Source organism: Pecten maximus, chromosome 1 (assembly GCF_902652985.1).
Source record: "Pecten maximus chromosome 1, xPecMax1.1, whole genome shotgun sequence".
Taxonomy (NCBI): domain Eukaryota; kingdom Metazoa; phylum Mollusca; class Bivalvia; order Pectinida; family Pectinidae; genus Pecten; species Pecten maximus.
The window spans coordinates 51,413,683-51,526,182 of record NC_047015.1 but is presented as its reverse complement, the minus strand read 5'-3'; the positions used below and the strand labels follow the sequence as shown (position 1 = coordinate 51,526,182).

Here is a 112,500-nt window from a genome sequence, read left to right as displayed (position 1 = left end):
GTCTGGAAGTATCACTATGGGCTGGGGATTCAAAATTGTACAAATGGTGGTGCTGACCCCCAGGGGCCTGAGGGGCGGGGCCAAAAGGGGTCAATTTGGCTATATTGATATAAACGACTTCTTCTCTGAAACCGAGCAAAGGATATTGCTCCTATTTGTCTGGAAGCATCACTATGGAGTGGGGACTCAAAATTGTACAAATGGTGGTGCTGACCCCCTAGGTGCCTGAGGGGCGAGGCAAAAATGGGTCAATATAGCTATATTGATATTAACGACTTCTTCTCTGGAACCGAGCAATGGATATCACTCATATTTGCCTGGTAGCATCACTTTGGGGTGGGGATTCAAAATTGTACAAATGATGGGACTGACCCCCTAGGGGCCTGAGGGGCGGGGCCAAAATGGGTCAATATAGCTATATTGATGATACCGACTTCTTCTCTGAAACCGAGCAATGGATATCACTCATATTTGCCTGGTAGCATAACTTTGGGGTGGGGATTCAAAATTGTACAAATGATGGGGCTGACCCCCAGGGGCCGGAAGGGCGGGGCCAAATGTGGTCATTTGGGCTATATTTATAAAAACAACTTCTTCTCTGAAACCGAACAAACGATATTGCTCATATTTGCCTGGTAGCAACACTATGGGGTGGGGATTCAAAATTGTACAAATGATCGGGCTGACCCCCAGGGGCCGGAAGGGCGGGGCCAAATGTGGTCATTTGGGCTATATTTATAAAAACAACTTCTTCTCTGAAACCGAACAAACGATATTGCTCATATTTGCCTTGTAGCAACATTATGGGGTGGGGATTCAAAATTGTACAAATGGTGTGGCTGACCCCCGGGGGGTCCTGAGGGGTGGGGCCAAGAGGGGTCAATTTGGCTAAATTGATATGAACAACTTCTCATCTGAAACTAAGCAATATATATTGCTCAATTTTGACTGTGAGAATCCCTTTGGGGTAGGGTTTCAAAATTGTACAAATGGTGGGGTCTACCTCCTTGGGGGCTGACGGGCGGGACCAAAAGGGGTCAATTCGGCTAAATTTATATAAACAACTTCTTCTCTGAAACTAAGCAATAGATATCACTCATATTTGCCTGGTAGCAACCCCCTAGAGTAGGGATTCAAAATTGTACAAATGACAGGACTGACCCCCAAGGGGCCTGAGGGGCGGCGTCAAAAGGGGTCAATTTGGCTGTATTGATATAAGCGACTTCTTCTCTGAAACCGAGCAAAGGATATTGCGCCTATTTGCCTGGAAGCAATCACTATGGGGTGGGGATTCAAAGTTGTACAAATGGTGGTTCTGACCCCCTAGGGGCCTGAGAGGCGAGGCAAAAATGGGTCAATATAGCTATATTGATATTAACGACTTCTTCTCTGAAACTAAGCAATGGATATCACTCATATTTGCCTGGTAGCAACCCCCTAGGGTAGGGATTCAAAATTGTACAAATGACAGGGCTGACCCCAGGGGACCTAAGAGGCGGGGCCAAAAGGGGTTATTTTGGCAAAATTGATATAAACAACTTTTTCTCTGAAAATAAGCAATGGATATCTTTAATATGTGACTGGTAGCATTCACTTTGGTTAAGGATTCAAAATTGTACAAATGATGGGGCCAACCCCCTGGAGGCTGAGGGGCTGGGCCAAAAGGGGTCAATTTGGCTAAATTGATATGAACAACTTCTCTGAAACAGCTCATATTTGACTATTAGCATCCTATTGGGGTAGGGATTCAAAATTGTATAAAGGAAGGAGCTGACCCCCAGAGCGCAGGGTCAAAAGGGGCCAATTGGTCTAAACAAGATCTTCTCTGAAACTAAGCTAATAGTAAGGGTAATTCTGCATGATGCAAATATTAAAAACACATTCACCCTATTATTTGATTATTCATTATTTAACGGTTTTTTTTTTTTATTATTATTTTTTTTTTTACAATTTTCCAAAATAAATACAATTGTAAGTTAAATGACAATTGATCAAGCTCAAAATGTTATATTGATGAATGATATCTGCTATTTTATACAAAATGGACACTCATTCCAAAGGTTTTCCTAATACGGTTGTATAAATTTAAGTTTTTCATTGATTTTCAGCATTGTATGTAAAAAGTTTTGCTGAAAAACATCTCGTAGCCTTTTAGAAATTTATTCAATGTTACATATATATCAACCTATGAGTTTTCTGTTGAAAATTTAACATTCAATAACTTGTAATATTCAATTCATTTTAAGGAAGGTTGAATCATTCCAGTTACCATTGATTGATGAAAGTATTTAAGATTTAAGATGATAAATAAAAAAGATCATGATTGAAAAAGGAAAGAATCTTGGATGGTTGAAACAAATTTTGTCAAGTTGATTTTAATTTGAAAGCAAACAATTGTTGAATAATGAGAATAAAATGATATTTTATTTGAAAGCTGATGTATATATTTGGTTAGTTTTTGTATACAGTGGACTACTTTTGTGTATGATATAATTACATAGAAGGACCAATTAATTTGTATATCTAGTCAGTGACATGATATAAGTAACTGTGTATTGAACATGTACATGTATATACCTGTATATTAAATAGTGTTCAGTTCAGAATGTATCTAGTCCCATTTGTTCAGATTGTCACAGATTATACATAAACAAAAAGTTCACTGCCAACTAGCTAGTCAAATTATAATCTTCAAATCAATACTTAATCTAAACAAAAATAATTTATTACTAATTAATATTATATGAAATTGAAGTTTTCATTTCAAAAAAATAGATTGTCAATTGACATGTTTTTGAACTATTAACACTGTAAAGTTTTACATAAGAGTGTCTTTTTTTTTCATTTTGTGTAAAAGTTATAACTTTCTATGAATCATATGGATGTGTACAATTGAAATTTTTTTATTCAAACCCCTTAAAAATTCACCTTTTGTACTCTGATAAATTTGAAACCAAATGTTTATGTGTATACAGTCATTAAGGTTGTTTCGTTTTAAATATTTCTTATTTCAACAATTAGTTGCTGGTGAGAAATATGCAATTAAAATGTGTGGCAATTATGTTTTAACCTTCCATTATGAGAACCATACAGCATTCACATTCATTTTGATGACTGAAATTATCATCATCATATGAATTCCAATTTTTTTCCACAAATACTAGCAATGAATTGTACTTTCAATCATAAACTGAGAATTAATATCCTTTTCATTTAATGATTTAAATCTCTGTAAAATTTGTACAATGTTTACAAGTTTATAGATGTATTTGTGTATATATATATATATATGTATCTAGTAAAAGAATTACATTGTGTTTCCTAGATTACTGTATATATAGCTGTGTTATAAATCTGTATCCATTATTCAAATGTTGTATATAAATGAAATACACTGACAATGCAGCTAAAATTGTACATACATTGTATGTATACTAGCTATAGGCTACAGTGAAACCGGAGAAATCATACTAAAACCTTGTATAATGACGTCTGTCTAATGGTGATAATCAGACCAAAGCTACGTATACCTGATTACGTGCTCCACAGATCTAGAGTATACATAGCCAGCTTCAATAGATAGCCCTTGATGTACATTTTCAGTGGTAAAATAAATGTATGTCATTCTATAAATTTTGTACAGGCTTAAGCTTGTAGAAGGCTTTCGCGAAATTACTGACCTGCATACGCATGAAGTCTACAGCAAATTGTTTATAAATGTACTGTAACGCACTGTTTCTGATGGGGAGACCCCAGGTTTCGGTCATTTTGACCTAAATCATCAATCACTTATATGAAGTAATATAGTTTTTCTTGTTCGTAATCATTTACTGTTCGTCTTCGAGACTTGTAAAACTGACCATGCCAAATATATAATCTCTTCCATGGAAATTCCAAAAAAGTTGCAAAGTGTTCATTGTACGAGAGTTGATCTTCTCTTTGTTGTTAGATTGTAACTGTGAATCACTTTCTCTTGAAATGAGAAAAAGGAAAGATTATTAAATTTTATATTTGATATATGTATCATTTGATATGAAATTATCCAGGTTTTCAATGATACCACAACTAATATTAGTTCTACCCGTTTTCTGATTAATTCCATGCATGTATGGTGACTTTTGTCAACTACACATTTAAATCAGGCCAAGGAACTCTGTGTACATCAGGTATCAAAATGATTAATAAATCATGTCTTTGTAAAATAGATGTTGATTGGATAAATCATGTCTTTGTAAAATAAATTTTGATTGGATAAATCATGTCTTTGTAAAATAAATTTTGATTGGATATTAAAATCAGTGTTTGTGAAATCCATTTTGATTGGATAACTGTGAACTGTACAGAATCAAGGTCAGTCAGTTGTAAATACCCCCATAGCCTTACTATGCCAATGTTTTGTTAATCATGAATTCTTTATTTCTGTTATTAATTTGTTTTAAAATTAATCTTATATTAGATAATAAAAAATGTTAATTCATGTTTTATATTGTAACATTATTAAGAAAATGTTTACATTAATATTTCAATCCTAAAATAACATCACATTTCAAAAAAAAAGGGGGGGGGGGGGGGGGACAAGAAACAGTATGCTGCCATCTACAAATGTAGAAACTTTTCCATTAAATTTTAAAGATTTTATTTTTTTTACTTATTTCAAATGCTCATTTGAATAACAGTTACTGTTAAATTTCGTTATTAAACTGTAATTCATAGTACCATGAACCCTGTTATTGTACATGAGATGTAAGTTGTCCTGTTGATCAGTGTTGTATTGCACAGTGATGTATATTAATAAACACAATATACTGTTTTTACCAGTATTTATCATTATAACCCATTTTCCTGTTAATGTCTGTCTTACCATGTATGAGGGATGAAGATTCTATTACTTTACAATAAAACTAGTCTAATATGGAAGATAAATATATACTGGTTTGTATTTTGTTTAAATCTTAATTTTGATGTCCATTGTGTTGTTATGACCATTACATGTGTTATACGTTTGGTAAACATTACAGAACACCTCATATGCCAGGATGATAATCTCATACTTGATCAATATGTGAAGTTCGATCAAAATATGTTTAAAATGTCACTTGATCATGAGTGCCGATAAAGAATTTCTATGAACACATGCAGTTACTGTGACCTTGACCTTGAAACACCAACTCCTTCAAAAATTCTGGTATTTGACAAATGTACAAAGTTTGATCAAAATCCGTTTAAATTGCTGTCACTAGAACAATAACAAAAAGTGAACATTCAAAAATGTTGTCGCTGGAACGATAACAAAAAGTGAACGTTCGATGTCATCCATACATACAAAACAATACTATATCCCATCATTGACCTTGTGTGGAGCAACAGTAAGGAGCTGTGATAGTTCAGTTGGTACTAGTATAGCATTAAACTGATTCAATGTAGATTTCTATGGAATCCATGATTTCCACAGATTTCTGCTTTTTTTCCCCTTTGGAGTATTGGAACACATATTCCACATAAATGGCATTCTGGATGAAAAAGGAGAAAATATTTTGAAACATTCTGTAGAATTTTCAGCATTTTGGAAGTTTTCCCTGTTACCGGTTTTGTCATTGGGCAAAACACTTTATCTTGGTTGCTTTGAACTGAACATGCAACAACCTTCCATACATGTTGTTAAGTGAGGTAGCCACCAGCTACTACAAAGGGCTCCTGCCTTAAAATGTCCTTTGCAAAAAGACATGTAAACAGGCAAAATAAAAACTTCCAAATCTGCCATCATAACAGCCATCTTGAAAATAATATTTCAAATTTATGATAAATATAATTGAATTGATGGTTTGAATAATAAATGTTTTGTATGAAGATTCAAATCAATATTTGCTGTGAAAGGTCAAGGTCATGTCATCATAATGTTCTGGACAGTTTTTAACTTATAACTGACACCATGTCACCGACTAGGTTATGTTGTATGCCGCTGAAAAATTGCATCTTTGTGTCTTCTTCATGTTAAAACTTTTACATGGAATCAGCATAATGCTTTGTCTTGTTTTAAACATTTTCTATATTTATTTTGTGAAATTTTATTCGTTCCCTACCAGTGAAACTGAGACAACAAAATGTTTCCTTCCCATCCGTCCGTTAGTCTTTCCACTCATTTTTTCCGTACTTTTCTCAGCCGTGCTTCAAGGTACATGTATGTTAGTAAAAGTTGGTATGTAACTTCAGTATGAGTAGCTTAGTGATCAAGTGCGAGTGTCAGGGGTTTTTGGCTCAAAGTCAAGGTTACTGATACTATTTTTAGCGGGGACAGGTAGGGGACATGTATTGCTTTAGCAATACCCAACATGCTTGTTTCTGAACTTTTATTTACATAGTTTCTATTTATCTATACATGTACATACACGGATTAACACCTGTCCAGTACTTTGAAGATTTGGTTGTTTAGTTTATGGGTTCAAGCTCAGATCTCTTTATCTTCGATGTACCTGAAGTGTTCACTTTTAGTCATATACACATACAAATGTATGTAAATGGGACAGTTTTAGGTGGAGGTTTTGTTAGGCTACATAGTGTTAATGAATGAACTTGACTTCGCAGATTGCTCACTGTGCATCATGTAAATCCAATATAACTGAATTTATGCTTTAAATAATGTTGAAGCTTGTTTTGAAAGGTCAAGGTCATGTGTTGATTTCAATTATATTTATATTTGAGCATCCATCTGTAGTTTGGAGGTCCTGAGTTCGAGTTCCAGGATGGTCACTGCATTTTAAGCTCACTAATTCTGAGTAGCAGTGAGCTAATGCTGTACCCCCGGCGTCGGCATCTGCATCACACCCCATTTTAAAGTTTTTGGGACCCCATTTTAAAGTTTTTTGGGTGTGTTTTCGGAAAGCTTGTAAGTACAAAAGTATACACCTCACAACCTTCTAATTTGGTTTATACTTATGTCAAAATCAGGCAGAAAAAATTCGTGATTTTTACCATTTTGTAGACTTAACTTTTTTGGCACCAAAACCCACTTTTAAAGTTTTTGGGGTAAGTTTTTGGAAAGCTTGTAAGTTCAAAAGAATACACCTCACCCTTCATGATTCTAATTCTATCACTCTCAATACTATGTAAGGGGACATCTTTAATGGGGAAATTTGAAAACAAAACCCTAAACAACAGCCTTAGTTTCTCAACTCTTCATTAGCAATCCAACACTACGATCCCCCATCAGTAGAAAAGTTTTGGTTAATGCCTTTAAATCAATATACATGTAGCTGTCGAAACCCCAATAAACCCAGCACTCTAACAAACCATATATAACATAAGCTAGCCCGACTGATAAGAGTATCTGCTATAGATATTTAATAAATTTCTGTAATTATGAACTATGGAGACTTGAATGAATACATAGCTATGTAATCACCTTTATTTGCCCTACTATGACTCAGGTGTTGTACATGTATCATGTGTGATAAAACTTGAGGCATGACAGCTACAGTCTGCAGTCTCTTGCATTAAGTAGATGTTATTCCTTGAGAACAAGATGTGTCCTAATGAACTCAATAAATTACAATGTAATGATTAATTTTTAATAGGTAAAAAAATTACTTTTTTTTTATCCACAAAAATAATATATAATTTACCATTGCTGTATTTTACTGGATATAAGCGCATGCTCAGGGATAAGCCCTTCGTGGTATTTTTCATATCTTCTCTGTATAGGCCAATATTTGAGAATGAGCCCATCCCTGCTTTTCACCATAAAAACAAAACGAAACAAAAATCACACTTGAAGCAATAATTTTCTGATTACAAACGACTTTGAAAAAAAACGCACTAAAATTTATGGTTGAGTTTAATTTGTTGCTTCAGTTGAATATCAAAAATTAGAAAAATTGAACTCTTCTTAATTTAGATTTACCTGTTTAAATGCTCTGTGACTGTATATGGTATTTCATCAAAGTCTTATAGGATTTCTCATCCATAATACCCAAGTCATTAGTAGAACAGTCATGGTAAATTCAGCTTTAATGCATAGTAATTACGATATATCTATAAACCATTTACACCTGCATGGTAACAACTAAGAAACCAAGGCCATCTTTGTATAAGCTAATTATAATTATAAATTAATTTGTATAATGTAGATTGATTGGTATTCCATGTGATATTCTTTCTCGATTATAATCTCGACCATTCTTTATTATTATTTTATTTATATTTTGGTGGATGAAGTGGGCCGTGATAAAAGTTTCCGTAATATCCTGTTAATGACCTTTGTGATTTAAGTACAGACTGGTGAATGGTCACAACTAAAAATATAAAGTACACTTCAGAATTACTGAGGTGAATAATTTCCGCCCCGTGTCAGGAGCCTGTCTGACTATACACAGAATTACAAGTCATTTAATATAGTCAAATCTGTCCAAACGACCATCTCTATAAAGCGACTCTCTGTCCTGAACGACCATTTCAATTCCTCCCAAGCGTTTTCGCTATACATGTATATTAATTTGAACTCTATTAAGCGACCCTCTGTTTACGTGACCAGTGACCGCTATCTTTTATTCCTGTGATAACAATAATTTACTCTCTAATAAGGTTTAGTTTTCATATACATTATTAATCATTATTGCAAATTTATAAAGTTAATAAAAGCGTAGGAACATAAAGAAGATGCAATCTCTTTTAAGAGACCACTTTCCATTAAAAGACCATTTTTCAACTTCCCTTGAGTGGTCGCTTAATACAGCTGATTCGATTATTTTTGTATACGGATATACTCTGAATAAGCACACATCTTATATATTACCATTTTTATCTGGCAATATTAGCTCATGTCTGGTTATAAGCTTGCCCCCCTTTTTACCTCCTGTAATTTAACCTCGGTTGAAGATCTGAGGTGTGTGGTTCGACACTCCCTACCCATGTTGGTTTGTGTTTCTCGGGGAGCTAAGAAACAGGTCCAGTCTGTGCTGTCATGGTTGTGTCCATGGACATTAAGACACTTCACCCTAACTGCTCTGGATGACATGTGACAGGGCCTCCCATATGTTGTTCAGTGAGGTAGTCACCAACTACTACAAGGAGTCTCAACCTCAAATGACCCTAGTTGTTCACAGGGCGATAAACCCAGCAAACAAATGAATCTAACACACAAGGGACATAACTTCTGTTTTTAAGATAAAACTTGCCAGTACCAGTAATTATTCTGCAACATTATGTACCGAAATATGTAAAAAATTCACAAAAATATGTGAATGAGTACAAATTCTCTATTAGATATTTGAAATATATTTTCATTGAAGGTGATGGAAAATTCTGTTTTAGATATTTGAAATTGTTTTCATTGAAGGTGATTGGATTGGATTTTATAAAGTTTTAAGATTTTCCTATCAACTCTCTCTCAGCGCTGTCAAGATTTCAAATATGACCTATATTATTCAAATTCTGTTTGCTTCCCATAATTAGATTTTTGAGGCCCTGTATATGATGCAATTATAGATACATGTACTTGGTTTCTGCTGGATCTCAATTTTCTTTCTGAGAAACTGATTTTTAAACACTCCTTAAGAAATATTTTAATTATTCTTGCTTTCATCAGTGAGTATAAAATATATTAAATATGGCTAAACTATATAAAACTAACTTTTGAAAAACTACATAAAAAAAAAAAAATACATTTACCCGAAAGTGCATCCCCTGAAAACAAATGATTTAGTAGTTAAAACTGAGTGGCATTAAAGCATTTTATCAACACTTGAAATAAAGAAATGTAAGAAAATACAATACTTGTATATATACTTGTACACCAGGCAAATGTGGTAAGTGCATCATCAGAGTGGGTTGAGTAAACGAAAAACCACAAAGCTTTTGTTTCCTTTGAAGTAAGTTCTATGCACCCCAAATCACACGATGTAGATGTATATGAATGCGTAAAAATATATGCTACACATTATCTATGAGAGTTATTTCTAAGAAAGATGCATTGTAAATAAATGAATCATTTAACTTCGTAAAATCAGGATTCATTGGTAAATCCACTAGTGCATCATAAAATAATTCAATTAAGATTTTGTTTATAAAACATATATCCATGTATTTATGAATTTGTATAAGAATTCGGCAGGGATATAAAACCTTAGATTGTCAAAAATGTTTTTTTTTTTTTTTAGTAAAACCATAGTTCATTTAATTACTGACAATAAATTATTCCAATAGGATAAAGATGAAGTCTAAACATGATTTACTCTAAAGAGTGATTTCTGTTGGTTTTGTTAATTTATTTACGTCCTATTAACAGCCAGGGTCATTTAAGGACGTGCTAGGTTTTGGAGGTGGAGGAAAGCCGGAGTACCCGGAGAAAAACCACCGGCCTACGTATACGGTCAGTACAAGGCAACTGCCCCACGTGGGTTTCGAACTCATGACCCGGAGGTGGAGGGCTAGTGATAAAGTGTCAAGACACCTTAACCACTCGGCCACCGTGCCCCCTGATTTCTGTTGTTCATCAAATGTATAAGATAAGGTACAGAAATGAAGTGTGAGATTCGATTTTTGATTAGATTACAAAAATACATACATGTACCAATGGTACAACTGTGTATATTAAACAACTGCAGAAAAAACAACATCTAGAAAAGAAATTTTATTTCAACAAATACTAAATTCTACAAAAAGAGGTGTAAGTATATCACAGCCTAAAGATTTGACAAAAATATACGTTTCTAAAAGTTATATCAGGTAGTCGAGGTAATAACATTATGCATTCCAAGATTTAAAAAGTATTTTACAGTGAATAATACTTATAACCAATTTTTATTCATATTGCAATTAATTTTAAATATAAAAGCAGAGACATTACTTTCTGACCCAGAACATTTTTTAAATTTTTTGCTGATATACATTTATGTACACTGGTGCGATATCATAATGTCCATATGTTTTCTGTAACAGCACAGGGACTTGTCCATATTTATATACTTGGGTCATTATAATAAATATTTTAATAAATGGGTAGAAAATTTGTGCTACCAAGTCCCTGTGTGTTGATATCAGTACGCTGAAGAATTTAAATGTTTTGTTATTCACGTTTAATATCTTAATTAGTTAGGAAAACAAGTTACGTTCCCTATATTTTCTTGGACGGAATATAATTTACTGACAGGACTGTAAAACAGTGAAGCTGGTGTAAATTATGTAAAGTTACATAGAAATTAAACTTTATCCATGAAAACATTGTTATGCTGAAAATAAAATACATTGTATGTATTAAAAGCACAAAATTGCAAATCTGTTTTGATAAAATAACAAGTGACCACAAAATATTCTCACACTATTGCAGTCATAATCGCGTATATCTAATTAAGCTAGTAACTTTAAACTCAAATCTATCACATGTAATAACTCAGAGAGACTTTGTCAACTTCTCAGAAAATAGAAAAATGGAGACGGTGTTTGGTCTTGTGTGAAAAATGATCATTCTGTAATTTTTTTCTATTGATTAATTTAATTGTAGATTTTATGTAAAAATCCACAATTTTATGTTTTTTTCCCTCTTAACCATCATTTCAGTAAACAGATTCCTTATAACTTTTATTTCCTCCATTAGACTATATACAGAACATAGGCACTTGTACTTATATGTACAGTAGAATACTATAATTATTAGTCTTTATATTAAATGAGAAGTGTGCATGTTTGATATTTGAATTGTTACAAAAATTCAAGAGGATCTTGAATGCAATGAAGCTAGGATCAAGTCATTATAATGATGTTGTAAAAGTTTATCTGTAAATACAGATAATTTAAGTCAGTATACAGAACCTGTATAAGATATACAACACTGGTTTTAACATTACATATCACAAATATCACAAATATTTTAAAGACTGATAGAACATTAATATTATCCACAACACAACATCAGCAATTAAGATCTTATGGTACCTTATGACTTATATTGAATGATCTTTGACAAATTTAACAAGGTACAAGTTTTTCTACAGAAGTAGACGCACGAAAATATCCGTTAGCACTAAGGATCTGCCATTCAGATTATCACTGGTAGAGTTATCTCCCTTAGTTTTTCCCAACAATAGCCTGTAGAAGCTTTTTGTAGTCGCCACTACAATCCTCCTTAATCCATCGCCATAATGTTTTATTGGTCTTCTTAAGGAAACACTCCTTTATCTGTACCATGTCAATCTGAAAATTTAACAGGCACATCATAAATAAATTTTTACAGTTTATAATGCAAAATGTTATATACAATGTACAATTTTATTTTGTGTATTGGATAATTTTTAAAGGAATTCATTTAATTAAAAGATTTTTTACTGCTAGAACCATATGTAGAATGAATTTAGTAGAAAATCCACAGAAAGAAGAATTTCTAATTTTTCCTGAAATTTCTTAATAAAAAATATCTTAAAGTTCCCTTAATGACCCAAGGATTAATTCAGTCAAAATTAAGTTAAAATCCTTTTAACTGTGAATTACGTAGAAGATTTAAAAAGATTCTCCACTATTGAAACCTGTTCCTTTTCTACAAAACAAAACTGCATATTTGCTCTTTAAACCGTAATAATCCACCAGACCAAATTTGCCCATGCTTGGGATCCTAAAGTGTCATTTGCAGACTAACTTCAGTTTAAGTGGACAAAATGGTTGTTTGATCTATGATGATTATAAGTTGGATACATACCTCAGATCTGGAGACAATGATACGAATGAGATCATCATCATTGGTTCCAAGGCCTTTCATGCAATCGACCAAACGGTCGGCAAAGAACATCGGTCGGCAACGGATACTGGCCACTGTATAACACATAGTACGTATTAAAAGAAAGTCTTAATGATAAAAATATTCACATTTCTTGCTGAGCAAAATGTTACTGAAATACAAATTCACAGCCAAGATGAAATAATCTGACACAATTTTATCCTTATTCTCCAAAGAAATTAATAAACATTTGTCAGTAATTGACGTAATTACAGCTTATCCAGACTGACTAAACTAATTAAATAAGCAAATAAAAATTAAGAACAGAGTTACTTCCCCTTAGACCATAAATGATATAATCAAATCTCTCGCAGACAGTATATTACATAACAGTGTTTAAATCTACCGAAAACTGGCTATTAATGCATGTATGTACTTTATATTTCAACAAACCACAGCTATATTTAACAGTCTGGCTGAAATTTGGTTTGTTTTTGTTTAATGTCCTATTAACAGCCAGGGTCATTTAAGGACGTGCCAGGTTTTGGAGGTGGAGGAAAGCCGGAGTACCCGGAGAAAAACCACCGGCCTACGGTCAGTACCTGGCAACTGCCCCACGTAGGTTTCGAACTCGCAACCCAGAGGTGGAGGGCTAGTGTTAAAGTGTCGGGACACCTTAACCACTCGGCCACCGCGGCCCCTGTCTGGCTGAAATAATATTATAAATGAACAATGCTGTACATAAATTGTATGGTCGACTGTCAAATCAATGTCTATTATCAAATCGTCTTACCAATGGTGTAGAGTCCCTTTTTAAAGCTCCCAGATGTTTCTCGATCAATGGAGTTCAAAACATCTCGCTGGGTGAGCTGTGAATAAAATAAATAACTTGCTGAAAATTTTTATTTTAAACAGAATTTGATCAAGAATACAAGTAATTGGACTATCATAAGAGATGTAGATGTACGTTTTTAGATTCTTCCTGACAGTGTAAAGCTTGTACGTGTGCTTTAATTAACTATTGTACCAAATAAGCAACCACTCGAGCTTCAAACATCCGTTTTTTATACAGATATGAGCTTGCTTTATCCATTAGATACCTCTGGCCTTTAGCTCAGGAAAAAATGAAATCCAATCAGATGATACAAACCAATGTTGCCAGCATTAAAATGGTTAATCTAGCTAGCAAGAGGAACAAAAACTACTTGTAATGCTTATACATTATAGGATGCACTTATCCAAGAATTACTATATATATATATAGACTGTATACCGTTTTGTATATATACCGGTACATATATATGTGTATCTTACCTGCGCTGACATATCTAAACGTTAACTGTCATGTGAGATTAATTGAATCTTTCACCCACTTCATGAGGGCGAGACAGGGGGATCTCAACTCACAGAGAGATTAAAGAGGGGAATCTGAACCCCCCCCCCCCCCCAGGGGATTAAGAGAGGGGCATCTCAACCCCCCCACCAGGGCATTAAGAGAGGGGATCTCAACCCCTAGAGAGATTAAGAGAGGAGGATCTCAACCCAACCCCCCAACCCCCCAGGGGATTATGAGAGGGGATCTCAACCCCCCGGGGCATTAAGAGAGGAGGACCTTGACCCGCCGGGGGATTAAGAGAGGGGCATCTCGACCCATCCCACTTGAGGCATGAGAAGACATGATAAGAGAAAAATAAATAGAGATTGCTTTTTGTTAACAACCTTTAGGTCAAGGTCACAATGATTCATAATGACAGAGCACTGAATTCCATTGTCAGTTGGACGATGAAGGTATACTGCAACTTTCATTAAGGTCCAAAAGTTATACCGGATGAGAAATTATCAGAAAATTTGTACTTTGATCATTGATCTTAAGAAAAAGTGGCAGTACTATTAGAACTATTTACTTTCTTATGGCGAAACAGAAGATATATTCTGAAGCTGGCAAGCTTTGTGTTCAACTTAAGAATCTCCCTCTTTAAAGTTGAGAATTCCCTTGTCACCCCAAAGGTGGTAAAATTTTGATTTTATTGCTTTTCCCAATCATCATTTTCAAGCTCCACCCAATATTTGATTAGATATCAATCGTACCTGGTATGTTCTATTTAAAGCACTTACCTTGACATACTCGTCCCAGGTAGCACGGAGCTGATACGGGTCCCGAGTAGCGAAAATTCGGATGAAAGTTTCCTCATCTGTGCCCCATTTGTCCTCTCCTGCCTTGAACAGTTTTTTGGCATCTCGCTTGGCTTGGTCCATATTAGCCAGCTTTTGAAAGTCTACTGTGAAAAGTCCAATGCCTTCCCCATCTCGTTCTATCTCTACAATAGCATTCTCAAGCCGTTCATCTGTTATCTCACTTCGTCCTCCCTTTATTTGGAACAAAAAAAAACCCACATTAAACAACATCCAGAACTCTATTTTGCCCTCTACTTCAAATTTCTATCCAGGTCAACCAGCTAAGTGATTAATATAAGTTGATATAACTTGTTTAGTTCAATTGTTGTGAAACAAGCATGCTGGGTATTGCTCAAGCATACAATATGTCCTCTACCATCCCCTGCTAAAAATAGCAACAGTGAGCTGGACCTTGACCTTAATTCAAGCTAGATCTGTAGCTAACTCATACTGAAGATACATATACCAACTTTCACTATTTATACATACCTTGAAGCATGACTGAGAAAAGTGCGAACATGCAGTCTTGAGAGAGAGACAGGGAGAGAGAGGGAGGAAACCTATAGTCCTCCTGGTTTCACCATTCGAGGACTACTGTACATAATAGATAAAGTTTACACACATGTAAGCTTGGTTACATACCTGAGCTGCCGAGATGAGAAGTCGTTTGAAGTCCCCAGATGTATCATCTCTGATGTCCTGCTCAATCTTGTTGTCTGTTTCCTTACGGTGTGGACTTACAACTGTTCGGAAGAAATTGATATTAAAAATTTTGTAAAAAATGCAGAAGTTGTAAAAATTTCAACCAATCAGCAACATCGCTGTTGTTGCTTTGACAATGAAACCCATATGCGGTTGTATTTACAGTCCCTTAACAAGACAGTTAGAATATTTACTCACCATCTGCGTAGCATTCGCGCATCTCCTGAATCTGAGCATTTGTCCTAGTCATCAGGATCTCAATCAAGCTGCGTTCATCAGTCCCAGGACCCTGTAGACATAAAAACAGTAATTAGCTTTACTCATTATAAGACCCCTGTAGATTTTAGTCGTTTTTTCTAAATTACAAAAAAAAAAAAAATGAAAAAAACAGTTTCCGTTATTTGAAATTTATTGAACTCTGTTTATTTTTATCTATATTTTTTTTGTTGCTTGCATGCTTTGTGATACATGTACAATGTACTTGAATTCAGTAAGGTATTACACATCAGTAATCCTGTGGTCTTCATAACATACCCCTATATCTTTACAATATACCCCGAGATATCCTTAAACATACCCTAAGATGATGATTTGTATTTTTATCAGACTGAGGTGTTTGATATTGAAGTTTGTTGTGTTAATTAACGAATTAGTAAGTGATGAACATTTTTTTATTGATACAAATTAAGGTACTTACGTAGATAGCCTCCTTAACTGACCAGGCATCATATTTAGCTGGGGGCACAAACAAACCACGAACGGTTCCACGGAAGTTACCGCTCAACTCACTATTAAGATCTTCGATCAAATCCTGAAAGAAAATTGTGAAAACTTGGTTTAATGTAAAGCTATTTAGTTAATTCATGTACTCACATTTTTAATTAGCACAATGTTGAATTTTGAGTAGTACTTGCCTGAGAAACCAATTGCTAAACTGAAATTTACTTTGCTGTTATGGCTTTCAAAGAGAGTCGGTGTTAAAGAAGGTAGATATTGCTAAAATGTTAAGTATGAGTAATTAATACAGTAGAAAGCCAAATATGTCCTCTGCCAGACCCTTGCTAAAAATAGAAACAGTGACCTTGACCTTCCCCAAAAACCATGAAACTCAAACTTGAAGCTACTCGACATACTGAAGTTACGTACCAACTGTCACCAACATACCTTGAAACATGGCTGAGAAAAGTGCGGAAAACTGAGTGAACAGACTGACAAACAGACGGATGGACAGACAGACAGTCAAACAGGGAGGAAACCTTATATAAAAGTCCCCCAGGTTTCACCAGTAGGGGACTAAAAAGCATACTGGGTATTGCTAAACATGTCTGTTCCCTTCCAATAGAAAGTGACCTTGACCTTGACCTTGACTCAAAATCCCTGAAACTTACGTTGTCTGAGATATTATGGTCCTTAACATTGTGTGAAGTTTGATCAAAATCCCTCCAGGAATGAAGCCGCTAGAGTGCTGACAAGTGTTGGCGTCACTATACACATATGTCATATATGTACATTTAGACAGACATAGAGGAAAATTACTGTACCCCCCTCTCCATGGAGTTTCACCAATAGGGGACTAATAAAATATGGGATGGGGCACCATTCATGTCGGAGGTTATCACAATAAATTTGTTAGATAGGTCTACCTGGAAGTTACTTTCTGTCCTCTTCCTTCAGCTTCCTGCCTTGTCTATAGCCGAGTATGGGATATCTAGTTAGGGGCAATGCAAGGCTTTCTCTGAGGGCTATTTGGGGCCATTAATGGGCCCTATTCCCAATTGAAATTATTTCATATTTAACGCAAATTCCCAAAATTTGCCTTTTACTCCTGAAAATCTTTCCCAATTCATCAATTTTCTTCCCAAAATAAGACAAAAAGGCCCCTTCCCAAACCAGTGAGAAAAAGCCCTGCCATGGGACCTTAATTGGGGACCCCTCCAGACTTGAGGAAGAGGATTTGTTTGGTCAGCCAATCACCTCCTAGCCTGCCCTCATCTGGCTGCCTGCCTTGTCTAATAGACTAGTATGGTATATGATAATATGTCAGGTAATTAGGGGCCATGGAATCTCGGGGATCCCTCCACTGAAGGAAGAGATAAGGTCATTAGGGGCCATGGAATCTTGGGGATCCCTCAACTGAAGGAAGAGATAAGGTAATTAGGGGCCATGGAATCTCGGGGATCCCTCCACTGAAGGAAGAGATAAGGTAATTAGGGGCCATGGAATCTCGGGGATCCCTCCACTGAAGGAAGAGATAAGGTAATTAGGGGCCATGGAATCTTGGGGATCCCTCCACTGAAGGAAGAGGTTAATGTTTGGTAATTAAGCTAATCACCTCCTAGCCTCGGCAGGTTTCAGCCAATGGCAGCCAAGATGTGTAGGGTACATGTGCTCTGGCTTGCCTCAGCAGGTGCAGTCTCAAGAGCACTTTAGAGGTAAAATACACTGAGGTTCTTCGTCACTGACATGTTATCAATTATCAAGGTGATTTCAGAAAACCCTATCCCATCCATGCCCGATATATTCATGCATAATCTTCTATTAATGATAAGTATCTTCTATGTTGTAGTTATTAATTTGTAATTATCTCTTAGCAGAAGTCCAGTATTTCATCATTTGTGGACTGTGTGCAGTTATCCATAGTTAAATATTGTTCCTTTTATCTAATCTGTGTTACCCAGCCAAGAGATTCCACAAGGAATACTAGAGTCCGGCTGTAAAGTTGAGTAGTCTAAGGGTAAAGATGACTATGACCATAGATGATGTCGTGTTGGGTTAATCGGCTTTGATAAAACAGTTGACCAGGTTCTGATGAAGACGCGTCTAAGTGTTAAAACAGTTTATTTGATTAAAGCTGATCAACCAAGCACGACATTGTAAACAGTCATCTTGACCCACATTTGTAAAAAGTTGATGTTTATGTCATTAGAAAGGAATGATATAAAGCTTGTTTTCTAAATACCAATAATAAATTCTACAAAGGTCATTTAATCATAAGATACATACTGATGAAAGTTAATATCCAAATTAACATACAATATTATAACTTTCCTGGTTTTTCACAATGTACAAACCAAAACTCACCCTGCCATATGCTGTTTTGAATTGCTTCTTGAGTGTTTGTCTTTGTGCGTTGGATCTAGTGGAAACGACATGGATGATTGCATCCTCGTTAGTACCTGTAATATTGATACATCAGATATATACAGGTGAGTGAAGGTACTGTATAACCTGTCTAAAGAAGATGGCACTGAGACCAGCATTAATACAGCTGATTAACAAAGGTGTCCAGTTTATAAAAACTGGCAATAGCCAATGTACTTTGACTAAAATAAAAACTAAAAAAAAGTAAATTTCTGTGATTTAAATGTTTACAAAAACAAAGGAAAAGCTGCCTGTTTCATGAAGTGCAGTAAAATACAAGAAAGCAACAATAAAGAGGGAAAATGAGAGACAAAACAATTATTAAACAGGAATAGACAGGGATGTGAATTAGACAGAGGCCAGTTTTAATAGGTTATACTGTGTTTATATCTAGTAAAGTCAGGTGTCAGGAAAAGTCAGATTTCAGTTATTTAGTAATGTCCAGTGTCAGTAATGTCAGGTTTCAGTTAAGTCAGATGTCAGTAATGCCAGGTGTCAGTTAAGTTAGGTGTCAGTAAAGTCAGGTTCATAGTAAAGTCAGGTAAAGTTAGGTGTCATTAAAGTCAGGTATCAGTAAAGTCAGGTGTCAGTAAATTTAAGTGTCAGTAAATTTAAGTGTCAGTAAAGTGAGGTATCAGTAAAGTGAGGTATCAGTAAAGTCAGGTGTCAGTATAGACAGGTGTCAGTAAAGTCAGGTGTCAGTAAAGTCAGATGTCAGTAAAGTCAGGTGTCAAGTAAAGTCAGGTGTCAGTGAAGTCAGGTGTCAGTAAATTTAAGTGTCAGTAAAGTGAGGTATCAGTAAAGTGAGGTATCAGTAAAGTGAGGTATCAGTAAAGTGAGGTATCAGTAAAGTCAGGTGTCAGTAAAGTCAGGTGTCAGTAAAGTCAGGTGTCAGTAAAGACAGGTGTCAGTAAAGTCAGGTGTCAGTAAAGTCAGATGTCAGTAAAGTCAGGTGTCAGTAAAGTCAGATGTCAATAAAGTCAGGTGTCAGTAAAGTCAGGTGTCAGTAAAGTCAGATGTCAGTAAAGTCGGATGTCAATAAAGTCGGGTATCAGTAAAGTCGGGTGTCAGTAAAGTCAGGTGTCAGTAAAGTCAGGTGTCAGTAAAGGCAGGTGTCAGTAAAGTCAGATGTCAATAAAGTTAGGTGTCAGTAAAGTCAGGTGTCAGTAAAGGCAGGTGTCAATAAAGACAGATGTCAGTAAAGTTAGATTTCAGGTAAATCAGGTGTCAGTAATATTCGGTGTCAGTAAAGTAAGGTTTCACTAAGTTCAGGTGTCAGTAAAGTATGGTGTAAGAATATAATCAAGTGTTTGTTAAGCCAGATTTCATCAAAGGTGAAATTTAGTATAAATTCAAGAACAGGTATAGACATTATTTATCAAGTCATCATAAAACTTTATAACATAAAGAATAAAAAAACTTCTGACAAATTACTAACCTAACCCCTTCATAGCCCATCTGAGGTATCTGGCATCATAGTCTGCTTTCCAGTCTTCCCCACTAATTTTGATGCCCTCTGCCTGATCTTCGTCTGTCATGTGGTATAGCACAACTGGGTCTCCTTCTTCGGGTTTTTCGGGCAGGTCCGGGTATTTAAGTAAGGGTTGAACAGTACCAGAGGTTATGTCAAATGTTCCGGACAGTTTCAGGCGTTTTGAACATTCTACTTTGTACACATTCTTCAAGTGAGCTTTTATCTCATCCGTCAATCCCTGTTTAACAAAACATATCAAATCATTGGGATCTACAATTTAATACTGGGTACGACCAATACAAAAACATATATGGTTTTGGGTGGTCATCAGGCCAAACAAAATTTGTGAATGTACATTTTGTAAACATATTAAGGTAGGTAAAACCAAATTTTTTTAGAAATATTTCCTTTATAATTTTTTTATAAGAAACAACTGAAACAAAAATTTCAATATATATGCAGAAAAGATTTTTTCAAAATATATACATGTAGTTTAAGACCAGTCTAATATTAAGATGACCCTTCCTTTGCATGCACTGCGCTGTCACCCTCTATCATTAAGAGGAAGGAATTATATTCTAATTATGAAAGGTATTATGGCTAATAAATGATAAATAGAATACGTTATGAACTTAAATTTGAATAAAACAAGAAATGACAAATGTAAAAAAAAAAGGAATATTGAAAAAAATTAATTAAATATATAACTTAATTAATTACAGGGACTAAATTGTTAGATTTCATTAATTTTCTTCATGCATTTGATTTGCAAAAAGCATTGTGGTACTTGAAATTAGACTGTTTACAAAATTATGGCACTTCTTGCGAAACATTGGCAATGTTTATCAACTCCAAAATACTGGTGAAAAAATACTTGAAGTACTATCTGTCACCTTCCGCTGCTTTTTATCAGAGAGAGCTGAGTGTGTCATGTGATTTCAGTACCCTCACTTTCATCCAACAAAAAATGGAATCTGAGGTAGTGAAAACACCTGTCAAATGCAAAGGCATTGTTTACACTTGCCAAAAGATAATGAAATGAAATAGTGACTACCAGTAGGTCGTTCCTATTCTATTGAAATATTTCATGTTTTAGGAAAAAAGGTTTGGACACTTTCAAACTTTATAATTAACACAAAGTGCATACTTTCTTAAATACTTGTAATATTTATTCCTTTGTTCTATACAGTGTATGTTATTGAATGAAAATCAAACCATCTAGTTCCTTTGATAAAAGATAATATAAAAGAAAGTAATCAACATGATTACCATATCATATTATATATAAACATTATACACGGTATTTAATGACTACCTGGTATGTTCAGACTATACAATGTAGTTCAACATCATGAAATTTGCATAAGTTATAAACCATTACCTATGATATATAATCATTATAAAATAATAATCGCTACTGTGAAAGGAAAGTTTTGTACTGAATATTTCTTCGATAGATGAGTTAAGCATTAATGTAAATTCATTTTTTTTAAATAAAAAATATTGCAACATAATCATTCGTTTAAGTATAGGATATTTGATATTTAATTAGCTGAATTTGTTAATTGATAAAATTGTTAAAAAATGACATCAACACCTTTCAAAATGGTCATTGTTACCTTTTTTGCTAGGAGCAGAATATTTACATTTCATTAAGGAGGTTGGTTTTACCAGAGACCTATATACTAAATTTGTATATAGGTCTCTGGTTTTACTCACAACACACTGAACAACAATTGAATTATTATTGTATCAAATTATCAATCCGTTCCCAATTTATGTAAATGTTAAGAAAAATCAAAGAACTTAACCCTAGCTGTAGACCACAAAACAAGATACAAAATATACTTATTAAGTATTCATAAAAAATTTAAAAAATGATCCTCTTACCAAATTTGTCCGCTAAAATTCAATATGTTCATTTTAAACTTTTTTGAAATTTGTAAAGACCTAAGAAGAAATAATAAAACTTTCGTTTTGGTCTGTTAATTCATTTCCTAAGATATTTTCACATACATTTGCTATAGACCATTGCTTTTTTATTTCAAAACATTTGTTAGAATTGCTAAAAATTGAACATAAAAAAACCCTAGCTACTACTGCAGTAATTTTTCTGTTTCTTAAAACTAATCAGATACCTGAAATATTGATGTAATTTACACTGACAAATAAGCAAAATGGTAATTCTAACTCAAAATTGATTACATTTAAATGAGCAAAATTATGAAACAAGAATTACATGTAATAATATCTTGCCTGTCCTACTTTGTAGGTAATTGGAAGGTTTTAGCAAACTCAAAAAGTTCACAAATATTTCTGTAATTTGTCGAAAAAAGGCTTAATTAATTGTTTTCAAGGATATTCTTAAAACAACAAAAGAAAATTCACTACTCTATGAATGACAAAGGAAAATGAAATTTTTGTAAGAATAATATCAACTTACCCCAGATGACCCAGACTGAAATTCAAAATTTAGGAGTGAAAATCAAATGTGATGTGAGACGTCAGTTTACGAAAATTTAAACATTAAGTTGGCACTGCTTTTCTGGTTAATTGAAAGTAAGAAAACATCGGTGACGTGTGCTTGGTGGGTACACAAACAAACAACACATTTTAATTTCTTGGTACTAGGGATTCTTTTCATTGGTTTGTGATGGGAACATTTTTCCTCATTTTGGAAAAAAATAGTGAATTGGGAAGGAAATGTTCAGAATTAAACTGCAAATTTAAGGAAATGCGCTATAATATGAAAACAAATTTGATGGCAATTCCTGGGGACATTATCGACCCCCAAAATTGAGCCCTCAGTAAAAAACTTGGGTAATCAAGTAAACTTTTAGAAATTGAGAAAATGATAACCGCTCTAAAAAAAAACATCAGTAACTATCATAAATTCATAGAATGAGTTATAGATACATTGTATCTATCAGAATCACTTGTAATAAATATGATACATTTTTGTGTTTTCTACTAAAAACCATCACATCATACATAAACTAATTTTTAAAATATTTTTGCCCTGGATGTAGTAAAACAAAAACATGTTAATCCATGTGCTGAAAAACACAACCAGTGTGATTTTAAGAGAAATTAAAAAGGGTCACATAAGACAGTTGGTCATTTTATTCAGGTAGTTACAAGAACAGGTTTGACTATTACGAATTCACAATGCCACTTTTATAAATTAATTTACCTCTTCTTCTTCCTCCTCTTCTTCCTCCTCCTCCTCCTCTTCTTCTTCATCGTCCTCCTCCTGTTGGCGTTTTTTCCTCCTCTGTCAAATAAGCAGTGCACAACAGTAAGTCCCTGAGTCTTGGAAATAGATCAGAGTCTTTTTTTTTTTTTTTGTAAGCACAATTTTACTGTATACAAGCCATTGACTCATGCTTGTTATCAGTATAAATAGAGGCTATTGTCATTGCTAAGAACGATGATTTCTGACTTAACCCTAAATATGGATAATATAGAAAAAGTAAACATAAGTTCCAAAAAAATAAGTAAATAGATCAAAAAAGTGTCCAAATAGACATGTAATATACAGAGAGTGGAAGGTCATTTGCTTGTTATCTATATACTACGTCATATACACTACAAGTTGTTTTTATGGTTGCCAGCGGCTAGGCACCGCATTTTGCACCTTATACCCGAATGCTTGTATTCCAAAGTTGTTGTGATGACGACAAGCCTTAGTGTCAAAACTGGTAAACATTTTGATTTCTGTCAAGAAACCCAGCTAGATGTTGTCATGGTAACTTTTTACCTCAGACATGTAATATGTGTCTTCTCATCAAAAAGTCTCACGATACATGTACTTTTCATATACATGTACTAGGTATAAAGTATATCCCCACCTCCACCCTCACCCCTTTTGTATAAAAAGTACCCCTATCAATTCAAATCTCTTCTCTTTCAATATTTTCTGTCTGTTCTACTAAACAAACTGAATATATAATTATAACCATAATAAAAGTGGGGAATAGTGTCCAAGTTCTACCCCTAGGGCCGGAAAATATCATGGATAATGATTTTTCAACAATTTTGCTTCCTTCCCTTCCCATTTGGGAGGAAAGTAGTTCTGATTCCAATACATGTATGTAGAATCAATATAGACCATTCCCTTCAACTTCTCTGCTCATCAATCTCCCTCCCTCCTTATCACACCCCTACCAAAATGTACTCTCTGATATACTTTTAAACTCCTATGTATCAAACATATGCCTCCTCACCCCTACATTATTAACAGTGTAAATAGTATCTGAATAATTGATGCCCGATACTGGTTCCAGATTTTGAGGCAGGATCTCCTTGTAGTAGTTAGTGACTACCTCACTGAACAAAATACAGGAGGCCTGTCACATGACATCCAGAGAGCAATTAAGTTAAAGTTTTCTGCCCTCAGCCACAACCACAACAGAACAGATCGGTTCATATCTCAGCTGTGGAACAAAAACCAACACGGGTAAGGAGCATTGAACCACACACTGTCGGATATTCACTGCAGGTTATGTGGCCCGCACTTTAACGGACTGAGCTATCACGGCCCCTGAGTAAGATGTAAGTATATGCATGGGTGGTTGGGTGGCACAGTGGTAACACACTTGCCTTTCACCTATGCGGTCGGGGTTCGATTACCCGATCGAAAGTAAAAGGTTATGGGGTCACCAGCCCGACCACGTGGGTTTTCTCAGGAAACTCTGGTTTCCTCCCATAGTAAGACCCTCAAGTGTTTTCATCCAGGGCCAGCAAGCGTGATTAATATGAGTTGATGTAACTTGTCTCGCAATTGTCGTAAAATAAATAAAGTTTACATTTTTTACATTTTACATGCATGCAGCACACATGTATTAAAGTCCATGTGATAACTCAATAGAGATTATCCTTTATCTGTTTTTATCAAGATATAAACAAGTTGTCTTACCTGCTTCCTCTTCTTCTTCTTATGTGCCTTTGCCTGCTCCTGGAACTACAGATTAAACTAAGATTCAACAATATTGTTTATGAATAACCATGAATTAAAAATATTAACACAGCAGAGAATAGCAAAACTGTATAACATCACTATGCTATTTAGACCAGATCTACTAACAGACATGACCACAAAGATGTGCCTACCATTGCTGATGTGATTAGTGAATGCTGAAGAAATGAGTTTGTACTCGGAGAAAAATTGTATCTGTCAAATATAGTCTTGGTTATAAATCATTCATGCAAAATGTTGACCTTGAAACCAACAATCAGTGGTACTACTAAACATGACCTTGAACCCGAAGTAAATGTTGGCTGCCAAACATGACCTTGAACCAAACAATATGTAGGAATGTAAAACATGACCTTGAACTCCAACAAAATGTTGGCTGCAAAGCATAACCTTGAAAACATGTCCTCGAATTCCAACAATATATATGGCTAAAAAATATTACCTTGAACCCAAACAATATGACATGTAGAGACTCCAAAAGCATGACCTTGACTCCCAACAATATGTAGGGCTGTATAGATGATGACTTTGAACACTAAAATGTGTTGGGTTACCACAACCTTGACCTTGAACACTTACCATTTGCTGCATTTGCATCTGCTGTTGTAACATTAAGTTGTTGTAGCTATCATAGTTGACAGTTTGTGGCATTTGTTGTTGCTGTAATACAAAAATTAATATCTCAATTGATTATAACCAAAACAAATGTTCTTACTGTACCGGTACATGAGTATATGTTACAGAATATAATTATAACAATTTAATTAACAAACATAACTTAAATTCAAGACAGCCAATGTTCAATTTCATCAAAACCGAATACATGTACATGTATACAAAGTTATCATCAAATCAACATATAGGGCTAAAACACAGGGTCATCATTTGAAACAAATTCTTTACCATGGTTCATATGTGTACATAAATTAATACATACATTTCTATGTACATGTATATGAAATATGGACTGCAGGTAGAGAATTTGTATCACTGTCCTTGCGGATATAAACACATTTTTTTTTTCATTCAAACAGGTACCTTATATGATTAAGAAGCAGAGAATAATTAATCACAAATTTTCCCGTTCAATAAAGATAGATAACATCACATAACTGTACACATACATAACTGATGTCAAATTAAACTACATAGGTAATTTGCACAATTGGTTTCTAATGAAAACAGGAGTTAAGATATTTAGACGGACCTGGGGCATGGCTCCCTGGTAGGAACACTGCTGGACTGCAGGAACAGTAAAACCAGCCACAGCACCACTATGGTATCCTATAAAAATAAAATGAAGAATTTAAAGATTGTGAAAATAACATAAAACATACTTGCACTATTTATACTAATCAACCACTAATAACACATTACCATAGATATATTTATCAACAAATAAACCCCTGTCTTCAAATATGCCCTGACTACAAACACAGCTTTTTGTCACTGGTTTAGGAAAGGCCATTTTTGTCTCATTTTGGGAAGAAAATTGATGAATTGGGAAAGATTTGTTCTGTAGTAAACTGGGAATTTTGCTTAAATATGAAATAATTTCTTTTGGGAATGGGGCCCATGAACGGCCCTAAAAAGGCCCAAGAAAGTCTACAAACAAACCTCCAAATAAGCACCTGTCATCAAATAAGCCATAATTGGTTGGTGCGATAATTTTGACCTGTCTATAAAGGCAACCTGTCTACAGTGACCGTTTTTATGCCTCCCCTTGGGCGGTCATTATAGACAGGTTTGACTGTAATACCTTGAATGTGTACTGTTCAACTATATGTTGTACCATTAAGCTAATTAAAGGGATAGCGTTACAATATTTACCCAGGGCTCGAACTTAAAGGTAGCCCGATAGTCTGAGACTAGTAGATTTTCTACCCGAACTCCGAGGATTCCGATGTTGAGCACATGGTAAGTCTTGGTCATGTTCGTGTTTGTATCGAATGAATTATAAACGGCACAATCAGGTTCGTTTTTGACAGCTCGTTTTTGACACATGGTAAAAGCGTTCTTAGTAACTGATTATGGACCGCTACATTCAACGTCTTAGGAAACGGAAAGTGGGTGATTGTGATTCTGATGATAATGAGGAAAGAGAAGATCACAAATGCGAACGGAAGTTCAAAGAACAGCGGCCGGCAACAAGAATTTCCGTGGGTCGAAATAGACACCACAGGACAGTTCATGACATGCAAGGTATGCAAGGCCTATCCAGGGATAAGTGATCGTAAGGGTGCCTTTGTTAAGGGTTGTTTTAATATGAGAAAAGACACACTAACTGCTCATGCATTGACAGATCAATGTCTGACAAACGTGGTCAAAAGTTAAATCCTACTGTACAAAAGAGAGTCAATGCATTATTTAACAGTGCATGGTCGATCATATATTCTGCCGTTTCTCCAAATTCCAATACTCATTTATTTATTTTATTAATTTAAGTTATGATGTTATTGATATTACAGTTTATATCCTGATTATTATCACAACAGATTAGTTAAGTATTTACTGCTGATCTATTACACATGAGGACACATACATGTACAATATCATGAAAAACATGATAATAAATATGTCACAATTTCCCATCGATATTCATTGTTATTTCCAGTATTTTCGGGCTAGTAATTTTCAATTTTACTAGCCCGACTTGGCTAGTGAAAGTTACATTTGGACTAGTAAAGTTTGGAATGGCTAGGCCGACTGACTATAGTGGTTTTGAAAATAAGTTCTAGCCCTAATACCATGTGCGGCCTTGACCTGAATGAAACTATTTGTTTGTACAAATCTGCATATACGTGTACGAAGTCAATATTATACATGTATTGGTGTTGCACTCTTTTTATAAGCCATCATGTGATCCAAATTTGGCACAAGAAGACCAACACCATATTGAAATACCTACAGATAAACCCTTATCATATGAAGACTATTATTATATGATTATATCCTGAGTTTCCCCTGTCCCAGATACTAGACTAATAGACATTCTGACAGATAAATGCCTGGTGTTGGGCCACAATGCACTAGTGTAGGAAAAAAATTAATTCTCCGACTCTGTTTGGCGTTGCTAAGATTTTGGTACAGACAAAATAAATCGGCTATGACAGAATATCTACCTTAGAATTACAGGTAAATGAGATATTTATGTATCTAAAACACTTGTTTAGTTGTCCACCAGACATCTATCTGTCAAAATGTCTAAGTCTGGTGTCTGAGGACCAGAGGAAACTTAGGCTATATATTATAATACAAATGTACCTTAATATAAAGGAACAGTTACCTAGCCAACCATACTATAAGATCGATAGTGTACTCACCTCCATATCCGCCATGTTGTCCCCCTGGGGGTGGGGCAGACCCTACAGAATATCCACCACCATAAGCTCCACCATATGAATTCACATTGTAGGCACCACCCCCATAACCTCCGAAGCCACCACCAGGTGGGGGTGGGGGGCCACTACTAGGGGGGAAACCTCCATATCCTCCTCCCCCATATCCTCCTCCACCAGTATAGTTACTCTGTAATCAAATAACATTTTCTTTATCTCAACATATAAATCTCAATTATTAATTATTTTGAAGTTTTATTAAACTTGGGTTATCTCCCTTGTCTTTTTTTTTTCTTTAATTTTTTTTTTTATTTTGTTGTTTTTTTTTCTTTATTTTTTTAAAACTTTTTTTTAAAATGTTATATTCTTGAACGCCCATTTACATGAAAAACATCATTAAGGTCAACAAATACAACAGAAATCAAATAGATAAGATTGATATGTATATTTACATAAATGCACTAAAATAAGAATCACTATAGTAATGTAACCTGTGTATGTGTAAATGTATCGCTAAATAAAATCACATACATAGTATGTATTATTGTAACATTCAATATAGTATTCCATGAATATTAAGTTTGAAAGCAGAAATATAAAATCGTATAAAGGAGTTTTTACATTATGTCTATACAGCACAAATTCGGGTACATTTTATGTCAGTTTTCTTAATTTACTGATACTTGTGTCAGCCTCTGTTAAATACATGAGTAAAATAGTTCTAGAGCAGGTAAAATTAGCATACAGTCACAATTTGTCAAAATTTCAGTTCAAAAATTAAAATAAATAAACTCACCCCGTAATAGGCCATGCTTCAGTTCCCTGTGAAATGAAACATAAGCAATATGTAGTACAGTCTAATATAGTTCCCTCTTCCATACTTTTAAGATTTTTTTTTTTTTAATTTTTTTAAAAAACATTTTTCTAACATATATGCTATCCCAGATGTAGGTGTTTTCTGCGGATTGATATTCTCAAAAAACGGGGGCTTTTTCTGGAGAACGACAATGTGATCCATTTGCAATGGAAATTATCTATTACATAAGTCCAATTCCCAAAATTTGCAGTTTCCTCCTGAAAATTCATTCTTAATTAATTCAACAATTTTCTTCCGATAATAAACAACATGACCGTATCTCATATCAGTTTAAAAATTTCCAAGATCCTAAAACCTGTTAATTTTGTTGTGCATCATGTGTGTGCACATTCATATTTTTTTTCAAATGCCTGTCTAACAGATGTTTTGTGTTTTAACAATCAATTAACACTCCAGTTTAAAAAATCTCATACATTCTGTAAGTTAAGTTGGATGATATATAATTACAAATGTACAAAAAACATCCCCCTGCAAATATCACCTTCAAAATAGATACAACCTTGATCTATACATCAAATTTTATATGTAGATGGTTTAATATATATATACATATAAGCATGTACTATAGTCTTATGTGAAAGACCAGGGAAAACAAGAGATATCTTTAAACAAGGGGAACCTATACATGAAATTTGAGAAAGATCCCTTCAGTACTTTCTGAGATTTAGCGATAACAAGAATTGTTTACGGACGGATGACGGACCACGGACGCAGGGCGATTTGAATAGCCACCCATCTGATGATGGTGGGCTAAAAAGATGAACGGCATAGTTTTAATGCTGGTGGTTATAATGTTGAACTGCTGGTGAAATAAATTAATGATCTAACACGTTTCAGCACTGATAACAAAATTATATCAGTTTGAATCATTTTTGGTGATAATAAGACTGCATTGGAATCAGGAATATAATTTTACAAATGTGTCATTTGAAAAGTTACATCCCCTTATTCAGCTTGCATTCATCTTAACGTTGTTTTGTTTTTAACTGTATATCTGCATTTTGCATTTACCACTACATTGACCAATCACATACTTCATCTTGACCAGTAACGCCACCTGTCGCGTCATATCCGGGGCCAAAAGAATATTATACGGCTATGCAAAATTACGATTTATCGGATATTTAAAATTTTGTTATTTGTGGAACCTCAAAGACTTATATTATGGGACTAATGGTCCTTCAGCTGAGTGACAGAGACTGTGTTTAATACTGACGGTATGTACAAGCCACACCGACCTATTCCTTTTACACTAACATAAAGTTCAGTTTAAGGGAATTTTGCTGATTTTAAAGGTTGAAAATGAACGTGAATGTAACAGTTTGAATGATGAAGACTTTCCCAAATATGGAAAAGAAATATTAAAGTTATTAAATATACATTTTTGTGCAGTTATCCTCATTTTAATATTAAAATAGCCTAGTGCAATAAGGACATCGGGTGGATTTACTCAAACACCAGCTAAATCTTTTAATACTATCTATCAGATTTTCAATCGTGACAAGAAGATGACATGCATGCTGAAAATATTGTCGATTATGGATTGTTTAGACATGTACATATAACGACTTCTCTACTGAAGTGCATATATTTCTCTCGTACAGTAACATGGCTTTATGAAATATTGCAACGTTTGAATTGCAGTGTTGTTGCATTAATATTACAATACAGGTAATTACATAAAGTGTCTTACGTGTAATAACGAACAAATTTACCTGATACGACAATACAATGCCGTCCTTAGTGACTGGTAAACACTCTTCTCGGATGTCGATCTAAGTGAAAGCGACGCTTTACACACCTGGCGGAAGTTACCTGTGTCGTCTGCTAGATATGTATTGATTGATTTAGATATCGACATGTTCATATTTAATAATAAATTCTGGAAATTAAAAAAAGAAGAAACAATCCTAGTTGACACATTATGTACAGTAGATAATTTATACACAAATAGGGATTAAATTCCATTCATTTATGAAATAACGTCGTGCAGATCTATGAATGAAAGCTGCTTATTTTCCCCGCCAAAACCCAAACACAAAATTGGCGTAACGTTACTATGAATATACAACAATAAAATTGATTAGCAGGCCTTGACTTTTACGAACATGTTTTGTTTTCTGTTAATGTTTGTGGAATAGTTGTAATTGATTCTAGTTCAACGAAGTGAATGGATGTTTACAATAGTTTGAAAACAATATACATATTGTACGTTATCAGGCATGCAGGAGCTTCTGTAGGTCTATATCAGTGTTTTTCAACACAACAGCTAAAATGGTAAAAAGAGCCGGATTTTATCATATTTGACGGTATAAAACATTGAGTATACACAGGCAATTTTCTTCACGTGAAATTCACATGAAATTCATGTGAATTTTACGTGAACATTTTGAAAAATGTTCGTGTGAAATTCAATTTCACATGAAAAAATTCACATGAATTTCGCGTGAATTTCACACGAATTTCATGTGAATTTCACGTGAAAAAAATTCACGTGAAATTCACGTTGCCTGTGTATGCTTCATATAAAGAGATACGTAACGCACAGTATATTAGCTGACTGGCTGGGACACTATGCATTGCAGACTGATGAAGTATGTAATTAAGAGGACAAATGCGTACAGGGGCATGTTTAGTCTTATATAAAAAAAAAATAGCCAGATTACCTATAATACAGGTATTCTGGCTATTTTTTAATATAAGACTAGACTACATGCCCCTGTGATTCTAGAAGCCAGGGACTTAGAATATTATCATAATTTTATACGTCACTTACGAAATTTATTCTGACTTGTTCAACTGACGCTTTAAATAGCAAGCTCCACAATGCCGTATATTTTAAATGTCCAGTGTAGGCACAGTACTGAAATATGTTGTTTTAAAACATTTAAAACGAACTTATTGAAAGACAATCATTGCCATCTTTTTTCGTAACTTTACTCCAACACATACAATATTGTCTATGGGTATAAACTATGAACCCGAAGGATAATTAACAAAATGGTTGGGATTATCAAATATCCTGTTTTGAATATCAATAGCATTATTGAACCATAACAAATCACAGGTATGTATTATGAGAAAAGAATTGCGAAATACGTCTGCACGTACATATTACGTAATGATAGCCATCGTCGCCAAGAGTGACAGTTATGATACATTTTCGTTTATTTATTCGTTAAATATTTAATTTGTTTTATTGATTTATTGATTGGTTTATTCATTTGTTTATATTTATTTATTTATTTATTTATTTGTTTTTGTTTATTAAACGGACTAAATAATTAACTGGAATTAGTACAAACTAACATTATAATAGAAAGACACAGCATTTCCATACTAACTTTGCAATTATCATTATTTTGGGGAAAGAACAAAGATTTACGTTTTACAAGGTGAACTCATGTACATAGCCCGAGTTTCCTCTGGCCCTGATACCAGACATATGTTTGGTATGGTGCTAGAGGAAAATGTAGGCTATCGTGTACACTATATAGCAGAAATACACAATAGGAAACGAGAAATAACTTGTGACCGGTACATTTGGTTAAACTATATGGACTCATAGACCTCCTATATATAAACTGACCTCTACTTTTATTATTATGTTTCCCAATACACATATTGACATTATGACTTACCTGTAAAATTCCGTGTAAGCCTCCGGGTAAAAGAGTCTTGGAGACCTGTAAACAATCGGCGAACATATGCTGGTCACGTGGATGTTTGCATCGCAAGACAAAAATTAAGCTAAGCGCCTCGCGGATACAAGCAGGTACGATAAGCAAGGTAAGAGTAATTGCCATCAACGTTATCTATTGGATATCGAGTTCAAATAGACGATTCAAAACGGATAGATTTGTTTTAGTTCACGAAGAAAACATTATGTTGTTAACATATGTTTGTTATCTTTATTTAAAGTATTCAAATATTTAGTCTGATGTCGCTGTTGCTAAGCACGATCGAGTAAGCTCTTCAACAAACGACGGCGATGCTGTTGATAAATACATCCATGTATATAATTAATGTTATATATATCTATATAATATTTATTTTATCTCCAAATTGATTTTTTGTTTGAGTATATTTACTTGTAAAATTTAGAAAAAAGAAAAAGAAAAAAAAAAGAAAAAAAAAAGAAAAAAAATCAATACACAAATTTTTTAAACTGTAAAAAAAAAAAATCAATACCACCCACCTTATTCTCAATATTAGCAAGAAATTAATGTGTAAAAAAAATCACACAAAAATATATGCCATTTTACTATACACTGATACGCATAGTCATACCAAGGAAGTTTTAGCAAAAATAATCCACAAACTTAATCTTCTTTAAACCCTTTGTCGTTCCACATGATTTAATTCATTAAAAGTTTAGGCTAAGCTTAAGTTCAAAGGTGATATTTTGGGGTTGTTTGCATGTGTAAATATTGTTTATCAAATGAGGTTAAAGACGAAGTTCACGTAGCTTGTAATTAATATAACATAACGTGGCTACTTACTGTACTATTTTTAACACCTTGGGATAGCCTTACCTAATTCACTTTTAGTATGCAATATCTTATACTTCATTTTGTTTATGCATTACAGTGTCTAAATAAGTCATAAATAGCTGGACATAACTTGATTACTATTTTATGAAGTATTTTATATATTGTAAGATGTTTGACACTTTAAAGGGACAATCCCTTCGTTTAATTAAGTTAAGGTCGTCAAAATTAAACTTGCTGGAAAATATGTATTTTTTCCAAGTAGTATTTATCATTTATTAATAACTTATTAAGAAGAGCCTGTACATGTTGACAATATTTTGGATAGAGCTTTTCATTATGTTTAATCTCTTATGATATTTTTTCCATTTCATCAGCATTAACCTAATTAAAGCTCCGGTGGCATATGACGATGCTGTATTTGACCTTTATCTTTATATAACATATATCCTATATTGACAATAACATTTTCATAAGTTGTGTTGTGATCATTCATCGTTAGAGCGAACGTCAATGCTTAATTAGTCTCCAGTACAGTGTGTGTAAATATATGCAAACAATTAAGACGCAGGTCAGTATGAAATATTGACGATTATATAGTCTATGGCGTCCGTGGATACCGGTCTCGTTTTCAATCTTTTATAGATGATCTATATATATGTATAACGACTATATGTATCCTCGTCAGCTGAAGGGCCGTAAACCCCGTTGAATAAATAAAAGCCTATTCATATTAAAGTAGAGTATTCGTACTCGAAGGTTTGGGGTATAAAGTGGTACATTTTACGCTTTGAACGTGCATATTCATTAATTTGTGACTGTAACACATCAATATTATCTGTAAATTCTGACAATTAGACATGTCAATCACACCTGTGGCAACAAATCTGAGGGTATATGTGGGCGGAGCTATATAGTACGTAGCTAGGCTGTGCTTGATTAGGGTGTGTCATCAGGCACAAACGGCAACGTCAATCAACCCGATCCGATGCATACGCTTTTTCAATATTTGTATCAATTTATTGATCAGTATTACTTCAAAGTCATGGCATATTTTAAAAGCAACATGTAATACAGACATAACATCAGAGACGTCTCTGATTAACAAGTAGTCTTCTATTTAATGATTTGAATTCAATCTAGACACAATTGAAAAATGTGCACATGGTGACTAATTGCTGATTTAAGAATAAAACCAACACAAGCTGATGCTTAGCTAGTACACAACGTGAAAGCTTACAGACCATGCTCGGGATAAGTGAATTATATAGTAAAAAGTGTCGCTTCACCTTTTCCTTGGTAAAAAAAAAAAGTAAATTAATTTGTTTCTCTAGAAAAAAGAATCACAATATTGTTGCGAAACTATCTTTACGGGCGTCTTCTCCCAGTGGTTAAAGAAAAACTCATGTTGGTGTGATATTAAACAATAATTTTAATGGTATCAAACGCACAGTTCGTGCTTGTAATAAGCTTAAAGTGGTGTCACGAGTTTAATTAGAAGTGGGACTCACCTTTTCCTTGGTAAAAAAAAAAAGTAAATTAATTTGTTTCTCTAGAAAAAAGAATCACAATATTGTTGCGAAACTATCTTTACGGGCGTCTTCTCCCAGTGGTTAAAGAAAAACTCATGTTGGTGTGATATTAAACAATAATTTTAATGGTATCAAACGCACAGTTCGTGCTTGTAATAAGCTTAAAGTGGTGTCACGAGTTTAATTAGAAGTGGGACTCATTCATGTGCGTTAAATCCATTAACTATATTTGTAAAAGAATTAAATCAAAAGTATCGGCTTCGGCTCTGTATGTGAATTGTGGTGTCTTTCGAAAAGTGAAACTTTAATGACATATATGGATACCATTATGTACAATAACGAGTTTACAAGTGGTATTATAATAATTCTAAAGAAGTACGATTTTTACAAATTCTTACAAGAATACTTATCAGATGGCGTATTTCCAGTGGTAAGTAAATAGAAAGTGAAAGTAAGATATACATTTATACAAAGAAAAAGTAGGGGGAGGGGGGAGCATGAATGAGTAGTGATCCTGATTTTCACAGATTTATGTTACTTCATGATAATTTAATTCCTCACATGTTTTGGAAATTATTGATAAAATTCCCTCATAACATTCTGAGAAGCTATACAGTTAGGTCTTGATCATAATATTAATGGTGACATCTGCATGATCAGTACGTTGTTTTAATTCCCAAATAAAAGGGACGGAAACGATTTCCATATCATTCTTATAAAATGTGTTTAAAAAAATTTTTTATTGATGTTTTTTTATCACATACACATGACATATGACACAAATTGTTTTTTTTTTTCTCTTTCACAATAAAGATGGGGTATTGGACCATACACAATCATTCTATGATTTATATACTCCAATCCTCTGTCTTGTAATCGAAATCTTTGCTTCACCTGTAATCGATTATCCCGTTGCAAAGTTCGATATCTCACATAATAATTTAATTTGTACTAGGCTGCTAAAATGGGAAATGTTGTGATGACTTTTCTTCTTCTGATAATGAAGTAATTAAATTGATCAGCTACTATAGTTTGGGAAATATTAGCACGGATTTCGATATATCTACCGGTAATATACATCGAAGTGAATGTCCATGATATTAGCCATGCCAGAATGTAGTCTCTGATGAGGGACATATAATTAATGATTGTAATAAAAACACGACGTTTTTAGGCCGTGGATTTAAAACTACGAAATGTTCAAATTATTGTACACATGTCAGGTACAGTCTATGAAACTTACTACAGAAATTCAAAGACAAAATAATATAAGATGTAGTAATGAAGATAAAATTTGCTTTTATTCAAACAATGATGTGCTGACCGTACGGACTGCTAGCAACAAAAACATAACATCGGTACACGTGTCGTTAATCCCATGAATCCCCATCACATCATTCGGCTGCGGGAGCGACATCGCGGGGTGATTTTAATCCTCATCGCTCAACCGTCGCTCCCGCAGGGTTTAGGTACGAAATTACCCTCCAAGTTTAGATATGACCTTGGGTATAGATCTGACCTTGTATATATATATGATCTTGTGTATAGATATGACCTTGTGTATAGCCGTGACCTTATGTATAGTTATGACCTTGTATATATATATGACCTATATGACCATGTATATAGATATGATCTATGACCGTGTGTATAGATCGATATGACCTATGACCTTGTGTATAGATATGGCCTTGGGTATAGATATGACCTTGTGCATAGATATGACCTTGTGTATAGATATGACCTTGTGTATAGATATGACCTTGTGTATAGATATGACCTATGGCCTTGTGTATAGATATGACCTTGTGTATAGTTATGACCTTGTATATATATATATGACCTACATGTATATGACCATGTATATAGATATGATCTATGACCGTGTGTATAGATCGATATGACCTATGACCTTGTGTATAGATATGGCCTTGGGTATAGATATGACCTTGTGTATAGATATGACCTTGTGTATAGATATGACCTTGTGTATAGTTATGACCTTGTGTATAGCCGTGACCTTGTGTATAGTTATGACCTTGTATATATATATATGACCTACATGTATATGACCATGTATATAGATATGACCTTGTGTATAGATATGACCATGTGCATCGATGTGACCTTGTGTATAGATATGACCTTGTGTACAGATATGACCTTGTGTATAGATATGACCTTGTGTATAGCCGTGACCTTGTGTATAGATATGACCTTGTGTATAGATATGACCTTGTGTATAGATATGACCTTGTGTATAGCCGTGACCTTGTGTATAGATATGACCTTGTGTATAGATATGACCTTGTGTATAGATATGACCTTGTGTATAGATATGACCTTGTGTATAGCCGTGACCTTGTGTATAGATATGACCATGTGTATAGATATGACCTTGTGCATCGATGTGACCTTGTGTATAGATATGACCTTGTGTATAGATATGACCTTGTGTATAGCCGTGACCTTGTGTATAGATATGACCTTGTGTATAGATATGACCATGTGTATAGATATGACCTTGTGTATAGGAATGACCTTCACCTTGTGTATTGATGTAACCATGTATTTATATATATATATGACCTTGTGTATATATATATATATGACTTTATACATACCACCAGAATAAAAATCTGTATTCACAGCTTTTTACAGCGTGTTTTGATTAAGAAATTATGCAAGGATCAACCGATTTTATATAATCTAAATTGTGATTCCAATAAATTTAATAATTGCAGAGACACAAAATGTGACATAAAAGATTTTTTTTTTATTTTGCTTCTATTTATCAATGTACTTTACTTATTTCAACAGGTTTCTGTGAGGATAGACTTCCATCATGGCATATGTAAGTAAAAGAAAGAGTCAGTTTGAAAATTAATAACAATTGAATGAAGCAAATGAAATTAAAAACCTCGATCAATGATGGTTTTATTAATGAAGATAATTAATAATATTGTTTTTTATTTATAGTTTGGCAATCCATACCAGCAGAGCAACTACTATGGAGGAGGGTTTACTTATAATAATCCAGCCTACCAAGTCAATTCAGGTAGATATGGAGTAAATATAGTACACTGTATACCGTACTTACCCTCAAATAAGCCCCAACCCCTACTGTAAAAGTTTAGAGGTAGGTATTAAATTTTTGGGAGTAAATATTTGTACAGCAATTATCTTAGCTTACTTGTTTTGAAAGTGAAAATTCTGCAAAAAAGAAGAAGGGAGTTGGGACTAAACTCCCTTCTTCCTTTTTGCAGAATTTTCACTTTCAAAACAAGTAAGCTAAGATAATTACTGTGGATAAATATGGTTGATTGTATTTAAGAAAGCCCCAATTCCCAAACCCAACTACCACCTTTCATCTTGAACATTTTTTTTTAGTTTGGTGGAGTTATCTCCCTTGGATTTAATTATAACTGCTTTACCAGGCTTCATATATAATGAAAATGGAATGTTTGAAAATGACATCATCATGAACAGTTAATTAATATTATGTACTGTACATGTATGACATTTTTGTTTTGACAATTATTTTATGCCCTTAAACTACACATACAATGCATATGGAAGCTAATTCAGACTGATTTTTCCAGAATTTTTGTTTACAATGACTAAAGCATTTCATCCCTTTTCACTTTTGCATTGTTTAAAACTATACTTATATAATGTCCTACTTATAATTTCATATTCTATTAAATCTATATTGCTTCACTCAATCTTATCCTGAAATTTTGTTGTTCGACTTGGATATGTAATTGATATGAAAATACCTACAGCTTCCTTACTTTTATAATAAATGTATTTACAGGTCCACCTGCCTTTCCTCCAGTAATGCAGATGATGATGAACCCATTTGCTGGTGTGAGTATATTACTATTGTGGCTCGTTAGGGCCAGGTATTAAATCTCACGTTCTCACACTCTAGCGTAAGGAAGTTCGCTTATTTTGGAGGAACATATATAGGGATATACATTACGTTGGATATATATATATGTGAACGAATAAGCAAGAGTGCGAGGATGACTGTTAAGGCCTAATCTCGCATTCTCGCATTCTCCACCTTAGGTCTAAAACGCGAGAATGCGAAAACTGGACAGCGAGAATGCAAAGTCGTGATGGCGAGAGTGCGAGGTTAATCTTGCATTTTCGCATTCTCGCATTTTTCTCATTCTCGCATTATCGCTCTTTCGCATTCTCTCATTCTCTCATTTTCGCACCCTCGCCAACACATTTTTGCACTCTCGCGTTTTCGACCTAGAGTCGCACTAGCGGATCCAAGGGGGGGGGGGGATCCTGGGAGTCAGGACCCCCCCCTTTTTCGGATGATTTATCCCCGAAAGATTGTAAAATTTCATGTTTCGGAAATTTTGGCCCCAAGACCCCTCGCCAAAAAAAAATTCGGCTCGCGCCTATGGCGCTCGCATTACCACTAAATCACTGCCCCCCCCCCCCCCCCCCCCCCCCCCGCCCCCTTTTTCAAATTCCTGGATCCGCGCCTGACACCATTTCCAAGCCTGCATATGAATATATGAACCATTGCTTTTTATAAGAATTTGTGCCAAGTCCCTGTGCCACTAACAAGTGACATCCACCTTGACCTAAACATATATGTATCTCAAGGATACCATAAGTTACATGTGTGTAGTCACTTGCCTGATTTTATCTTGTTTGCCCATTGCTCATAACTATTCAATGATCTACTGTCCTCTGTATGACCTTGTCTTTAGACCTTTTGTCTATTTCCTTATTGTCTATTACTCAAATTTGTATATTTTTTGCCTTATTTTTACTTTGAATATTGTATGCATATTTCCTATAAATTATAGTGTTGTACATGCTTAATTTTCCTTTCTTATGTTGACCTTGACCTTTGTTTACATGTAGATGTATAAGTTACTCCTAAGTGCCACAGCTATAGATCAAAGACTTCTTATTATATACTGACCTTGACCTTTGTACATTTAGCACCAATAAAGGTCATAATTATATTAATTGCTGTCGTAAACATATTGACCTTGGCTTGAACTGACTTTGCTACATATATTGACCCTGACCTTTATGCTTGACCAAAACTAAACACATGAATGCATTGCCTCATGTAAAAGGTGACCTTTGTTATCATTATGAGTAATGTTGTCCTCCTATTTTACATACAGATGCCATGCCCTATGCAGCAGATGCCCCCTACAATACAAACCAACATCAACATTAACACAACATGGAGTACAGACAACTGTTTCCTTGATCTTGCAGAAGAGGTAGGTAACCAGTCTTTTGATCCCTTCTTTACTTCCTGTAAATTATTATTATTGCTTTGTATTCATTGGGGCCGCGGTGGCTGAGTGGTTAAGGTGTCCTAACACTTAATCACTAGCCCTCCACCTCTGGGTTGAGAGTTGCCAGGTACTGACCGTAGGCTGGTGGTTTTTCTCCGGGTACTCCGGCTTTCCTCCACCTCTAGAGCCCAGCAAGTCCTTAAATGACCCTGGCTGTTAATAGGACATTAAACAAAACAAAACCAAAATTCAATTAAAAAAAATTTAATGGAAATAGTGATCTCTTTAGATATTAATATGACAAATTTGTTCACCAAAATTTCATCTGGTTCTTAGCTCAGACAGTGCCAAAGATTATGCTACGATGTTCTTTTAACTCTTTTGTTTTCATGTTTGAAAATATTGATATCTATTCTATCTGAGCCTCTATTACACTGACCTTTGACCTGTATTGATTGTCACATTTGATATATGACCTCGCTAGATCACTGCTAATTAGTATGACCTCTGAGGGAGCAAATATAAATACTGTGTGGTAATTGACCTTCAATATCGCTTAATTTTTTTTTTTTTAAAGAGTTTAAGAGGTTCATGTAGTCAAAGTCATGAACATTTAGAATAGGATTACTACACATGACATGGACTTCATCCTTCAACTTTCACTTTAAAATTGTGATGCCGACACATCCAACAGATTAATATAAGAATAAGAAGTGATGTGATGACAGAGATCTGTCTTATCTACACTTTCAAATTTTCTTTGCGCATGCAGGTTTTATCATGTTGCTGAATTTAACTAAATAATGTGATGATGAATTGACACATCCACAAAATTTAAAAAAAAAAAAAAAAAAAGGAAAATGTTTATACAGCAACTACAAATAGTGGAATGATAATTTAGTGGACTGGCCATGATTTTGGAAGGAACACCGCTAAAATAATATTACTGCTGAAATATTTAAAAATAATCTTCAAGAAAATATTGTATCATTGAAAATTGCAGTGAAAAATTCCTTAGTGAGTCACTAAAATGTTTGCAAGCTAAATATACAATGTCTGTCTATTTTCGTAGGCTGGACTGGTGGATGAGGAGGAGGAAGAGGATGAGGAGGATTACGAAGAAGACGAGGAAGAAGAGGAAGAGGTGAAGAAGTCACGGAAGAAGATCCGTAAGAAGGCTAAAAAGAAGGCTGTAAGTTAAAAGCGAAATTGACTACAGTATATTCCCCTGCCCATATGATATGTCGCATTCATTTTCAAGCTTCATATTTCACATTGTGACAAAAGATGTATGTCTAGTAAAGCATTTACTTTTTTTTAAATTTTTAGCTAGGGGAGGGGTCCTGTTTGAGGATAAGTATAGTACTTTTACACTAGGGGAGGGGTCCTATTTCCGGATAAGTATGGTACAACTCTAGGTTAGGGGACTTATTTGAGGTAAGAAAGATTTTGATGTATAAAAAAAACAAATAAAAATATACAGTTTGAAGAAAATCTAAGTTATAATTATTGGTTATAGAAAATAGCAGAGAAGATTGCTGGCTTGAGTGATGAGCAGCGGGCGACCCTGAAGTCTAAGTATGTAGCCAGACTGAAGGATCACTTGGATAAATACAACAGTCTCGAGCCTACCACTGGCACCGTCAAGGCTTTCACCAAATATACAGCCGACGATCCTGTTGTTCCCTTCATAGCCGAGTTTGACGGTACGGAGGCTGCCGGAGAAAAATGGAACGCGGAATACGACTGTATATACCTTGATGCGGCTATGGATGGATTAGGTAAAATATACTGGATAAACATTTATATCAAGATAAAAAAATGAAGCAATATACTGTATAGCGGAAAATTTTAGTGGGGCTTTAATTTGGCGATTTGGCGGGTCCGTATCTAGATCGCCAAAATTTTACCCACCAAAATTTTTACACTGCAAATTTAAATGATGTGAAAATTTTATCTTAACATTTGATAACTCCTCTGTTGGTTCGATACCAGAGTAACGAGTGGTGCGTATTTGTTGGTTGTTGCCTGGTAACTGTAGGCAAAAATTTCACCAGCACCGAATATAATTAATCTAGGACGATTTTACTTTATTTTAGTTATGTCTACCAATCCAATCGGTCATGTCTAAAGAACTAAATACACGTACCGTACCTACGGTAATAAGTCCATGATTTACCTGTATTGTCTATATGTAAATAGACTCACCTGAGTTTTCCGGGTTCCGGTCCATGATGAAAATGAATGATAAAAGTTGATGAAAAAGAATGATAATGACTAAAAAGCATGAATTCTGTGCTTAAAATCAATTTCTTGTGCCTTACTGATAATTTTCCATAGATTATACCTAGGTAGTAAGAATCAAATAACAGTTGAAAAATACATTAGGTTTATCTAAAGTTCCTCAAATCATTGAGTTTGAGCTTTCAAAACTGCTTCATTGGAAAACCTTGCTTTCATCAATTCAACGCATATTTAATTATCATGCATACTAATAACTAAGTTCAATCAATCAACTCTTATAATTATTATATTAATTGATTATATGACATGTTTTTATTTTCTTCTCAGGCACAAATGAGGACGCCATCATACATGTCATCACAACACGAAATAACTCACAGAGACAGGACCTGAAGAAAATGTTTAAGACTGCTTATGGTGTAGTAAGTTAATAGCTATAAGTCTTCCAATGTATGGGCAATCAAGCAATTAGAAATATTATATAATAACTAGTTCAACCTCACCTACATCTGTAAGGAATTATGAAGGGCAACAAAATGAAAGACAAATACCTTCAACAGGGGTAATAACTCTATTTCTGCAGGAACTTAAGAAAAGGTTTAAGACTCAATAGTGCAGTAAGTGTTAGTGATACTAGTAGCTATAGCTATAAATCTTCCAATGCATGGATAATTAAATAATTCAAATATTTTATAATAACTAGTTCAACCTCGCCACATCTTTAAGGAATTATGAAGGGCATCAAAATGAGAGACAAATTAAAATAAAACCTTCAACAGAGGAAATAACTCTATTCCTGCAAAATTTTGCTAAAACTGTTCCATATTTGTTGAAGCATATCTTCAAATTATTTAACGATAACAAACAGAAGTATAGTCTAGAAGTCTATATGCTGACAATTATAACAGGCCCTTTATACCTTTTACCTTATAAAGTAAAGAACAGACATGAAAAAGTGTTTAGCTTCTCATTAAAAGTTGGTTTGTTTTTAATTGTGTAGGATCTGATTGAACGTCTGAAATCTGAACTCAGTGGCGACCTGAAGGAGTGTGTCATGGCCCTGTTTGTCAGTCCGGACGTGTATGATGCTTGGTGTGTGAGAAACGCTATATATGTAAGTAAAATGGCATTACATTTAACCAGCAATAAGCCCTTCCTCAGGGTAATAAGCCTGTCAACTTCACTAGCCAAGGGTGTTCAATACGACACCCTAGCTCCTGTTCACTAGAACTTAAGGAGAGTATCGTATTGAACACACCACTGGTTAGCGAAGTTGTAAACCTGTTAATGTCTATGGAAGTTCAGTAATAACTACATGTATTACAAATGGTTTAATCATCATTATTCTGCAATGAGCCAAACACCCTATACTGCTTTGTGTCAGTTATATATACTGTATTTGATGCAATTTGCATCAGGGGCTAATTACAGAATTAATACAGTATGTGCCCTTAAGGAAGACATTTCATAGAGGTGAACCATAAGGTATACCATGCTTGCATATACAGTATGTACATATTTATAGACATCATATTACATTTCCATGTAAGTATTATCATAACTTCAGTTAAGAAAAAATCGATTGAATCAGGGTGAAGTGAACGTTTGCATCTTATAGGTTATATAATGATTACATAAGTGACATTTATTGTTGTAGGGTTTAGGAACAGACGACTCCGTACTTTGTGAGATCATGTTTTCTCGCACCAATCCTCAGATTCAAGCCATGGTGGAAGCATACAAAGATGGTAAGCTGGTATTCTTCCTGATTATATGGTTGTTTGAGTAACAGGTTAATAGGGGCTGCAATAGCTCAGTCGGTTAGAGCGCTGGCCAGGTAGCCTCAGGTGAAGGTACATGAATGGACACTGCCCACCAGTGCTGGTTTGAGTTTCTCAGAAAGCTGAGAAATGGGCTGGTCTGTACTGTCACAGTTGTGTCTAGCTAGCTTGGCAAGACACTTTACCTGAATTGATCTGGATAGCATGTGATGGGCCTCCAATATGTTGTTCAGTGAAGTAGTCACCAACTACTACAAGAAGACCCAACCTCAAAATGACCCTAAGCTGTTCATGGGCCGATAAACCCAGCAACAAAACCAGCAAGCAAGAATGGTTGATAGTGTCATTTTCATTATTTCTAGCATGTCAGATTTGATTTTGAGTTGAATTATCATGTAGATCTTCGGTACGTTCCAATACATGCAACTCTGGTACATGCTAAAATCAGGTGAATCTCCACTCATTTTAGGAAGAGTTAATCATTGCGCTCTTTTTCTTCTTGTAGTTGCTTTTCCTGATCTGAAAGCTCCAGAATGTGCCCTTGAGGAAGACATTGCAAATGACACTTCGGGAGACTACAAACGCCTGCTGATATCAGCATCTCAGGTAAAAGACCTCTTGCTCTCAAGGAAAACATCCTACCACTAGGCTTGAGGGAAATTCCCACTAGTCTGAGGTAGTAAGGTGACCTTATACTCTCTACATTTACAATACTCCCTCCTTCACAAAGTCTTCACCCCCAAAGACAACCACAACCCAGGTTCTTTAGCTCCAAGGAAGCCTCACAATCCTATAGCTTTCACTTGGAGAGGTCAACAGCACCAAATCTGTTATAGGAAGGAGTAATGAAAAATACTTTGCCAATGCTAGGGCTTCGAACTAGTGACACTTTGCTCTCAAGGCAAACATCCTACCACCAGGCTAAAGGAAAATTCCTCTTAGTCTGAGTGAGTAAGGTGACCTTAAACTCTCTACTTTTACAACTGTATTGCATTCCATCGGTGTACTCTGAGGTAAAATTTACTTCGGTTTTTGAGAAATTGCTGAGAAAAACTTTGGGAAAGATGTGGTTTGTTAATTTTATTCCAAATTTAGTTTTAAGTCATATATTGAAACATGTATATTTGATCGATTTTCTTCTCAGGAAGAGCAAGATTTTCAATGGTAATTACATTTTGTCATATATTAATCTACCAGGTGAATATTTTCTCTTTGTTCAAAAATGTCTTTGAATTTTTTTTTTGAGAATTAGTGATTTTGAACTTTATGTTCTGCAGTGGAGAAACATTTAAACTTGAATACAACTGCTTAAGTCGTGGCTTGTTTGCTATCAATATAACCTGAGAGTATGGTAATTTGTGTGTGTAGGGGGGGGGGGGGGGACTTCATTTTAAAGATTTTTGGGTTCGTTTATTGAAAATTACAATACGTTCCACAGTTGGACTGGTGAGACCTATAATTACCCATAATTCCTGTATTCACTGTAGGGTAACCGTGAAATCATCGACTTTGAGAGGTTAGATGAGGCCGTTGAGGAAGTGAAGAATGAGATGGACATGCCTACAGGAATGTTTGCGGTCAACCATGACAAGTTGGTGAACGTTAAAAAGGCTCAGCGCGAGGCCCAGAAGTTGTTTGAAGCAGGTCAGGATAGATGGGGTACAGATGAGGAGACCTTCAATCGGATCTTCTCTGTCCGCGATCCTTACCAGCTCAGGAGAACATACGCGGAATATGTCAAGGTCAGCACACAAAGAGTATTCATCCTGTAATAAGCCTAGGGGTCAACTCATACTTAAATGATTGGGTTTTTCCTGGACAAGTCGATAGTGGTTGTTTGAATTTTTATTGAACTGCAATAAACGTGTTGGCTTGTAACCAGACAGAGGCCAATTAGCAGATTAAAATGCTGTACCTTTTACACGAAGGCAAAAGTTTTTAAAAAACAAGAGATGGAAGCTTGCCAAGCAGGCTGAAATTTGGAATCAGATTTTTAAAAGTAGGTCAAAGTTCACGAGCTAAAAATTTATACATTACACTTTGTTCTATTTTTTTTTTGTTACATACTCAAAACATAAATGGTTTTCAGAAAGCTTGGGATAAATGTTCCACTACAGTTTCTTTGAGGTCACTACATGCTCTTCTTTTGCTGTCAACAATCTCTGAATGTCAACTGATCATTTATCCTGGTATATCAATGCTATTTTAGTCACAAGGAACCAACCAGTCAGAAATTTTTATACAATTTCTCAGTTGTAAAGGTCATTAATGTAATCAAGATAATGGAAAAAGAATTACAGTGTAATCTTCTAATTCATGTTAAATATTTTTTACAACTTAAGCTATCCCAGTGTGATATTGAGAATGCTGTGGAAGAAGAAACCTCTGGAGATTTTGAGATGGCCTTATACACTTTGGGTAAGTAGTTAGTCCCTCAACTGGTACTACCAATGGAGATTTTGAGATGGCCTTATACACTTTGGGTAAGTAGTTGGTCCCTCAACTGGTACTACCAATGGAGATTATTATACAATAAAACCTGTCAATAAAGGTCACACAATGGAGCACAGAAAACTAACCTTAATAGGCAGGTTGTCTTTATATAGAGGTGTTATGATACTGAAACCAAAACAGGTGACTTTTATTGACAGCTTTTTGTGATATATAGGACGTCTTTAAAGACAGATTGTTATATACAGGATGGTTTTGTAGACAGATTTTTATTATATATATACAAGTAGCCTTAATGGTTTTATGGACAGGCCTAAATAAATGTCACTATTATAAAGAGGTTTGTAATATGCAGGTGACCTTTATAGACAGGTTTGTTACATACAAAAAACGTAACAGGTGACCTTTGTAGACAGGTTTGTGATACACAGGTGACATTTATAGAAAGGTTGGCTATATACAGGCTTTTGTCATATACAAGTGACCTTTGTAGACAGTTGTTACATACAGGTTAACATTGTAGACAGGTTTTGTTATATTACAGGTGGCCTTTATATACAGACTTTTATTTTACAGTGTGCGTGCTGTATACCTGTAGCTTTTCTTAAATGGGCATGTTTCAACTGTATTTAGCTTTATATTTTGTCTGTCAGTCAGTCTGTCTGAGTTGTCAAGAAATACTTTTGCCAGGATATATCTCTTACTTGTTACTTACTTGTTACTTACTTGTTACTTGTTACTTACTTGTCACTTACTTGTCACTTACTTGTTACTTACTTGTCACTTACTTGTTACTTGTTACTTACTTGTCACTAACTTGTCACTTACTTGTCACTTACTTGTCACTTACTTGTTACTTACTTGTTACTTACTTGTTACTTACTTGTTACTTACTTGTCACGTACTTGTTACTTACTTGTCACTTATGTCACTTACTTGTCACTTACTTGTTACTTACTTGTTACTTACTTGTTTCTTACTTGTTACTTACTTGTTACTTGTCCTCCAGCTCTTCTGTTGAGCTTGGGGGCCTCTCTGATCTATTACTTTGCACTTAAAAATGCCAGATACTTTAACAGCAGCTTAAATTTCTCAGATTTCACATGTACATGTATTTATTATTTTTAAGTGATGTGTATCAAGTTCCCCCCACGATACTTTGCCAAGAGGTTGACAATGATGATGAAAGGATTGGGCACAGCAGATTCTGACCTCATTAGAATCATCGTCTCCCGCTCTGAGGTAATTAACAACTAAACGGCAAACAAGCATTACTTTTTTGACAACATGTCTTCATAATATATCATATATCAGATAATAGTGACAAGATTTTGAGCATAAAAGGTATATGAAAATTTAGACTTTCTTTTTATAATAATAATAATTAATGCATCACAATAATGAAAAAGTTCTATCAACTCATGATAATCATGTAATTACTCTTTGAGTCTTGTATGCAAGATAGCACAATTTTCTTAGAGTTACTTCCCTTGACAATAATTGTATCCTTCCTTCTGATGCCGTCCATCTACATGTCTTAGGTAGTAAAGAGCACAGGGGCTTGGCACGATTTTCCAAATGATCGTCCATATATATATGTATTATAGTGTCTTGACACTATAATACATATATATATGGACCATCATTTGGAAAATCGTGCCAAGCCCCTGTGGTAAAGAGTAGGATCAACAGTAGACATACAGGTTCAATGTCTTCTTATTCTTTAACTTATATACAAATTCTCAAATTATGAAGAAAGGCTTGATCATTCTTAAAGGAATTGAATTTTTGATGTTTATATATTATTATAATACAACATGTACGTATACTTTGTTTAAAAACAATGATTAAATAAGATCTGAATTATTCATGAGAAATCTTCTACACAAACTATTTTGTTTAGAATGATCAGAATGACAAAATAACAAAGGGATCGCTATATATCTGAATGAAATTCTTTAAGAGAGTCTTTTCTATAGAATAAGCATGCGCTTGTTTACAGATCGATATGGAACAAATCAAGGCTTCCTTCCTAGAAGAGAACAAACAGACACTTTGGAAGTGGATTGAGGGAGACTGTAGCGGGGACTACAAAAAACTGCTCCAAGGAATTGTAGGACGAGACTAGACGATGAAATTAACATCCACAATAGGACATTAATCCTCAAAGAGCATTATACATAAAAGAACAGATTGGTCAAGTACATTGACCTTTCAGATATAAGTTGACCTTTCGGTGCAAAATATGATTGGTTGACTTTGAGAAATCTATGAAGTAACAATTTATTTTACATATGCATGTATATGAACACCAAAGATATCTATATCAGATTCTATTTATTGAATTCATAACTGCTTTTTACAGATATATCAAGACAAATATTTCAGATGTTTATTTCTTTTAAAAAAAGTGAATTTTGATAATATTTCTTGCAAATACTGTATCAGCAATTAAGTTTGAAGTTATTTTGACATTTTTTCTATCTGATCATGAATATCTTAAACACTGCTATTGTTTGTCTTTTATATAATCTGATCTAGTCAAATCAATTTTAATGAAATTTACTAATGAAAAGAATTCAATGCCAAAATGTATGTAGTCAAATATTTTGATGTATCTATACATTTTTGTAAGTATATGTCAGTATTATAAGAGGATAAGTTGATATCAAAATCGTCAAAAAGTTTTAACATGATTTGTGATATTTCTATGAAGCTTTTGTTTCTACATACTTGTTCAGTTAAAAAAATCTTATACTGTTATTACATATTCAACAATTATTTTTTACATTTGAAAATATATAAGTAAAATGTGATATTAATTTTGTTCAATTGTCTTGTATATTTGTATACAATATGTAAATTTTGAATATGTTTCAATATTTTTGAAATGCATTACTTTTGAAAAATTATGCAATATTTCATTTTAGAATTTGTTAGTGAAAGCGATATAGATTACATTTATTATCCTAAATCTGCACAATATAAAACATGTACCTGGTAACTGTGATAGTTTTTGTTGTCTTTGTCCCCATCGAGGAGTATATATAAACCATATATTACTTTTTTCAATTGTAATTTGGAAATGCAGAACAAAAACAGTTATTTAGGTTTATATAAAAACTTTATAGATATGTACAAGTCTATACTTACTATCTGCCAAAATATTTGTGTATTTTCAATAAATTTTCATATACACTGACTGTCATTGTCCGTTTTTACATTTTCCTTTTAGATATTTTAGACAATTTTTTATGTTTATTTGTATAAACTCTTCATGCTGCCATCACATGTTGTGGAAGGGTAAGTGTGACACAAGACAAACGGATGGACAAAGAGGATAACACATGTCATTCCAGTTTTCATCAGGGGAGATAATAAGCTCCTTTAATTTCCTTGTTGGTGAAATAAGTTCCAGCAATTTTATAAATAAATATACATACATGTATGTATAATATTCATTAAAAAATGTAAAAATGAATTCCTTTCAAAGGTATATATAAAAACAAAATTCTAAGAATTTTTTGGAAGCTCTTTCTGCCTTTATGGGCTTCATTTGTGCCTGAAGAAGAGTATGGAGGTTTAAAAGGCTTGCTGAATTTTGTTTCATACATATTCATTCGCTGTTTATCTACTAAACCTGTGTACCTGTGACTGTTCCATGTTCTATGTCTATATGTGATCATTTGTAATTTACTTTTGTCTTGATAAAGGCGCAGATTGCCTAGAAAATTTGACAATTTACTTGTCTGTATGAAAATTTGATAATTTACTTGTCTGTAAGAAAATTTGACAATTTACTTGTCTGTACGAAAATTTGACAATTCACTTGTCTGTACTGTCGTTATTACTACTTGACCAATTATCTATTTCTAGTAATACGCATCCGAAGAACATCTGTTTGTTAGGATCCAGTACCTATATTGGACCATACCGTCATTATTACTAACTAGACCATATATATATTAAAGCAAAAAGACTGATAATGTTGATAAAGTATTTAATTCACAACAATGAATTGTTATAAACTTGTATAATTATCACATACAGCAGCATTCTCCTCATGCCTTGTTCAACAGGACACTAAGCACTATTCATCTTACTGTCAATCACTGGCTAGGACCAGCTTTTCATCATCACTTATCACATACAGCATGGATTCAAATAGAACTCTCATATTTGAAATCCAAAGGCTTAAAACCTTAATTAATTATCATCATAGAAACCATATGAACGTTTCCCCTGGAATTTTGGATGACCCTCTATTTGCAGAAAAACTTTCCCCCTGGAATTTTGGATGACTCTCCATTTGCTGAAAATCGAAATGTTTCCCGTTGAATTTTGGATGATAGGACCCATTGTTAGCTGACAAACTGGTTGAATGTTTTAGTTTGGACAAGGTTTTGATTTATTATGAACACAGGCAAAAACATCAGTGTCAGTTCAGGCCAATTCATATAATTTCTAGGTCAAATTGCCCAGTTTCAGGTAAAATTACCCAGTGAGTTTCAGAAAAAAAGTTCTTTAGTCAAGAAAGAATGGGCTTTTTATTTTACAGGTTTTAATTTACACAAATATTGATTTTTCTTTAAAATTCTAACAAATGGGCCAATCATTTACAGCGTATTTTGCAAAAAGTTATGGTTTCAACACAAAACTACACTCAAGCAGGTAATTCCTTATGTATGAAGATTCTGCTACATAATATTATGTTTATCTAAAATCATAACAATATTAACATCTGCTAAAAGAGTTCAACTTCATCCGAGTTAAAAACAACACAGAAACATCTATATCTTTCAAAAAATGATATTATATATTAGCCCTTACTTTACTGTCAATTTGGCAGTAGATGGGGCAGGTGTTTGATATACAAATGTAGCATTTGTAATTATTTGTAACAAAAAGATTCATAAAAAAATAATATTTAAACAACAAAAAAAAACTTCTCTTCTACCCAGAAAACAATGATTGCGTAAGAAGTAACGAATACAGAGTTTTAAGATTAAACAAAATGTAGTGTCAATTTTCAAGAAAAGGTGAACAGGTATGTAAGAACAGATTCAGGATCCAGTTAGCTTTAATGTCTAAAAAACTACATAAAATTAAGTAAATATTTCTTTATTTCTTAATTATCTTACAATCAAACCATCACATCTTATAAAGAATGTGTCCTTTCATTACACACAGCGATTAAAATGTAAAATAAATAAATTAAAGAGTTACATGATACATATAAAGAATTGAACTGTGAACATATTAATATTTTGATTTTAATTGTTAAATCAGATATTTACAATAAAATTATGACAATGATAAAAATCTTAATAATCAAACAAGCATAATGGGTATAACTAAGCAATACATGCTCCCTTCCAGCCCCCAATAAAAATAGCAACAGGGACTTTGACCTTGACCCAAAAAACCTGAAACTTAAACTTGCCAGCGATATTATGGTTCTTTATCATTGTGAATGTCAATCAAAATCTCTCAAGGAATGGAGCCGCTAGAGCACGGACAAACATTGGCGTAACATACATATATACATACAAGACAGAGAGAGGAAATAGTTTCCCCATTTTCAGCTGTAAGGGACTAATTTAATAAACCAAGATGGCCCAACACAAAAATGTACATGCACATTCAATTGTTGAAAAAAAAATCCTTTTTTTTTTTTTGATGGAATAAACCATTCTTATATAATCATTTTTCAACTGACTTATATGAACTTTCAACACACAATTTGAGGTCATAAATTTATTACACATTCAACAGTGAATTACCAGAGGTAATACTGCTAATAATTTAATTTTATACACAGCAACATAGCCATCTAAAAGCAGTTCACAAATCATTATCCGTGGTCATCCGGCCTTTGCATCCAGCCGATGTCTTTCTCAACTCCCTGGGGAGCATAGGTTACTTATAGGCAGAACCACTATTTCAGCGCTAAAAGCTTACATACAGCATATTTTGTCAAATCTTTTGCAATTAAAGAAAGGCTATCATGATATTTTTTCTACTGAGATGCATAACATTTTGTTATTTTCTCACTAAACTAACAAATTAAAGAGCAGTAGTGAGAAAAATACTGCAGGACGGATAAACAATGTGAATAAATACTTCCCCATTTTATTTTTGTTGTTTGAACTACGTACTTGAAAAAGAAACTAAATTCAAGATGTATAGGAATGTAGGAATAATATTGATCTTTCAACAAACCTGAAAGGGGAGGGAGGATTCAACAGCAGAAAAAAGGCACACATTAATAAATATCTTGTTCCTCATACAACTCAAAATTTTGAGAGACCTAAATTGATATTCTATGCTTACAACAACAACAACAACAACAACAACAACAAAATGCATCAAGGCAAAAAGGATTTTAAAATGAAATGTTATCATATGTTGTTTCAAATGTTGGAGGTGATACCATTCATACTTATAATAAAGAGGAACTTTTGATCTGGAAAATTGGATTAATAACTATATACATGATGTATATATGAATTTCCAGATTGACAAGATTCCAGGTATAATCATGATCCTGTAATTAAACTACAATGAAATCAACATGGCCCACATGTCTCCAATAGGAATCAATCAGAGAATAAAACATATAACTAGTCAAATCCTTTACCAATTGTAATAAATAGAAATTTCCTTTAACTGTTTCAGTAACAGCAACTAGATACAATGATCAGGTTCATGATAAAGTTCCACTTGGGTAAACGCATGCAATATTTCAACAGAGACAATTTTTTTTCCAAGTTCCACATATTCATCATGATATACTGAGTTTTGCCATTATGTATACTTAGAATTTACCATAACTTGGTTCGTTTTAGATAGCAGAAAAAGCTCAACAATATAACTACAATAAAAATAAGTATAGTACTATTTTCCTTGATATGTTACACTATGGCCATTTTGTGGAAAAAACAGGGGAGATAACTCTAATGTGCCTGATTTTTTTATGGTAGAAATAACAGTCATTATCAATAATAAATACACACATACTATACTCCTATCACGACTTGGACACAGGTTTCCACTTTTTGTTCTCCAATTTATAACAGTGAGGTTTGCCATCTTTAAACACTGTCTTGAGAGGCTCAGGATGTTCCTTAATCTGTATCAGAGCTGCCCTCACCTGGTCCTCAAAGTACAAAGGTTCCTGTTCTGGGGAGGTGGAGAGATGCTAAAAAAGGATATAATTATCAATTTAAATCTAAAATTGTGTAGTTATATGTTGAAAACTTATTTTTGCAGTATGTAGTGTTGTGGGAAAATGCCAAACAAAAATAGACTCCAGATTCTACAACATTCATTAACTAAATGAAATTCTCTTACTTCAAATATTCTGCAAGAAAGCATTATTAGAAAAAAAGAAAATATCTTTACGTAATGAACTTTCCTTAAATTCTGTAATGGTCTCCTGTGAAAAAGTTTAAGTTTAGTGACATATGAATAATAATGTTCATTTAAAAAAGGAATTAACTTAAGAAATATTAATGAAAGTCAGGACAGTATCTTATCGTTTTAAGAGATAATTATTGCCCAGGAGACCAATAAAAAAATTTCTGTAATATGAATGAGGCAGATTGGCTTATAACAGGACAGTAAAATTGTATTTGTTGGTAAATTTATGAACTGTAATAGATAAAAATTGGCTTATTGCTGGATAAGAAAATTACTTTAATTTCTGCAGTAATTTTGAATTATTTTTTCCCTCTATTTAAATAAATTACATTGTATGGAAATTTCTGCAGTAATTTTCAATTATTTTTTCCCTCTATTTAAATAAATTACATTGTATGGAAATTTCTGCAGTAATTTTCAATTATTTTTTCCTCTTTTGTAATAAATAATGGTAACTTCTGCAGTAAATTTGAAATGTTTTTTTTTTCTTCTTTCATAGATTTTATATAAGTAATTGACATGAAGAAGTATACACGTTTATTCAAAGAGGAAAGCACTAATAAATTCATTTTTCTAAAAAGGGTTGTTAATTATAATTTTTTAAGAAACAAAATGAGCAGAGTTTTAACATGGATACAATATAAATATCAAAAAAATAAAATCCAAAACAAATGTAGAAAATTCTGTTTGTTATTTAAAACAATGCAATTACCTCTCGGATGAAAGGTTTCGGCAGACCGCAAAGAAGATCGATTTCGTCCATAGTTGAATAATTAAAGGGACCAATGGTGAGAATGTTGTCTTTTGGATCATAAATGTTGAGGACCTATAACAAAATGCATAAATGAATAATATATTCTAAAGAGAATTATTATAATTTAAAATTTTATTAAATATTTGATGTATAATGTTATTCCAGGTGTTTCACTGGTACAAGGAACAGAGAGGGCTCATAAAGATATTACTTAGTACCAATTGATTTTTTTTTTCAATAAAATATTTGTAAAATGAAATGAAATTGGTACCAAAATGAAAATGATATTGTAGGTAATCAGTTCGCATAAAAAAACAATCCAACTGAAATTTGCAGAAAAGCAATGACAAAGGACAATTTATAGGTAGTATCACACCTCCTCAGCTCCTGTGAAGTGTCGAGCACTCCTCAGTGGTTGGTCTGGACCATGATCAGAGAAGCTCGCTTTACATATCTCCCCTGTCTTAATGTTTACAGCTGTAAACAATCAACAGTAAACAATCAACACTAAACAATCAACACTAAACAATCAACAGTCACTCCTCAGACAAATATAAACATACAAAGTCACAAGGCTAAAAACTGAAACAATTAACTTTAAATAAGCCAGGCAAAGCTAGGCCAATCATCAGGCACGGAGATAGCCAATCATCAGGCACGGAGATAGCCAATCATCAGGCACGGAGATAGCAAATCATCAGGCACTGAGATAGCAAATCATCAGGTATAGAGATAGCCAATCATCAGGCACTGAGATAGCTAGATAGCCAATCATCTGGCACAGAGATAGCCAATCATCAGGCATAGAGATAGCCAATCATCAGGTATACAAAATGTAGAGATAGCCAATCATCAGGCACAGAGATAACCAATCATCAGGCACTGAGATAGCCAATCAAAGTACAGCTAATACTTCGTTTACAAGGGGTATCATAGAATATAGAAATATTGACAAATCATTCAAATATCAATCACATTTAATACACACTAAAATTTGATTACATTATAATCAATATAAGTCGGATCTCATTTTTCAACCAATGAACATACATATTTGATAAAAGTATTGGGACTTTGTATGTACAATGAACTTGATGAATCTACTTACCAACTCCATATATATTTGGAAAGGGAACATTCTTCTTTTTGATATTATTCAAAACTGCAATTAAAACAAGCATTAAATATCAGTATAATTTCTATACACTACAAATGTCCAATAGACTGAAACGTTTACAGCATATCTAGGGACCAAATTCCCAGACAGGACTAAATCTGCCAGCATGATTGCCTATTACACTTCATGCCCAGCGATTTTATATACAGTGTATTATTAAAGGTTTGAATCTCAACAAATCAGTTTAATTCAATGCACATTAACATAGATTAACAAAACACAGACAGGCTTGTGGTCCATTTTACACAGGTTCTTGAATTATTCAGGATACAGTTTAGACAGGTTGTTTAACTATTTAAAAATAGATATGCAAAACCAGATATTTTGGAATTATAAAAAATGTACCTGTGATGCAGCAAGTTTCTAAATAGATATCATCCTCCACGGCATGGAATGCATCTGAAACAGACAAATCAAAATTGCTTATTCTCCCATACTTCACAATGTTATCCTGTGGTTGCCATGGAAACAAATGGGATACCTTAATAGGATATCTTTAACCCGCTTGTGAGTGAGAAAGGGGGGATCTCAACTTGAGGGGGATTTTTCAGTTGCAAAACATGAGGCTTGCTCAATGTTTGGCAGCTTAAAAATCTTACCCCGAGGGTTCAGATTTCCTGTCTCATTCCCATAGGGGTAATTCATTATTTGTCTCCTAATTTTCCGGTTTACTCTCATAATATATGTATCTAGTACAGATGTTACATTGATGCAAGACAATATTGATGTTTCAAGATCATATAATTATTGAAAAGAACATAATTATACAGTTTGTCTTAACCCTAAAGTGAGAGAAGAAAATCTCTCACTAATTAAATCGTGGATATCCCTGTCCAGGGTAAGAGAAAAATCTGTCCTTACAATCAGGTAGGTTAAGAAAGCTGATCCATTAAGCTATAACATCATAATAATGGACTTAGTAATAATGACATCATTATATTGTTGTGAATTGGAAATCTCAGAATTCACTCTAGGGAGTTTTCTTTTACACATTTTGGTCTCATATGTGACCTAAAAACTGATTCAATGAACAATATCCATATTTAGTTTTCATACCACAAATCAAATTACCTCAACAAAACCAACTCACTCCATTTTCAACCAAATCAACTCGGACATCATTGCAAGACATTTACATTGTATATAATGACATCATAATGTACTGGACAATATAATGACTTACTCAGTGTTTTGATGGACAACTCAGCAGAGAGACCCCTGTCATCACAGAACCCGCCTACCAGGTGCAGCTCCAGTCTGGAATGATATACAAAATGAATTGCCATGACTTTGATCAATAATGGAGCTTCCTTGGTGATGAGCAGAAACATTCTCGATTTGAAAGAGTGAGCAGTGCTCTTGAAATATCGAGTATTTGGTTAATTTTTAATTTTCAGTTAACTGTACCAACACATGCATACCAACAAACTGGGTACCATATACATATATGTAGTTTATAATTTTGGTTGACCTTTGGCCATGGAAGAATTCTGCAAAATTTCATTGAAATTGGTCGAGGGGTTTCTGAGAAAAAGTTGAAAATGTAATTTTTTTACGGATGCAAAACACATAATGCACAACACACAACGCACACAGCATGTTTGACAGTTTGACAACTGTCATCCGCCACCCGACTATTGTTTAGTGCAGACATTGACATGCATGCATAGATATCCAAATTTTTTTTATCACATCCCAATTCCTTGACAATCCAGTAAGGACCTACCTTCCACCACTACTGGGGAACTCCTTCACCTTTGATACAAGGTCCTTGGCTGCCGCTGGTAGACCAGCGCCATCAAAATGTGCCATGCCTACAGCTCCCGACCCTGCAACAACCAGCCAGGTAAAAGTCTTATTAGATCTTTAAAATTTTAAAATATAGAAGTATGTTTGTATAACATGTATGTCTCCAGTCCCAATATTTCAGGCAAAATATTAGCATCATATCACTGTTACCCTACTGTAAGCATCATATCACTGTTACCCTACTGTTAGCATCATATCACTGTTACCCTACTGTAAGCATTCCAAATTCTAAAAAGTTTAAAGTAAATCTGTGACGGATGCAGAGACAAACAAATGGTAATATCAAATACTTAATCCATACACTTTCTGTCAAGGGCTTAAAAACAAGGTACAATACAAGGTCTGGTGGCCTTTGTCAGCTGATTTGACAAGTGCTTTCTGTAAGGTCCTATAAAACCAAAGGGAGATAATTTATGTCTATGATCCCTCAGAAGATGTTATTGTGTACCTGTGTGGCGAAGGACAACAATGTGACATGTAGTGGCATCCTCCGTTCCAAGAATGTTGAAAACTCCTGCAAATGATAAAAAAAAATTCCAATATTAGTGAAAAATTTGCTTTCACATATTTTGTTTGTTATAAGCATAGTAATCCCAAGAATGATTCAGAGAATGATTCTAAGAATAATTTTAAGAAAAATTCCAATAATTAATCAAATCCCTACAAGGCCTATATATACCCTATTTTACTTCAGTATACTTAATCCTTTCAACCCTATGAAATTTTAGTGAACTCTGCCATTCATTTATCATTTGAAGTCCAATATGGTCAGTAGGGGTGAAAGGGTTAAGAGGTGCAAAGATGTTCCAGACCAAATTCGTTTGCAGTTATATGAAGTGTACTGATGGTAAGTAAGTATGATAACTCCCAAAATTAAAGTCAATTATTCAAACAAGAAGAATCAAGATCTAACAATCGTCCTCATGTAGTGCTTCAGAAATTGTGACATTAAATACTGGTATAAGTTTTTGAAGAAATGGTTTGATTGATCGATTGATTGATAAATATTGATTGAATGATTGATTGATTGATTGATTGATTGATTGAATGATTGATTGATTGATTATCAGAGGATGTTCTAATCCAATTTGTAAATGCATGTACTGAAAACAATTAAGGAAATATTTCACTGACCGTCCTCTGGGGTTGTGACCGCCATCTCTCGCTGACCGATATATAAAACACCTTCATCTTGTGTACACATCTTACAGCTTTGACAACACAGTCGATTAGAGGACTCCTGGTAATGTAAGACAAAACCAAGATAAAACACAGCATTTCAGGATTCTTTACTCTAAATGATCAGATAGATATTATTTCATTCTGAATAATTATGTCTAATTTTCATAATACATGTATATAGACATAAATTTTCACAATGTTTTCTACGGCTTATTATGACGTCAATACATTCAAGTCAAGTCAGTCCTGCATGATAACAAAGGATGACAAAGGTACAAGACAATCATGATAACAATGGATGTCAAAGGTACAAGACAATCATGATATCAATGGATGACAAAGGTACAAGACAATCATGATAACAATGGATGGCAAAGGTACAAGACAATCATGATATCAATGGATGACAAAGGTACAAGACAATCATGATATCAATGGATGACAAAGGTACAAGACAATCATGATAACAATGGATGACAAAGGTACAAAGCAATCATGATAACAATGGGTGACAAAGATACAAGACAATCATGATAACAATGGATGTCAACGGTACAAGACAATCATGATATCAATGGATGACAAAGGTACAAGACAATCATGATAACAATGGATGACAAAGGTACAAGACAATCATGATATCAATGGATGACAAAGGTACAAGACAATCATGATAACAATGGATGACAAAGGTACAAGACAATCATGATAACAATGGATGACAAAGGTACAAGACAATCATGATAACAATGGATGACAAAGGTACAAGACAATCATGATAACAATGGATGACAAAGATACAAGACAATCATGATAACAATGGATGTCAACGGTACAAGACAATCATGATAACAATGGATGTCAAAGGTACAAAGTAATCATGATAACAATGGATGACAAAGGTTCAAGACAATCATGATAACAATGGATGTCCAAGGTACAAAACAATCATGATGACAAAGGTACAAGACAATCATGATGACAAAGGTACAAGACAATCATGATAACAATGGATGACAAAGATACAAGACAATCATGATAACAATGGATGTCAACGGTACAAGACAATCATGATAACAATGGATGACAAAGGTACAAGACAATCATGATAACAATGGATGACAAAGGTTCAAGACAATCATGATAACAATGGATGTCCAAGGTACAAAACAATCATGATGACAAAGGTACAAGACAATCATGATGACAAAGGTTCAAGACAATTCATCATTGTGCTAATTTGTTGAAATTTGCTATAATGCGCCAAATTTGAATGCACCCTAATTATTAAAGTATGTTTACATAACAAGAAAAAATTCAATGCTAATTTTAATATCTATCATGTACTTTATACGTTTATTACTATACACATACAAATGATTTTGCACACAATAGATAATGAGTATATTATACATGTACATATATGTACTACACAACTACTTCAGATTTGAAGAAGGGTCAGAATATCAACCACATATGCTATGACTGTATTTATATAGAAATGCCAGATATAAGGTCCAATTAGACCCAGAAATGACACAACAGTCATATCACCGCTCCTCTGTCATAAACCATTATCAATGTTTGATATACAAATGTAGTGGAATTGTGAGGCATTGTCTCAAACCCTATCTGTTCGTCTGTGTGTTCGGACAATAACCTCCGAACCTGGTAACGCGTGCCCGTCACCTGTGTCCTACCAATTACCTACCGCAGATCACAGAGATCAAATACCTGTCCTATTGTTACAAGTGTTGACATCTTATAGGTAAAATGTTGATTTACAAACATTTCTATTGTTTACCTACAGATTTATGGCACCTGAGTTAAGACATACTGACGTATAGATTTCTTTTTAAAGCCCAGTTGTTAAATGACTTTAAATCCAGTTCAAATTAGAAAAGGTACATATTTTAAATTTTTTTCTTCCCTCACACAAATATGTACAGTAAAGAAAAAGATTTCAGCAGCATTAAATAGTAAAGACAGAAAATTTGACAACACATATCATCACATTAATATTTCTGATGTTTCATCCCCACATTTTCAATATAACCGAACAGTTGTGCATCCAAGTAGCATCCAAGCTACTGTATTTATACTCAAATAAGCCCTATCCCCTTATGTAAAATAAAGTACCATATTTATTCTTATTTATACAGTTAAGTACTCAATCTATCCTCAAATAAGCTCCCTCCCCTTGTGTGTAGTTTAGTGTCATTTTTATTATCAAATAAGCCCCTTCCCCTTGTGTAAAGTTTAGTGTCATTTTTTATCCTCAAATAAGCCCCTTCCCCTTGCGTAAAGTTTAGTGTCATTTTTTATCCTCAAATAAGCCCCTTCCCCTTGCGTAAAGTTTAGTGTCAGATTTTATCCTCAAATAAGCCCCTTCCCCTTGTGTAAAGTTTAGTGTCAGATTTTATCCTCAAATAAGCCCCTTCCCCTTGTGTAAAGTTTAGTGTCAGATTTTATCCTCAAATAAGCCCCTTCCCCTGGTGTAAAGTTTAGTGTCATTTTTTATCCTCAAATAAGCCCCTTCCCCTTGTGTAAAGTTTAGTGTCAGATTTTATCCTCAAATAAGCCCCTTCCCCTGGTGTAAAGTTTAGTGTCATTTTCTATCCTCAAATAAGCCCCTTCCCCTTGTGTAAAGTATAGTGTCATTTTTTATCCTCAAATAAGCCCCTTCCCCTTGTGTGAAGTTTAGTGTCATTTTTATCCTCAAATAAGCCCCTTCCCCTTGTGTGAAGTTTAGTGTAATTTTTTATCCTCAAATAAGCCCCTTCCCCTTGTGTAAAGTTTAGTGTCATTTTTATCCTCAAATAAGCCCCTTCCCCTTGTGTAAAGTTTAGTGTCATTTTTTATTCTCAAATAAGCCCCTTCCCCTTGTGTAAAGTTTAGTGTCATTTTTTATCCTCAAATAAGCCCCTTCCCCTTGTGTAAAGTTTAGTGTCATTTTTCATCCTCAAATAAGCCCCTTCCCTTTGTGTAAAGTTTAGTGTCATTTTTTATCCTCAAATAAGCCCCTTCCCCTTGTGTGAAGTTTAGTGTCATTTTTTATCCTCAAATAAGCTCCATCCCCTTGTGTAAAGTTTAGTGTCATTTTTATCCTCAAATAAGCCCCTTCCCCTTGTGTAAAGTTTAGTGTCTTTTTTATCCTCAAATAAGCCCCTTCCCCTTGTGTAAAGTTTAGTGTCATTTTATCCTCAAATAAGCCCCTTCCCCTTGTGTGAAGTTTAGTATTAAAGTTTGGGGAGTGCTTGATTAATATTTGTCAGATATTTGTTAGAATGGTAAAATCAAAGATTATGCAAAATTGAAGGAGGGGCTTATTTGTGAACAGGGGCTAATTTGTGGATAGATACGATATCTATGTGAGAAGCTCTGAAATATGTCTTCCAGCTCTAGTCTATAGTCCATATATGGATAAGATCTTCCATGTAATCTGTGCTGCTTTGAGAACGCGAAAAACCCTAAACATTATGTCACTGCAATACAATCGTACTCCACGGTCATTATACCTAAATATGACCTAGATAAATGCCGAGTTATTAATCTTAGGGATCAGGTTTCCTATCCTAAGTACAAATACAATTTAATCAATTACCGACAGAATAAGTGTGGATATACTTTATGATCAAATCTCTGCCGGCAGTCACCTGATACTGTTTTGTATACATAGAGAACTAGGCTTAAGTCCAACACAGTACAAAAAGGCATGTCAAGTGTGAAGTCCGGAATACTATGAAATATATATGTATGATCAATGAAGTAATAGCAATAGTACAGACAATTGTCAAAAGTCTATATGCCCATTAAATATAATTCATTTTTAATTGACAAGACACAAAATATCAAAGAAGTTTATCACAACCACAGAAAAAGAAACAAAGTTACATAATACAACAAGAACAGAATATACAGCATTAAATTTTTTCTCATGTATTCGTTGTAATAATCCCTTATCCAGTCAAAGATTAAATCATAAATTGGTCATATTTGACAGATTTACTGTCACAAAATTATTTACTAATCATATAAAACAATAGAGAATACAGACACAATAACGAAATCGTAAATTCATGGGGAGAAATATTTATTTCTCAGGTCCGATGGCCAGGGACAGTAAATTTGGTCTGTGGGCAAGTAAATGTTGGTGAAAATGGGCTGCATCTATGAGCGGACAGTAAAAATCTTATGACGTGATTTTTTACACCATTTTGATCAATCCCATGGAAATGCTTCCTTAATTGTGCTACGAATGAATCAAACACAACATGGATTATGATTGCATGAGAACAAATGTGTACTATGATGTCATTTTGGCGCAAAATTGATCATTGTCACAGCAAGGCTTTGTACTGTATGTTATATTGGTTGCGAATCAATCACAGAAAGGAATTTGATTTAAAGATGCTTTAATTCTTTCAAATGAACATGCAGGAAAATTGATGATAATAAGGGACATATTCTTTTATGTCACTATAAATGATATCTACATGGATGACAGATAAATATTCATGGCGCCCTATCTGTCACCCAGACTGCATTTATATTGACAATAACTACAATCTAACAAGTGTTTAATTGTTAAATAACCCTCTGGTATATTCCGTGACTGTCCACTCAAGTCCAATATTGACATTTTCAAATCTATCACCACAAGCCATTATACCCCTGAGAGCGTATGTACTCTCTGTGTTATCATACACATAACTTATTGACTGGTCTAAGCTTTATAATAGATAATTGCTGAATGGACGTTTAGGGAAGTCTAAGTGAAAGCTATCATTAAGACTCTATAGCTGTCGATAAAACCAGTGTATTTAATAGATCTCTGGTACTTACATAGATATACCATTCCTGTCACACAAAACATATACACTATACTATACAGGACTTGAGACATAAGAAGGAGAGCATTTAAACTTCTGACATATCCACCTGATAATTTTCAGTATTAGGGTACAGCAAAGTGGAACATTCCCTCAATTCAAACTTTTGACCTTTGATCCATTTTTATTTAAGGTCTTTATTCACTGTATGAAGTGGTTGATTCACTATTTTTGTTGTCCTTCTTAAGTTTATTTAAAATTCAAATGCTTTTCAATGGTCATGATGAAAACTGTTATGTTACCGTATTTATCCACAAATAAGCCCCCTTCCACAGGGTGATCCCCGGTAATCTTTTCAGTTAGCCAAAACCATGAATTTTAAAGCAGTACTGATGTACATAAGCTTTACGTTTTTTGACAAACGCTCCCCAAACTTGAATTTACTAAACGCTTACACTATGGGTCCAGGTTGTTGTTTTTTTTTAGAATAAATACAACAGATGACAAAAATAAGATTGACATTTGACAACTTACACTTAAAATACACACAGTTCATCCTCTCATAGGGGTAACAAGATAACAAAAATTAATTATCATCCATATGACATATAGTTTAAGCTGAAATGTAGACTGACTCAACATATATAGACTGACTTTGAACTTTGACACCTGCAAAATGACCTTGACCTTTGAAACCTGAATCAGGAAATAAAGAGTTTGTCCTTTTACAAAGGGAAACACAACACTGCTAAGTTTATTATATCATCATGGAGTATTTTTCTGAATCGTGCCAACATTACTCTACATGAAACCAATTTTGTTAAATGACCCATGTGACCTTGACCTTTGACCTCTGATTATGAATAGCAATGGTATATAGGTTTTATCTCATCATGAACAGGAAAAAAAAAACACCATTATACTCCAATGAAGAGCACTCTATGAACGGTGCCAACATATGTTCTGTCTGACAGTTTAGTGGATGTCTTTGTTAGCCGGCGCCAGGAAATATAAATAAGGACAAATCTCAATACACTTATTGCAATACATCTGTTTAGTACTATGATAATATATTATATCATAAATATATATTCTCCAGGGTTGAGTTAACAGACCACTCTTAGACTGTCGTCAATATCTTAAGCCAGCTTAAAATTTTAAAACTAGACTTGCCTATTATTGTCACACTTGTAAATCCTCAAATCTAATTACAGCCCCTACTCCCCTCGTAATTCTACTGTCAATGATCAGCGAGTTATTTATAAGCCATATAATTTGCCTAACAGCCAAAAGGGGATTATCTAATTATTTATATACAGTAGTCTGTAATTTCTATATAACATTTCATCGGCTTATAGCTCACCACAACATATTCGTAATATTAATATATTTTGTTATGAAGAATATATACCTTGCTCATTCTTAAACTAGTGACTCTTACTCTCTAAGCAGACATCCTACCATTGAGCTAGTAAGGTGATATATGCTTTCCCATGTAATGGTACTCCATCAGGGAGTTTCCTACAATAAAATCTGGGTCCATTAGAAGGACCCATTCCTCTAAAGAAAATCTTGTGAAAATTCCCAAAATAAAGGTCAATTTTTCAAGATTAAATATGCTTGATGTGAAAAGACCTCAGGCAATTTTGACTAAATAACAGATGTAAATACCAAATGAAACTAGATTTGTCATCCAACTCATACCTCCTGCCCCTCAACCACCCCTCTGGTGAAGATTTTCACAAACAACCAAGTCCTCCCCAGTCCTCAGGACACAAACAACCAAATCCTCCCCAGTCCTCAGGACACAAACAATCAAGTCCTCCCCATTCCTCAGGACACAAACAATCAAGTCCTCTCCAGTCATCAGGGCACAAACAACCAAGTCCTCCCCAGTCCTCAGGACACAAACAACCAAATCCTCCCCAGTCCTCAGGACACAAACAATCAAGTCCTCTCCAGTCATCAGGGCACAAACAACCAAATCCTCCCCAGTCATCAGGGCACAAACAACCAAGTCCTCCCCAGTCCTCAGGGCACAAACAATCAAGTCCTCCCCAGTCCTCAGGGCACAAACAACCAGGTCCTCAGGGCATAAACAACCAAATTCTCCACATTCCTCAGGGCACAAACAACCAAATTCTCCCCATTCCTCAGGGCACAAACAATCAAGTCCTCCCCAGTTCTCAGGGCACAAACAACGAAGTTCTCCCCAGTCCTCAGGGCACAAACAACCAAATCATCCACAGTCCTCGGGGCACAAACAACCAAATTCTCCCCAGTCATCAGGGCACAAACAACCAAGTCCTCCCCTGTCCTCAGGGCACAAACAACCAAGTCCTCCCCAGTCCTAAGGGCACAAACAATCAAGTCCTCCCCAGTCCTCAGGGCACAAACAACCAAGTCCTCTCCAGTCCTCAGGGCACAAACAACCAAGTCCTTAGGACACAAACAACAAGGTCCTCAGGGCATAAACAACCAAATTATCCCCAGTCATCAGGGCACAAACAACCAAGTCCTCTCCAGTCATCAGGGCACAAACAACCAAATCCTCCCCAGTCATCAGGACACAAACAGCCAAATTCTCCCCAGTCCTCAGGGCATAAACAACCATGTTGTCCCAGTCCTCCCCAGTCCTCAGGGCACAAACAACCAGGTCCTCAGGGCACAAACAACCAGGTCCTCAGGGCACAAACAACCAAGTCCTCAGGGCATAAACAACCATATTCTCCCCAGTCATCAGGGCAAAAACAACCCAATCCCCCCCAGTCCTCAGGGCACAAGCAATCAAGTCCTCTCCAGTCCTCAGGGCACAAACAACCAAGTCCTCTCCAGTCCTCAGGGCACAAACAACCAAATCCTCCCCAGTCCTCAGGGCACAAACAACCAAGTCCTCTCCAGTCATCAGGGCAAAAACAACTAAGTCATTGGCTCAAACAACCAATGTTGCTGAATGGTTCTTTATCTTATATATGTCATATTTAATGCTGCATTTGAATACCTAGTATCTCAATAATTGCAAACCCCTTTACATTACATAGAATATCTATACATCACAAAGTTTTTTTTTAAATTGTGATAGTTTTGCATTAACTTCAGGTGTTGTACACTGGGATCTAGAATATACACTTGTACTATAATGTTATTAAGTCACAGTGCTAAATAATGTTACTTCTATCAGTGTGGTTATCTAAACACATGTAATCATAAAAGTCTAAACTCTTACTATAGGGTGTCCTATTGATACTTACCTTGAAATCATATCTGTCAAAGAACTCTTCGATACTTTTTGGAACATGTCCAATAGAATTTCCATTTACTAGTAAAGGCATGTTGTTACATCAAAACTATCCGATACAGGTGTTCAATCTGAAACATACAATAAAGAAATACCTTATCTAGGGTTCAACAGGAACAGGTATTTACAATATATTTTACTTATATATATATACATGTATATAGGTAATAAAATCATTTACAATCACAAATGTAAATGTACACCTAAAGAAATGATTTTTTGAACGTGATTCCTGATGTGGCAAAGTATAAAGTCTAAATTATTTTTATAGATGCAGAAAAAATAGACTAATCTGAACCTGACTACTCTGACACCATGTCCAATCTGACCCTGATTAATCTGACATCATGTCTAATCTGACCCCTGTGTGTTCTGACATCCTGTCGTATCTGCCCCCTGTATGTTATGACATCCTGTCTAATGTGACCACTGTGTGTTTTGACATCCTGTTTAATCTGACCCCTTAGTATTCTGACATCGTGTTTAAACTGACACTGAGTATTCTGGTATCCTGTCTAATCTGTCCCTGAGTATTCTGATTAAATGTCTAATGTGACACTTGAGTATTTTGATGCCCCGTATAATCTGACTCCTCAGTATTCTGACCTGTCTAATCTGACATTTGAGCATTCTGATTAAATGAATAATCTGACCCCTGAGTATTCTGACATTGCTCTCTTATCCATTCTAGAGCATGTGAAGGGTCTTATTTTGGGAGGAAACCGGTGTACCCTGAAGAAACCCAGGTAGAATCCAATCACAACCACATAGGTAAAAGGCAAGTGTTATCACTGTGCCACCCGACTACACTGTTGACATCCTGTCAAATTTGTTTTACATTTGTAATCTTGATTATTTTTCATTTATTTCATGAACATTCTTAAGCAAAGAAGACCCTGATTATTCTGACATCTTGTCTCAAACCCTCACAAAATGCTGTCATAACATCTCATACTATACCTGTGTGTTCTGGCACTGTCTGTGTATTTGTTAGATCGATACCAAATCTGTCAGATTTCACAGGTTTCACCCTATAGATGTGACAGGTAGTAACATACAGGATCCCATAGGAATCAATGTTAATCCTGAAATACAAACTACAGGTAAAATCTACTTTAACACCTATACCTACATCAAAAACAATACCGTTATTGAGCACATGCCAAAACTTTACCTTTTAAATAAACACTACATCATGGTTTATATAAGTACAGTATTCTCCTAATAAACAAGCCATGCATTTAATAAAATCACAAGAGGCTCTAAATAAAACAATTTAAAGGCAAAATTTCATGTGAAATCAGCATAGATTGAGAATTCATTTTAGATATTGACGCTAATACTGGAGTTCTCTTGTCATTTCTCACAAGGAGAGTCTTTGGTTAATTACAAGAACTAACATAGCAGTAAGCAACTTCAAACTGTTGAATTATTAGCGTACCTTTACCGAGAATTATACAGAGAAAGGCAGGCTTGTTATGTTAATAAAGTTTTCCAGTTTGAGGTAGCCCCCACCCCGTCCTCTTGAAAGGCGGCAATATTTCACTAAATCATTATAAAAACTTGGATATGATTATATCTCAACCCAAAATGATTTATTGAACTCATGAAATCTAAAATGTCTTTTTCTTACAGCCATTTAAACTGCAGTTTAAATTACATGTTTTACGATGTCGAAAGTAAAACTGGACATGCATAAGTATAATAAAATAACATGATATAGGAACTTTTGTCTGCTTGGACGACGACAGGATTTCCACATAGAGCATCGGGCATATATGATTTCAATGCAAAATCTGCAAGTCTATTCAGGCATTTATATGAATACATTAAAAATGCACAAATTCATTTGTAATGATATAACCTCCAGAGAAAGCTTTCAAAATTGAACAGTAGATCTTAAAAACATGTAGATTTAATATTTTGAAAAAAAAAAACATTTACATGAAAACTGTTCAATTTTCATATTTTTTAAAGGTAGAAATTTATTCAATTTTTTGTAGTTTTATTGAAAGGTAAACCTTTTAGGTGGATGATTCTGAAATTTCTCTTTAAAACAGGATGTTTGTTCACATTGGGCTATACAAGAACAATTTTTGAAAAATGAAAAAAAAAGTCATAATCATTTCAAATCATGCACACACTTCCAAAGTTCAGAGATGTGGAATTACTTTCATAAAACTCCCATAGTTACGCAAATTCATTTTGTATCAAACTGAATGTGGAAGATTTCGTGATGCCCCATCACAGTTCCATTACAAAGACATTTACATAATATTGTACATTAGAAAATTAATAGGGGAAGGGTAGTTCATAATTCACCTATCATATTCATCCTCACATCATCCCCTCCCCTAATGTTGAAGTTTAGTACCATATTTATCCTCACATAAGCTCCCTCTCCTAATGTTGAAGTTTAGTACCATATTTATCCTCACATAAGCCCCCTCCCCTAATGTTGAAGTTTAGTATCATATTTATCCTCACATAATTAAGCCCCCTCCCCTAATGTTGAAGTTTAGTATCATATTTATCCTCACATTAGCCCCCTCCTCTAATGTTAAAATTACGTACCATATTTATCCTCACATAAGCCCCCTCCCCTAATGTTAAAGTTTAGTACCATATTTATCCTCACATTTGCTCACCCCCCTAATGTTGGAGTTTAGTACCATACTTATCCTCACATAAGCCCCCTCCCCTAATGTTAAAGTTACATATTAAGTTACTTATTACGTTAGTACAGAAATGTATTAAAGTTTAAGGATGGATGATTTTGTGAATCATGTTTAGCATGCTATTTCAAATTTCGTGCTTCTGCAAACAATGAAGCAGGGGGCTTATTGGTGAAGGGACTTGTTTGTGAAGGGATTTGTTTGTGAAGGGACTTATTTGTGTATATAAAGGTCCTATTTGTGAAGGGACTTATTGACTAAGGGTCCTATTGGTGAAGGGACTTATTGGTGAAGGGTCCTATTGGTGAAGGGACTTTTTGGTGAAGGCATTTATTTGTGAAGGGGCTTATTGGTGAAGGGACTTATTTGTACATAAATATGGTATAATTCTGACTAAAGATGCCTCAATCATATTGCTAAATAAGGATCACCAGAATTATGTATTAGATCTTTCCATTTTAATGATTAAATCTACACAGTATATAACCAATATTGAAAACATAATTATGCAGTCTCAAAATTGAACATTGCAGAGTATATCACATAAAAACAAAGCAAAACATTGACAAGGGGAAGGACCTTAAATCTCAACTATAATATTACATGCATGTATCAATTTTTTGTTTGGTTGCAATTGTGATTCAACCTTTGACTTTTTGACATTAATTGGCTGACAGCATATTTCTTCATATGATAATAGTACATCATAACAGTTCAGCTATTCATATAAATAACAATAACATCTATACAATACACATCCGACTTGATTGTCAGAAGGGTTACTCGTCCGTACTAGGCCTAGCACACCGACCGTGGAATTCATACAAGGACAATCAGAAATTTATTCATTCTGTTGTTAGCATAGTCTACAAGCATTTAAAGCCTGGGCTTTTGAAAATATTGAAAAGAAATGTAATTTATACACCAAACATCAATCATGAGGTTGTGGGTTTATTCAATAGAAAAATGAATTATGCCTTCTATATACCCCACATTTAATAAATACATTTTTACCATATTCAACTCAATAATGACCCCAGACACTTATAACTAAAATATCTGGAGAAAAAATTCTCATTAACATATAATAACTTGAATATAAGATCTCAAATAATTGTAAAGAGATGGGATGTTGTGATCATAAAAAGAACAAGACGCATTTATTATTATGAGAGATATGACAAATGGTTTGGATAATTACGGTAAATGTAATGTTCTGGGTTAATGAAAGTCTGACATTCCCAGAGTGCTTCACATGCCTGTAGGCAAGGAATACCGTATTTGACCTAATAAGTGTACATTTACAAAAACAAGAAAAGGGGTATGCATTAAAATAAATCCATGAACAGGAAAAAGTCTCCATGTGAAATCTGGGTTGGAAAAATAACACTTTTTTTATTTACATAATTATTATATTTGTATAGCAAAAACAACCAGAGTCTGGTAAAAGGTTGAAGATAATATTAACAGATCGTTAAGTCAAGGGACACTTCATATGTTTCAATTAGTGCTGCCTGATGATCCACACAAGTCTTTTCCCGATAAAGGTTTGGGGTGCTAGTATTAGGTAAAATACGGTATATTATTTTGTCTAATGTTGAATACATGCACATTCATGTACAGTGTAAGGGAAAATCAATTTGTAATCATTAATTTTTAATTAACTAGTAAAGGTTTGGTGTTGTTTACATGGATATAATCAAGATAATACAAATTAATGAACTGTAGCATTATTATATCCAAGAGTCTTCTTCTAACATAGCTATTGGAAAATAAGATCAAGTCTGCCAATGATGATCCTAAACTAGTAACTATATATACATGTATGTATGAATTGTTTAAGTAGGATCAGTGAATATTGCAAAACACAACACAATTTATAATTTAAAGTCATAGGACCTACGATATTCACATGAAAAATATATATAGAGTTTTCAGGAAAATGACTTTCAAGTTGAATAAATGAATTAAAAAATACCTTAACATTGTTTTGTTTTCATTTTAATAATCACAATTAAAGAGATATTGATGATTGTAAACCTTATTTATTATACAACAATTTTGAAACAACTTCCATAATTTGGTTTGTTTTTGTTTAACGTCCTATTAACAGCCAGGGTCATTTAAGGACATTTTTTTGCGGTGGAGGAAAGCCGGAGTACCCGGAGAAAAACCACCGGCCTACGGTCAGTACCTGGCAACTGCCCCACGTAGGTTTCGAACTCGCAACCCAGAGGTGGAGGGCTAGTGTTAAAGCGTCGGGACACCTTAACCACTCGGCCACCGCGGCCCCATAACATAAACTTACTTTAATCATGCATGTTGGCCAGATGGAAGCGTGTGATCGAGGGGTCTTAATGTGGGAATTATAAGAAACCCGAGTACCTGCATGAGTAAAACTGATGTGTGGTCAGGCCTTACTAATAATAATTGTACATAGTGATATGGTCGCCTTCTAGCTTCGCGCTAAGGGGAATTTCCCTTTAGCTCAGTCGGTAGAACGGCGGACCAGTAAGCCGAGGGTCACGGGTTCAATCCCCAATGTAGGCACACTACTCTCTTTCCTGTTACATTTGGTGCCGTTGACCACTCCAAGTGTAAGCTAGAGGAGAATGAGAGGCTTCGTTGGAGATAGAACCTGGGTTGTGTGTTCAGGGGCAAACACATTTGAAAGAAGGGAGTATAGTGAGGCAGGTTTTAATTGTACATATATGGTCGCCTTCTAGCTTCGTACTAGGGGTAATTTCCCTTCAGCTCAGTCGGTAGAGCGGCGGACCAGTAAGCCGAGGGTCGATGGTTCAATCCCCGGTGGAGGCGCACTATACTCTCTTTCATGTTACAACTGTTTCTCAACAAATCAATATTATGGTACTGATGATAATTACCAACCGATTATCAACACAAACAAAAATCTCATTTCTAAAATTAGATACAAAAAAAATAACAAAGTAAAAGAAAATTTCAGACTTTTTTATAACAAATTATATAGCTGTATCAAATATAACATATGGTGTTTTTGTGGGTATATATCGTAGATCCTATGTATCTAATGCTAGTTTGTGAGACATTCTTGTTAAATTAATATAGCTGTCCTTATCCCTAGGCCTAGCACATAACTGATAACATTGGCTAAGGTACACAGGGGTTGACAACTTCATCGACTTGACACACCACTGGGCTGCCAGGTTTTGAAATGAGGCAGCCCAGGCTGTCCTACGCATCCAGACATAAGTGTAGTCCTTCTGGGAGGGTTTGGGGGCAATTGTCCTCGACCCCCAAACCCTGGAAAAAGTTTTTAGATTTTAGAATTTTAGATGCAATTTCCTGCACTCTGGTTCATTCTAAGCTTAAAATATTAGATCTTACTCCAAGTTTCCTTAAAAGGTTTTGAAAATAATTTTTTAAATGAGGAAAACTTAGGCAATAAACATGCATTTTGCTGAAAATAATGGCAGCCCAAATATTTGCTGTTCTGGACATTCTGGCAGCCTGACCAGATTCCGGGCAGCCCAGGGCCTATACTGACAACTTACCTTACCAAATACAGTATTATTTTTTTGACATTTAGGAAGATATTTATGACTTCTTCATTCTAGGGTGACAGTAGTTGGTCTGCATTGTTATATATAATGTGACCGGGTGGGGTGTCCTGCTGGCTGTCTTCAGCAGTATGATTCAGTGAGGTAGCACTATAAAGAAAGAGAGTGACAAAACCCAATCCAAGACTTTATTAACCATGTGCTACATCACCTGGCCTGAACATCTGAATGTACTGCTGGGAGCCCTGTAGAATTAAGCTACACCCTTTCCTGCTTCAACAAATTCTTCCACCCCAGAGACACACACAAGACAGGCCTAAATCATCTCTAGTTGGTACCTGGCCTAGAGACACACACAAGACAGGCCTAAATCATCTCTAGTTGGTACCTGGCCTAGAGACACACACAACACAGGCCTATACCATCTCTAGTTGGTACCTGGCCCAGAGACACACACAACACAGGCCTATACCATCTCTAGTTGGTACCTGGCCTAAGTTCCATCAACGATTCTTAAATATCAAAATTTTCCATACAAAAGTATAACAGAATTTCAGGAAAAAAGACTTAGTTAGGGAACCTTCCTAGAATTCTGTAAAGCTTTCCCATAGGAAATTTCAATATAATTAAGGGATTTCCTTGAATTAACGAACATTGATGAAATTTTGCCCTGGTTGCAATAATGCACATGTTAGGTACAAAATGTAATAGAGGAGAGAAAACAGCCAGCAACCAGATCAGAACTAAAAACCTAGGACCTCAGAAAACAAGACAAATCATTTGAGCTAACTCACCCACCAGTGTTTGGCCTGTAAGGTAGCCCGAGTTTCCTCTGGCCCTGACACCATGTCTGGTATGCATGGTGTCAGGTTCAAAGGACACTCTGCTACCCGTAAGACAGTTTCGCTTACATAATGTACATGTTTATATCAATCAACTCGGTCAGGCTCCTTCATAAATTCACAGGAAGTAACACGTACGTCGGGACAAATTCTTCCCACACGGATGAATTAACATGAAGATCAATGTTATGGATTTTTTTATTTATGTATTAGGTGATCGATGGAAGATCTGCAGAAGTGAATGCCGCAGTATTTCTATAAAGATGAGGATGAATACAGAATAATCAATATATCCCTTTGAATATATTAAATATATGGCAGATTTGTGCCATCGACAAACCATTTCCACATCACAAGATTGCTTTATTTCATTGTGATTTGTCCTCTATCAAAACATTGATTTCATGCAACATTGCAAAAGAAAATGGTATTGCAAACATTTTTGACATTTAAAAAATGTCTGTAGAAAAATTCTATACTTACATATTTATACTGTTGAGTGAATGGCCGGAGCACTGGTGTTGGGAGTTTAGCCTGATCCACACACCCTGTAACACACCAATCGGTATCATTAACCAATTAAATCTCACACATCAGGCCGTCAAATATCATGCAAAGTATTAAATTGTATGAATATTCTTCTTCAAAAATCACTGAGTACGAAATTGCACCTTTCAAGCTGGCAAAATCCAATTTCTACACAAACACTGTGAAAGTGTCAATATAGAAACAGTAGTGACAATTGACATACGTGTGACAGGTACAAATATGGTTCAAGTTTACAGGCCACTCAAAGATATATACAGGTAAGTACCATACAGGTGTATACAGACTTATATATACCTACCATACATACCAGTCTACTCTACGCATTTAAATGCCTTATCTTTGCCTCTGTTTACAACTACATACCTGTTCCGATCACTTGATTGATTGATTTAAAACTAGGCCCAACTGTGGCAGGCTTCGAGGCGGAGAACCATACAGAACTATACACAGATCAGGACTAAAGCAGAATTTATCCACCAGTAACATAAACATTTTCACCTGCAATATTCTTGTTTTGGCTCTATAACAATGCATGTCCTTGAAACATATCACACACGAATAAAAAGAACTAAAAACTTTACAATAAATGAAATATTTTCTAAAATCTGTTTATCATTGATAAAACTATATATTCCAGTTGTAATACTACCAATTTTAGCAAATAAATGAATTATTTTCTAAAATCTGTTTATCACTGAAAAAACTATATATTCCAGTTGGAATACTACCAATATTAGCAAATAAATGAAATATTTTCTAAAATCTGTTTATCACTGATAAAACTGTATACATGTATTCCAGTTGTAATACTACCAATTTTAGCAAATAAATGAATTATTTTCTAAAATCTGCTTATCACCGATAAAACTATATATTCCAGTTGGAATACTACCAATATTAGCTAAGTCGAGTAATTGTATACAACAATCGTCAGCCATTTGCTTGAAAATTCAACAAACACACCCAACTGACACAGTGCCCTTCTGTGTATAGGGTTTCTTTATTTTAGACATAAGTGAAGGTTTGCACTTAAAACCGCATTCTCAATCTATGAAAAAATAATTTGGCAACCTTCCTGAATTTGTATTTAAATATATCCTTCAAAACATAAATAAAATTTTACTTATTTAAAGTCTTAATAATTTCAGAACTTTCAGTGATATGATTTATTAAAATGTTTATTTCTAGGCTTAATCCAGGTTTATTTAGCCATGAGCAAAAAGGTCAACAAGTTTTGATAGGGAATTGTCGTCATTAGATAAATCTGTATTTCTAATCTATCGCCTCGGTTCTCCGATATTGTCTATTTTAAGCATCATCCACTGAGATAACACGGGGACTTGAAAGCAATTCCTAATCCAAGGTTCATATTTATGTAATATAAGTATCATAATGCAAGTCCCTGTGATAGAAATGATGGTCTAACTTTAGTTAACTAAATAGAAATGATGGTCTAAATTTAGTTAACTATATAGAAATGATGGTCTAAAGGTAATTAACTAAATAGAAATTATGGTCTAAACGTAATTAACTAAATAGAAATTATGGTCTAAATGTAATTAACTAAATAGAAATGATGGTCTAAATTTAGTTAACTATATAGAAATTATGGTCTAAATGAAATTAACTAAATAGAAATGATGGTCTAAATTTAGTTAACTATATAGAAATTATGGTCTAAATGTATACAATTAACTAAATAGAAATGATGGTCTAAACGTAATTAACTAAATAGAAATTATGGTCTAAATGCAATTAACTAAATAGAAATTATGGTCTAAATGTAATTTATTAAATAGAAATGATGGTCTTAACGTAATGAACTTTTCTTTCTATTTTGTTTTTCTGGCAATATTTAGCAGAATCAGTCAACAGGAGTTTCGCAACAAATAATGATATACAGGCCTACCTGTACCATTGAAAATTTGGAGTGTTTATATATATATACGACTATATAGCCACAGCAACACAGTCATCTCAAAGTGGTTCACAAATTATTATCTGTGGTTAGTGGTTTTTTAGCAACCAGTCAATGTCTTTCTCAACTCCGTAGGGAGTGTACAGCTAGAGCTGCCATTTCAACTAGGGACCAGTAAGAGGATGGGTGACTATAAGAGACACCAACAGCCAGGGTCATATGTTAGGATGGGTGTCAAGGAGACACCAACAACCAGGGTCATATATTAGGATGGGTGTCAAGGGGACACTAACAGCCAGGGTCATATATTAGGATGGGTGTCAAGGAGACACCAACAGCCAGGGCTATGTTAGGATGGGTGTCAAGGAGACACTAACAGCCAGGGTCATATATTAGGATGGGTGTCAAGGAGACACCAACAACCACGGTCATATGTTAGGGTGGGTGTCAAGGAGACACCAACAGCCAGGGCTATGTTAGGATGGGTGTCAAGGAGACACTAACAGCCAGGGTCATATGTTAGGATGGGTGTCACGGAGACACCAACAGCCACGGTCATATGTTAGGATGGGTGTCAAGGTGACACCAACAGCCAGGGTGGTATATGTGGATGAGTGTCAAGGAGACACCAACAGCCAGGGTGATATATAAGGATGAGTGTCAAGGAGACACTAACAGCCAGGATGGTATATGAGGACGAGTGTCAAGGAGACACCAACAGCCAGGGTCATATGTTAGGATGGGTGTCAAGGTGACACCAACATCCAGGGTCATATGTTAGGGTGGGTGTCAAGGAGACACTAACAGCCAGGGTGATATATAAGGATGAGTGTCAAGGAGACACCAACAGCCAGGGTGGTATATGTGGAAGAGTGTCAAGGAGACACTAACAGCCAGGATGGTATATGAGGAAAGGTATCAAGGAGACACCAACAGCCAGGGTCATATGTTAGGATGGGTGTCAAGGAGACACCAACAGCCAGGGTCATATGTTAGGATGGGTGTCAAGGAGACACCAACAGCCAGGGTGGTATATGAGGATGGGTGTCAAGGAGACACTAACAGCCAGGATGGTATATGAGGACGAGTGTCAAGGAGACACCAACAGCCAGGGTCATATGTTAGGATGGGTGTCAAGGAGACACCAACAGCCAGAAGGGCATATGAGGAAAGGTGTCAAGGAGACACCAACAGCCAGGGTCATATGTTAGGATGGGTGTCAAGGAGACACCAACAGCCAGGATGGTATATGAAGAAAGGTGTCAAGGAGACACTAACAGCCAGGATGGTATATGAGGAAAGGTGTCAAGGAGACACAAACAGCCAGAGTGGTATATGAAGAAAGGTGTCAAGGAGACACTAACAGCCAGGGTCATATGTTAGGATGGGTGTCAAGGAGACACTAACAGCCAGGGTGGTATATGAGGAAAAGTGTCAAGGAGATACTAACAGCCAGGGTCATATGTTAGGATGGGTGTCAAGGAGACACTAACAGCCAGGGTGGTATATGAGGAAAAGTGTCAAGGAGACACTAACAGCCAGAGTGGTATATGAAGAAAGGTGTCACAGAGACACTAACAGCCAGGGTCATATGTTAGGATGGGTGTCAAGGAGACACTAACAGCCAGGGTGGTATATGAGGAAAAGTGTCAAGGAGAACCTAACAGCCAGGATGGTATATGAGGATGAGTGTCAAGGAGACACTAACAGCCAGGATGGTATATGAGGACGAGTGTCAAGGAGACACCAACAGCCAGGGTCATATGTTAGGATGGGTGTCAAGGAGACACCAACAGCCAGGGTCATATGTTAGGGTGGGTGTCAAGGAGACACTAACAGCCAGGGTCATATGTTAGGATGGGTGTTACAGAGACACCAACAGCCAGGGTCATATGTTAGGATGGGTGTCAAGGTGACACCAACAGCCAGGGTCATATGTAAGGATGGGTGGCAAGGAGACACCAACAGCCAGGATGGTATATGAGGACAAGTGTCAAGGAGACACCAACAGCCAGGGTCATATGTTAGGATGGGTGTCAAGGAGAAACCAACATCCAGGGTCATATGTTAGGATGGTTGTCAAGGAGACACTAACAGCCAGGGTGGTATATGTGGACAAGTGTCAAGGAGACACCAACAGCCAGGATGGCATATGAGGATGAGTGTCAAGGAGACACTAACAGCCAGGATGGTATATGAGGACGAGTGTCAAGGAGACACCAACAGCCAGGGTCATATGTTAGGATGGGTTTCAAGGAGACACCAACAGCCAGGATGGTATATGAGGAAAGGTATCAAGGAGACATCAACAGCAAGGGTGGTATATGAGGATGGGTGTCAAGGAGACACTAACAGCCAGGGTCATATGTTAGGATGGGTGTCAAGAAGACACCAACAGCCAGGGTGGTATATGTGGACAAGTGTCAAGGAGACACCAACAGCCAGAGTGATATATGAGGAAATGTGACAAGGAGATACCAACAGTCATGGTGGTATATGAGGATGAGTGTCAAGGAGATACCAACAGTCATGGTGGTATATGAGTAAAAGTGTCAAGGAGACATCAACAGCCTGGTAGGTATATGGGAAAGAGTGTCAAGGAGACACTAACAGCCAGGGTGGTATATGAGGACAAGTGTCAAGGAGACACCAACAACCAGGATGGTATATGAGGACAGGTGTCAAGGAGACACCAACAGCCAGGGTGGTATATGAGTACGGATGTCAAGGCGACACCAACAGCCAGGGTGGTATATGAGTACGGATGTCAAGGAGACACCAACAGCCAGGGTGGTATATGAGTACGAGTGTCAAGGCGACACCAACAGCCAGGGTGGTATACACATGTATGAGGACGTGTGTCAAGGAGTCACAAACAGCCAGGGTAGTACAGTATATGAGGATAAGTGTCGAGGCGACACCAAAATCCAGGGTGGTATATGAGTACGGATGTCAAGGAGACACCAACAGCCAGGGTGGTATATGAGTACGGATGTCAAGGCGACACCAACAGCCAGGGTGGTATACACATGTATGAGGACGTGTGTCAAGGAGTCACAAACAGCCAGGGTAGTACAGTATATGAGGATAAGTGTCGAGGCGACACCAAAATCCAGGGTGGTATATGAGGACGGGTGTCAAGGAGACACCAACAGCCAGGGTGGTACAAGGACAAGTGTCTAGGGGACAACACTAACCAGGGTAATATGAGGATGTGTTTCGAGAAGACGCCAACAGTCAATGTAATATGAAGCATTGGTTATCATCTCTAAATTCAAAGCCTTTTGAAATCATTTTTTTTTTTTTTTTTTTTGAAATTTACTTTTTTGTTGTCTACTATAAAAATAACACTGCAGTAAAATCTACCAGGAATGAGGAAAAACTATTCAGATCACAGTAAAAAAAGGACATAACTCCTTTAGAAAAACCATGAAACTATGTGTGTACTACCAGGTTATATGGTATACTGCAGGGGTCAACAAATAATTGAAAAATTCACTTGTCCAAAAGAAATAATTTTGCTGTGGGATCCCCCTGTAGAAGTTGGTGACTTCCTCACTGAACAACATGTTTAGTGTACATTTCTTTTTTCATTTTTTATGCATATCATAATACAGGAGTTATTTGCTTAACAAAAAAAATCACCCATGGCCAGCCTGTCCTACTGTAGTGTGCTACCTGACACCATGTCTGGTGTCAGGTCCAGAGGAAACTCAGGCTAAATTTTATTATACACTGATACATAAACATGTCCCTTTGGTAATATGGTAGAACAGGTTGGTGAACTTGAGATAAAAATATAATATGCCATCACAGAGTCAATTATATCAACAGTGCAGTAAATTCTACATTCTACAAAATCTCTGAGCATAGGCATTTGAACTGAATAATGGTAATAAAATGACTTTATTGTAAAAATAAATTAAAAAAAAAAAATGATTCCAATATTTACATCTATAGTAGACCCATGTTTAGGTTACTCTCAGTACAGTGCTGACTGTACTGACAGACATGTGCTTACTTTTACTTCTCTTCTTTATTTTCACTTAAATCACATTTGCTTAAATTGACAGTTGCTTAACACTATCATATACTACACATAAAATAAATAGTTGTGAACCTCCCAAGTAGAGGCATAATATTGAAACACTAATTATTTAACTTACAAATACTGCAACTTTCGATTTCCTTTAGCCTGTCATCACCAGTCGGTTTGCGGTTTAATAGTAAACCTAAACTTCCGGTTGGAAAAAGGGGTTAAGCTAAAATACGGATAAAACTGCCGGAAAAACCGGTTTGTATTGAAAGAGAATGGTAGGGTTTTTCAAACATTAACGAGGTTACTTTAAATGAAGAGTTCTCGGTGCCGTTCAATATCAGAAAACAAACAGATTCCTGGACCATTTACCTCTTAGCCCATTCTCGTTCTCCATCGCGATCGGCTAACAAGCTTTGCTGGTTTAGGTACCAGGAAGGGAAATAACTCTGACGCGCTTAATCATTTACATTGCCTATGTTAAGACACGAATGGATATAATTTTTTACGGAGCCATATACTAGATAGAAAAAACAAAAAGATTGTTCACGGTTTATTTAGAATACATGCCGTTTTTGTGTTATGGCTCCATAACATATATCCAAGTTAATCCTTATAATTTAACGTTGTTGCAAACTGAAAATCCACTTTTAAGGATTGACTTTTTTCTCTCTTAACAAATATTATGCCGCCTTACGTTACAAGTGGTGACGTCAGTTTTTACGTCATGGGTTGATAATTTTTTAAGTCAAGAGAATCCTTCTTACAAGCAAGGTTAAACATAGGCATTTGCATCTGGTTAATTCCCTACTCCTACTACAATTTATATCAATGTTGATATAGTAAGATTAGGTGCTAATAAGTTTTCTACAAAAACTAACCAGATACATACGCCTGTGATAAGAGTATCGTGTGTGTAGCCAGTCATCATGACCCCAGTTGACGGTGTCTCCTTGGCGTCAGGCCTCATGACCCTGGTTTGTTGTGTTTCATTGACACCAGTCATCATGACCCTAATTGACGGTGTCTCATTGATACAAGGCTTCACGACCCTGGTTGTTGGTGTCTCATTGACACCAGCCCTCGTGACCCTGGCTGTTGGTACAATGTATCTCCTTGTAACAAGGCTTCACGACCCTGGCTGTATGTGTCTCCTTGATACCAGTCCTCATTTTCCTTGTTGTTGGTATTTTCTTGTTACCAGTCCTCATGACCCTGGTTGTTGTTATCTCCTTGACACCAATCTTCATCGCCCTAGTTGTTGGTATCTCCGTGCTACCAGGCTTCATGTCACTAGCTGTAGGTGTCTCCTTGACACCAGTGGTCATTACGAGAGATGATTGATGTGTTGTGAGCCTCGTATTGAAAGAGATACCCAAGGATGTTCTTTGAAGTCCTACTATTCCCTGACTATATCCAGGACCGTGTACCAAAGGACTGGTCTCATTTGGTTAGTTTATATCGATGAGGTAGCACTCTAAATTAAACAAGACAAGCGGCAAAATAAACAAAATCGGTGAAAGAGCAGTGGTCCAATATCTACATAAAAAGGTTGAACACCGAAGGATATCTATAATTATACGGTAGCAACACTAGGGAAAGATGCCTCTTCATATGCTACAGTGAAAAGGCGGGTGGCGGAATTTAAGCGCGGCCGACAGAGCCTTGAGGATGACCCCCGTCCTGGAAGGTCTGTAAATGTTGCGACCCCAGAAATGGTCAATAAAGTTCATGATATTGTCATGACTAACAGACGAGTCACACAAAGATATATAGCCAGTAGAGTTGGCATTTCACAGGAAAGAGTACATTCCACTCTGACGGTGGATCTTGCAATGAACGCTTTTGGCCCGATGGGTACCAAGATTTCTGACAGTTGATCAGAAACACACCAGACGCACATTATCGCGTGCTAATCTTAAACCTTTTTTGAGGAAGATCCTGCCAACTTTCTTCAGAGACTTGTCATTGTGGATGAAACACGGGTCCATCGTTTTACCTTAGAGGCCAACAAACAATCGAAACAATGGAAGCAACCTGACTCTCCCTCCCCAAAGAAGGCCAAGACTGTTCCATCAGCTGGGAAGGTTATGGCCTTGGTTTTCTTGGATGCAGATGGTATTCTATTGATAGGCTATCTCCAAAAGGGACAAACAATCAATCATACTATGCTTCACTTCTGAGGCAGTTACGGGGAAATATCAAACTTAAGCGCCACGGAAAGCTCACTAAAGGTGTGCTATTCCATCAGCACAATGCCCTGTTCACAAGCTGTCATTGCCATGACTGCCATTCACGCTTTTGGCTTTAAATTGATTGAGCATCCGCCTTTTTCACCTGATCTCGCTCCATCAGGCTTTCATCTATTTCCGTAACTGAAAACATTAATTTATTTCAGGCACCCAATTTCAGTCATACATGCAGTTGATGACTTTCTGAACAGCCAAGAATAAAAGAGTAAAAGTGGCATTGAGGCCCTTCAACACCACTGGCAAAAGTTTAGATACTGAAGGGGATTATGTTCAAAATAATACAATATGTCAGTCAATATGAGGCTCACAACATATCAATCAGCCCTTGTACCTCACGACCCTGGTTGTTGGTATCTCATATAAAACAAGAGCTGTATGACCCTGGTTGTTGGTATCTCCTTGTTACCAGGCCTAATGATCCGAGTTGGTTGTGTCTCCTTGTTACCAGGACTCATGACCCTGGTTAGTTGTGTCTCCTTGACAACAGACTGCATGACCCTGGTTGTTGGTATCTCCTTGACACCAGTCTGCATGACCTTGGTTTTAGTATCTCCTTGACACCAGGCCCCATGACCCTGGTTAGTTGTGTCTCCTTGACGCCAGTCCTCATGACCCTGGTTGTTGGTTTCTCCTTGTGACCAGGCCTCATGACCCTGGTTATTTGTATCTCCTTGACGCCAGTCCTCATGACCCTGGTTGTTAGTATCTCCTTGTTACCAGGCCGCATGACCTTGTTTTTTTGTGTTGCCCTGACAGCAGGTCTCTGACCCTGCATGAATCACCGTTACATGAGTGAAATAATACTATGGTGAATATGTTTTTCTACCATAATGGGTGGGTGCTATTCAAATCCCAGGTAATGAAATAAGCATTAAAACCGTTGAATAACAAATAGTTCATACCACACATGGAATAAACTCTAAACGCGTTTTGATTTGTTGACACGGCGACCTTTGACCGGATCTTTGTTTTAATCACGTGGTTCAATGGGTTTTGATTGGCTAAAACTTAATGGTCGTTTCTCTGAGTAGCGGAAATGATGATACGCAAAAAGTAGTTCTTAACCGTTTTTGTAATTTTTTAGTTTATATAAATTTCTACCAAATCATTGCTTTGAACAATGAAACACTTATTAATCATTTATTATTATTAACATTAAATTGTAATATTTTCTGAACGTGTCAGTTTTGCATTTCAATTAGTCATATATCCTTATACCCACCTGGTATTGAACACATGTTAACACAGAACAGGTCAATTCATCCTCAGAAAAACTTTTCTATTGTGGTCACAGGTCACACAAACTCGTGGTTTTATATGGTATTTTTTTCGCTCCCGTGAGCTATTTTTCCCAAAATTACAAAAAAAAAATGAAAGAAATACCGTATACAACGACCACTCGTTGTGCAACTTCTACACATAATATTATACCTTATCAAAAGCTCATTTGCTCATAAACACCTGGAGTCTACGTATTTTGAAAGCTTGTACGGGATATTTGGTTTATAATGTGTGGTGTATGATATTAACGTGTAATGTATGGTATTAACACGTGGCGTATAGTATTAAATTGTAGTGTATGGTAATAACTTTTGATGTATGGTAATAACTTTTGAAGTATGGTATTACGTGTGGTGTATGGATATTAACTTTTAGTGTATGGTATTACGTGTGGTGTATAGTATTAACTTGTAGTGTATGGTAATAACTTTTGATGTATGGTATTAACGTTTGACGTATATTATTAACCTGTAGTGTATGGTGATAAGTTTTGATGTATGGTATTACGTGTGATGTATATTATTAACTTGTAGTGTATGGTAATAACTTTTGATGTATGGTATTACGTATGGTGTATAGGTTTAACTTGTAGTGTATGGTAATAACGTTTGATGTATGGTATTACGTGTGGTGTATGGTATTACCTTTTTGTGTATAGTATTAATGAGTGACTCGGTATTACTTATATTTTACTGTACAATTTATATACATGTAAGATATCATTTACTTCATAAGAGAAGTGCGTGAGCCTAATTGGTACTGAGATGGGTTGCATACTGTCGGATATTCTTTTGTCAAAATTCAGATTTTACTAGTTATGGCGTTGTTGGGTAACAATCCACAACACAGGAGATCACGATTGTGTAAATGAGCGGATATGATGAACGAGAATCTCGCGAGAACACGCTGTCATGTCGGTCCTTACGGATTTGATTCCGGTTACAGGAAAGATAACACATGTTGTAAAACCGCAGTTACGTAACACAGAAGCTTAGCATGGTTGTTTGTGTGTGAGATGGGATTTAAATTTTACTAATTTTGGTCAGTATATGTGTTTGAGAAATAATTATTTACAGGTCGGGTTACGACCGATTTGGCACATATCCTCGATCTAAGGATCCAAAAACTTCTTTAAAAGTAAAATTCGTCATAATAATAATAGACCTAAACAAAAAAGACAATACGAACAAGATATATATATAGATTTGCATGGAGACCCTTGAAAAAGTACTAGGAGAAAAAGACCAGGTGGTTGGGAATGGTAAGCGTCTTCTGTTTCATCTACAACATCCACCATACATACTAGTATCTAGGTCAAATCTGCATTCTCAAAATGAGAGCCATGATGGAGAAATAATCAAATGAAAAGAAATGATAAGGAAGTGGTGGTGGGGAGGGGGGTTAATTATTCAGACTGATGAAATGTTTTTTTTTTTTAAATGAGCAAGCCTTCTTCTTAAGGAATCAAAATTGACAAAAGAATCAGCTAAAAGATATGTTAGGATTTGTTGTTTGTCTGAATTCGGTATAAATCCGGTCACAGGTTTGAAAAATGAAATATTTCTTAGGGTAGAGACCGAGTCATTTGATCAAAACACTCATGAGACTGAGTCTCTACGAAATAATCCTCACGTAAGATAGCTCTTACAGCGTGTATGAGCTTGTCTGATATGCAAATAATGATAAACAGTATAAGGCTCGGTTTGAACACTGACACATTTCACCGATAAGTGAAGAAGGAGCAACTCCTATATTGAAGGTAAAATATTTCATTATTAATTTGCTTAACCCACAAGCTTACAGTATCTATAAATGGAATATTTTCACGCTAAAATCATGATATAATTTGATGAAAAAAGACTGTACATTTGAAATGCACGTTCATCTGATGGCGGTCAACATTCACCGGTAACTCTGACTTTATGTTATTACAGGGTTATTCGATAAGATACCTTTGTAGCTAGTGTATTTATGATAATGTACAATGAAACCTATCTAATGAGACACTCCATGGGACCCGCCAAGTTAAAAGTGTCTTAGTAGAGAGGTGTTTTGATATAGAGGTTGCCATATGGGGTTGTGTAGGGTGGGGATATTTTTTATTGGCCAAGCTGCAGTCCAGTTTTTGATCATATGTATTTGTAACTCCATTAAAAGCAGTACGTGAACAAGTAAACATGTTCAAAGTTCATAATACATTTCATGTGATAACAACAACCTTGAAAATATCTAAATTGTAAAAAAAATAAGGAATTGCGTAACCTACATAGAAGAAACACTACATTAAGTTGTACATAGATAAGTTTATGTCACAACTGTTCTGGGAAAAATTTTTTGTTTGTTTTTTTTAATTTGTTTTCTTTATTATTTTTTATACCTACATCAATGACATATTGGTTATGATCAAACGACTTTTACCTACTTTGAAGAGATTTCGTGGATCAATTGTAATACATTAAATATGGTCATTGGTATTTTTATGAATTAGCATTAGCTAAAACATTGCTTCGTTGCAGATTTGAGTAGATGATAATCATGACAGTGTACCAAGCGGTATTGCTTGCTGCAGTCCTGGCTGTGACCAGCTGTCAGTCTCCACCGGTAGTCAACACTCCTTCAGGTCCTATCAAGGGCATAGTTGTTCCGGCACTCGAAAAAGATGTCCTGCAGTTCCGGAACATTCCATACGCTAAACCTCCCATTGGTAACCTCCGATTTGAGAAGACGGTTCCTATTGAACCGTGGACTGAAACTTTAGACGGAACAGCTTTCGGACCATCATGCCTTCAAGACATCAACGTTTTACCGGAGCTTTGGGAAAATGCAGACAACAACATTACTTCAGAAGATTGTCTGCAACTTAACGTTTATGTACCTGGAGCTGTATCGACAACGTCAAAAAAGCCCGTCATGTTCTGGATTCATGGTGGAGGTTTTCAGGTAGGAAACGGTTGGTCACTTGATCCATCATTCCTGGTACTCAAAGATGTAATTGTGGTAACTATTAATTATCGACTAGGGGTATTCGGGTTCTTAAGCACAGGGGATGTAACCTTACCAGGTAACTATGGAATATGGGACATGATCGAAGCATTAAAGTGGGTCAATAAAAACATTGCATCATTTGGAGGAGATCCTGAATCGGTGACCATTTTCGGAGAATCGGCAGGAGGCTTCGCGGTATCGTATTTATCAGTTATTCCAAGTAACGAGGGTTTATTTCGGCGAATTATTCCCCAGAGCGGATCTGGAATGGGCGAATTTTGGGATGTAACGAACGCACTTGCAAGTTTACTAAGAGAATTGGTACACATATTGGCTGCATCACTGAGAACGACTCGACAGTTGACAAGAGCGCTCTTATAGTTTGTCTGAAGGAAAAACCTGCTGACGATTTATTCAAAGCCCAGAACGATCCTGCTACCGCAGACTTAGGTGAAATACCAATATCACCAGTGTTATGGCCAAATGTGGACGGAGAATTGTTCGTTAAGCGTCCTTCCGATAGCTTACAGGATTTGACGTCTAAAGAATCTATTTTCTTTCGGTCACTTGATGTAATGGCAGGAACAACAGACAACGAAGCATCACTTTTTCCATTCATTATTATGAAATTACAAGAGTCAAGGAACTTTAATTTCTCTGATGGTATACCAACTTCTGTATTATGTGATGATATAGCGCCTGCCATCGCTCAAGCAGCATTTAAGGGGGACATTTTCGCGTCGGAAATTACTTTGTAAAGCATATACTGAGGAGAACCCCCGATGAACAATCAAGAAGCGCGGCTAATTTGTGGGGGGATATCGCTTTTGTTGCCCCAACCGTGCAGCTACTCGATTTCCATTCTCGAGGAAGGGCCAATTCGAACACATACCAGTACCTCTTTACACAGGCAATTTCATTTTACTTTCTAGTTCCTAGTTTCCCTTGGTCTAGAGGTGCCGGACATGGAGTGGAATTGTTATACATGTGCGGTCCAAGATCCTTAAACGAACTCGACGAATCATTATCCAGTCCAGAAGGACGAAAGATGACTGAAATTCTTGTGAATTACTGGACCAACTTTGCTAAAACAGGGTATGTAATTTTTTTCTTATCATTTTTCTTGATGACTCGCGTGTCGCGTGGTTTTGTTTGGTTTGGGTTTTGTAGGGCTTTTGTGTGTGGTTTGTTGTTGTTGTTGTTTATGTTGTTGTCGTCGTCGTCGTCGTCGTCGTCGTCGTCGTCGTTTGTATGGTTCTGATGCAAAGCGAGTTGAAAATCAGAACACAATGCAATATATGGTACTATAGAAGCACACGACCATAATCAATTCATATTTCAAATGATGTTTTCATCATTTTCAGAAATCCCAATGGCGATAACCTCGTTGAATGGAAGAAGTTTGGTCCTGATGGACGCCACTTCATGAATTTAAATATGGAACCATTTTTGGATCAGGATCTTTTCCCAAAGCGTATGAAGTTGCTTCTTGAGGATATTCCAAATAAACTCAAGAAAAATGTTAAAACGGAACTGTAGGTCATGACTTCGGTGTCAGATAATGCAGTGCAAATTCTGAAGCAATTGTTAGTGCGTCATATGAAAGACTGTATCATCAAGGATGCATCGTGGAAAGGAATTTATTTAATACCTTCTTCATCATTTTACATGTATATAACCGTTTGAGTTTTCCATACATTTTACCTAGGGGACACCTAATTCATACGGATTCTTATTCTGATAACGTCACGACTCACTTCATGATGACGCAATCACTTTATAAATTTACTAAGTATAATCATATCAGAATTGGATAATGCCATCACCTTTGTCGCGGATTGATAATGGTTCGATGACTTCGATTCACTTTATTATAATATCAATCGAACTTGTGGTGAAAGCAATCACTCCGTTCGGCGTGGAGAGAGATATCTGAATTATCGTGATAATATTATCAAGTCTTCGGCCTGAACTTTACCTTTGAATTGAGACATGCCTGTCTAAAACACCTCGGTAACATATTCTATCAATATATAATTATACTTAAATCTTACTCACATGTGAAGGTAATTAGAATTTTTTAATACGACTACTATTACATAAATTCTTGTCTTCTTGCAGAATGCAAATAGTTTTCTAAAATGGAAACAATATCGCCTACAGCATAAGATATATATTTGGGTTTTTAATATATATGAGAAAATGTAAAAGCATTAAAACTGAATTGTTCTAATACAACGAAACGGTATGAAATTTCGGGAAAATTGGAGCAATATGTCTGTAGAGTGAAAAGAGTGATTAGTTTTTGTTTATCAGGGCAAATGAGCTATTGATATTCACAGATAGCTCACTTCACGATGTGTACATCTAAATCACTTTATTTCATATCATATTGATATCAATCATGGCGGGTGTCGAGGCGGAAGACGCTTACCCTCTGGAACTCCTTGCCCATTTCTCGTATTTTTTTCGGTGCTTTCATTTTATCATTGTATCGCTTTTGAGTTAGAGTTGCGGTTTTATTATTTAGTATGTTATCTCCCTTTTTTCACCATATTTAAATGTTATCAATTCCAATCGTTGTTTCTTACTCTGTTATTTGTGGTTTTTTAAGGAGATTATTTTTTATAGAATAGCATTACCAGTAAGTGTGACAAATTAGCTTAGCACGGGCTATGTATTTATCAGTAAGAATGGAAAACTAGCTAATTATGGACTATGCATGTACCAGTAAGAATGCCAAGCATGCTTATAATGGACTATGGCTTTACCAGTAGAATGCCAAGCATGCTAATTATGAACAATGACTTTACCAGTAGAATACCAAGCATGCTTAATATGAACTATGATTTTACCAGTAGAATACCAAGCATGCTTATTATGGAATATGACTTTACCAATAGAATGCCAAGCATGTTTATTATGGACTATGACTTTACCGGTAGAATGCCAAGCATGCTAATTATGGATTATGCCTTTACCAGTAGAATGCCAAGCATGCTAATTATGGACTATGCCTTTACCAGTAGAATACCAAGCATTTTTATTATTGACTATGACTTCACCAGTAGAATGTCAAGCAGGCTTATAATGGACAATGACTTTACAAGTAGAATGCCAAGCATGCTTATTATGGACTATGACTTTACCAGTAGAATGCCAAGCATTTTTATTATTGACTATGACTTTACCAGTAGAATGTCAAGCATGCTTATAATGGACAATGACTTCACCAGTAGAATGTCAAGCAGGCTTATAATGGACAATGACTTTACCAGTAGAATGCCAAGCATGCTAATATGGACTATGACTTTACCATTAGAATGCCAAGCATGATTATTTTGGACTATGACTTTACCAGTAGAATGCCAAGCATGATTATTATGGACTATGACTTTATCAGTAGAATGCCAAGCATGATTATTATGACTATGACTTTACCAGTAGAATGCCAAGCATGCTAATTATGGACTATGACTTTACCAGTGGAATGCCAAGCATGCTTATTATGGAATATGACTTTACCAGTAAAATGCCAAGCATGATTATTATGGACTATGACTTTACCAGTAGAATGCCAAGCATGCTTATTATGGACTATGACTTTACCAGTAGAATGCCAAGCATGCTAATTATGGACTATGACTTTACCAATAGAATGCCAAGCATGCTTATTATGGACTATGACTTTACCAGTAGAATGCCAAGCATTTTTATTATTGACTATGACTTCACCAGTAGAATGTCAAGCATGCTTATAATGGACTATGACTTCACCAGTAGAATGTCAAGCATGCTTATTAATGGACTATGACTTTACCAGTAGAATGCCAAGCATGCTAATTATGGACTATGACTTTACCATTAGAATGCCAAGCATGTTTATTATGGACTATGACTTTACCAGTAGAATGCCAAGCATGCTAATTATGGACTATGACTTTACCAGTAGAATGCCAAGCATGCTTATTATGACTATGACTTTACCAGTAGAATGCCAAGCATGCTTATTATGGACTATGACTTTACCAATTGAATGCCAAGCATGCTTATTATGAACTATGACTTTACCAATTGAATGCCAAGCATGCTTATTATGGACTATGACTTTACCAGTAGAATGCCAAGCATGCTTATTATGGACTATGACTTTACCAGTAGAATGCCAAGCATGCTTATTATGGACTATGACTTTACCAGTAGAATGCCAAGCATGCTTATTATGGACTATGACTTTACCAGTAGAATGCCAAGCATGCTTATTATGGACTATGACTTTACCAGTAGAATGCCAAGCATGCTTATTATGACTAATGACTTTACCAGTAGAATACCAAGCATGCTTATTATGGACTATGACTTTACCAGTAGAATGCCAAGCATGCTTATTATGGACTATGACTTTACCAGTAGAATGCCAAGCATGCTTATTATGAACAAAGACTTTACCAGTAGAATACCAAGCATGCTTATAATGGACTATGACTTTACCATTAGAATACCAAGCATGCTTATTATGGACTATGACTTTACCAGTAGAATGCCAAGCATGCCAATTATGGACTATGACTTCACCAGTAGAATAATAAGTATGCTAATTATGGACTATGAATTTACCAGTAGAATGCCAAGCATGCTTATTATTGACTATGACTTTACCAGTACAATACCAAGCATGCTAATTATGGACTATGACTTTACCGGTAGAATGCCAAGCATGCTAATTTTGGACTATGACTTTACCAGTAGAATGCCAAGCATGCTAGTTTTGGACTATGACTTTACCAGTAGAATGCCAAGCATGCTTATTATGGACTATGACTTTACCAATAGAATACCAAGCATGCTTTTTATGACTATGACTTTACCAGTAGAATGTCAAGCATGCTAATTATGAACAAAGACTTTACCAGTAGAATACCAAGCATGATTATTATGGACTATGACTTTACCAGTAGAATGCCAAGCATGCTTATTATGGACTATGACTTTACCAATAGAATGCCAAGCATGTATTGGGAATGCCTATTAATTAGTTTTGAACCATCTTAAGTGTTAATTAGTAAAGAGAAATCGAATAAGTAATGAGAAAATCGAATAAGTAATGAGATAGAATCGAATAAGTAATGGGGAATTGAACAAGTAATAATGTATGGATTAGGAATGGAATGGTGGAATGTGTATTGGGAATGCCTATTAATTAGTTTTGAACCATCTTAAGTGTTAATTAGTAAAGAGAAATCGAATAAGTAATGAGAAAATCGAATAAGTAATGAGATAGAATCGAATAAGTAATGGGGGAATTGAACAAGTAATAATGTATGGATTAGGAATGTAATGGTGGAATGTGTATTGGGAATGCCTATTAATTAGTTTTGAGCCATCTTAAGTGTTGATTAGTAAAGAGAAATCGAATAAGTAATGGAATAAGGAATAAGGAATAAGTAATCAACATCACGGAGGTAATTTAAATACATTTGTACATGTAAGATATCATTTGCTTCATAAGAGAAGTGCGTGAGCCTAATTGGTACTGAGATGGGTTGCATACTGTCGGATATTATTTTGTCAAAATTCAGATTTTACTGGTTATGGCGTTGTTGGGTAACAATCCACAACACAGGAGATCACGATTGTGTAAATAAACGGATATGATGAACGAGAATCTCGCGAGAACACGCTGCCATGCCGGTCCGGACGGATATGAGTCCAATTACAGGAAAGATAACACATGTTGTAAAACCGCAGTTATGTAACACAGAAGCTTAGCATGGTTGTTTGTGTGTGAGATGGGATTTAAATTTTACTAATTTTAGTCAGTATATGTGTTTGAGAAATAATTATTTACAGGTCGGGTAACGACCGATTTGGCACATATGCTTGATCTAAGGATCCGAAAACTTCTTTAAAAGTAAAATTCGTCATAATAATAATAGACGTAAACAAAAAAGACAATACGAACAAGATATATATAGATTTGCATGGAGACCCTTGAAAAAGTACTAGGAGACAAAGACCAGGTGGTTGGGAATGGTAAACGTCTTCTGTTTCGTCTACGACATCCACCATACATACTAGTATCTAGGTCAAATCTACATTCTCAAAATGAGACCCATGATGGAGAAATAATCAAATGAAAAGAAATGATAAGGAAGTGGTGGTGGGGGGGGGGGGGGGGAGTAATTATTCAGACTGATGAAATGGTTCTTTTTTTTTAAAATGAGCAAGCCTACTTCCTAAGGAATCAAAATTGACGAAAGAATCAGCTAAAAGATATGTTAGGATTTGTTGTTTGTCAGAATTCGGTATAAATCCGGTCACAGGTTTTGAAAAATGAAATATTTTTTTAGGGTAGAGACTGAGTCATTTGATCAATACACTCATGAGACTGAGTCTCTACGAAATAATCCTCACATAAGATAGCTGTTACAGCGTGTATGAGCTTGTCTGATATGCAAATAGTATAAGGCTCAGTTTGAACACTGTGACCCATTTCACCGATAACTGAAGAAGGAGCAACTCCTATATTGAAGGTAAAATATTTCGTTATTAATTTGCTTAACCCACAAGCTTACAGTATCTATAAATGGAATATTTTCACGCTAAAATCATGATATAATTTGATGAAAAAAGACTGTACATTTGAAATGCACGCTCATCTGATGACGGTCAACATTCACCGGTAACTCGGACTTCATGTTATTACAGGGTTATTCGATAAGATACCTTTGTAGCTAGTGTATTTATGATAATGTACTGTGAAACCTATCTAATGAGACACTCCATGGGACCCGCCAAGCTAAAAGTGTTTTAGTAGAGAGGTGCTTTGATATAGAGGTTGTCATATGGGGTTGTGTAGGGTGGGGATATTTTTTATTGGCCAAGCTGCAGTAAAGTCCAGTTTTTGATCATATGTATTTGTAACTCCAGTAAAAGCAGTACGTGAACAAGTAAACATGTTCAAAGTTCATAATACATTTCATGTGATATCAACAACCTTGAAAATGTCTAAATTGTGAAAAAATAAGGAATTACGTAGACTACATAGAAATAACACTACAATAAGTTATACATAGATAAGATTATGTCACAACTGTTCTGGGAGAAGATAAAGGGCTAAATTGTGTGTGTTTTTTTATGTTTTTTTTTTTTTTAATTTGTTCTCTTTGTTATTTTTTATATCTACATCAATGACATATTGGTTATGATCAAACGACTTTTACCTACTTTGAAGAGATTTCGTGGATCAATTGTAATACATTAAATATGGTCATTGGTATTTTTATGAATTAGCATTAGCTAAAACATTGCTTCGTTGCAGATTGGAGTAGATGATAATCATGACAGTGTACCAAGCGGTATTGCTTGCTGCAGTCCTGGCTGTGACCAGCTGTCAGTCTCCACCGGTAGTCAACACTCCTTCAGGGTCCTATCAAGGGCATAGTCGTTCCGGCACTCGCAAAGGATGTCGTGCAGTTCCGGAACATTCCATACGCTAAACCTCCCATCGGTAAACTCCGATTTGAGAAGACGGTTCCTATTGAACCGTGGACTGAAACTTTAGACGGAACAGCTTTCGGACCATCATGCCTTCAAGACATCAACTTTTTTCCGGAGCTTTGGGAAAAGGCAGACAACAACATTACTTCAGAAGATTGTCTGCAACTTAACGTTTATGTACCTGGAGCTGTATCGACAACGTCAAAAAAGCCCGTCATGTTCTGGATTCATGGTGGAGGTTTTCAGATAGGAAACGGTTGGTCACTTGATCCATCATTCCTGGTACTCAAAGATGTAATTGTGGTAACTATTAATTATCGACTAGGGGTATTCGGGTTCTTAAGCACAGGGGATGTAACCTTACCAGGTAACTATGGAATATGGGACATGATCGAAGCATTGAAGTGGGTCAATAAAAACATTGCATCATTTGGAGGAGATCCTGAATCGGTAACCATTTTCGGACAATCGGCAGGAGGTTTTGCGGTATCGTATTTATCAGTTATTCCAAGTAATGAGGGTTTATTTCGGCGAATTATCCCCCAGAGCGGATCTGGAATGGGCGAATTTTGGGATGTAAGGAACGCATTGCAATTTACTAAGAGAATTGGTACACATATTGGCTGCATCACTGAGAACGACTCGACAGTTGACAAGAGCGCTCTTATAGTTTGTCTGAAGGAAAAACCTGCTGACGATTTATTCAAAGCCCAGAACGATCCTGCTACCGCAGACTTAGGTGAAATACCAATATCACCAGTGTTATGGCCAAATGTGGACGGAGAATTGTTCGTCAAGCGTCCTTCCGATAGCTTACAGGATTTGACGTCTAAAGAATCTATTTTCTTTCGGTCACTTGATGTAATGGCAGGAACAACAGACAACGAAGCATCACTTTTTCCATTCATTATTATGAAATTACAAGAGTCAAGGAACTTTAATTTTTCTGATGGTATACCAACTTCTGTATTATGTGATGACATAGCGCCTGCCATCGCCCAAGAAGCATTTAAGGGTGACATTTTCGCGTCGGAATTACTTTGTAAAGCATATACTGAGGAGAACCTCGATGAACAATCAAGAAGCGCGGCTAATTTGTGGGGGGATATCGCTTTTGTTGCCCCAACCGTGCAGCTACTCGATTTCCATTCTCGAGGAAGGGCCAATTCGAACACATACCAGTACCTTTTTACACAGGCAATTTCGTTTCACTTTCTAGTTCCTAGTTTCCCTTGGTCTAGAGGTGCCGGACATGGAGTGGAATTGTTATACATGTGCGGTCCAAGATCCTTAAATGAACTCGACGAATCATTATCCAGTCCAGAAGGACGAAAGATGACTGAAATTCTTGTGAATTACTGGACCAACTTTGCTAAAACAGGGTATGTAATTTTTTCCTTCATTTCTTCATTTTTCTTGATGACTCACGTGCCTGGTTTGTTTTGTTTTGGTTTTGGTTTTGTAGTGCTTTTATGTGTGGTTTGTTGCTGTTTATGTTGTTGTTGTTGTTGTTGTTGTATTATAGAAGCACACGACCATAATCAATTCATATTTCAAATGATGTTTTACTGAATATTTTCATCATTTTCAGAAATCCCAATGGCGATAACCTTGTTGAATGGAAGAACTTTGGTCCTGATGGACGCCACTTCATGAATTTAAATATGGAACCATTTTTGGATCAGGATCTTTTCCCAAAGCGTATGAAGTTGCTTCTTGAGGATATTCCAAATAAACTCAAGAAAAATGTTAAAACGGAACTGTAGGTCATGACTTCGGTGTCAGATAATGCAGTGCAAATTCTGAAGCAATTGTTAGTGCGTCATATGAAAGACTGTATCATCGAGGATGCATCGTGGAAAGGAATGTGTCTAATACCTTCTTCAACATTTCACATGTATATAATCGTTTGAGTTTTCCATACATTTTACCTAGGGGACACCTAATTCATACGGATTCTTATTCTGATAACGTCACGACTCACTTCATGATGACGCAATCACTTTATAAATTTACTAAGTATAATCATATCAGAATTGGATAATGCCATCACCTTTGTCGCGAATTGATAATGGTTCGATGACTTCGATTCACTTTACATGTATTTTAATATCAATCCGTTCGGCGTGGAGAGAGATATCTGAATTATCGTGATAATATTATCAAGTCTTCGGCCTGAACTTTACCTTTGAATTGAGACATGCCTGTCTAAATCATACCTCGGTAACATATTCTATCAATAAATAATGATACTTAAATCTTACTCACATGTGAAGGAAATTAGAATGTATTTAATACGACTACTATTACATAAATTCTTGTCTTCTTGCAGAATGGAAATAGTTTTCTATGCTTATATTCTAAAATGGAAACAATATCGCCTACAGCATAAAATATATATTTGGTTTTTTAATATATATGAGAAAATGTAAAAGCATTAAAACTGAATTGTTCTAATACAACGAAACGGTATGAAATTTCGAGAAAATTGGAGCAATATGTCTGTAGAGTGAAAAGAGTGATTAGTTTGTGTTTATCAAGGTAAATGAGCTATTGATATTCACAGATAGCTCACTTCACGATGTGGACATCTAAATCACTTTATTTCATATCATATTGATATCAATCATGGCGGGTGTCGAGGCGGAGGACGCTTACCCTCTGGAACTCCTTGCCCATTTCTCGTATTTTTTCGGTGCTTTCATTTTAATCATTGTATCGCTTTTGAGTTAGAATTGCGGTTTTATTATTTAGTATGTTATCTCCCTTTTTTCACCATATTTAAATGTTATAAATTCCAATTGTTGTTTCTTACTCTGTTATTTGTGTTTTTTTAAGGAGATTATTTTTATAGAATAGCATTACCAGTAAGTGTGACAAATGAGCTTAGAACGGGCTATATATTCATCAGTTAGAATGGCAAACTAGCTATTTATGGACTATGAATGTACCAGTAAGAATGCCAAGCATGCTTATAATGGACTATGACTTTACCAGTAGAATGCCATGCATGCTTATTATGGACTATGACTTTACCAGTAGAATGCCAAGCATGCTTATTATGGACTATGACTTTACCAGTAGAATGCCAAGCATGCTTATTATGGACTATGCCTTTACCATTAGAATGCCAAGCGTTCTTATTATTGACTATGACTTTACCAGTAGAATACCAAGCATGCCAATTATGGACTATGCCTTTACCAGTAGAATGCCAAGCATGCTTATAATAGACTATTACTTTAGCAGTAGAATGCCAATCATGCTAATTATGGACTATGACTTTACCAGTAGAATACCAAGCATGCTTATTATGAACTATGACTTTACCAGTAGAATGCCAAGCATGCTTATTATGGACTATGCCTTTACCAGTAGAATGCCAAGCATGCTAATTATGGACAATGACTTTACCAGTAGAATGCCAAGCATGCTTATTATGGACTTTGCCTTTGCCAATAGAATGCCTAGCATTCTTATTATTGACTATGACTTTACCAGAAGAATGCCAAGCATGCTTATTATGAACTATGACTTTACCAGTAGAATGCCAAGCATGCCAATTATGGACTATGACTTTACTAGTAGAATGCCAAGCATGCTTATTTTGGAATATGCCTTTGCCATTAGAATGCCAAGCATTCTTATTATGGACTATGACTTTACCAGTAGAATACCAAGCATGCTTATTATCGACTATGACTTTACCAGTAGAATGCCAAGCATTCTTATTATGAACTATTACTTTACCAGTAGAATACCAAGCATGATTATTATGAACTATGACTTTACCAGTAGAATGCCAAGCATGCTTATTATGGACTATGCCTTAACCATTAGAATGTCAAGCATGCCAATTATGGACTATGACTTTACCAGTAGAATGCCAAGCATGCTTATTCTGGATTATGACTTTACTAGTAAAATGCCAAGCATGCTTATTATGACTATGACTTTACATAAGAATGTCATGCATGCTTATCACGGGCCATGACTTTACCAGTGAAAGGGACATATAAGCTTATTATGGACTATAAATACTTAGCATGAATGACGAACACACATATATGGACTATGAATATTCCAGTAATCTTATCATGGACTATGAATTTATTATGGATTGTGGTTTTACCAGATGAAGAATATTGATATGCTGTTCAACACCTCCGTCTTATTTACTCTCTCTCTCTCTCTCTCTCTCTCTCTCTCTCTCTCTCTCTCTTATTACAAATTAGCGCAATGAAGAATGTTTCACTTGGAATATTAAAATCATATTCTTAACCTTCTATTAACAACGAAAGAAACCAAGTATAGTCTATTAGAGGTGAGAAAACAGGGTCAAATGAAAACAATACATCAACAGAGAAATGCAAAAGATGGATTTCAACGTCTTCTTACATCATCATACAAATGAAAAGGATAGACGTCAGCATTTGCAAATATTGTAAAACAAAAGTTCAATCTAGATCACCTTCACGTGGTCTAGAATGTTATGCATGTTAACAATTTCAAATAGAAATGAAATATGCCATTCAATCAAAAATGAAATAAAAATCTCATGTTTGTTGCAGGGCAGTCCGGTGAATTTTGTTTTTTCTTAAAAGGCTCGCCGTATGATATGCACAGGGAAAGATCTTCGCGCTCCAATAAATAAGAAATGTCCATGTGGAGACAGGTGAGGACTTCCTCGTCTCGGCTCCATTCTCTGTAACAATGGCATCATTCACGATCAAGAAATATGCAGTGGTGCACGATGCACATATACATTGAATCAATAAGTGTCGCCACGTCGTTGGGGACCATTGAATGACGTCTCAGTATACTGACTTTTTTTGTTTTGTTTGTCTTGTAAGATAAGATGAAGCCTGCACCTTGTTGAAATTCTTGTCAATATCATGATATTCTTCGAAATATGACTTATACAAACAGAGAACACTGGAATGTAAACGCAATATTAGTATCAACTCGGTGCAGAAAAAAAAACAAGAAAAAGGACGGCAACATATAGATAAAAAGTATTAGATAAAGGACCAGGTATTCGGTAAGGTTACCGTCTTCTACTTAATCAACGGCAACCACAATACAAAAATCTAGCCAATCCATATCCGGAAAATAAGAAACTCCGGAAATATCAATGGGTCCCCGAATATGCTCTTATGGTCGAGATCATGATCTCGTTTGAAATATTCTTATTCCTTGTGCACTTTGTCAGACATGTTCAGTTTTTGTTGATATTTCAAGTGGTTCCGTTGTCCACACCCAACAATGTAACGTTAGTTCTTATTTTATAAGAATTTTCGTGACTTTACCCGCATTCGACCTAGATTTGTATTGCGGTTGTTATCAATGAAGTAGATAGCGCTTACACTACTGAAACACCTGGTCTTATTCTCCTTTTACTGTGTCAGGGGTCTGCATGTTCATCTATGTGTTTATTTATATTTAGAATTATCTTACGATTGTTATGTCGGTATTCTCCGTTGTTTTCATATTTTGTACAACGAAAATTGATATCGTCCAAAAAGATCATGATGCTTATGTACGATAGGCAAAATCATAATTAGATAATACATTAACGAAACAGATAGATTTAAGAACCATAGAACAATAGAACTAAACAAGATCACTGTCACTTAGATAGAATATAAGAAAGAAATTATTCGATTCTTTGCCCACTGCGATTATCAACATGCAGTAGGATATAGCGGGTCTTATCCTGCGGCACTCCAATAACCTAGTTAACAGAAGACAAAGGGGAAACAATCCTCGGCCAGCAGGCAGGATTGTCTCATTCGACTCGAACACTGATAAAACGAAGTCACGCAATATGACGCAGCACTCCGAACAGAAAAACTCCTCTGCGGTACCCAATACACAAAGCCGGGCCTGAACAGTGCGATAGATTTCATCGACAAATAAGGGAGGAGCTATTCAAGGTCAACTATTTGAAGAGATTTGTGTTCACGCTTTTAGCGAATTTGCACAGCAAGCATAGTAGAACAGATGGTGCATGATACATGTTATCATAAAACACTATCTTGTAGATATCTGATCGCAGACTACATAAATAGTTGAATATATACATGTATGTTATAAATTGGAATCTTTCCTATTGCGTTAATACTTTATTACTGTCTATAATGTATAATGTGAATCATATGTAAAATCATCTTTTTAACCCTGAATATATTTGTTTGTAAATGCATTCCTCACATTTTATATACTTGTTCTCTTATTCCATTGGATATGTAAACAACTTTACAGACACACATGTACAGGTATGTAGTGTCATTGTGTGTAATTGAGCTCAGTTATGTAATACCGTCAAGCATGACTGCTTGAAATGTAAGGGTTGCAACTGACACCGCGCTCTATGTCATTTCTTTGTTAAGGCGATTTTTTTCGAAAGAAACTGGTTTAGATATTCTTTTACAGCTTCAGATTAGCTTTCAAACTGGTTTGAATTGTTTCCTCAAGAAAAATAAATGAAAAAATATGTTCTTAAAAATGGCATTCTTCAAAGAAAAACGATTTAAACAATTGATTCCTCTATGCATAGGATATACCCCTATATTCAGAATTACAATATACATAGATCCCATTTTCCAGTTTATAGATGTGGCGATTTTAAGAAACGATTTAGGTGGATAAGTTGAATACGCATACATTTGCTGGTCTGATAATCATAACATTAGAGCAAAGAAGGAAACAACTAAACTAAAAACAAACAAAACAACAACAACATGATGTAGTGCTTTTTATATTATCTATCAGTCTACTGTATAGATAACATGCCATCAAAGCACACGAAGACATAAATTGATAAAAACATGCTGTAGTACTTCGGTAGAGAAATGCTGTATTGTGTAACTTTCGTCATCATGTTCTTGAAACGAAACCATTCAAACCAAACTATATGATGGTTTAACAATCCAATTTTATTTTACCAGTAACAAATAGAATACCCAGTACAAGTTTACACTTTGAAACCGGTTATAAAAACACAGGAAAGTTTGTAGAACTGATTCGAACCTAAAATAAAGTCGCCTTAAATGATTTCCACATAGAGACGACCTAGAGCTATAGTGTTCAACAACAGGGATACTAAGATGAACGACGAATCAGTAAGTTTTTTTTATCTTTACCCTAATTGAACAGGTAACAGGGGCAAAATATGTAACCTATAATTACTACAACAGATGTTGTTATTCATTAATATATAATGTCTATTATAAAAATTCGTATTTTATTTCAATCCTCGTTCTAGATCCGAGTGGATGTAAATCATGACAGTGTACCAAGCGGTATTGCTGGCTGCAGTCCTGGCTGTGACCAGCTGTCAGTCTCCACCGGTAGTCAACACTCCTTTAGGTCCTTTCAATGGCATAGTCGTTCCGACACTCGGAATGGATGTCGTGCAGTTTCGGAACATTCCATGCACATATGCCGTCATAGGCCACTTTGATATAAATGCCCTGAAACTACGTACGTTCTGCTATCGACAATATCCTATATAACTACTGGTCATCATATATATATACAGTGGAACTTCGTTAACTCGAACTCGGATAACTCGAATACCCCGCTTATCTCGCCGGTCCCGGCCGAATTATCTCTTTATCTTAGTAAAAAAAACTCGGAAAATTCGAATTCGGATAACTCGAAAAACTCGGATAATACGAAGTAAAAATTTGGTCCCAACAATAAAAATCCTACTTGAAATGTTCGAATAACTCGAAGGAGATATCTATAATTTTCGTCGATCGGTGGCAAACGCCGACATTTTTTAAGAGCTAAATTCCGTTTGTAATACTGAACATATCGGCACTACTAACCTACATGCTATTATAAGTGTTTCATAAATTCATAAAAGAAATTGTCGGTTGAATCTTATAGAAACAAGTCTTGGTGATAAAAAGTACTGCTTTACTTACATCAGGTAATTTCCCAAGGCGGTCGCCGATATCAGTACACACGATAGTCAACAACTCATCTACCCGTTCGCTCAAGCGGAACTAATCTCTGACACACCGGTAGATCTACCCGGCTGATGTTTTTACATGTGTAGAAATGATACAGTCACCGGCGCCTATTAAATCTTCAAACTGCTGAAACAATAGCGTAATTACTGCCGAGGTGTTCAGAGTACAACTGTAACGGTCAGTGCTGTCTATTAAATCGGATAAAACGCCAACTCAGTTACAGTAACATTTTATACGCACATGCGCAGCCCAACTTCCGGTGCTAATACACATGGAAATGGCGTGGTTATCAACAAAAAGTAAGTAGGCCGATCAAACAGTATTTCATATATGTCCAATAAAAGGTAATGGTTCTGTTACGTTTTGTATGCAATCTGTGTTAAACTTAAACGGTTATTTGTTTTGACATTAATAACTTGTTATTTTGTCGAATTCCGTTTTATCGTTTAGCTTTTGCAAACATGACTTTCTACATCAGATCGTTATTGAAGTGACTAAGTGAAATAAACTTTATCGTGACTGTATATCGGCAAAACTACACCAAATTACAAGTGACATAACGAAACATTACATATATATTTACATGTATTGACCAGTCTTCACACTAAACTGATGAGCGACAGAGCGAAGTTATAATGATTATATAATGTTGACAAATATTGACCAAACTTTTCACCAAAAATGATAACTCGCTTAATTCGAACACTCGGATAACTCGAAGTTTTTTCGCGGTCCCATCGACTTCGAGTTAACGAAGTTCCACTGTAAATGTTTATAATAAGTGTTATATAACCGCTCGGACTAGGTTACTTTTAACTATATATGAAATGTTTATTTCTCAAAGAAAGAAATTTTCCAGCCAAATCAAGAACTTATACCATATAGAAGCCTGTTGTTATGCTTGAGTCAAATGATAGGCATACACAAATACATAGCAGTTTCCAGAGGAAAGTTTTTCTTTTCGAGAAGAGTGTATCAATGATGCCAAATATCTAGACAGGAGTCGATCTTGCCATAATTTTTATCAGGTTCAATAAACTCAGGTAGAAACGTCCTCGCAATGGCCAGAATCATATGAGGACAGACGTAAACAGCCAGGGTCATATGAGGATCGATGTCAAGGAGACGCCAACACCCAGGGTCATATGAGGAGGAGTGTCAAGGAGACGCCAACAGCCAGGGTCATATGAGGATTGCTGTCAAGGAGACGCCAACAGCCTGGGCCATATGATGAGGAGTGTAAAGGAGACGACAACAGCCAGAGTCATATGAGGATGGCTGTCAAGGAGACACTAACAGCCAGGGTCATATGAGGATGGCTGTCAAGGAGACACTAACAGCCAGGGTCATATGAGGATGGCTGTCAAGGAGACGCCAACAGATCAATCAATGTCCCCTAAATAAAAAAAAATTCTCCGATTTTTTTGCCTTCTGTGGGCTTTATTCTTTGGTACTCAAATGACCCACTTAACAGAAAACAAAGGGGAAACCATCCACGACCATCAGGCAGGATTGTCTCATTCGACTCAAACACTGATGAAACGGAGTCACGCAATATGACGCAGCACTCCGAACAACAACAAAAAATCATATGCGATACCAAATACACAAAGCCGGGCCTGAACAGTGCGACACAACACATCAGCAAGTACGGAAGGAGATTTTCTTATATTCAAGGTAAACTATTTCAAGAGAGTTGTGTAAGCAGTTTGAGTGCTAATAAGAGTTAATGAAACAACATGCATAGTAGAAAAGAGAGTGTATGATATATGTTATTATAAAACATAATTTTGTGGATATCTGATCGCAGACTACACACCCAGTTGCATAATTTTGTAGACAGTTGCATATATATGTTATACAATTTGAATCGTTCCTATTGCAAGCTGTGTTGTGTTTATAATTTAATTTATTAGAATGCCGATAATACATTATATGATATCGTATGTAAATCATCTTTTCCCCATAAAGTTATTTGTTTGTAGATGTTTCCCTCATATTTTATGTACTGTAGTATGCCTTTCTTATTCTATTGGATATTTAAACAACTGTAGAGATACACATGTACAGGTATGTAGTGCAACTATGTGTGTAAGGTTGCACAATTGCATGCAGTGTAATTGAGCTCAGTTATGCAGGAACCCGTAGCGTGACTGCTTGAAATGCAAAGTTTGCAACTGACGTCCGCTCTCCGTTATTTCTTTGTTAAGGTGATTTTTTTCCAAAATAAACTGGTTTAGATTTTCGTTTACAGTTTCAGATTAGTTTTTAAACTGGTTCTTAGAGTAAAACTTAAAAATAAAAAGTTCTGTTTTTAAAAATGGCTTTCGTCAAAGGAAAAATGAGAATACAGAACACATTCAGTAATGAAAAAAATGCCACCGCTCAACATAGGTAACTTCTCCGTGTTCGGAATTACATTATACATCGAAAATTTATACAGTTTATAGATATGACTTTTTTTTATAAACGAAATAAAATTAATAAGATGAATAAGGACACGTGTGCTGGTCTGATCATCATATTATCAAAGCGTAGAGGAAAAATACGAAATTGAAAAAAGAAAAAGATGATGTAGTTCTTAATATGATATATCAGTTCACAGGGGAAAATTGTATATCGAGAAATTAAAATACACAATATCCAATCGTATTTAATGAGAGCATACATCACGCCAGTGGAGAACACTATGCAGTAGTGTGTAACATTCGCCATCTTGTTCTTGAATCGAAACTATTCAAACCAAACAATATGATGACTTTCTTGGTTCACGAAACCAGTTTTATTTTACCAGTAACAAATAGAAAACCCGGTTCAAGTTTAGAGCCACGGTGTTTAACAAGACGGATACTAAGATGAACAGCAAATCAGATAGTTTCGATTCTTATCCTATTTCAACAGGTCAAAGTTGCAAAATATATAACCTATAAAATTACAACAACAAATGTTGTTATTCATTAATATATAATGTCTATTCTAGAAATTCACATTTTATTTAAATCCTCTTTCTAGATTCGAGTGGATGAAAATAATGGCAGTGTACCAAGCGGTATTGCTGGCTGCAGTCCTGGCTGTGACCAGCTGTCAGTCTCCACCGGTAGTCAACACTCCTTCAGGTCCTATCAAGGGCATAGTCGTTCCGACACTCGGAAAGGATGTCGTGCAGTTCCGGAACATTCCATACGCTAAACCTCCCATCGGTAAACTCCGATTTGAGAAGACGGTTCCTATTGAACCGTGGACTGAAACTTTAGATGGAACAGTTTTCGGACCATCATGCTTACAGGATGTCAATGGCCTACCGGAGATGTGGATAAAGGCAGAAAACAATATAACTTCTGAAGATTGTCTGCAACTTAACGTCTATGTACCTGGAGCTGTATCGAAGACGACGAAGAAGCCGGTCATGTTCTGGCTACATGGTGGTGGCTTTCGGTTAGGAAACAATTGGTTCCTTGATCCTTCGTTCTTGGTGTTCAAAGATGTTATAGTAGTAACCACAAATTACCGTCTCGGATTATTCGGGTTCTTAAGCACAGGGGATGCCGCTTTACCAGGTAACTATGGCCTTTGGGACATGATCGAAGCATTAAAGTGGGTAAATAAAAACATTGCATCATTTGGGGGCGATCCTGAATCGGTGACAATTTTCGGAGAATCGGCAGGAGGCTTTGCAGTATCCTATTTATCAATTATTCCAAGTAATGAAGGATTATTTCACAGAGTCATCTCCCAGAGCGGAGTTGGAATTGGCGAAATTTGGAGTGTAATGGATCCATTTAAGATTGCCAAGAGAATTGGTAGTCATGTTGGTTGTATCACCGAAAACGACTCGACAATTGACAAGAACGCACTTGTATCTTGTCTGAAGGAGAAGCCTGCAGAGGTTTTAATTAAAGCCCAGATCGATCCTAGTACACTGGACTTCGGTGGAGTTGCTCCTGTTATATTATGGCCAAATATCGATGGGGAATTAATCGTTAGAAAGACTCATGAAAGCTTAGACGATGTAACGTCCAAAGAATCTATTTTCTTTAGGTCTCTTGATGTTATGGCAGGAACGACAGACAACGAAGCAACACTTATACCATTCCTACTTTATAAATTAGAACAGTCTAGGAAGTTAAATTTCTCTGAAGGTATCCCTACCGCTGTACTGTGTGAGGACTTAGCACCAGTCATCGCTCGAGACGCGTTTAACGACGAAACATTCGTGTCGGACTTGATATGCCAAGCTTACAAAGAGGACAGTCTAGAAGAACAATCTAGGAGCATATGTAATTTGTGGGCAGATGTTGCTTTGGTTGCCCCAACTTTACAGTTTCTCGATTTTCATTCAAGGGGAAAGACAAATACAAATACATATCAGTATTTGTTTACTCAAGAAATTTCTTTTTACTACCTTTTCCCCAGTCTTCCATGGTCAAAAGGTGCCGGTCACGCAGTAGATCTATTGTATTTGTTCGGCCCAGGGACTTTTAATCAACTTGACGAATCTTTAGCTAGCCCAGAAGGAAGAGCAATGACCGAAATTCTCGTAAACTACTGGACTAACTTTGCTAAGACAGGGTAAGTAATCTTGTTTTCAATCACAATATCTGTTGATATGATTTGTTAAAAATAAAAATTTGATTAAATCTTCAACATTTATTGTGACTGAAAGGTATACATAATGTATCTCGGAGGTTGTAAATTGCGATATACATTATCATATTTTGATTCATTTGAGTAGTTATACTGTTCAGAATATTCACATGTAATTCACAGTGTATTGAAATTCATAATTGAAAATCATGAATATTTTTCGAATTATTGGTCTTTTTCACCTCCCCGTCTAGATTGTGACAATACTGTTTGTCGCTTCATATGATCACTTTATATCTTTATCATCATTGACGAGTCCTAGAAGGGCAGAACAGCTGCATGATGGAATTTGACTCATTTTGGCGTTGCTGTATTTAACGCAATTTATTATTTTTCTTGATTTTTCGTGCTCACTGATTGGTTAGAACTATGTCATGTGGACGTCTGTAATGACAGTATGTTGACTTGAAAGAAGCAAAACACTTGATAAAAGTGTATAGCTCGGTTATAAATAGACCAAAATGGACGGAGCAGACATCAACAAATAGCTGAAAACATCGCGATTCGCCTGGCTCAGTGGAGAGTGAATTGTATCCATATTAGATAATTTGGATTCAGCTATTACTAAAAGGGCCACAACGACAGCGGGGAAAAAAAATCAAGAACAATAATAAAGCAGTGGTAGCATAATGATTTCGGTTATTACATGGTTATATCTACCAAAAAAAACATATCAACCCCAGTCTTCGTCTATGGTCGGTAATTTTTCTTAGGTCGATATCACCATGTATCGAACAATCAAAGTGCTATAATTGTATAATGTTGTGATAGGTGATTAAATCTGGTGTCTTTTGTACAATCCATTAAAGAAATTAAGACTAATTTTCACCTGATAATTCCTAATGTCAAAAGTTAGGCCATGTGATTTAGTATGTAATTGTAATACAGTATACTGCATAACGTACATCCTTTCCAGGAATCCAAATGGCGACAAGCTCGTTGAGTGGAAAAAGTTTGGCTCAGGTGGACGGAACTACATGAATTTAAACATGGAACCGTTTATGGATAAGGATCTATACGCAAAGCGCATGAAGTTTCTGCTTGAGGAAATTCCAGATAAACTCAGGAAGAGTGTTAAAACTGAATTGTAGTGTTTTGCTGCTGAAGTTGAAATGAAATAATGCTGAACAAACTCTTAATACACTGTGTGTCCGGAAGTAAGGTAGCATTGATTAAATTATGATGTTTTAATGTGTGTATTCACTCTCAAATAACAATTTTGTGTTAATACAATTATATTACATGATCAGAGCAACCGGAAATAAGAGACGAAGTGATTTGTATTGCATGCGTATTCTTCCATAGTAAACAGTTAAAGTGTGGGGGTGAGGGAAATAGCAAGTTTCTGCTTCCCCGAGACAAAGGCTATTTCCCGGGGAAAACAGGCATGATCGACGGGAGAAACCTGAATACTATTTGTCATTTTACTCCATACTTTATCTTTCCGCCCACCTCTGGCGTCACTTTGGCAAATGCAGATGATTCTGGCGACAAGCTCCAACCACTTCTCACTGATTGACTCGGCGGAAACATCCGAGTGCGGGTGTTTTAATTCAGCGGGGATGTTTTAGTTCTCAGACTAACATACAAGACTTAAATGCAGCTAAGCGAAGCAAAGGGGTATAATCAATTCAACCAGTTACTTTAATATTGATTAAATAAAATAGAGTGCATTAAAAAACGCTAACCTTTTCATATGAAATATGTTTGTATTTTTTTCAAAGGAAATAATATCAGATTTTAAAATATGTGTATGCTTAATATGTTTTGTTTAATTATGCGGAGAATGACTAATACACAGGACTAAAACACAGCTAAGCGAAGAAAAGGAACATGATCAATTTAACCAGTTACTTTTATATAAAGCATTTAAATATAAATATAAAACGTTAGCTTCTTTTATATGAAAATATGTATGTATTTTTATACAGAAATAAAATCAGATTTTCAAATACATATTTGCTTAATACGTTATTTCAGTGAACTGCACTGAAAATGATACTCCATTGATTCATGTGTACACGAATATCAAGTAGTGCTTACCAGGGAGAGGGGGGCTTACCAGGCTGAATGCTAGAAACATTTAGCTTTAACCAGCTTAAATTGCTGAACAGATTTGAAAAAAAAATATATCGTTCTATTTTGTCATGTTTTATTTGCATTTAGAAGTGTTATTGGAAAGCATACACAACTCCTTGGAAGATCATTATTTCCTTCGAGGCCCATCAACAAAGAAAGAGATAAATATGGCCGATAAGTGGTTATAAACGGGTTAATATGTATAAGAAAACAACATAAAATCAACAAAAATATCAAAAGACAAATGTTTACGTACATGTATTGAAAAGCATGATACAACTAAACACAATACACACTATCGCATTGAAGTTTTGTGAGTTTTGTGCATGTAAACAGTCTCAAATAGAAATCTGAGATAAGTTATTTTGATAAAAACAATCTCCCATGTTTGTTGCAGGTAATGTACATGTAGTTTACTTCAACCTGATTTGCCATTAAAAGGCTTGTCACATGCTATCCATATGGACAGATCTTCGCGCTCCAATAAGTAAGATTGCGTAATAGAAGACGTCCATGAATCAGTCAGTGTCGTCGCGTCCTTGAGGACCATTGAATGACGATTTTTTTCCCCTTTTTTTTCAAGCCTGCACCTGATTGGAATGTTTATATAAACTATAAATATACTTTCCGAATGAACAAATAACTCATAAAACAGAGATTGCCGGAATGTAAACGCATTATTTACTCGAATTGAAAAAAGGACAGGGCGAATTATAGATAAAGTCCATTGTAATTACAATGATAATATAGGACCAGGTAGTCGCAAGGTTAAGCGTCTTTGTTACCTACGAATGTGGGTTAATGTTGTGATTCTTAATAAGTGTATTTATGTAAGATATACATTGGTGTACATTGTTGCATCTTGCATATTCCTATGACATAACATTGTTTACAGTCCAGCGTTAAATTGTATCTACACTGTTTGACACAAAGGCTGCATTTTGATCTTTTTTTGGTTCAAATATGTTTGAACTGATTAAATATGACAAAACAATATCAAACAATATCATGTATAAAATTTATGCGTATAAGATTTCAACTTTCACTTTGTCAAGCATTCTGGGATCAACAACCATCGCAAAGAGACAGACAGTGGTTTACCAATTTTGAATATATCAACTTGTACGAATAATTGAAAACATTCTGCTAAATAAACGATATGCCTTTGTAAATTATCTACATATAATTCATTTAATTAATTACGTTCCATTTGTGCGTTTCTAACTTCGGTACTTAAAACACTGAATATTTCCAATATCGCACTAGTGCATTCATTGCTTAAAATCAATGCTGATCAAACAAATGTAATTAATACGACATTTTAAATGAGATAAGCAAAATGTAAATTGCCGTCCAAACTTGCAAAATTCCACAAATTCGTCAAGAAATGAAGATAAAGCATGTCAATTAAAGGTCAGTTTGGCAATTGCGACCTGTTTATACACCGCAAAATAGTTTCAAGTAAATATTTGGAAGATTGACCGGCACTTTTCTTTCGTTTTTAAGTATGCTATGAAGTGCATCATGTTTATTTACACAATAAAATGCGGCACTGGGGTGCACTCTGCAGTTTTACCGACCAAGTGTTAATGTTGTCCCTCGTGCCGGTCACGTAAATACGTAAACAAGTAACAAATAGTGTAAGTGTCGGAAAAGATATCGCGGATACCAAATAACTGAATCCGCATATAGAAACGAGTAGAATTTTGGGGGAAATAACGCTAATTTGATAAAAAAAAATGCATCAACCGTATCTGGAAGTAAAACACATCCTTTATTTGGTTCTGCAAAGTCTTCTTAATAAAAGACAAGAGGCAAAACCATCCTCGATCCTGAAAAAAATGAATTAAATGATTTTTTGTGTGTGATCATTTTACGACAGCCAATGAGATACAGCAGATATTCAGTCCTCGTTCGTACATACACGTATGTAGATTAGATTGGTGTCTCGATTCAAATTTTAGTATGTGTTATTTTGCAGGTGTAATAGATTATCATTGTAAAATGATATAGAAAAATGAATCAAATTACTTTTTCTGATTTTTTTTTTTTTTTTTTTTTCATTTATTTATTTATTTATTTTTGTGTATTGGCTATAATGACGTCTATAACGCTTCGATACATATGTCAAGCAAACACGCCCTTCTGCTAATGATTTTATCCTATATTCAACAATGGTCCTCATTCATATTAAAGTGTAAAAGTACTTGATACAAGGCCAGGGATTATACATCCCTCAACCGACGAAGTTTATTTTTTAGGAAGTTTTTCTTTCTCGATCGGACAGTTTTCCCAACAAAATAGATCGTTAATGCCAGTTTTAAGCCTGCTACGAGTTGAATAGTAGGCATTCATGTAGCTTGATCTACAGAAATTTTAAAGCCAATAAATTCCCTATTCTAATAACAAATCAAAACTTAGAAAAATCCGGCTGGGTGACAACCTGGTGATAATTTCGGTAAGGTTCAATAAAATGAAGGAGGGTAAAGACAGTATACTCGATGAAACACTTAACGGAGACAGAGGTCTCGCAATACAACCGATCACTCCGAACAGAAACATACCTGAGATATCCT

The 112,500-nt window shown here is 35.5% G+C and overlaps 5 protein-coding genes across 6 annotated transcripts in view; 3 read left to right on the top strand and 2 right to left on the bottom strand.

Moving 5' to 3' along the window:
• Positions 1-10,863: 10,863 nt before the first annotated feature.
• On the bottom strand, positions 10,864-31,198 carry LOC117337422 (annexin A7-like). Of its 2 annotated transcripts, XM_033898406.1 has the most exons (17): positions 31,101-31,198; positions 29,305-29,330; positions 28,494-28,698; positions 26,378-26,454; positions 25,750-25,830; positions 25,111-25,155; positions 23,386-23,466; positions 22,636-22,650; positions 20,157-20,430; positions 18,659-18,753; positions 16,275-16,388; positions 15,776-15,866; positions 15,518-15,618; positions 14,816-15,067; positions 13,494-13,569; positions 12,683-12,795; positions 10,864-12,183 (listed from the first exon to the last, which is right to left on the bottom strand). In XM_033898406.1, the coding sequence occupies exons 2-17, from the start codon at positions 29,317-29,319 to the stop codon at positions 12,058-12,060; spliced, it is 1,761 nt and encodes a 586-aa protein (XP_033754297.1). In that variant the 5' UTR covers positions 29,320-29,330; positions 31,101-31,198; the 3' UTR covers positions 10,864-12,057. The 2 variants fall into 2 exon arrangements, with proteins under 2 accessions (XP_033754297.1, XP_033754305.1); XM_033898414.1 differs by lacking the exon at positions 22,636-22,650.
• A 1,877-nt stretch (positions 31,199-33,075) lies between these two features.
• Positions 33,076-50,367, top strand: LOC117337432 (annexin A4-like). Its single transcript, XM_033898419.1, has 15 exons — positions 33,076-33,174; positions 38,228-38,261; positions 38,387-38,465; positions 39,225-39,277; positions 40,573-40,674; positions 41,765-41,884; positions 42,212-42,473; positions 43,264-43,358; positions 43,937-44,050; positions 44,594-44,684; positions 45,223-45,323; positions 46,205-46,459; positions 47,060-47,135; positions 48,298-48,410; positions 49,171-50,367. The coding sequence occupies exons 2-15, from the start codon at positions 38,253-38,255 to the stop codon at positions 49,294-49,296; spliced, it is 1,596 nt and encodes a 531-aa protein (XP_033754310.1). The 5' UTR covers positions 33,076-33,174; positions 38,228-38,252; the 3' UTR covers positions 49,297-50,367.
• Positions 50,368-51,151: 784 nt separating this feature from the next.
• Positions 51,152-75,503, bottom strand: LOC117337413 (protein N-terminal asparagine amidohydrolase-like). Its single transcript, XM_033898395.1, has 12 exons — positions 75,370-75,503; positions 75,182-75,246; positions 67,596-67,713; positions 59,465-59,570; positions 58,779-58,844; positions 58,248-58,350; positions 57,705-57,778; positions 56,867-56,920; positions 56,453-56,506; positions 55,721-55,821; positions 55,303-55,416; positions 51,152-54,369 (listed from the first exon to the last, which is right to left on the bottom strand). Exons 3-12 carry the CDS (start codon positions 67,674-67,676, stop codon positions 54,199-54,201), a joined length of 924 nt encoding a protein of 307 aa, XP_033754286.1. The 5' UTR covers positions 67,677-67,713; positions 75,182-75,246; positions 75,370-75,503; the 3' UTR covers positions 51,152-54,198.
• Positions 75,504-87,126: 11,623 nt separating this feature from the next.
• On the top strand, positions 87,127-97,331 carry LOC117317095 (carboxylesterase 1C-like). The gene is made up of 5 exons (XM_033871919.1): positions 87,127-88,099; positions 88,659-88,814; positions 89,084-89,240; positions 95,145-96,601; positions 96,811-97,331. Exons 1-5 carry the CDS (start codon positions 87,261-87,263, stop codon positions 96,983-96,985), a joined length of 2,784 nt encoding a protein of 927 aa, XP_033727810.1. The 5' UTR covers positions 87,127-87,260; the 3' UTR covers positions 96,986-97,331.
• A 7,453-nt stretch (positions 97,332-104,784) lies between these two features.
• Positions 104,785-112,500, top strand: part of LOC117317000 — a 27,564-nt gene continuing 19,848 nt past the window's right edge. The window contains exons 1-3 of the mRNA XM_033871811.1: positions 104,785-104,878; positions 106,214-107,770; positions 108,762-108,935. Coding sequence (XP_033727702.1) covers positions 104,793-104,878; positions 106,214-107,770; positions 108,762-108,935 — 1,817 coding nt within the window. The 5' untranslated portion in view covers positions 104,785-104,792. The remainder of the gene's footprint in view (positions 104,879-106,213; positions 107,771-108,761; positions 108,936-112,500) is intronic.

What these genes read in the sequence shown, in the direction of transcription:
- LOC117337432 (XM_033898419.1), top strand. An exon ending in TGATGAACCCATTTGCTGGT is followed by an intron (nt 39,278 to 40,572) that starts GTGAGTATATTA and finishes TTTTACATACAG; the next exon opens with ATGCCATGCCCTATGCAGCA. An exon ending in TGCGGCTATGGATGGATTAG is followed by an intron (nt 42,474 to 43,263) that starts GTAAAATATACT and finishes TTTTCTTCTCAG; the next exon opens with GCACAAATGAGGACGCCATC.
- LOC117317095 (XM_033871919.1), top strand. Translation starts at nt 87,261, where the DNA reads ATGATAATCATGACAGTGTACCAAGCGGTATTGCTTGCTGCAGTCCTG. An exon ending in TTGACAAGAGCGCTCTTATA is followed by an intron (nt 88,100 to 88,658) that starts GTTTGTCTGAAG and finishes TCTAGTTCCTAG; the next exon opens with TTTCCCTTGGTCTAGAGGTG. An exon ending in ACCAACTTTGCTAAAACAGG is followed by an intron (nt 88,815 to 89,083) that starts GTATGTAATTTT and finishes CATCATTTTCAG; the next exon opens with AAATCCCAATGGCGATAACC.
- LOC117337422 (XM_033898406.1), bottom strand. An exon ending in AGAAGAAGAAGAGGAAGCAG is followed by an intron (nt 23,467 to 25,110) that starts GTAAGACAACTT and finishes CTTATTTGACAG; the next exon opens with AGGAGGAAAAAACGCCAACA. An exon ending in TCATTGTCTCCAGATCTGAG is followed by an intron (nt 12,184 to 12,682) that starts GTATGTATCCAA and finishes TTAAATTTTCAG; the next exon opens with ATTGACATGGTACAGATAAA.
- LOC117337413 (XM_033898395.1), bottom strand. Translation starts at nt 67,676, where the DNA reads ATGCCTTTACTAGTAAATGGAAATTCTATTGGACATGTTCCAAAAAGT. An exon ending in TGTTGTCCTTCGCCACACAG is followed by an intron (nt 58,351 to 58,778) that starts GTACACAATAAC and finishes TGGTTGTTGCAG; the next exon opens with GGTCGGGAGCTGTAGGCATG. An exon ending in GTTGTCCATCAAAACACTGA is followed by an intron (nt 56,921 to 57,704) that starts GTAAGTCATTAT and finishes TGTCTGTTTCAG; the next exon opens with ATGCATTCCATGCCGTGGAG.